This window comes from Elgaria multicarinata, chromosome 2, assembly GCF_023053635.1.
Source record: "Elgaria multicarinata webbii isolate HBS135686 ecotype San Diego chromosome 2, rElgMul1.1.pri, whole genome shotgun sequence".
Lineage (NCBI taxonomy): Eukaryota > Metazoa > Chordata > Lepidosauria > Squamata > Anguidae > Elgaria > Elgaria multicarinata.
Window position 1 is genome coordinate 163,171,988 of NC_086172.1, and position 119,326 is coordinate 163,291,313.

The window sequence follows — 119,326 nt, forward strand, 5'->3', positions numbered from 1 at the left end:
AACCGCCCAGAGAGCTTCGGCTATTGGGCGGTATAAAAATGTAATAAATAAATAAATAAATAAATGTAGCTCTGGGAACTCCAAAGGCCCTAGATAGAAATTTATGCTGTACTACTGCTAATGGTGTGATATCTGCATGGGCCCAAATGGGTGCTCCATACAGAATCTGAGGGAATAATTTGCTTTTAAATAGTTCTAATAGTGGTGCTATCCACTGACCTCCTGCGCCAGCTGCGAAGCGGAAAATAGCGTTAGCTGTTACATTGGCCGCTGAGGCTGCTGCACCCAAATGCTCAGACCAGGATCCAGAGCTTTGAAAAGTTACTCTTAAGTATTTATATTTATTCACCTGATCAAGCGCTTGTTTGGCTATCTGACTCCTTGAGCTGTTTATCGTAACTAAATTTTAATTATTTTTTTTCACAATTAACACATTTGTTCAAGCAAAAGCGCCCCGCCTGGCTTTAAAATTACATTATAAAACATCAGGTAACGGAGTCTGGAGACTTCCAGATCTTGCATTATATTATGAAGCCTTCCAGTTACGACAGCTTCATTTTATTATTATGAAGGCAAATAAAAATTGGATACACTTGGAAGAAGAAATGTTGAATAAAGCCCCCTTATGGGCAGTACCTTTTCAATCTATAAAAACAAAGGAATTAAACAATATTCAAAACCCATACACAAAGACTATTTTTACAATTTGGAAAAAGTGGCAGTCTAAGCTGTCCCCAGTGTGGTCTCCCCTTACCCCATTACAATCATATCCGGGTAAGTTAAATGCAACTATTGTTACTAAAATTTCTGAATGGGAAAAGATATTTTTGGGGCTGGACTGAATGCTGTTTAACATCTATATGAAACTGCTGGGAGAGATCACCCGGAGGCATGGGGCGGGTTGCTATCAGTATGCTGATGACACCCAAATATATTTCTCTATGCCTTCAAAAACAGCATCAGCTAAGGATAGTGTGTCTCCTCTGAATGAATGCTTAGAGACAGTAATGGGCTGGATGAGGAAAAACTAACTAAAGCTGAATCCAGACAAAACAGAGGTGCTTGCTGTCAAGGGCTCTGACCTGGGTTTGGAGGTGTGTCAACTGGTTCTGCATGGGGCTACACTCCCCTTGTAAGACTGTGTTCGCAGTTTGGGGGTGCTCCTGGATCCGTCACTCTAAATGACAGCCCAGATAAACGTGACGGCCAAGAGTGCCTACTATCAGCTTCGGCTGATACGCCAGCTGCGCCCCCCTTCTTAGAGTCAGAAGACCTAAAGACAGTTGTGCATGCGCTGGTAACCTCAAGGCTTGACTTCTGCAATGCGCTCTACATAGGGCTACCATTGTACCTAGTTGGGAAACTTCAACTTGTTCAAAATATGGCAGCCAAGTTGGTCACCGGTACATCTAGGGGTGAGCATATTACCCCAACATTAAAATCACTCCACTGGCTGCTGATTAGTTTCCGGGCAAAGTACAAAGTGTTGGTCATTACCTTTAAAGCCCTAAATGGTTTGGGTCCAGGTTACCTGCGGGATTGCCTTCTCCCATACAGTCCGCCCCGCATACTCAGGTCCTCTGGGGAGAACTTACTTCAGTCAACCAAGACTAGGCTGACATCAGTTTCCCAGAGGACCTTTTCTTCTGTCGCCCCTGGATTATGGAACAGCTTGCCGGAGGAGATTCGTAATATTAACTCCCTCTGTGATTTTAAGGCAGCTTTGAAGACTAGCCTTTTCCGGCAGGCCTACCCAGATTAATGTAAAATCAAGAATTTTAAAGATGTGTTGATTCCTGTACTAATATTGTTCCCTGCCTCGATCCAAAGGGAGAAATTATATTATTATTATTATTTGTTGGAAGTGCCAATTTGCAGCAAAGCCAGAAGTGGATAACATGGTTCCAAGCCAGACAGTTTACAGAATTCAGTCCAGCCTCTAGGGCTTGCTGCTCACAAGAAAACCTGGGGAGATCCATCACAATGACCCCACGGTCAATATTGCATTTCCTCTTTACAACTCAGCTAGTGTCGTGGTTTCAGTCTGCATACTACACCATCCAACGGCCTCAGCGTTCCCGCGTCCAAAAGTTTAAAGCTCTGCGGTGGAACCAGCTGGAATTCAAACCTCTGCAGAAATTTGGCCAGCACCAGTTTAGCCTCCATCTGATATAAAAACAAAAATGAAATGGTGATCTGGCTGTCCTTTCTTCTTCTCTACTGCATTTTTAGCCTGCTCTGCTTCCAAGGAGCTAAGCGTGGCCTACAAGATTCTCCCATCCTACGTTATCCTCACAACAACCCTGCGAGGTAGGTTAAGTTGAAAAAGAGTGACTAGCCCAAGGTTAAGGAACTTCATGGCTGAGTGGGGATGTGAACTTGGGACTCATCAGACCTAGACCAGCACTCTAACCATTACACCACAGTGTTTCGCTTGCTGCAATTTCCAAAATCTGTGCGTTTTTGCCTATATATATATATATATACATTCTCCTTAAAACTATTAGCAACGTTCAGCTAATTGCAGCCTCTACAACTGGTCATTATGAGAAACGTACAACGTTAAGAATATGAAGGACCAGTTCTTGGTTTTTCTTGTGTACCTTCCTACCACCACCACCCTTTTATTTTTAGTTTAGTATCGTGTCTTTTTAAATGTTGAGCATTCATTTCCCAACTGAACAGCAAAGGTAAAAATGCTTTCAATAAATCAGTAAAATAATCTGCTATCCTGCTTTTCTGCATATTTTATGTTGTATATTAAAATATAGTATATTTTTCTTTCATGTTTTGCTATCAGTATACAAGGGAATCCAGATCTATATGGTGTATTTTTTTTGTTCTGTCTGTATGGAACTTGAAATTTATCTTTGGTTTTGCTACAGAAAATAAATCAGCCCAAAATGGCAGAGTTATATTAGTTACTTACTACTACTACTACTAGGCTTTCCTACTGCATTCATGATTAGCATGAGCATATTATCCAAACTAACCCCCATCCCTCTTTCTATCATCATTGGCCTTGCTGTGACTGATCTGATTCTATACCTGGGGCTGGGGGGGGGGACATTTTGGGTACAGGGGCCTAATTGCCTCTCTGGACCCCTCTTTGTGTGATTTCTTTAACCACTCTTTCAGTGCATTCTCTAGACTGCTTTGTCTTTCCATCTATTTCCATGTTAGTTTCTGTTCATTTTGGGGTCATTGTTCATTCAAATTCCCTAAATTCTTCTAAGGCAGCCTTCCTCAACCTGGGGCATTCTGGCAGTTGTAGTCCAACACATCTGGAGCGCCCCAGGTTGAGGAAGGCTGTTCTAAGGAGACATACTTGATATAAAACAGCCTTCCCCATTTGGATGCTTTCTAGGTATTGTCTATACACATTGGACCCATTCAGAAGACACCTTAAACCATGGCTTTAACCATGGTCGTTAAGCCACAAAGCCAGGCTGTGTTCCGAAGAAACATTAAACCATGGCGTTAACCACAGTGAATGAGGCTTTTTGCTTTATTCACCATGGTTAAAGCTGTGGTTTAAGGTGTCTTCTGAACGGGGCCCCTATATACTCCATAGTGGCTGTGCTGTGGCGCTGCCTTGTTTATATAATGCAGCCACCAACTCGCAGCCATGTCGGGATTTTAACTTCGAACCATGCTTTTTTGTGGTGTCCTTTTATCATGACGTTTCCGTTTGCTCCCATGTCACCACACTGTTTCTCTCATCTACCAGTGGTGGCTTCTGTTTGAGGCCGTTCCTAGGGGCAAATCCCAGTACACAGTAATCTCGGGAATGCAGGGCATTGGGCAGGGGGCAGGCTTCACAAGTGGGATGACCACCGGATAAATCACGCTTCTTCCTGTTTTCTAGATTCACCATTCCCACCTCGCAGCAGTGATGTTGAGGGGTTTTGGGGAAAAGCAGCTGCAAAGTGGTGGCATATAAACACCCCCTAGATGTGCCAACTACCACTCCAATCATTCCCTGCCAGCTGTTTCCAACACATCCGGAAACGACCAGGCTGCGAAAGGCTGCTTCAAGTTGTAAAAATCCTCTTCATTTTTGTGGCTAACTAACCTTTACGCTTCCTCGTTCTCACTATTATTTTAGTACCATTTAATTTCTTGTTTCCCACAAACTTAATTAGTATGTCAATCTAAAAATTATTATTTATTTATTTATTTATTTATTTATATAGCACCATCAATGTACATGGTGCTGTACATAGGAACAGCCCGCTTGCATTGGCTGCCTATACGTTTCTGAGCCCAATTCAAGGTGTTGGTTTTAACCTACAAAGCCCTACACAACCTGGGACCATAATACCTGATGGAACGCCTCTCCCGACATGAACCTACCCATACACTGCGCTCAACGTCTAAGGTCGGAGGACGGCAACAAGGGAGACGGCCTTTTCAGCGGTGGCCCCCCAATTATGGAATGATCTCCCCGACGAGGCTCGCCCGGCACCAATACTGTTATCTTTTCAACGCCAGGTCAAGACTTTTCTCTTCTCCCAAGCATTTAACAGCATTTAAAAACGCTGTTTTTAAATGCTGTTAAATGTTAAAAACATGCTGTTAAATGTTAAAAACAGCATTTAAAAACGCTAAGTTTGTTTGTTTTTAACAGACCCCAGAACTGTTGTTTTTAAATGGATACTCTTGTTTTTATACTGTTGTTTTTATGTTTCTATGTTTTAAAATTTTGTATACTTTTTAATGTTCACTGTTTTTAACTTTTGTAAACCTCCCAGAGAGCTTCAGCTATGGGGCGGTATATAAATGTAATAAATAAATAAATAAATAAATAAAAGAATAAAACAGCAATACTCTGCCACATGGGTTTACATTCTAATAAATATCTGTCTTTCAACCCAAATAAAATGGGTTGTAATGTTTTTCAGGCATATTGAAGATATTTTAGTAATTTATATTATGTTGTACACAGTTCCCCTAAACTTCTGAAACTCTTGGCTCGATGCTTACATTGCTTAAACTGATTTCCTTGCTAGTTGCACAAGTTCAAAACCACAGTGACAGCAAAGTTCACAGAATGATTAACACACTTCCCAGACTGTGCACCCAGAATCCAGGGAGATTGGAGAGACAACTAAAATGTAAAAAGCACACACAGAGAGAACCCCCAGCTTCTTGTTAAGATTAAGCCTTGAAAATGATGAAAAGCGGTTTAAGGAAAATAAATATGGATTAGAAGATTAAGGAGGCTGTAACTCAGCGAAAGGACGAGGGATGCAAGTCAAGCAAAAGGAGATAGAAGTAACAGAGGCTATCTACCGAAGCTGAATAAAAACCTGTGGAAATATTCAAGGGGTTTAATGCAGCCTGCTTTGGCCTGTGTAACATATTGAGGGCAGTGTTATATGCCAAGGCCTTTGCAGAATGGAGCACTGTGTAATATATTGCAAGCGGCTGAATTTACCTAACTTGATGGGAATGGTGCATTTTCCAATACTGTAATTTCCCACTGAGTTCAAGCAAGAAAATACTGGAAGCCTTCAGAAAAATGCTGCTTCTCCCACTAAAAATTGGGAGAATGAGGCACTATCTGGATAGCCCGTGGCCACGTTCGGACATCATTTTAGTCAACGGTGGCTTAAGAAGCTATGCACAGCAGCTTATTTTGGAAATAGTTCGCGATGCCTTGCCACACTACCAAGCTTATAAACGACTGTGCACGGCTAATTAAGCTAATGTGCCTAAACTGACCCTGCCCCCTGACCCGCTGCAGTCCTCCTGCAATGGCATGACTTTGCCTATTTCTAACATCGTAGCAAGGGCTGCAAGGAGCAGGAAATCTCAGAGCAGCAAAAGCCCGGGTGCATCAAAAAGGGGTGGCACTAATAAACCCTTGGAGGGTGGCAGGATTGGGAGAAGCAGCCTCCCGTAGTCAAGAGGCACCTGATGACATTGCAAAACCCAGTTTCACTGCCAATTTTGCATTAAATGGGGCTATAGTGGTTTCCTCCTTTTTTTTGCACTATATCAAGGTTGTGCACAGGTGCTATGCAGCGATCCCATTATTTTGCCCATTCGCTAATGCAGTTGCACACTTTCCCAATTGGGCTATTGGCACTATACAGTATTTCTAGTCGAGGTCCTGCTGTTTTGCAGTGTGCTTTAGAGAGAATCGTGCAGCAGCGATCTGAACCGCTCTTGCAGCGTGACTCTAGGCCAGCCAACTAACCCACAGTGCCCGAAAGACAACACAATAACCCATGGTGAGTTAAATAACTGTGGGTTATCACAGTGGGTTATTTTAGGGGTTTTTAAAAAAAATCCTGCCAGAGACATGATAACCCGCAATAAGTTAAATAAACTACAACAGGTTATTTAACTCATCGTGGGTTATTGTGTCATCTGAACCAAGTCAGTGTGTATTGCATATTGCTACTCTACCAGGCCTTTAATCCAGCTTCCTCAGCTGCCTGCAGTAGTAGCAGGACTCTAGTTTTGCTAGAGGAGAGGTGAGGGAGCCGTTGAAACAAAGGGATCATTTCCGTGGCAAAGTGGGTGTTGCAAGTGGTGCACTCTTTCTCTGAGTTTTTAACAGACCAGCACCACTAGAGGAGATCTGGCAGCCTTAATGGCGACTGCCTTACTTACCTGTGCAAATACCTGCCCAATACAGGAACGAGAACCCAGGGAAAATGGGAAATATGAAAAGTAAGGCCTGAAAAGCAAGACAGACAAGAATCACTTAGATTGCACTACTGTGCTCATGCCCAGTTTGTGGGCTTCTCATAGGCTGGCCACTGTATGGACAGAACGAGGGACTACAGATGCCTTTGCTCTGATCCAGCACAATTCTTCTTATGCTTTGTACAAATGAAAAAAGTCTTTGGCTGCTTAGAAGTTTTGTTTTACAGAACACACCTTCTCTCCAACAGTGTGCCTCATTTGTACTTTCTGTACGATGGGGATAATGTTTATTTATTTATTTATTTATTATTGCATTTATATCCCGCCTTTTTCCCTCCAAGGAACCCAAGGCGACGTACATAATCCTCTTCCTCTCTATTTTATCCTCGCAACAACAACCCTGTAAGGTAGGCTGGGCTGAGAGTCTGTGACTGGCCCAAAGTCACCCAGTGTGTTTCCATGGCCGAGTGGGGACTAGAACCCAGATCTCCCGACTCCCAGTCCAACACTTTAGCCACTACACCACACTGGCTCTCCCAGTGTGTTTACTTTTCCAAGCTCCGTTGAACATGGTAGGATTGCCAACTTTTCCCATCAGCTCGTGGCTCTCTAACAGCAGCTTGATCTGCAGACATTAGGAAGTGGTGATGCTTATCTCCATGTTGCGAAACGCTCCACCTGTTAATTTCTCCAGCTCAAGCTGCTGTTAAAAAGACATGTGGCCAGGCCAGATCTGTTTTTCCTTGATCACGTCAGAAAATCTTAATAAGCCTCCTAAAACCTTCAGAATTTCTGACAATGGCTGTAATTTTGCTAAAACAGAAGAACCTTTAAACACAGAGGCTCACTTCGGTTGGTCTTTGCTGAATCGGTCCGGATTGAAAATATGTGGATCCTTGAAATACCTTTCCATGCGTCCCATGATATATGTGCTGAACTGCCAAGTGAATGAAGAGGGTTATTGACACATGTGTATGAGAAAGAAAACTGCAGAAACACTGGCTATGCACAGTAAGAGGCTGACAAAATCCTGCTCCCTTTCCCTGGTTAGTTCCTAGGGAGTAGTGCAGCAAGGGCTGGACATCGGAACATTTTTCTCCCTCTCTCAAAATACTAGAGCCCAATGAGGTCATCCAATGAAACTGATTGGTGGGAGATCCAGGACAAATAAAAGGAAGGACTTCTTCACACAGTGCATAGTTGAGTTATGAAACTCACTACCACAGGATGTGGTGATGGCCACAAATCTGGATGGCTTTTAAAGGGGCTTGGATAAGTTCCTGGAGGCAAAGGCTATCATTGGCTACTAGCCCTGATAGTTGTGTGCTATCTCCAGTATTCGAGGCAATAAGCCTGTGTGCACCAGTTGCTGGGGAACATGGGTGGGAGGGTGCTGTTGCACCATGTCCTGCTTGTTCATCTCTGGCCAACAGCTGTTTGGCCACTGTGTGAGCAGAGTGCTGGACTGGATGGACCCTTGGTCAGATCCAGCAGGGCTCTTCTTAGGTTCTTATGAACCGAAGTCCAGGGGCCCTGCAGCCCAGCCCCCCACCCAAACATGCTGTTAAAACAGCATGAACATCCAGAGAACATGGACATCCGGAGAGCAGCAGTACTGGGCTGGCATGGCCATATGTGGCATGGTGGCATAGGTGGCATGGCCACCAGCACTGATGCTGCAGCATCCTTTTTTCTTGTTTTTAAACTTTTCAGTTAGTGGACAGCCGACGGGGCACGTACATGGTCACAGATGTCCATTTGATTATTATTTATTTTACAGCTATATTGTTCTTTTCTACAACAAAAGAGGTCTTATTCCCAAGTAAGTTTATCATCAGGGGCAGAAGAAGCAAACTTCATTTTTTCCTGTTGTCATGATGGTGCTAGATTTAGGGGAGCTTAACATGCAAAGGCGAGGAGAGAAGAGAAATGTTAGCTTTGTGCTTCCCAACTGGCCTAGCAGTACAGCAATGGAACCAGTGACCTAGGGAGGTCGTGCACTCTCCCACACTAGAGGCCTTCAAGAGGCAGCTGGACAGCCATCTGTCAAGTAGGCTTTAAGGTGGATTCCTGCACTGAGCAGGGGATTGGACTTGATGGCCTTGTAGGCCCCCTCCAACTCTACTATTCTATGATTCTAATGCACATGGCCCAATAAAGGGGCACCCATAAGATTATGAAACTATCCAGGTTATAAAACTATCTAGTTGCACCATCAGTCGTACACAAACTCTTTTCATCAGTCGTACACAAACTTTCTTCAGTAGAAAGGATTGTTGTTTGCAATCCTTTCTACTGAATTTATTTCAGCATTCACTGGGTATGTTTTTACTTCACTTAATTACAAGAGATTAGAGGGCTCTTGGAAGAACTCTGTATTCCAGAGCATCATATACATTTTAATATTAAACATAAACAAATACTCTGGGCTGAATTCTGAAACTTATTATTATTATTATTATTATTATTATTTATTTATATAGCACCATCATGGTGCTGTATAAATTATAAAATTAAATAAATTTGGACCTTCTCCCATATTTTACATAATTTATGTTTTGTTAATTTGCATATTCTATTGTATGCTAGTCATGCAGAGGAGCGAATTTCCACAACTTTTCCCTTATTCATTCATGATTTAGGGCCTGTTCAGACAACACACTAAGCCATGGTTAGGCTGCTAACCTTTTTGCAGCACATGGTTAGTGCGCATGTTTAAACCGTGGTTATGTAGCCACCATGGTTTGGAATGATTCAGATGTGCTAAGTCATGGTTCACACAACACACTAAGCCATAACATTTAGCTCAAAATGCTTAACCCCCATGACTCAGTATGTCATCTGAACAGGCTCATAATGTACCATTTATACTCTAAGGTTCCCCCCACCCACCAAAATCTGAAACCTCAGGAAGTGGAATTCAGCAACTCCTATCAGATTATTTTGCTTTTCTGTGCTATTCCAGAATTGCAGCAGATACATTGGCCTAGATATAGGTTTGTTGTTGAATGCCAATATGTTTTAGATAATCTTATGTGGTAGAGTATTCATCAGACTCACAATTATGGAGGTGTTTGCTGGAATGTTGACCCCTTCAATGACCTTTTCCTTTCCTGTCCAGCGTACAGTGCCAGAAACTGGTGGATATAACCGCAGGATTTCTTTGAGAACCTAAGGCAATGAAGATGTTTTGACGTAAAGTACACTGGACAGCACACCGTTATATTCAATAGCTAGCTTGACTGGACAGATGGGAGGGAGGGATTTTCATCTGGAACACTTTCAAGGTCAACTCATTCATGAATTTATTGGGAGGCTTTCAATAACTAAGTCATCCTCATCCTTAATAACCCAGTAGTGACCTACTTCATATGGATGTAGTTAAAAAGGAACGAGAGAAGGAAGTCTACAATGCTTGTTTACTCAGAAGTCAGTTCCACTGGGCTGGTTAGCACATAATGCTAAACCATGGTTTAACGTTATCAGAGCCAGTCCTATCATTAGGCCGAGTGAGGTGGCTGCCTAAGTGAGGGAGATGCAGGGAGGCAGAGAGTGGTTGAGAGGAGGAGGTTGGGAGATTTCACTTCCTTGTTTTGATTAGCTACAGCTTGCTGTTTTTTCCAACCCTGGGGGGAAAATGTCATTCAACTTAACTATGGCTATTGGAAACAAGCTAACTTCAAACCATAGTTTATGATTAACAATGGTTTAGGGATCGTGCAACATGCAAAATCGCGATTAACCTAAAACAGAACCAGGGGCTTCTGATCTGCTCCTCCTGGCTGTGCCGGAGGAGACAGGAGGGGGAGTGCACAGGCCTAGGAGGAAGCTAGGCTAATCCTTGTAACACTAAACCGTGGTATAGCATTACTTCTTAAGGCAGCCACTGGATTCAGAGGAGTTTACTTCTAGGTAAGTGTGCACAGGCCTGCAGCCATAGTTACCCATTTAAAGCCTTAAGGACCTCCCAACTAGATAACATGAGCCTCATCTACATTTCCAGCTTTGTACGATTGTCCCACAAGACCTGATTCAACAATAAGCCACTATTTCCCCCCCATAATGGGTCAAGAAAGGATAGCAAGTTCTTTTCAAAGTAAAATAAAAGTAGAGAGGAAAGTGTCAGGATTCTGTAAGCTGGGGACGAGGCTCACCAGTAGCACCATTAGGGAGTGCCCAATAGGTGCCCATGACACCCACACAGCAAATACATCAACCATTGGCCTTCTGTTCAGAGCGAAGTCTTGCCTTTTGCCCAGGTTCAAAACATTTTTCTCCGAGCACTTGAAAAATGCAATTAACAGAAGCACAATCTGATGAGATGCATGAAACTATGCATGAGAAATGAGTAATGAAGACATTTATTGCATCACAAACCAAAGATTGAGTTGTATATGAGAAAGAAAACTGCAGAAACACTTGCTGTTTACAGTAAGAGGCTGACGAAATCCTGCTCCCTTTCCTTGGCTAGTCCCTAGAGAGTAGTGCAGCAAGGGCTGGACATCAGAACCGAAGTCCAGGGGCTCTGCAGCCCAGCCCAGCCCTAAATGGGAACTTTGTACTTGGAGTTGGGGCAAAGCCCTAAGCAGGAACTAGCTGACTAGCTCTACTGTCATAGAGGGGAGCGCGACCCAGAATGAGAGGATGTGTTGCATATCCCAACGTTTTGAATAATAAAAGGCATCACAGCATTGCGTTTATTGTGGTGGTGGCCCACACGGCTAGAAATCCTTATGACATTTTATAGGATGGGAATCCTAGAATGTCTTTCTCACGGCATTCGTATTACAGCTAAAGAGCTTAGTGACATTCTTCGGTTTAAATGATGCCAGCAATTACACGTAAAGCTTTGTTTTGGAGATGTATGTATTGATCTAACCAGCTGCGCTAAGGCGTAGCAAGGAATATTCAGAGCATCTCTGCGTTATCTGTGGCCTTGTTAGTCAAATGTACCTGTGACAGGTATTTGAGCTTCCCAAGATCTTCATAAGCAATGTCTATCTTCACGCCAATGACCTCGTCCACTTCAGCCTGAAGTCTAAGAACCAGAGGCAGGAGAAAAGTTGTTTAGTCAAATGCTAGTCAAATGTTTAGTCATTTATGCTAAATGGAAGACTTCTGTACTTGAAAAGGTCAAGATTTACCTTCCTAGGACTAAGTGGCACAATAACTCACTCACACAGGAAAAATGTTCAGTGGTTCAACTGGTCTGGGGAGGAGGAATACCCTGCGTTCACAGTCCAGCGCAAAGTTCACACACTAAGTGTGAAGAACAGATACCACAGGATCAGATTAGGACATGGGTCCAAACATACATTTTCCTCTCTCCAGAGCCGAGCTCTGCAAAAAATGTCAATAAATAATATGTGGTGCGGCACATGAAACAAACATACCATCAGTCTACCTGTGGTACAGGTAGGAGGAGGGACAAGACTGACAGTAACAGAAGAAGAGCCCTGCTGGATCAGACCAAGGGTCCATCTAGTCCAGCACTCTGTTCACACAGTGGCCAAACAGCTGTTGACCAGGGACCCACAAGCAGGACACGGTGCAACAGCACCCTCCTACCCATGTTCCCCAGCAATTGGTGTACGTAGGCATACACGCTTTGTTACTGGAAGTAGCACATAGCTAAAAACTTTTCTTTTTCCTAAAGCTTTTAAAACTTGATTTTGTTCTGACTTTATACTGTTAGTTTTACCCTACCCAGTGCCTGTTTACCCTACCCTGTGCCTGTTTGCTTTCTCTTCCCCTCCTTATTGTTTTATTATGGTTTTATTAGAATGTAAGCCTATGCGGCAGGGTCTTGCTATTTACTGTTTTACTCTGTACAGCACCATGTACATTGATGGTGCTATATAAATAAATTATTATTATTATTATTATTATTATTATTATTAATAATAATAGCAGCTATCTAGGCAAGTACCCGTCGATAGCCTTGTCCTCCAGGAATTTATCCAACCCCTTTTAAAGCCATATAAATTGGGGGCCATTACTATATCTCGTTCATGTGAATTCTGTAGTTTGACTATGTGCTGTGTGAAGAAGTACTTCCTTTTACAGCTGACTCATGGTTCAGTTTGATAGAATGTATTTGGCTTGGGACCCCAATACGTCAAGGCACCACCTCTCTCTGTATGAGCCTACCCACTCCCTGAGGCTGGGTTCAGAAGCCCTTCCTTGTGAACCTCCTTCAACAGAAGTTCAGAGGGAGCAGTTTGGAATGGGCTTTTCCTGAGATAGTCGCACATTTATGGAACATTCTCCCCTCATGGAAGCTCCCTTGGGGCTGACGAAAAACCCGTTCACAAACCACAAGTTATGTTTTTTTTTAAAAAAAACACCTTGGTTGTTGGGAACAAGTACGAGGGAGGGTGAATACTGCCCAATCTTTCTCGCTGCAAGCAGAAGCGGCTAAACAATCCAGGGACACTCCATCCCTGGGTTGTTTAGCATGGTGTCCAAACCAAGAATGCTGATTTGCCGTGTGAGCGACAGTTGGACCTACAGTGAAACATGCAAACCAGGCCACTGACATATTTTTGGTGCCAGACGTACTTGTTTTACCAGGCGTTTGGAAATTAGTTGTGACCCAGTTGTCGTGGGCTGATTTTGTGTTCGTTCCAGGCTGTAGGGGGAGAGAGTACGTACTGTGGATGAACACTTTTCATACTGTATTGTTTTTAGGTTATGTTATTATGATGCTACTTTTATTTTTATTATTGTGATGGTTATGGTTTACATGGTTTAGGTGTTTTTTGGGTTAAATTAATTGTGTGGGTGAGTAAGTCGCTTGAAGACTGCTTTTTGCGGTGGGTAGTGATGCATACATTTAAATAATAATGCAAACAGTATATCTGTCATGCAAACTGTGGAGCCTGGCTCATACCAAAAGGGAAGAATCTACACTGACTTTGATTTAAAAATTACATCATATTTCATCCTTATGCCCACTAAAATGAATGCGCTTCATTCATCATAGATGAATGTATGTACCAGTGAGCATCTCTACATTAACGGGAAATCGCTTTGCTTACCCGGGGCTTTGTGCTTCTTAGTTCTTTTGCACGATTGTTATGGGCTGCATTAAATGGGCAGATAAAGCCAACCACATGCTTTGAATTCATTTTTTTTTGAGACAGCACCATCTAGTGGCAGAAGGACCCACTTTTTCCCAGATATTTCCACATCAAAAGTGTTTCTTTTCATAGCAGGATTTCCAGGGGAGGCCGCAGGAAACATCTTTGGTCATTGATGATGTCAAGCAATGGACTCAAAAACTTCCATTAGTGGACAATCACGAGCGTGCAATAAATTGCTCATTTAGAGGAGCCCAGTATGTCAAAGGCCTTAGAGCCTTTGGAAATACACAAGCCACCCTGACTGTCTCTGGGAACTTGCTCTTCTTGCGAAACATAATGTCTAAACCAGGCAATCCCAGGCATTTAGGCCACAATCCCATATGCACTTACCTGAGAGTATGCCTCACTGAACTCAGTATGGCTGACTTCTGACATGTATAGGATTGCACTATTAGTCAATAGCAGTTCTTGTGATTGCATAGGCTTGAAAAAGTGCCATGGGGAATTGCTATAGGACCCTACCCCGTGCCTGTTGGCATTCTCTTCCCCTCCTTATTGTTTTACTATGATTTTATTAGATTGTAAGCCTATGCGGCAGGGCCTTGCTATTTACTGTTTTACTCTGTACAGCACCATGTACATTGATGGTGCTATATAAATAAATAAATAATAATAATAATAAGATAGCCAGGATCAACCAATTCTTATGTTACAATGTTTGTCCAAATGAACAAGTACTCAAAGTTGGCCAAGCTTGTGTGAAGAAAAACCTTTAAAAAGTAAAAAAAACTGCAACCAGCAAAAAAGTATAATCACAAATAAGAAAAGAATTCCTACTTTGCAACTATCTCAGGCTGCCGTGCCAGCTCCATTACAGCAAAAGATAACTGATTGGCAGTGGTTTCGTGACCTGCAAGAGAGAGGGAGAATCCAGTTAAATGAAGGTGAAAAGAATGAAACTAGAGGTCATTCAGGAAGACTTCTTTTTCATGCCGCTGATTGTCTCTGTTGCCCTCCTCTGAACCCGTTCCAGCAGTTGATTAATAACTAAGTTCTCATGGAGTACATAAATCATTTATGTGTTTAATACAGTTTAGAGCAGTGGCCTTCAGCTGGTGGGTCATGAGATCTGCCCAGATGGGTCACGGCAAAGCTGTGGCTGCCACGTTGAGCAATTGTGAAAGTGGGTCCCATGTTGCAGGTTGGGAATCCAAGGTGGGTCTCAGATCTGGACTAGCTGAAGACCACTGGTTTAGAGGAACGGGTTCTTTCTTTCTTATTGCACTCAATTCCTGTCTTTTCTCCTTTTGCAAGGAACCTAAGGTAGCTTGCATGGTCCTCCTCTCTATTTTTAACCTCATAACAAGCCTGTGAGGTAGGTTAGGCTGAGAATCAGTGACTGGCCCAAAGTCACCCAGTGAGCTTCATGGCTGAGCGAAGACTAGAACCCAGATCTCCCGCATCCCAGTCCAACACTCTAATCACTACACCACAATGGCTCTGTTTATTGTGTGAATAATAACAGAATTCGGCAGTGAAAGGCGTCCCACTGTGGTCCAATCCACACCAAACTAGGATGCACTGTTCATAAGATGTCTGTTACTGTAAAATCCTCAAAGGGTCTATAACCCAAGCCCAGATTATATATAAATATTGCATAAGTGGTTGTCTGGTTTCCCACTGTTTCCTAAACCTACTTTCCTGTCCTTTAATTTTGATTTTCCACTTACTTGCCTGCAATGTTAGATATTGGCCACAATCCAGCTGTAGCAGTAGACAGTAACTGCTTATGCTCTAGTGGCCCTGGATGAAGCTACACATGCCCAGCCATGACACAATATGGATCTAGTCAGTTCAATAATTCAATATTCCTTTCCCCCCTCCTCCTCCTCCCTCCCAATCCCCTTTCCTTTTGTGTCATGTCTTTTAGATTGTAAGCCTGTGGGCAGGGACTGTCAAGAAATACTTTTGTAAGCCGCCGTGAGAGCCTTTTTTGGCTGAATGGCGGCATAAAAATCCTTTATTTATTTATTTATTTATTTATTTATTTTATTACATTTATATACCGCCCCCCAGCCGAAGCTCTCTGGGCGGTTTACAACAATTAAAAATAGTAAACATTAAAAGTACACAAAAATTTTAAAAAACATAAAAACAGTATAAAAACAACAACAGTATCCATTTAAAACAACAATTCTGGGGTCCATTAAATACAAACTTAACGTTATTAAATGCTGCTTAAAATGCCTGGGAGAAGAGAAAGGTCTTGACCTGGCGCCGAAAAGATAACAACGTTGGCGCCAGGCGAGCCTCATCGGGGAGATCATTCCACAGTCGGGGGGCCACCACCGAGAAGGCCCTCTCCCTTGTTGCCATCCTCCGAGCTTCTCTCAGAGTAGGCACTCAGAGGAGGACCTTAGATGTTGAGCGCAGTGTACGGGTAGGTTCATGTCGAGAGAGGCGTTCCATCAGGTATTGTGGTCCCAAGCCATAAATAAATAAATAATAAATATGGACACAGATCTCAAAACAATTTGCATCCACATTGGTGGAGCATTTAGAAGCCGATTTCTGCCTGCAGATCTTCTCTGGTGGATCAGAACAATTGGGCATTAAAACAGTAACAGGTCTACAAACCTGCAAAAAAGAAGGTGACAAAATTGTCCAGCATATTTTCATCGCCACAGTCGCCTTCCTCAGCTGTTAAAGACAGGAAACAAAAAGCAAGGTTGACATACTGCTCCAAAGGGGCTTGAGAGGAAATTCTGGGACAAATACAAATACAAACAGCACTGGAAATAGGACCTCACTCGTCAAGCAAATGCCAGAGAACAAAAGGGGAAGAGAAACTTTAGAAATGCAAAAGAAACAATCCTATTTATCATTGCATTTCAACTGCAAGGTTCTTAAGCGGAAGCAACTCTCCAAATAGTTCCTACAAGGAAATGCTCCGGACCAGCTTCTTACAATAATTGCAAGTAGCTGATTTTAGGATATATCTTTTTCAGAGGAGCCCCTAAGGAAGTACTTTGCATAAATGTTTTTTCAATGCTTAATTCAGTGTTGAAGACATTGTGCAATGTGATATTGCATATTGGGACGGATCCTGAGTTAGTCATATTTAGAATAGATCCACTGAAAGCATATTAGTCATGACTAACATGTCCCATTGATTTCAATGTGTCTGCTCTAAGTAGGACTAATTCTGAATCCAACCCAAGGTCCGTAACTTGACTTGCTTCCTTGGGTGATCCTCTATACTTAAGCTGTATGTTCTTTACTCTGAATCTGTAGGTTGTGGCTTGGTTCACCTCTTGGAGCTGAGAAAACAAGGCCAGAAACTTTGACAGACCTGCGCTATATGTAGGCCTCTGTATGTAGTTTGGTTCTTGCAAGTGAACTGCATGCTGGGATTGGAATAACGTAAGTGTCTGAATGTGCTGTAATGCTAAAACTGTTATATCAGCAAGGAAATGCTGAATTAGAATTTCTGTCAAGACCTCTTGATATAGTAGAAGACAAATAAGCTAGCTTGATAAGGAGGACTGACCATCCAAGTCAATCTGACATTGTCAAAAGAGTTATGGGCCATCTGTTGAAAAGGTATAATGAAGAAGTTTCCTTTGATCGGTCTTTGTTTTGCTTTAGAATTTTGCCAACTGCTAATTGGTTAAAATGCTACTGAGTATAAATATACCTGCTTTTCACACTGCCACTTTAGAAGTTCTTTGTCTGCAGGACTTTCTCCATACAGGTGTATTACGCTCAATAAAACAGAGTTGCATTACAACCATAGTGGATTATTATCCTTAACAAAGGATCTACTTTTCATGCTTTCCTAGTTCTCTGCCATGGATTTACTAATTGTTCTTTAAACAAGAAATTATCGACTGCAGAGTTATCCATCTGTAAAGTGGGTAGATTGCTGGTTTGGTGTCAGGGCACATGGAATCAAGGAAGACTTCCTCCACATTTATTAACAACCACCCAGTGACTGGGGGTGGTGGTGCAATTTCAAGACCAAAAAAAATCATAGGAGAGCCATAGTCCTAACTCAAATCAGGGCTGTGTACATTTACACAAGAGTAAGGAAAAATATAACACACAGCTACGCCCTGCATGATTAGCAGAATGTTTAATGTGGTCCTAAGTGCTGAGATTTCACAGTGTGGCTTACAAAAATTTTCAAGTTTATCTGTACAGCCCTAAGGACTAGGAACTTGCTTTATTATTTTAAAGAGAAGCACCAAGGTTCTCAGGATGTCAATTCAGCAGGATAGAAATTACTGCAGTCTACTGATAAGAACATATCAGACTGAGGGTCCATCTAGTACAGATTATGGTCACAGATCAGGAGAGCAAATACAGTCCCTTTTATAACTCCTCCCGTCACTGGAGTAAGGAAAATAATTGAATAAAGGCATTGAGTGGATCACTAATTCTAACATGATGTCCTAAGACAAGTTATCTAAAACATCCGTGACTGATTTTTTGGTCCAGTCTTTTTATTATATACTCCCTCTACTTGCAGGAAGAATCTAGCAGAGGCTTCCACTAAAAGAAGAAGGTTTAAGGATGATTTTTTTTAAAAAAAGTCTGCATAGTGTAATACGTAGTTTGGCCATGGGACTAACTGCAAACCACTTTGTGCTGTCAAAGGTGTACATACATATGAAGTATCAGGCCTCCTTCCAGAAGAAGTCTCCTTACCTGCACCCTTCAATATCTGAGTGAGAATATCCAGTGGAACCTCTTCCTCATTCTCGATAGCCTTGCGCCTCCGCTCGATACATTCCTTTCCAGTACGACGTAGCAGCCTCACGCTTTCCTGAACCTCTTTCACTATTTTTCTATTCCCTGGCAGGTACTAAAGAGATAACAGTTGTTGTCACCAGGAGGAGGATAGTGTAAATCAAAGCATAGTAATGGAAGATCTGGCTACTGACCAGAGCCTTCCTGCTACGAAAGGGATGGAGAAAAAAGGCTCAGTTCAGACATGTTAGTCAATGCAGTGTGAAAACTCCACTCAACAGTTGAGTTTAGGGGGCACGCCCCACACAACATGTTCTAACTCCACCATTGTGTGACTGTGGGCTACCATGGAATTGAGTAAAATCCATTGCAACATTTGATTGACAGTTCCTCCACCCTCTCTCCTCTCCTGGTCCTCCCGATGGTATCCCATCAGCCATTGCTGCAAAAAAACCCACAATCCTGGAGGTTCTTCTAGAGCGACACGCCCTCCTTTCGCCCCTCCTGCTAGAAAACACTATAGCCAGTGGGAAAAGTCAACTCAACGCAATGGAAAACTCCACAGAGCCTGTCATACAACACAACGGTTGTGCAGAAACACTCCTCTGCGCAACACTGATATTCTGCGTGGAGTGTCCATTGTGTGGAGTTTTCCCACCAGACAACATATTTCTCAACACTGGTCTAAAAACTCCACCATGGAGGTCTTAAACCACTATTGAGAAACATGTCGTCTGAACTGAGCCAAAGTAGATTGTGGTGCAACTCTGGAACACTGGGCATTTTTTTCATTGGTTGCTGTTGTCCTGGTGTTTTACTATATTTTTTACTACTATTTTTTTTAATGACAGAGTTTTACTCTTTGAGCTGCATGCTACCTCCATTACCCCTGCTGAAGCAATGCCCCTGGGTCCCGCTGTTGCAGTCTGGTTTTGAGATGGCTGGCATTTGGAAGCAGTTACAGTGTGCACAAAAGAGGCCCAACTCCAACACTGCAAAACCCAGCTTAACAAGCGATAAGTGACAGCATTAGAGAGGGGGAGAATTTACACGAGAAAAACCTGCACTGACCTGGAAGAACGGACGGCGTGAGTCACGCATGGCTCTCATGACCTTGTTCACTGCATGTGGGAAAGGTGTGAGGTCATCATGAAGGGTGTTCAATTCTAAGCCAAACGCCACCTGATTTTAGTGAGAAAGAGGAGAGGGTTCGTCAAAGATTTGAGGGGCTGGGGGCGGGCTGTTCTCTTTTACAAATACATGCTGCAAAGACGTCGACGCAGTAATACAAAGTTTAAAGTCCTGCAATTTATCAGGAACAAAGGATTACACAAAGAATAAACTTACTTTATTTATTTATCTATTGCATTTTTATATCGCCCAATAGCCGAAGCTCCCTGGGTGGTTCACAAAAATTAAAACCATTCAAAGTATAAAACAAACCGTATAAAAACATGATATAAAAAACAATATAAAAGCACAACCAGGATAAAATCAGCAGCTTAAGTCCAGATTAAGTCTCTGCACAAGTTCACATCCATTTTATCTAGTTCTCTCTTTCTGATCTTACTTACTTGCTGCTGAGGCAAAAATAACCACTTGGGCTGCAAACTGGAAACAAGCTGTATTGAATTCAACGGGGATTACTTCGGAGTAGACCTACCTAGCACTGCAGTGTTTGCATGTTATATAGGAATCTGCGTCACTCTTATCTCAGCTTTGTGCAGGGCCAGCCGTACCATAAGGCAGAGTGAGGAAACTACCTCAGGCAACATATGCTGGTGGTGGGCAGCCGTGGCAGCCCCCAGTCATTTGCACTCCCTGATCTAGCTTGCTGCCTGTTACTGGTGTAGAGGTAAGATTCAAGAGCCAGTCCTGTCAGCTTCTATACGTAGAATGGAGGGGGAGGGGTCACCATGATGTCCTTTCCTCAAATTGTCTTGGGCTAGCCCTGGATTCATGTACTTGAAGCGTCTGTGCAAATACTAAGCCATGTTAAACCTCACAAACGTGAAATGCACCAGAGAAGTGAAATTCACCTCATGACAGAAGCCAGCAATCTAGAACCAGTAAGCCAAGCCACAGAGTGTTGGAGTTCTCCTTTACACACTTGAGCCAATCCTAGATTGCTGGAGGAGAGGGCATTTCTGGTGGTGATCACCATTGTGCTTGCAGAATGCAAGAAATATTTACCAGTATGAACACAAGCAAACAGCTTTTGCGTCGTCTTTTTTTGTAAAGCAACCTGCCCCAACCAAGTGACCTCCGGATGTGTAGGACTAAAAACCCATAATCCACAGTCACTATGGCTATGGATAGTGGGTGAGGCTGCTGTAGAGATTATATAAGTATAGTATGCATAAATTCTTTTCCGATCAGATGATTCTTTATGGCAGGGGTGGGAAATATTTTTCAGTCCAAGAGCCAAATTCCAATGCTAGAAAAGTCTCGAAGGATGCATTTCATTTGTGGGTGGGGCCAAAGGCAGAGTGGGTGTGGCTAAACTCTGATTGTTACCTATTTTAAACCAACTCAGAGGCAACTCGGGCCAAACCTCTGCATGCCTACACAGGAGCAAGCAGGAACAAATCACAGGACAACACCTTCAAATAGCATCCCAAATACCAACTGAATCCTGGAGACAACTGAATCTTTTGACCCAATTTACTGGCTTAGGTATATATAAAAGTATATGAAATTGCTAGGAAATTTAGAAAGGCTTTCTGAAAACTAGGTAGGCTAAAAGAAATTGTTTAAGTGGAACGAGATTAGGGGGCTTTCCTACATGAGTCATTTATTGTCCTTAGATGACATCTTGACCCTCCAGTTTCACTTCTGTGTTCAACCAGCACTTTGGGTAACTGGCATTGAATTGTGTAAGTGAAAGAAAGTGCTGTTCTCACTAGTGTATTTGCACTATTCCCCTATACCACAGTGCCACCTAGAGGTTATGTAATGGAAATGCAGGAAAGGTAACACTCCTTGTGTACTGCTCAGATCTTAATTCTGCAACAAAACCGAAACACAGCGGATTAACAGCCTTGTGCAGAAAAGTTTAGAGTCTTGTGACACTTCAACAATTAGCAAATTTAGCATGGTATAAATTTTCATGGATTAAAACCCACTTCATAAAACATTTCTTATGCTTAATCCCTGACCCAGTTGTGTCGCAAAGGGGCAAATCTGAACTCAGATTAGATCACCAGATTAACATTGAACATGACCTTTTCCCAGTCCTTTCTCTTATGTTGTGTTGCCCTTTGACTATGACCCACAGTTGGTATCTGCATTAGAGGTACTTGCTGCTCTTTAGTGGAAACAGGAAATGCATCTACTTACCTTTGCAATGATGTCCAGCGTCACCCGTCTCAGCAAGTCCATCACATCCACTTCCGTTTCCCCATCTGCTTTTTTCTCCATCTCCTTCATAAGTTCTTCCGCTTGGTCATTAAAGATTCCCATCAATCCAATCAGGTAACTGCAATCAATACAAATCAATGAAGAAAAGAGTTTTATGATTTATCAAGAAGTTGTCTTATGTGGGGTTTATAAAGGCTTAATACTATATACTTACACAATCCACAATGAACACCCACACAGTGAAGGGAATGAGGCTGAAAGAAGCCTGTCCCTTCCTCCAGATTTAGAACCCAGAGGTTAGTTTACTAAGAAGAATTGAAACGCATATAAGAAAAATAGTCTATTTCAAATATCTATTTTGGTCTCACCTTCGGGTAAATGCTGGATCCATAATTTTGCGTTGTTTGTGCCAATGGTCATACTGATGATCTGCTACCAAGCCATTTCCTATGAATCTGAAAAAAGGCGGTGGAAAAAATGTGTTCCTTTAGGGTCTACATGGCTGCATTTTTTTTAATAATTTGGTAATTCTGATGTTATGGGCCAAGGAAGTGATTGATGATTAATGCCTCTCTGCAAGAGGGAGTGGTCCCAGACCGTATGAAAGAGGCAGTAGTGAGACCACTCCTGAAGAAATCTTCCCTGGACCTGATCTCTCAGCGGCTTTTGATACCATTGACCATGGTATCCTTCTGGGACGACTGTCTGCGTTGGGAGAGTGGGGGGTACTGCATTGCAGTGATTCCACTCCTACATTGTTCAGCCCCATGGATTCTCCAGTATGGAGTTCCCCAGGGGTCAGTTTTGTCCCCCATGCTATTTAACATTTACATGAAACCATTGGGTGTTTCATCCGGAGTTTTGGAGTGCGTTCAGCTCTACTTCTATTTCTCATCTTAATCAGGTGAGGCTGTGGACATGCTGAACCAATGCCTGGCTATGACAATGGACTCGATGAGGGCTAATAAACTGAAACTCAATCCAGACAAGACTGAGATGCTGCTAGTGGGTGGTTCTTCTGACTGGATAGTGGGTGTTCAACCTGTTCTGGATAGGGTTGCACTCCCTCTGAAGGAGCAGGTTCATAGCTTGGAGGTTCTCCTACAACCATCTCTGTCCCTTGAGGCTCAGGTGGCTTCAGTACCAACTTAGGTTGGTGGCCCAGCTACGCCCCTATCTGGACAGGGATAACCTAGCTTCAGTTGTCCATGCTCTGGAGACAACCAAATTAGATTACTGCATGGCGCTCCGCATGGGGCTGCCTTTGAAGACGGTTCGGAAGCTGCAGCTTGTGCAAAATGCAGCGGCCAGTTTGCTAACTGGAACCAGAAGGTTTGAACATATAAGACCGATTCTAGCCCACTTGCATTGACTGCCTATATGTTTTCAAGACCAATTCAAAGTGCTGGTTTTAACCTATAAAGCCTTACACGTCTTGGGACCACAATACCTGACGGAACGCCTCTCCCGAGATGAACCTACCCGCTCACTGCGCTCTACATCTAAGGTCCTCCTCCGAGTGCCTACTCCTAGGGAAGCTCGGGGGATGGCAACAATGAAGACGGCCTTTTCAGTGGCGGCCCCCCAATTATGGAATGATCTCCTCAACGAGGCTTGCCTGGCGCCAACGTCGTTAACTTTTCGGCGCCAGGTCAAGACTTTTCTCTTCTCCCAGGCAGTTAACAACATATGCTGAGTTTTTAACTGACCCCAGAATAGTTGTTTTAAATTAATATTGCTGTTTTTATGCTTATAGTGGTTTTAAATTTTTGTATTTTTAAAAAAATGTTCACTGTTTTTAACCTTTATAAACCGCCTGGAGAGCTTTGGCTATGGGGCGGTATATAAATGTAATAAATAAATAAATCATAGCTCGGAGGAAAAGAGACTATAGGCTTGTGTGCTGCCCTCTTCTTCCTCCCCACTTATGTTCTAGTTTGATTGACTGATTGATTTCATTTCTATACCGCCCAATAGCCGAAGCTCTCTGGGTGGTTCACAAAAATCCTTTTCCTGATTTCCTCTAACCATAGCATTACATGTCATCCCACCTGGGTAAACAATGGTTAGCAATGACTTCCAAAGATCATAGAATCATAGAATAGCAGAGTTGGAAGGGGCCTACAAGGCCATCGAGTCCAACCCCCTGCTCAATGCAGGAATCCACCCTAAAGCATCCCTGACAGATGGTTGTCCAGCTGCCTCTTGAAGGCCTCTAGTGTGGGAGAGCCCACAACCTCCCTAGGTAACTGATTCCATTGTCGTACTGCTCTAACAGTCAGGAAGTTTTTCCTGATGTCCAGCTGGAATCTGGCTTCCTTTAACTTAAGCCCATTATTCCGTGTCCTAGCCCGTTCCTGAAGGACAGGTTCTAGCAGGTGGTGCTAAGGGACTCTGGGTGTCTATTTTATCCCCTATGTTATTCAATATCTACATGAAACCATATAGGTAGGTCATCCAGAGGGTTGGAGTCCATTGTCATCAATACACAATTGTCATCAATTCACACCTTGGTTGCCCAATATTTCTGGCACAAATGGTTTCCTTATGAGTATGAAATATAGCTGGCCAGTAGTCTTAGGAGTTACTAACTCTTTCTGAATGGATTTTTTTAAAAAAAACCAATACAGGATGAATAATTTAGCTTTGTATTAACTTACCTTACACCAAACAAATTGAAAATACGGCTGTATATATATGGGTCCTTTGGGTATTCTGGTAACATCAGGTACTCCTAAAATAAAATCCTCTGTCAGTCCATTTGAAATACTGGTAAAGTTATCACAACAAGCATCAAGCACCTAGGCTAGAATTCTGAAGTTGATATAGATTTTCAGGGGAGGGCAAAATTCAGGCTAGAATGCACCTATTTAAGTATTTGGGACAAGGTCCTTTATCTTTCTACCTTGAGCAACCTGGGCTCATAGAGATCAACATGATCTGGCTTACCAAAGAGGAGAGATCTGAAGATTTTTTTCTCCCTTAAGCTTTCAAGACCTTTGTGACACATTCTGGTGTTTGATCACAGGCTTAAGTTGTCGGGGAACCAACACCATGCTGATTCAGAAAAACTTCAGATGTATTAATCTCGGAACAAGTTTGATTCAGCAGGGAATTTGGATCTTAAGGTGCATTCCAACAAGACTTTTGTCATACATTCACATCGCCTCAATCACAGAATGTTACAGGTTCTATTATTATATTTATTTATTTATTTAGCACCATCAGTGTATATGGTGCTGTACAGAGTAAAACAATGAAATAGCAAAGAGTCTTGTAGCAACTTCATGAATTTATTCCTGCATAAAGTTTCATGGACACTGTCCATGTCATCAGATTCATGAAGTGTTAATCTCAAAATGGTAGAATGGGTTTTTTTAAGAAAATAATAATAACTGAGTTTGTAACTAAAAATTATCAGGCTAATGAGCAAAGCTACTGAATAGTTAACCTAAATGATTAAAAATGTTTTTAAAAAACAAATGGGACAAATCATCAGATTACAAAAATTCATGTAGCACACTGTTGTTGTTTTCTAAGATGGGTAGTCTGCCTAATGCATCAAAGGGAGGTACCAGACCAATGGACGAGCCAGCATTTGATTCGTTGGTATGTGTGTCTCATATTTCAGCTAGAAAACAAGGCTCGCTCAGGTATCAAGGGGCGCACTGTGAACTCACTTATTATATAGCCTCCACTGTAACCCTCAGAGGGGTAATATTTCACAACGTACCTTTACTCCTTCAGGACTTAACACCAATAGCGTAACTCTGTGAAAGGCATTAACACGCAGGATTGGGCCATACTCTTCCGCCCTATGAAGACAAAATTTTGAGTAGCAAAAAGTGACCAAAGAATTATTTTAAAAAGATTATACTCTCTCTCTCTCTCTCGGAAACAAAGAACAAGGTATAAGAAATGGTGAAGTCATGTTAAACAAAGATTAGAATCATAGAGTTGGAAGGTGCCATTTAGGCCCTTGAGTCTAACCCCTTGCTCCAGTTTATTCCAGTCTAAAGCATCACTGACAAATTGCTGTCCAGACTCTGGTTGAATACCTCCAGCGATAGGGAGCCCATCACCTCCCCAGATAGTTGATTCCATTGTCTGACCACTAGGGAGTTTTTCCTGATGTTTTTATTTTTTACTTATTTTGTTCAACTGAAATATACCATCCTGTAACTTAAATCTGTTATTTCACATCCTACAGTCTTACATGACAGAAAACAGGTTACAGCACTCGTCTGTGTGTGAACCCTTCAGGTATTTGAAAAGTGCTCTCAAGTCTTCCCTTCTCAAGGCTAAACATATCTATTTCCTTCCATTTTTCCTTGTAGGGCTCAGTTTCTAGTGTCCTGATCATCTTTGTTGCCCTTCTCTGAACTCATTCTAATTTATCTGAATCCTTCTTTAAGTGTGACATCCTCTTTTCAGGGGAGGGTATCCCCACCCACAGCATGCAGCTGACACAGTTCCCAGGCATGGGAACCATTCACCCACAGAGCCTCTATCTTGTCAGGACTCAGGTTCAGTTTACTGGCCTTCTAGCCCACCACTGCATCCAAGCACTGGCTCAAGGCTTGCACAGCTTCCCCTGACTCAGATGTTACAGAGAACTAGAGCTGATGGCACCTTGTTCCAAATTGCCTAGTGAACTCTCCCAGTGGCTTCATATAGACGTTAAATAGCTCTGGGGATAAAGTAGTGCCCTGCAGCACGCCATAGCCTAAACACCAGGGGGACAATGAGCACTCCCCAAAACTTCTCTCTGAGACTGATCCAGCAGATCAGGCCAGAACCACCAAAGAATACTGCTTCTGATACCCATCTCACAAAGTTGGTCCAGGAGAGTACCATGGTCAATGGTATCAAAAGTTCCTGAAAGTTCTAGGAAGATCACCTGGTAAAGGTTATCCATCAGGGCGACCAAGGGCGATTCAGTTCAAAAACCAGGCCTGAACCCAGACTGGAATGGGTCAGGATAATTGGTATCCGCCAAGAATGTCTGGAATTGTCCATCACGACTTTCTCAAGAACCTTTCCAAAGTTGTAGCTGCAAACATCAGGAGGGCACCAAGTTGCCTATAGCATATTTAGGGACATCCGTTGTGGGGAAATTAGCCCCACGACAGATGTTGGCTTGCTTTTGTGAGCTGAGCTGTTGGCTAGTTCCCCAAACACTAGAATGTTAGTGGGAGTTTTGGGGGGGAGGGGGGAATTGAGATTTGTGCAAAATTTAGGTCATAAATGGTCTAATTTATGCAAATTAGACCATTTACGCCCACAATTTTGTGCAAATTGTGCAATTAACAGCTGTGATTTGCACAATACCTCCCCCCTCGAAAAAGTCTGCGAGCTGGCCTGACTCGTTGTGCGCTGAGCCAGGTCAGCTTGCAGAGGAGCGCACCAAAGTCGGGGAGGGGGGGGGAAGCAAGCCAGCAAAACCCAGCTGAGCTCCACCCACCAAATGGGTTTCTCTAACATCCCTAAGCATATTACGCTAAAGAGTTAAAGATGAACCTTGTCAACTGCATTATGTGAAATAACAGGCTGTGCACTAGAGGTTGTGTTATATTGAGAAGAACTAGAGTTAGGGTCAGGGAAGGGCCATAGCTCAGTGTGATAGAGGACATGCTTTGAATGCAGAAGGTCCCAGGTTGGAGCCCTGACTTCTCCAGGTAAGGTGAGGGGGGAAATCCTGCCTGAAACCCTGGAGAGCTGCTGCCAGTCAGTGTTGACAATACTGGGCTAGATGGACCAATGGTTTGATTCAGTATAAGACAGCTTCCTATGTTCCTAAGAAGCACACACATGCTCATTAGGCCTGAGACTTGGGGAGGCTCCCTTACCCCTCAAGAATTGCAACTGCAGAGCCTGTGAATACACACATTCAACATTTGTCTTTTATAACACATCTCTAATACATCTCCAAAGGACATAGGAGAGTCAGGAATACGTATATGAAATGGGGTCTATTCATGGCATATAGGAACTGTTGCAATATATAGAAAATGTCCCAGGGAACACTATACTCACTTGTAGTTTAAATACAGTAATTTCACTGCTGGAACTTTTACCTGGACAATCCTATATCAGCTTATTCAACCGAGATACACAGCCCTTTGCCAATGCCCATAGCCCCTTTCACTGCAAGCCACAATTAAACCAGGAAGTCTCTAATTAGCCATAATTTCCTGTTTCATCTACCAGCTTCAGAACAACCTAAGATATTAAACTACAATTTTAAGGTTCAATATGCTGACATGTTTTACAAAGCTAGTAACCCTAGTTTCCTGGTGCAGACATAGTAGGAAACTATGGTTAAGAAGGGGTCTCCTAGTTTAATTGCAGCTTGTGCAAAGGGAAGAATGAAAGGGGTTCCACGCATCAAAATGCTTGTGCATATCTCACTCCATTAGATCACTTAATGAGCCAAGATATGATCTTTGGAACAGGGTGAACATGAGGTCATTGAATGTTAATCATTACTAATCTATCCATTATCTACAGTCTTTTTGAAATATATGGTAGCCAGCAGAATACACTGCTAGAGGATAATAATACTTTTTATCGAGATTTTATACCCCAATCTTTCTTTTCCAAGGAAGGTCAGGATGCTACTAAGATACATGATATATGTTGATAAGCAACACACACAAGCCTGCTAGGAATAAACAAAGAAATCATCTACATCGATTAGTCTACATAGTGATGGCCACCAATCTGGATGGCTTTAGAAGGGGGTTGGATAAATCCCTGGAGGCAATGGCTATTAGCCCTGATGGTTGTGTGCTATCTCCAGTATTCGAGGCAATAAGCCTGTGTACACCAGTTGCTGGGGAACATGGGTGGGAGGGTGCTGTTGCACCATGTCCTGCTTGTTCATCCTTGGTCACTGTGTGAACAGACTGCTGAACTAGATGAACCCTTGGTCTGCTCCAGCATGACACTTCTTATGTTCTTATGATTAGTAATTTTAACATTCTACAAACATTGAATTAGATCACATCCAAGTATCTGCTTCTTCAAAAAGGATAACAGTCGGAATTTCTTACATGCTTGTTTGATACATTCTACCAGAGAGAAGAATATTATGTTATTATCTATGAACTGCCTAAAATTAAGTGCCACACAAAATTAAAAACAGTCCCTATCTGGAGTCTTACAATCTAAGACAGTGGTTCTCAACCTTCCTAATGCCGCGACCCTTTAATACAGTTCCTCATGTTGTGGTGACCCCCAACCATAAAATTATTTTCGTTCTTCTCTACACGATCCATTGTCATGGGATGTTTGCTAATGAAAATAATACATAACAATAGCTTTAATAATACAAAAGATGATACATGACATAGTTCAGTCAATACAGTTTCCTAAGACCATCGGAAATATGTGTTTTCCGATGGTCTTAGGCGACCCCTGTGAAAAGGTCATTCGACCCCCAAAGGGGTCCCGACCCACAGGTTGAGAACCGCTGATCTAAGACAAAACACAATACAGACCACCAACATTACAATTCGTAGTCTCTCATTATAAGGCTTCATTATTATTATTATTATATTATTATTATTATTATTATTATTTTAAAATTTACCATTGCAGATAGAGATCCTGAAGAAGTTGCTTGCTTTTAAGCACTCTCCAAATGATCGGCAGATGGCCAAGGAAAAAGCTGCAAATGTTAAAAAGGCAAAACATCATAAAACATTTTCAACAGCCCTTCTACTGAGATTTTTCATTTAAGGCACTGCAGATGGAAGCTGGTTTATTTACATACAATGAACATGTTCTGTCACATGTCAACAGTGCTTCTCCAACTGCTGAGTAAACACAGAATTGCTAAATAAATACATGGAATAAAATCAGTGCCTAAAATACAACATTCGTTTCCCACCCAGCAGTAGAAACTGTGATAGACCCGGCTCTGTAGACCGTCAGTGGTGCAGGCAAATCTAATGGAGCTGGATCTGTAGACTAGGGCTGGACACGGTTCCCCCCCCCCCCCGATTCGCCTCAGAGGCCATTTTAGAGCCCCCGAAACAGCTCAGTTTCGACCTGGGATGCTTCAGGGGTTGCCCGCCTCGCCTTGGTGCCAAAGCCGAGATCCCCCCCCCCAAGAGATTCCGGGCTCCCTGGCCAGGACCTTGTCTTTACAAGGGGATTGCTCCGAGGTGGATCCAGAGTGGCAGCAGGTCATCTAAATGATGCAGCTGCCATCCTGAAGCCATCCGGGGCAAACACCTGAAACTCCGCTTAAAAAAAGTTGGGCACTTACCCCCACTTTTTTTGCTGCAGATTTGTGCCACAGCAGATGGCAACCCGATTGGTCGGGGGCAGACCTCTGCGAGGTCCGAGGCAGCAGCGCCAGGTCCTGGCGCTGCATGTCCTTCTCTTTCTCCCCTTCCAGCTGCCCCATTCCTCTTCCCCATTTTTTATTTCTTTATTTTTAATCTGTAAATGTGAAGCTTCACATTTACAGATTGAAAAAAAAATGGGGTGTGTGTGTGAAGGAGGCAGCCAGAGGTAGAAACAGGCATCTCTCTCTTCCTCCCCCTCTAGTTGCACCATTCCTCCTTCCTCCCCACTCCCCAGTGCTCTGAGTGGCAGCGGGGGCAACTCCGCACTTGCGCTCCTTCCCGTACAGACGCTGGGAAGGAGCGCAAATGCGGGAGCCTGAGGCCTTGCGCCACCGCCGTCAAGACAGGACCCTGATCTACACCAAGCAGGATAGAACACTTTGGAAATGGTTTGGAATGGCTGTATATGGAGTGTGTCATGGGCCCCAATAGTTGTCAAAACCGTTACAACCCATTTTAAAGCAGTAGTGTAGATCCTGCCCGTCTCATTCACGGAAGTGTTGGTGGATTTCAGACGATGCAGTCGTCCATTTGTAACCCTCGCATTCCCCCCCACCTATCTTCTGTATTTTTCTTAACCGAAAAAAAAAATATCTTGAGGAAAAGATAGGGTGACCATATGAAAAGGAGGACAGGGCTCCTGTATCTTTAACAGTTGCATAGAAAAGGGAATTTCAGCAGGTGTCATTTGTACATATGGAGAACCTGGTGAAATTCCCTCTTCATCACAAGAGTTAAAGCTGCAGGAGCTATACTAGAGTGGCCGGATTTAAAAGCGGGCAGGGCCCCTGCAGCTTTAACTGTTGTGATGAAAAGGAAATTTCACCAGGTTCCCCATATATACAAACGACACCTGCTGAAATTTCCTTTTTAATACAACTGTTAAAGATACAGGAGCCCTGTCCTCCTTTTCATATGGTCACCCTAGGAAAAGATAGAACAGTTGCACAACACCTTTTAATTGGTAACAACAGAAGCCTTCCATGTGGAAACACCCACAGGATTCAACTGCCAAGTTTGACTTGGAGTGCTTTCAGATCAGGCTTTTATTGTGCTTGTTCATGGAATTTAACTCGTACCTAGACATCATCTTGTACTTGTAATTCTACTGTGTTTGCCAATGGTGTTTCCCCCCCCCTGGCTTATTCCCCCCCCCCAAAGTTCCATTGCAGATGGAAAAGCTGTTAGTTATAAACACTAGGAGCCCTTTATTTGGAAGGACCCTTTGGATGCTGTATCTGGTCTGGGGGAAAAGAAGCTGGAAGTGACAGCTACTTGCAGAAAATAATGGAGGAATCCAGGATTTTAATGTAGCTGCAGCTGGCAACAGCATGTCCAGCCAGAAACAAAAGACAAGGCGGCAGCAGACAGAGGAGTTTAAGCTCTTTTTAACTCATTTTGTGTTTGAATTTTTTTAAAAAACTCTTATTTAAAAGCACATCATGTCTCCACGCAAAACAAATTAAACTTCCTGTGCATTCTATTTGGGCAGGGAGGAAATGTGAGGAGGAGGTGGAAGGCCATATAAGTAGCAGCAATCTGAGAGTTATTTTGCATATTAGCAGGAATTCCAAACCAACCTCAGCACCGCAAATAATCCTGCTATCTTGTTTAGGGTGACCATATGGAAAGGAAGACAAAGCTCCTGTTTCTTTAACAATTGCAAAGAAAGGGGGATTTCAGCAGGTGTCCTTTGTATGTATGCAGCACCTATTGAAATACCCTCTTCATCACAGTTAAAGCTGCAGGAGCCCTGCCCTCTTTTGTAGAGTGAGCAGATACAAAAGAGGGAAGGGCTCCTGCAGCTTTAACAGTTGCAATGCAGAGGGAATTTCAGGAAATACTGCATGCATACAAATGACACCTGCTGAAATTCCCTTTTCTGTGCAACTGTTAAAGGTACAGGAGCCCTGTCCTCCTTTCCATATGATCACCGTAATCCTGCTATCTTGCTGCAAACTCTCTGTGCAACACCACGCTAGAGAGATAATCGATTGTACTATGTACTATTTGTTTTATTACGTTTCTAACCCGCCTAATCACTAATATTCGTTGAGCTGATTACAACCATTGCATCAGTATAGGCCGAGCAATTTCCTAAACATTTAAACTGTTAAAAAAAAAAAAGTAAAATCGCATTGCTCGTACGAAACCAGATCTGAATTACAAGAGGCATGAACCCCTGACTCCCTTGCTGTGCCCTTTATTGCTTAGTGATCAGCGATTCCCTAACTGCAAATACACTCCTCCGCCCCCCGCAAGGCAGAGAGACCCGCCCATTCTTTCCTATGGGGGTAGTTCTCATTTCTAACCCGGAAAAGAGGGAGTAAAGTCCAAAAGAAACACGACAATCGGGGCAGCGCTCTTATGATTTCAGGAGAAGAGCTTCCAAGGCACCCCCGTTCTCTTACCTCGCCCTTGGGGCGCTGGGGATGTGATCATATCTCAAATGGACTGATTTTATGTAGCAGCAATAAAGGCCAAAAGCCAGGAGGGACACAGCGAGCAAAAGGCGAAGCAAGCCCCACAGCAGCTCCATGGCGGCCGGCAAGCCCGACGAGCACAACAGCGCCGAGGCCAACCTCTCCTGGTTTAATGAAGGTCTTCAGGCAGGGAGGAGCCGCTGGTTAAAGAGACAGCGCCGGGGATTCCTACATCAGCGGCGTCCCAGCCAAAACACTTGGAGGAGCAAATTCTTCCAATGCCCGCAGGCTCAGATCTATTAATTGCTCTCACCCCATCCCCTAAAAAACACAAGAAAACACACACACAAAAACACCCCGATCTGTACATTTTGTGGAATTCACGCTCACATGGAACTGAGACGAAATTTATATCTCATCCAACCCCATAGAAATCATGTTTGGAATTGCCCTCCAACTCATTCGGGTTTATATACCCCGGATTTTTAGGGATTACAATGCAATTACGTTTTTTTAAAAAAAATCTTAGCAGCCTTTCCTCAACCTGGGATTCTCCAGATGGGTCGGACTACAACTACCATCATCCCCAGTTGTGTGGCTGGGGGTGATGGGAGCTTTAGTCCGAGCCATCTGGAGGTCCCCGGGTTGGAGAAAGGCTGGCTTAAAGTTTAAGCGAAAGTTCCTCGCCCAGCCCAGCCTGACCACACCCAGCCTAAAAAGGGCTTTACTTGACGAAGCAGCTCTTGTTATCAACAGTTCATCACTTCTTCATCCAAGTACTTCAGAGAAGAACCAGGGCTGCTCTCTGACACCTGCCAGGAGAGCGGCTTTGTCACTGCGGTTGCTAGTAGCTGGAATTCCTAGCCCTCATGGATGTGCTCGAGGTGATCTGGGTCTTGCTACGCCTTTTGCTCGTTGCCTCCTTCGCGGCTTTCGTCTTTTTCTGCTGCTATCTCAAAAGAGTCCACATGAAATACGACCATATCCCCGGGCCTCCAAGGGCGAGGTAAGAGCCTGGCAGGGTGGAGATAGTGCAGCAGGGATGGTGCAGGACAACTTTATCAGACCACCACGCTGGAAATTGCCAGTGCTGCTGTTCTGTGACCATTTTATTTATTTATTTATTTATTTATTTATTTAATTAATTAATTAATTAATTACATTTATATACCACCCCACAGCCGAAGCTCTCTGGGCGGTTTACAACCTTATTATGGAAAGGACAGGGCTCCTGTATCTTTAACAGTTGCATAGAAAAGGGAATTTCAGTAGGTGTCCGTTGTATGCATGCAGCACCTGGTGAAATCCCCTCTGCATCACAACTGTTAAAGCTGCCCTCTTTTGTATCTGCTCACTCTACAAAAGAGGGTAGGGCTCCTGCAGCTTTAATTGTTGGGATGAAGAGGGAAAATTCACCAGGTGTTGCATGCATACAAAGAACACCTGTTGAAATTCCTTTTTCTATGCAACTGTTAAAGATACAGGAGCCCTGTCCTCATTTTCATATGGTCACTCTACGTCTGTTCCGAAATTGGCAGGGAGGATCCATAAGTGCCACTGACCAGTTGTCGTTTTCCAGGAAGTACAGGGTTGTATCTAAAGTTAGCCCTACTTAAGAGTCACTCCTTGAAATGAATGGGACTTAAGTTAGACTAACATTGGATACAAGGGCATTATGTATCTAGTTAGTGATAAGAGCACACAATACAAGTGGGACAGAGCAACAGAATATTATATTGTATTGTTTGATGATAAGAGTTCTCTTCTTGAGGGTTGCTCAGGACATTGCACTTTCCATTTTTCTTTATCAAAGGATGCTCACGTTCCTGTGAAGACGCTCAGTCCTTATTTAATACTTACACTATGGAATTCACTTCCACAAAATGTAGTGATGGCCACCAATTTGGATAGCTTTAAAAGGGAGTTGGATAAATTCCTGGAGGAGAAGGCTATCAATGGCTACTAGTGATGACTTTGTGCTGCCTCCTGTACGTATGTGCATCAGTTGCTGGGGAACATAGGCAGGAGGGTGCTGTTGCACTCAAGTTCTTCTTGAGGGTTTCCCATGGGCATCTGGCAGAATAGAATGCTGGACTAGATGGACCCTTGGTCTGATCCAGCAGGGCTCTTCTAATGTTCTTATTGAACTTGGCCTTTGTGGGCTAGGCTAGGCTTTAGGGTTGGCCTGCTTACATCTGCAAACTTTGGGTTCCCTAAGCATGCTAATACCCCCTAGTTTCTCAGAAGCCCTGTTTGGTCTCCAATTTTGTCATTGGCACTGAGAGCCTGAATTCGCTATTAGAGAGTAAATAATTAGGGTTCTGTCTGTGGCACCTTGAGTCAATGAATTAGGTTTTCGCTGTGGTGTCTTGAGTCAAAAATAGAAGGGCTAGTCAAAACTCCCCCCACCCCGAGGTGTTAGTATTATAAACAAGTGCCTGCCCAGCCCAAACATAGGAGGCAGACTGTGCCTGTCGACATGCATCCAGCAAACAATTTCTATACTACCCAATAGCAGAAGCTCTCTGGGAAGTTCACGAAACAAAACCATAAAATATAATAACACAGTAAAATATAATATAAAAACATTAAGTTTTAAACAGAATAAAACCAACCAATAGCAGTGCATAGATCTAAAAATGCTCTAAGAGTGCAATCCTATAAAATCCTATACATAAAAGTCTTAGAACTCCCAGCATTCCCCAGATAGCATAGCTGGTAGGACTTCTTTCTGTCTATACATGCATAGGATTGCACTCTTAAGATATATATATAAAACAAACAAACCTGAAGGATCAAAATTCCTGGGGGCAGGAGATGTCTTCATCTGGTGCTGAAAAGACCACAACATAGGTGCTAGGTGAACCTCTCTGTGAAACTTATTGCACAACCAGGGTGCCACCACTGAAAAGGCACTCTCCTTAGTATCCACGAAGCTTAGCTCATTCAGTAAAGGCAACCAGAGAATAGGGGTGGGAAGAAAAAGGTGCCCTTTATCTTTGCCCCACTCCTGAAATTCACCCCTCACCCATGCCTAGGATGACCGTATGAAAAAGAGGACAGCGCTCCTGTATCTTTAACAGTTGTATAAAAAAGGGAATGTCAGCAGGTGTCATTTGTATGCATGCAGCACCTGGTGAAATTCCCTCTTCATCACAATAGTTAAAGCTGCAGGAGCCCTGCCCTCTTTTTAACTGGTCACCTTACCCATGCAAGGCTTTTCTAAGCTGTGATAGTGTGAAAGGGCTGCACTATAGGGGGGAGGGAACCTTCTCCTCCCTTCCCTTCATCGGAATTTGATACTTACAGAGTATACTGTGTAATCCAAAAAGTTTCATAAAGTTGTTGTTGTTTATATTGCAGCTTTTTCCTTGGTCACTTTCCAATCATTTGGAGAATGATTAAAAATCAGGAAGTGTATCACGATCTCTTTCTGCAGTGGTAAGTTACTTTTAGTTATTCAGACATCTTGAAATGAGAGGCAGCGAACAGCAAGATTCTTTAGACCAAGAATCTTTTCTCTGGTAGGAATGAACCCACCCTCAAAGGAAATATAATCACCTTTTCTTTTGGTGATACTGAAATTTGGATGTGAGCTCTTAATCCAGTGTTTACAGAATGGGAAACAATAATCATTGATCCTTGGTATGTGAAGAGGGCACCCCTATTTTCCTCTGGGAAATGTTGGTGGGTATAATTACCCCCAGGGCTGGTGAAAGTCATTTTGGTGCCCAAGGCAGAAACCCAAATGGCACTCTTCCCCACTTCCAAGTCAATTAATGTAGTCAAAATCCGCTAGGACATTTTCCTGAGCAAGCCTCATTGCAATGAATTGGAACTGCACAAGATCACTCCCTAGTGAATCCGTCCCCGTGTTGTCTTAAGGGAAGGGCCATAGTTCAGAGGTAGGCTGCATGGTTTTATCCCTGGCAGTTCCAAGCAGGGCTTGGGAAGACTCCAATCTTGAAATCCTGGAGTGCAGACAATACTGATCTAAATGGACCAATGGTCAGAGTTTGGTAAGGCAACTTCCTTTGCTCCTTCCACTCTGCCATCATTAATGGTGCCCTAAATCTTCTGCCTAAGGCAGTGTCCTCACCTGGCCTCTATCAGAGCTACCTCTGATTGTACAACAATGTGTGTTGCCAGAAAATTGACCACTATCACACAAACTTGACCTCAAAAACAAACAAAAAATGTTCTTGTGGTAATCCTATTAATTTATTTATTTATAACATTTCAGAATGAACCCTCCATTTAATGAGTGCTTGATGTGATTTATAATAAAACCATAAACCAATTAAAATACACCATTTCTAAACAAAACTAAAAGAAAACTTGGTTTATGTGCTGCCTAACAGTATCTGAGTCTAGACACCAGTTGATGGGGAACATGGGTGTCCTCCTTGTGAGTTCCTGGTCGACAGTTGCTTGGTGTGAATAGAATGCGGTACCAGATGGACTCTTGGTCTAATCCAGAATGGCTCTTCTAATGTTCTTTTTTTTTTTTTTTTATTAAATTTTTTATTCATTTTCAACATTCTTCTAATGTTCTTAAGGTCCCTTCCATCTCCTAACATTATATGACTGCAGGATTTCTTTTACCAGAATTGTTTTTTTCCATGAAGTATTGTTTTATTTGTTATTTGGTCACTTTTTTCTTCTTCACAGGGCTGAGCAATATGGACCAATTGTGCGTTTAAATGCTTTTCACAAAGTTGGATTGTTAATAACAAGTCCTGAAGGAGTAAAGGTATATTATAAAATACTAACCCTCTGAGGCTGAAGGCAAATGTAGTATAAGCTGACAGATCATTCATAGACCCTAGCTTCACAATTGAAATGGGGGTGTCAAGAGTCCAGTGTGTGTGTGGTAAGTTAGAGCATCCAGGCCGGTCCGGCTGGATGGCGGAAGCTCCACGCAACCGCTGAGAGAAGGAGTTCTAATTCGATTGGCGTAAAGTCAAGTCAGAGTGAGCAACAAAGGGGTTGAGTCACAGAGTTAAATGTTTGTTTTGTTTTAGTCCAGGTTTGGGTACAAATGGACAAGGGACCTTGCCGGAGTTACGGCTGGGGTGGGGGTGGGGGGTAAAGTGGGGAGAGAGTGTGAATTTAATTGGCTTGAGCGTGTGAAGGTATTAGTCCCTGCTGTCCTAAGTGTGTCATTCCTTTGTCCATGTGTTTTCCCCAAAACCTCTTATGTGTTTACCTTAATGTGTAGACCCTTACGGGAGTGTGTAGTGTGAAGAATAAAAGTGTTTGGTCTCTCTCTCTGGAGTGTGGTGTTGCTTCCTTGAGAACCTAGATGCTAAAGGGTTTACAAGCGGCAGTGAAGGGGCATGTGTCTGGGCTGGCTGAGTCAGACCCCGCTTCTCCGGCCGGGGAATCGTTGAGCCAAACCAAGCGATTCCATCACACTCATCTTCCACATTTCTGTCTAGGTAATAGTGCTTGATGTAGTTTGTGATGACATTAACTGTATTTGACCATGGACTGAACAGAACATTTCATTTTAGGAGTACCTGATATCACCAGAATACTCAAAGGACCCAGTTATATATGGCAATCTTTTTAATATGTGTGGTGAAAGGTAGGTTAATATAAAACTACACATGACATATGTGATCAAACAATCAAATAATTAACCATGGCTGTCAGTTTTCAGAATGAATTTGTCAATGCTACTAGCATAATTTTAGCATGAGACATAATTTGCTTCATCCAGGCATTAAGTCAAGGTATGTTTAGGGGACATTAGGAAATTGGGAAGGGAACCAGTGTGTGAGTCTGTAGAGGACTGGTATGGACATCTGAACCAGTAATAAAATGCTAGTTTGCCCAATTGGGACATCATGTCAAACTACAGGTAGAAGAAACCATGACATTGATGCTGTTCAGATGACATGCTAAGCCATGGTGGTTAAGCATTTTGAGCTAAACATTATGGTTTAGCATGTCATGTGAACCATTCCTAACCATGGTGGCTACATAACCACAGTTTAAACATGCTCACTAACCATTTGCTGCAAAAGGGTTAGTGGCCTAACCATGGCTTAACAAACCCATTGAAAAGAAGACCAGAATAGGAGAAGAGAGAAGTAAGGAAGAAGCAGGTGGGTTATTTTGTTTTGTTTTTAGCGTGAACATGGTTTGGTGTGGGTCAGAAGAACATGGCAACTGAACTGGGCTGAAAATAACACATTTTCTCTCTCTCTGCTTTTTTCAGATTTTTAGGGAATAGTTTGACAGTTGCTCTTGACTATAACCATTGGCTCAAGCAGCGGAGAATTATAGATCCAGCTTTCAAGCGAACGTGAGGCAAAAATAGATATTTGAAATAGGCTAGCTGTTTTGATTATGATATTCTGTTGGCTTCAATTCGCTTTAAACTTGTAGCCCATTTAAATGTATTCCCCATTCAGCCCAATGTTACTTCCTTCCTTGTAATTTTGTAGTCTGGGATCCGAGCACGATTTAGGGTTGGGACCCCTCCCCGAAAATGGCAGCAAGTGGTTGCAGTTGCCCTGCCAAAGCAGGGTTGTTTGTCCGGACAACAAGCTAGAGGCAGAATTTGCAACGGATACCGCAGGAGCTGTCCTGGTTATTCACGACATCATGTAATCGGCCCATAAACTTCCCTGAGTGGTCAGTCATGAGCGTGTTATAAATTGCTCATTTAGAGAAGCCCAGAGACATCAACACTGGGAGACATGACTCCCTCACATTGTTAATGGAGAGGCATGGATATTTTCCTTTTAAGACCGTAGCAGTTTTCCAGCTGTGTTGCAAATGGTGAACAATTGACTAATGTTATTCCCTAGCAACAACGTGTTAAAAGTGTAATATAAAGAGAAAGGCTAAGAATGGTCCCCAAATGCTGGCTCATAAAGAAAATCCCAAGGTTGCCTCAAATGAGAAGTGACTTATTAAGACCTTCCCCGCCCCAAATCCTTCTCCAGCTTAGAGCAATATTATACAGGTTGGAGCATGGTTCTGGCTTCATCCCCAAAACACTCTCCTTGCATTCCCTGTGGTTAACTACAGGTGGGAATCGTGGTGGTAGAATGGGATGCATAAGTGGCCACACCACTTTCACTCCTGACCTGCTTCATATTCCTGATGCACTCCTAACATGTTTCTTCATTCCTTAGCACCTCAGATTGGCTCAGAAATTAACTAATTTATTTCCAATTGGGCAGGGGGAGAGGCAGAGGAACAAATCAGTTCTAGTCCAAGAACAGTCTGGGGATTCCACCCATTTCTAAGTGTATATGGCATTTAAATTATTCTTCCCCACTTCTATCCAAAAACAAATCCTCTACCAACACTCCCATTTAAAGTCCTCTCTTCTAAACAGGTATGAATTACATACCAATTAGCTTGGCCATGCAGGGGCCTGTCTATATAGCGGTGAGTTGTCATTGCGATGAGCTCAAACACACACACACACACGCACACGTTTTCACTGCTGCGGAGTGGCGGCTAATCCCGCAGCAGCAGCAAAAGCACGGGGTTCCAGTGCTGGTCCCGCCCCCTGTCCTCTGCCCAGGCAGACAGCGACCAATCAGGGGTCACCATCCGCCCAACCACGATTCCTCTGCCACGCCAGAGCAAGGCTGGATGGCAGATGTGCCGTACTCACCTTGCTCCGGAGAAAAAAATCAGAGTAAGTCCCCAAATTTTTTTCTCCGGAGTTTAGAGGGAAAGCCCTGTGGTGTCTGCAAATCTGTGGCTTCATCAAATAACTGACCCATTGCAGATTTGCAGCCATCACGGGGTTTGGGGTGCATATAAACAGTCCCCATATAAACTAAACCTCTTAGTTCATTCCTTGTTGTTAGTACACTGTTGGACAAGGAACAGAGGAGAAAAAATGGTGAAATGTAGGCTATGGATAAATATTAATACAATTTTGCCATCTTAATAGTAAGGCAGGCATAACTGAAAAAGGTTAGCATAACTGAAAGCTAAGGGCTGGAGCAAACTGGGACCCAGCAGAGAATGATTCAGCAAAACCGCACTGAACGCCTGCATTTCAGAGATGAAGCATTTCAGTTGATGCTGTGTCACAGAAATATGCAACAACAAAATGAGTTCATTATGATTGGCACACACAGATCTATGTAAGATCTGCCTGGTGGGGTGGGGGGTTCCCTGTAACACATTTATTCCTATTTTATATAATAAAGTAGGCTGTGTTTTTTACATCTCAGTTTGTTGTGAATGTCACCAAAATTTTATACTAACCTGTTCATTCTTCTTTCTAATAAACGCTTTGATATTTATGGATCTGCTTGCAGGCCTTCTGTCGCTGCCTAGCTGTATTTGTTGTTTTTCTAGAATGCTTGCTCCTGTTTTTATTGTTTTTATTACCGCATTGTTTTTTATTATGTGATTTTTGTTGTTGTTCTCCGCCACCTTGGGAGGGCTCCTGCCATGAAAGGTGGCCAAGAAATATTTTAAATAAATAAAAATAAAATACAGCATTCCTGACAGAGGGCCATCCAGCGTCTTTTTAAATACCTCCAGCCAAGGAGAACCCACCACTTCCTGAGGCCATCTGTACCACTGTTGAACAGGTCTCATTTTCTTCACAGTAGATGAAATTATCAATCCTCCCACATGTGATTGCATCACTCATATGCTGTGGTGGGACAAGGGAGAGGGCTTTCTCTGTTGTGGCACCCCAACTGTGGAATGCCCCTTGGAGGCCCGACTGGCGCCAACGCTGATTTTATTCCAGCGTCAAGTAAAAACATGGCTTTTAAACAAAGCCTTTAATGCTTAAATTCACCAAGCTTGCACATTGTTTTACCTGTTTTAATTGTTTTTACTGTTTTTAAATTCTATACTGGTTTTAGCTTGATTAATGGTTAAATTTGCTTTTAGCTGTGTATATTTATGTATTTATTTATTACATTTATATACCGCCCCATAGCCGAAGCTCTCTGGGCGGCTTACAAACCCTGAAGCAAACACAAAGAAACAATACAATGAAAAGTAACACAAACTTAAAACAAAATTTTGTGTGCCCCCGCTTTAGAATGCAAAACTGCAGCACTTTATTTTGGGAGACAGTTGTGTAATTGTTTCAAGTAGTCCTGTGGTAAATTCTTCCAAGCTTCTTTGCAGGATTTGCCATAACTCTTCTTTTGACGTTGGCTGCTTTTCTTTTCCCTGTTCAAGTGACCCCATAAAGCTTCAATTATGTTGCGGTTGGGGCTTTGAGGTGGCTAGTCTAATACTGGGAGTGTTCCGTCTTCAGACTTCCACTCTAAGTTGGTCCTAATCGTGTTTGGGGTTGTTATCGTGCTTGAGCGAGGTTTGGCGCCTGGGGCTTTTCTGCAGGAAGATTTCCATTGAGTTGATACTGATTTTGTAAAGCTGAATCAAATGGCTCCTTCAAAGCAGTAAGTGTATCTTCGGCTTTAGCAGGGTCATTTTCTTCTATCCCAGGCATGTCTGCATCATCTCCTGGTTTAATTTTCTCTTTGCCATCTGAGATATTGTTGATTGAAGGTGCTTCATTCTTAATTACATTCCTCTCATCCAGTTCCTGAGTTGTCCTCAATATTGTATAATTTCATCTGTATGCCGCCCTGAGTTCCTAGTGATAAAGGGCAGGATACAAATGTTTTAAATAAATAAATAAAATCATTTTTACACATAACACAGCTTCTTGTAGAAACACAACACTCCTCCTTAATGAATTGTATTAATTGTCCAGGTACCTGAAGGGCTTAATGGGAACCTTTAATGACCAAGCAGAAGCGCTTATGAAAGAATTGGAGAAAAAAGCAGATGGAAAAACTGAAGTGAATGTCATGAATTTGCTGAGACGGGTGACCCTGGACATCATTGCAAAAGTAATTCACTGGATGCATTTCCTGTTTCCATAAAGGCACGGAAAGTGCCTTTTTGGCAAATACCAACACTGGACCATAGTCAAACAGCAGCACAAAGCTTTAATAAAAGAGTAGGAGGGGAAAGGGTTGGAAAGGAGTCATGTTCACTTGCCACATTTTTGAGATTCATGCTTTCTTTGGGCTGACAGATCAGCTAAGAAGGTCTTAAACTTTGTGACTTTATTTTAAAAAGAAACACTTTTGCTGGTACCCAAGTGAGATCTGAGCAATACACAAACACTTCCATTGTTTATATGGCTCTTACAATTACAGTTAAAGCTGCAGAAGCCCTGCCCTCTTGACCAGATACAAAAGAGGGCAGGTCTCCTGCAGCTTTAACTGTTGGGATGAAGGCAGAAATGCACCAGGTGCTGCATCCCTCTTCTTCCACATCTGCATACAAAGGACACCTGCTGAAATTCCCTTTTCTATACAACTGTTAAAGATACAGGAGCCCTTTCCTCCTTTTCATATGGTCACCCTATTTTATGTAGTACAATTCTGCCATAGTTAGCATTCAAGGTGTCTTTATAGCACATAAACGCTTTTAAATTCTATATTGTTTTAACTTGGATCATGGTTTAATTTGTTTTTAACTGTGTATATTTATTGTTTTATACTGTATGTTTTTATCTGTACGCTGCTCTGAGATCTTAATAATATAGGGCGGGATATAAATGTTTTAAATAAATAAATATAATAAACACAAAGCAGCAGGTTACATCAGAAAGCATGCTGTTTGACTACAAAAGGAGTGCATAACCTTTTTCGTCCCGGGGGCCGCATCCATTGTTGGTGGGGTGCCTGGGAGCTACGCACACACATATACGCGCACATACTCACACACCATCCACAGTAGTTGCAACAAGAATTTACCCAATAAAAACCTGAGTAAACACCACATCTGCAGATGACAAAATTGGGAATCATAGAATAGTAGAGTTGGAAGGGGCCTAAAAGGCCATCGAGTCCAACCCCCTGCTCAATGCAGGAATCCACCCTACAGCATACTTGACAGATGGTTGTCCAACTGCCTCTAGGGTTATTGAATATTTTGGGAGGGGGGATTCTCCAACATCCGTAGAACTAATTGGAGGAAATGTTTAAAATTTATCAGAAAAGTAATCTGGAGAAATTTGAGGCCAGCCCTAGGAAGCCTTATTCAGTGTGGGTTGAACGCTGGCACAGAAAACTGCAGGTTCTCCTCATAACATTTGCCCATTTGACATGATAAAGAACAGCCACAACCGGCACAAGAAAGAACTAGTTGCCATAAGTATATAGCAGCCTCTCTCTGACAAATCTATTTATTTTCCTTAATATTATCAGGCAGCTTTTGGCCTGGAGCTGAAGACCCTGCATGATGACCAAGCACCGTTTCCACATGCTGTGAATATGATCACGGAAGGTCTGAACAGTACACGTGTTCCTTTATTCGAGGTCAGTGCAGGCTTTTCTCGTCCAAGGAAGTTACTGCTTGTCAAACTTATTCAGATGGCGGGCTGCAAAATCCTAGGATTTTTTAAGTGGAGCAGCTCATCATGGCAGTCCCCAAAGCCGGGGAAAGTCCAAAAGTCCCGACAACTGTGTTTTCTTCTCCACCAGGAGTAAGCCTTTTGTGAAGCTAACAGGTCCTAATTGCCCAGTCAGGACTAAGCCATCCCATAATACTTTTACATTGCTTTTGCATGTAAATGTTTTTATATTATGTTTTGTATTCTATTTTTAAGGTTTTAATCTTTTATAAACCACCCAGAGAGCTTCAGCTATTGGGCTGTATAACAACAACAACAACAACATATTGTTCCTGGCAAAATTAACCCCCCCCCCCAGCTACTGTGAAGACTGCAGCTAAGTTCAGAGGGAACAGGGAATTTTGGGAGGTGGAGGTGGGGGTGGAGGAGGATGTCAGAGTCCCTGCTAATCAAAAAATGTTGGTGCTGTATCCCTCTGAGCCCTGGCTACACTTCACCACTGTCCCAGAGTTCCTGGACTCTTGATTCAGGGACTGTAGCAGCGGGATCCTGGTGTCACTCAGCATCAACATGGCAGTTCCATAGAGAAGGAAGCTGATGGCCTCCTTCCTAGAGGAGGAACCTGATCCTCTGCTGCAGTGCCACTGCTGCAAGTGGCCAAAGGTGGTATTACAGCTACAAGTAGGAAGCAGGCGATACAGTGAGGAAAATAATCCTATAAAGCTGCATCTTCTGATCCTTGGTCTGAAAAACTCATCACTTCGGCACAATATTAGATAGTTGTGGATTCTCCATCCCCCATGGACCTACTTGCCTCTAGAATACCAATCCTGGCAGCAATGTTACCATAGACTTCTCTCCCACAATTCCTGCTAGAGCAATAGACCCGACTGCAGACATGCCCTGGATTCCTGTGCTGGTTCTTGAGCTTGCCTTGCACTAGTCAACAGGAATAAAAGGGAGAGCAGTACCAACAACCTCAGGGGCTCTTCTCCGTGAGCCCCTGCCAAAGGAAGTGAGACAGGTGGCTACCAGGAGGAGGAGGGCCTTCTCTGCTGTGGCACCCTGGCTGTGGAATGAGCTCCCTAAGGAGGTTCACCTGGCATCTACACTACATTCTTTCAGATGCCAGGTGAAGACCTTTTTATTCTCTCAGTATTTTAACAATTTATAAATTTAATTTTAACTTTGCTGTTTAAATTTGTATTTTAAAATCGTATTTCTGCACTGTTGCTGTTCCCCCCCCCCCCCCCCGGTTTTGCTTTTATATTGCATTTATATCATGCTTTTATACTGTTTGTTTTATATTTTGAATGGTTTTAATTTTTGCGAACCGCTCAGGGAGCTTCGGCTATTGGGCAGTATAAAAATGCAATCAATAAATAAATGAGAAGAGAAGCAAATCTCACAAGGTGCTGAAGAAATAGTTTGTTGTTGTTGATGATGATCAAAACACATTTGTAGTTGTTGCACTGACACATTTTGGGTTTGACAGTTCTTGTCAGAGGCAATAGTCACTTCTTTTGTCCTGAAAGAGGAGCCCCTTGGTTTTAGGGGAAGCAAGTGAATACTTAATAAAGGAGCCAAGAAAGCCCTCTTCAAGCATTCTAGATGTTATTGGACTGCAACTACCATCATCCTGACCATTGGCTGATGGGATTTGGAATTCAACAACATCTCGAGGTGCACAGGTTCCCCACTCCTGCATTATACTATTTCTTCAGCACCTTGTGAAGTTCTCCAGCTGAAAGGCACGATCACGACAACACCAGCATTGATTGTGCATTCTCCATTTCCCCACACTGACAGCCATTTTTCTTCTGCCGATGTGGGAAAATCCTGAGCTGCATGGAGGGAGATGCTGCTTATGGGAAACATGGGTAGGGGTTTCCTACAAAAGGCATTTATTGTGTGCTTGTCATTCCCTACTCACAGTTGTTTGCGAGTTCTTTAGACAATGACTTGACTTCTGTGCCTAGCCAGCACTTTCCACAACTTTTTTTTTTAGAGCAGGGAAAATGTGAAATTTAATTGTAGAAGTGAAAGGCAGGGTGATTTCCTCTTGTGTATTTGTGCTGTTTCTCTATAGCATTGTGCCACCTAGAGGGTATGTAGCAGAAAAGCAGGAAATAAACACTCCTCGTGTAGTGCTCAGATCTCAGTTCTGCAATGGAACTGACAGCCTCGGGTAGAAAAACTCTAAGACTCAGGCTGGTCAATTCCCAGAAAAACTCCCAATACAATTAAAACAGCTAATATAAATCACAGTTCAATTGCAGCAAATAGCAAATCAGTTGAAATGGTGTACCCACCCAGTTGGATACTTTTACATACTTTTTTTAAAAAGTTGCCAACATTCTAAATGAGAGAAGTGGGCAGCCTTGGCAACTAATTCTCCCTGAGAAGAAAGTTCCACAATGCAGACACCAAGACTGCCTAGATCATACTTCTTTGTGGGAAGGCTAACAGCCACGTCTGCCCAGTGCTGTGTTTAGGTTCTTTGCAGCCATCTTCCTGACAACATCTGTTATCCGTTTAGTATATGCCGTGGAACAGAAAAATTGTAAAAGAGATTCGGGAAAGTGTGAAGTTGCTGCGTCGAACTGGGAAAGAGTGTTTCGAGCGGAGGCGCAGAGCTGTCAAGAATGAAGAAGAGGTTCCATTGGATATTCTCACTCAGATCTTGAAGGGTGTAGGTAGGAGACTCCTTCTGGAAGGAAGCTTGATCGTTTGTATGTATCATTTCATGTACATCTGCGACAGAAGAAAGTAATTCACAGCTCTTGGTTAGTTCCAGTGGTGCCAACTGAAGAAGCTCGTCACAATTACCTTATGCCACATGGCCTTCTGTGAGACTTACCTCCCGGCCTTCCAGGAGGGAGGGGGAATGATCTCAGGATTTCCTGGTTCTGAGATCCTCCCCCTGGGTCCACATGCCCGTGGCACGTCCATAGATGGCGCAGGCGACATATTTTACTCTCTTTTTTTAAGGAGTGCGGCCGGTCACGCAAGAGTGAGGCCCCGCTCCATCAAAAATATAAGTACCACTCGCCAAACCCTCTCCTTGACATCCCAGAGTTGGCGAAATTGCTGCCACCCCCTCCCCTGATGGGCATGGAGCTGCACTGCACAGCTCGGTGCCCATTTCTGGTGCTGTGCTTACTTGCGACTAAGCAGGCACCAAGCGGGACGGGCGCCCACACCTCCCACAGTCTCTGGACGGTCCCAGGACCTCTGGAAGAATTGGGTTTTTCCAGGGTTAAAGAAAACCCGTCCCCGCTGCCCCTGGGAGTCCCAGTGCTTCATTTGGACACCCAGGGAACACCCAGGGACAACCCCAGGGGAAAAGGCCAGTGTAGAAACGGCCTTAGACTGCAATGCTAAAACCCTCGCTAGAGAGTAAGCCCCTTTGACTTACTTCCAAGTAAACATGCAAAGGCATGGGCTGTTATGAGAGTTGACTTTAGTAGTTGTGGTTGTAGGAACTGGCCCTTATTTATGTGCGTGCATGATGGGGGGATTTTGGGAAGCAGATGGTTGGCAGCAAAGCTTAATTTTCCCATCCTGGTACACTGTGGTCCCGATCCGAATTGGGGCCATGTGCATCTTCCCTAGAGTAAAACCAAAAGTAAGGCTCAGCTACATGCTCCATAATTAACATAACACATAGACAGGACTCCTGTGTCTTTAACAATTGTATAGAAAAGCAGGTGTCATTTGTATGCATGCAGCACCTTGTGAAATTCCCTCTTCATCACAACAGTTAAAGCTGCAGAAGCCCTGAGCTCTTGACCAGATACAAAAGAGGGAAGGGCTCCTGCAGCTTTAACTGAAATTCTGCTGAACTTCCCTTTTCTGTACAACTATTAAAGATACAGGAGCCCTGTCATCTTTTCCATATGGTGACCCTATTAAAATTAGGCAAATCGCCTCCTATATTGGTGGTGTTGTGCTATAATTCTGCCATTAGATGGAGATGTTTCATTGATTTGAATAGAAATACAAACTCAGGGCAGAGATATGAAATATTCCTTTCAAACCATGTGGCTGCCTCTGTAATGAGCTGATTGCGGGACAACCTTGGGATGAATATGGAAGCAGAAAACTAGGCATGTGCTCCGCTCCGATTAGAAGCGCAGAAGCAGGAGCGAATTGGCCTGCTCTGCCTTGCCCAGAGGCGGAGTAGAAGCGGACCGCAGACCCCTAGAAGCAAGGCGAAGAGAAGCGCCCATTTTTCGGAGCTCCTCTTTCAGGCGGACCGCTCCGATCGCCATCTTGAAACATTTCGCCCATAGGATTGCATTGCAGAAAAGAATCGGGGATAACTGGGTTGTTTTTGAAGCTATCGTTCTGAAAATTCTTGTGCTCAGAGAGTTGTGGATGGGGGTCATTTTGAGACTACTCTCACCTCTCTGCGTCGTGTGGTTCGCGTGCTATATTTTTTTAAAAATCGGGTAAACAAACATTACAAACAGGGACAGCGTGGGTCAAACGGCGGTTTTCGCCCATAGGATTGCATTGCGGAAAAGAATCAGGGATAACTGTGTTGTTTTTGAAGCTATCGTTCTGAAAATTCTTGTGCTCAGAGAGACGTGGATGGGGGTCATTTTGAGACTACTCTCACCTCTCTGCGTGGTGCGGGACACGCGCTAGAATTTTTTTAAAAATCGGCAGGAAAAATACCTTTTTCGAAGGGCTGAGGGGCAGAGTCAACTCCCGGTCATGATCACATGATCCCAAAGTTGGAGGAGGGGATAGGCAAAACGGATAACTTGGGATTCTGGGAAACTTCTCTTTCTTAATCTGAACGGACTTTTCCCAGTGTTTTTTAAAACAGTAGCCCCACCAAATGCACAAACACAACCTGAAATCATATACTAAGCCAATAATAAGAGAGCACTGCTACCCACCCTAACTTTGGGGAACAACTGAAAAGATGTGGTGCAAGGGGATGAGCTCCCCTAGGGCATCCCATTGTGGACGTGCCCCCACTCTCTCCTGTACTCGGAAGGCCATCAGAGCCTTCCAAAGAGAGTAACCCGGTGGAGCAATGCCTATCATGAGAGTGAGCGGTCTACTTCTCTTAGTGGTGGAGCAATGCCTATCATGAGTTGAAGTGAGCATTTACTCCTCAGAGCTGTTGGTGAAGCAATGGCTTTCATGAATTGAACTGGCAGCTGCTTCCCCCTCCTCTGGGCATGTCCCCCTATTGCTGGAAAAAGACAGATGTAGCCTTTTTTAAAAAAGTTCTTCTTGTTGTTTATTCAGCAACACTGCTGCTTTTAATTCCACCCCTCCTTTGTTTATTTATTTATTTATTCCATTTTATATGCATTACTGGCTTATCCTTGGCTCACTTCCTTATGCCCCCAGAAATGTCTGCTGCCTGCCTGCCTTCCCTCCCTCCTCCCCTGCCCACCTCGCAGGGATGTTGTGTGTGTCTGGCTTTGACTCAGGGGAGAAGTCCTTCCTGCGCTCACTTAGAGTTTTGGAAGTTGCAAATCCATTTTTCAAGTGTGGAAGAAGATTCATTTAGGTTGATCTCTACTCCCCAATTCATGGCATGTTGGGATTTCCTTTGAAATGGCCCCATTGAGATGTCTGCAGGTTTAAGCCCCGCCAAAAATCAGGGGATGATGGGACTGCCTTGAGTCTTGGCGTGTGTGTATCCCTGAATAAGCTTTCATGGTGGTGAGTTTGAGGTTTCTAACGTGCAAATTGATGGAGCTATGGAAAGGGGTGTGAATGGGGTGCCCGATTTTCCTAAATTCCCCAAAAATCAGGGGATGATGGGACTGTCTTGAGTCTCGGCGTGCGTATGTATCCCTGGATAAGCTTTCATGGTGGTGAGTTTGAGGTTTCTAACGTGCAAATTGACGGAGCTATGGAAAGGGGTGTGAATGGGGTGCCCGATTTTCATAAATTCTCCAACAATCAGGGGATGATGGGACTGCCTTGAGTCTCGGCGTGCGTATGTATCCCTGGATAAGCTTTCATGGTGGTGAGTTTGAGGTTTCTAACGTGCAAATTGACGGAGCTATGGAAAGGGGTGTGAATGGGGTGGCCGATTTTCATAAATTCTCCAAAAATCAGGGGATGATGGGATTGCCTTGAAACTTGGCGTGCGTGTGTATACCCCCATGAGGTGTCATGGTGCCAAACTTGAGGTTTCTAACTTTCACAGAAAAAAAGTTGTATACTTTTTTAGCTTAATGCAAGCCTATGGGGGGGGAAACGGAGCTCCGATCCGGATCCGGAGCGGACATGGGCGGAGCGGGGGCGGGGTGGAGCGGGCCGATCTGCAAATCGCGGATCTGGAAGAGAAGCGGAGCGGGGGGTCCGTGCACACCCCTACAGAAAACAGTGGATTACTTTTTTAAAAAGAAAATGTAGAGAAGCTCTAAATGTCCTGGGCCTTGACAAATGACTGTTTCTTGAGTACATCTGAGGCTTCTCCTCTCTTGAGTTCAAGTGGCATTTGCTAGACTGGTGAGGCCGCATCTGTATTTATAGTTTGTCCTCATGTGTCTTGGAAGAGGTACTGTAGGTCAAACTTGCTTTTTATTCACTTTCTTGACAGCACAAGAAGGGGACTGTGAGGAAGAAAACATGCTGGATAATTTTGTCAACTTCTTCTTTGCAGGTTTGTATATGTATACTCTTTAAACATGCACACCCACACCCCTCAATTGACCAAAGAATATCTGCAGTCAGAAACAGGCTTCCACGTGTTCAACCAACTCCGATGCAGACTGCATTGAGATCTGCATTTTTACCCAGGTTGAGGTAGTCATGGTCATTTATCACTGTTCTGTATAAATTATGTTCAAAGCAGTTCACAAAATGTTCACGTGGGCCCAGCTGAACTGGCTGGATTCATATTTTGGATTCATAATGGTGGTTGTAAAGGTCCATTAGCCTGAATGGATCCAGGTTAATGGACCTTTATAGCCACCATTTACACAACATTACTTTTATGGGAAAACCTGAGCTGTGGCTCAGCAAGGGAACAGGTACCAGAGGCAACAAATTTCAGCCACAAGACTGTAGGTATTTCAACTGGACTTCTTTCTTTTACAAAGTGGCAAGTTGCGATTTTACTTTGATTCCTATTCCCCTGCCTCACCCAATTCCAAATCACGTGAGGTACTGGTTCCTCTCTATTCGGCCCTGGTTAGGCCTCATTTAGACTATTGTGTCCAGTTCTGGGCTCCACAATTCAAGAAGGATGCAGACAAGCTGGAGCGTGTTCAGAGGAGGGCAACCAGGATGATCAGGGGTCTAGAAACAAAGCCCTATGAAGAGAGACTGAAAGAACTGGGCATGTTTAGCCTGGAGAAGAGAAGATGGAGGGGAGACAGGATAGCACTCTTCAAATACTTAAAAGGTTGTCACACAGAGGAGGGCCAGGATCTCTTCTCGATCCTCCCAGAGTGCAGGACACGGAACAACGGGCTCAAGTTAAAGGAAGCCAGATTCCGGCTGGACATCAGGAAAAACTTCCTGACTGTTAGAGCAGTGCGACGGTGGAATCAGTTACCTAGGGAAGTCGTGGGCTCTCCCACACTAGAGGCATTCAAGAGGCAGCTGGACAACCATCTGTCAGGGATGCTTTAGGGTGGATTCCTGCATTGAGCAGGGGGTTGGACTAGATGGCCTTGTAGGCCCCTTCCAACTCTGCTATTCTATGATTCTTTGAATTTGTTTCTCTATCCTGCAGGTCATGAAACCTGTGCTAATCAGTTATCTTTCACCATAATGGAGCTGGAACGGCACCCTGAGATAGTTGCCAAGTAGGTAAACTGTTGGCTTGCTGGCTTTTACATTATTTTCGTAACTTGTGATCATAGTTTCTGCAAGTTGCAATTTTCACATTGGCATTTTAAGGTTTGTGACTTGAGGGGACATTTCTTTTTTGTACACAGAAGCAATTTTGGGATTCTTGTCCATACAAATATAGTTATCTATAATTACTGTTATCGCAGCATCACTTTTCCCCATCTGCACAGTCATAAGAATGGTTATTGACTGTGTATCTAGGATTGTCTGATTTCGTAATGTAACGTTTATCCGTATGAGAGATAAGTAGCCATAGACAGTGAGGACTACTTGTGTATACAAAACAGAATTGTGTGTACTGGATCTCAGGCCTTAATTGCTCAAAAAGAAGCAGTTAGAACTTGCCCAACTGATTCATGTGAATATTGTATGAATATCCAGATTGCTACTTTTCTTATAACAAAGGAACAGCTGCTAATGAAATCAATTGAAAGAAAAGTTTAGTAGTTTCTAACAATTAAAAGACCACCAATATTATGCAGCAATCCAGTTCATTTTTAGCCTTCATTAGGGGGCTTACAGAATCAAAGTGATTTTCCAAATCAGTGAATTTACATTTCAGGAGAAGACATGAGCTCATTCCTGGCTTCATAAACTATGGAGAAGAAATACCAGGACAGGGGGCAGAAAGGGCAAAAGGAAGTTCAGGGTTGAGGGGGGGCGGGAAGGTACATGAAAAGTGACTTCATCTCAAGAAACCAGAATAGTCCAGCACTGATAGAGCAGGATGTTTATTCCTCCACCCCTTCCCCGCTGCACCTCCTATGAAACAAACCAAAGTAAAGCATGTTCCCTCAAGAAGTTTAAAAACCACTGTCCCAGTTATTGATAACTCAAGGCCTACAATTCAGTTTCCTTAATACTGCCTACTATCAAGTGCAGTGTTAAGCAGATGAAGACAATTAATTATGGCTGAAGACAGATGTAATATTTAAAGAGTGGTCAGAGTGGATTCTTCGCCTCCAGTATGAGCATGGTTTCTTCTGTCTTCATAATTTACATGATAAATACAGTATATATTTTATCAAGTTGAATGCTGGGTAAGCCATTAGTGTTGTCTCTTCCTGCCTCCTCCATGCGGTAGTAGGTAGCCTATGATGGTGGTGGTAGTGATTGGATTGTAGGTACTGAATACAGGGAGGTGGGTATGCAATCGTTCATCCTTCCTGGATCTCAGTCCATTCACAGTAGAACCACAGGGCATTTTGCCTGGGTAAAAGTTATGGAGCAGAAAGTCAATCTTGATCTTCTCAAATTCAGACATTTAGCATAAATAATGAGTAGCTAGTTGATTAAACAAAGTTTCTCCTGCCTGCTTCTTAGACTTCAGGCTGAAGTGGATGACATCATTGGCATGAAGAAAGACATTGCCTATGAAGATCTTGGGAAGCTCAAATACCTGTCACAGGTAGATTTGAATAAAAGGCCATAGATAACACAGAGATGCTCTGAATATTCCTTGCTATGCTTTAGTGCAGCTGATAAGACAAATACATTGGTTTTCATGTGAAATGTGAAGCATGATGCTGGCATCATATGAATATCTCAAACAACATGAGAAAGACGCCTCATGCTGAAACCTTGTAAGAACGTGTAATTGTTGAGCAAAATTATAGCAGCTGTATATGTGATATCTTTTATTGATCAAAATTCTGGACATGGCAAAGTTTTGGAGTTCCACACTCCTCTAATTTTGTTTGTTCTGTTCCTGTGACAGAAGGGCAGCTCAGTAGGCCAGCCAATCATTGATAGATGTTTCACCACAATAATGAAATCCCTTAGTGTGTGTACATATGGCACAGTAAATGTGACATGGTTACTCATTTGTTGTGCACAATCAATACTTCTTCTCTTGGGGAGGGGGTTTACTCTTATGTTGTTGTTGTTGTTATTATTATTATTATTATTATTATTATTATTTACATTTATATACCTCCCCATAGCTGAAGCTCTCTGGGCGGTTTACAAAAGTTAAAAACAGTGAACATTAAAAACAAATATACAAAAATTAAAACCATAAAAGCACAAAATACAAACAAAAACAGACAACATCTGTTTAAAACAACTATTCTGGGGTCAGTTAAAAAACTCAGCATATGCTGTTAAATGCCTGGGAGAAGAGAAAAGTCTTGACTTGGCGCCGAAAAGATAACAATGTTGGCGCCAGGTGAGCCTCGTCGGGAAGATCATTCCATAATTGAGGGGCCACCATTGAAAAGGCCCTCTCCCTTGTTGCCATCCTCCGAGCAGCCCCCAATTAGCACCACCACACATGGGTAGAGGTGTTTTAAATCTTCCCCGCATTCCCTACACAAGGATTAGAAAAAGAAAACAAAATGGTGTGCAAGAGGGGAGATTTAGTGGGGCCATGACTGAGTGAGAAGGTTTAAACCTCCCCTGTGTGTGGTGCTCCCAATCCAATTTGGAGGTACAGATACCTTTCACTGAGGTAAAACATTTTGTTTGGAGGTCCAGATACTTACACTGAGGTAAAAAAAAAAACTAGTTTGGAGGTTCAGATAGTTACACCGAGGTAAAAAGAAATCTAGTTTGGAGGTCCAGATACTTATACAGAAGTTAAAAAAAACCCAACTAACCAGGATCAGCTGCACACTATGTATTTAACATGACATGTAGTTTAATCCTGAATTTATTTATTTATTGTATTTATTGCATTTATATACTGCCCCATAGCCAAAGCTCTCTGGGCAGTTTACAAAAGTTAAAAACAGTGAGCATTAAAAAGTATACAAAATTTAAAATTTATACCAAACTAAATCCTCCTCCCTCTCACACAGTTTTGTGAACTTCCATTTTGCTATTAAAAAGGGAGTGTGGTGTAGTGGATAGAGTGTTGTACTGGGATTTGGGAGATCCAGATTTTAGCCCCACTCTGCTATGAAGCCCACTAGACGATTTTGGACCAGTCACTGATTTTCATTCTAACCCATCTCACAGCGTCCTCTCACAGGAGAGGATGAAGACCAGGTAAACCGCCTTGGGTTCCTTGCAACCGAAAAATGGCAAGATATAAATGCAATCATCATCGTCATCAACAACAACACCTGTCAAACTTGCTATCCCTTTCACTCACTGTTAAGTGTTGTGGGGATGTCAGGCTATTGTTGCTGAGTCAGGCCTATGAGACCATATGAGGAAGATCACTCTTGGTGAACTAAAGCTGAGGGTGAGTTATTTGCTGAAAGTTTTCCAATAAAATCATGACTGAGCTGGAGTTTAAACCATGGGGCTCCAAATACAAGGATGCTTCCAGATGTGGCTTTTAAGGTGCCATCTCCTTGCCTCATTCGTAGAAGTCCAGATGAAGTCATCTTCTACTTGTGACCTTCCTGTGTTTTCTCTTTACTTCTTCAATTGTTTTCTTTAACACAGAAAATCCATTAAGGAGAAAAAGATGGAACAGCTGAACAATGCATTTGAATTTCTAGCGATAGGAGCCCTGATCTGGAAGCACCCCAAGTCTGTCTGTCTACCAAATCGTGCTAGTTCAGAAAGAAATGGCTCTGTTGCCTACATTGTGTTAAATCCATTTCCATTGTTTCAGGTTCTCAAAGAAGTCCTGCGGCTGTACCCACCAGCTGCAGCCACTCTACGTCAGACAAGAAAGGAAGATGTAATTGAAGGGACCAAAATTCCAGAAAACACCACCCTGATTGTAAGTCTTTTAATTGGACTATTATGAACAGTTATCTCAAAGATACTAGCATTCAACACAAAACCTTCAGACATATAACTAGTATCTAACCAGTATTAAAAGAACTATTAATACACTGGTTAGCAATTCATTTCAGGGCAAATTCTAAACACTGTTTTTAACCTTTAAAACCCTACGTGGCTTGGAAATGAGGCATCTAAAGGATTGCCTCCTTCTACTCCCATCTTGTGAGATGAGGCAGGTGGGAGTTCTTCTTCTTCTGAACAAGCTCCCCAAATTGCTCTGCAAAGCACCTTCGTTATGATCTTCAAGTGAGAGGTTATATGTTTTCTGTTCAGCAAAGCCTTTAATATTAAAAATAAACATGTGGGTTTATGATTTTAGGTTCTTAGGTTTTAATGCTAATGATTTTGCTGCTTTTGTTTTATTTATTATTATTTATTAATAATATTTATATACTGCCTTTCTGTAAATGTCACCAAGGCAGTTTACAACAATTCAAATCAAAGCAGTACGATATAAAAACATAAAAGCCTATTAAAACATTGAAACAACATTAAAAGCACTATTCACAATTTAAAAGGTGGAATTAAATTGTCTTCTTTCTAAAATTCTGAGGGAGTGAGGAAAGAATCTTAGCTCTGAAGTGAGAGTATTCCACCCCTTGGGAACCCTGGGCAATATTGGGTCTGTGCAAGCAGTGGTGTCCTCTCTTCTAGACCTTAAGAACTGGACAGGTTCATAACATGTAAGGCAGTCCCTCAGACAGCCAGGCCCTACGGCTTGAATTGTGCCCAGAAACACTGGCAACCAGTGCAGATATTTCAATACAGGAGAGATATGATCACGATACCTACATCGGTTAATAGCCTAGTTGCCACATTTTGCACCAATTGAAGGTTATGGATGTTTTTCAAGGATAGCCCTCCATACAGTGTGTCAGTATAGTTTAACCATGATATAACCAAGGCATGAAAAACCGTTGCCAGATCAGATTGGTCCAGGAATTGCTGCACTGGTGCAGTAAATGTAATTGTGCAGATGCACTCTTTGCCACTGCCTCCACCTAAACATCCAGCGACAGAGCAAGATCAAGGAGCTCTCCCAAGCTAGATATCTTTCAAAACAGGTTAAATCTCAATCCCTAAGCTAGGCTTTCTACTGATCAACAGCATCTCCATCTTGTCTGGATTTAATCTCACCTTGTTTATCCTTATCTATTTCATTATAGAACCCAGGCAATGTTGAAGGGTGTTGACCCCTTCCTTGAAGTTAGGTGACAAAGAGCAGTAGAGCAGAGTGTGAACTCATTCCAAAGCTCAGGACGACCTCTTCCATCATTTTCAATATATATTAAATAACTCAGGAGATAAGATAGAACCCTGTGCAACACAGGCCAATGTCTGTGGTGCCAGACAGGGGTCTCCGAACACCACCTCTGTCTGGAGACAACCTGGTGCAATTCCACCAGGCAGTGAAGAAGGCTATTGTGGTCGATGCAAAAGCCACCAAGGGATCCAAAAGAACCGATGGGGCTACACATCCCCCAACCAGTTCCCCGGGGTATTCACCAAGGTGACCGAAGCAGCCTCAGTCCCATACCTGAGCCAAAAGCCTGGGTCAAAATAATCAGTATTCATCATTCAGATGTGTTTGGGTTGCAACACTACCATCTTCTCGATTACTTTGATTCAGAATGGTACATTTGAGATTGGCCTATAACTTCCCTTTCGGGATTACTATCAGCTTCTTACCACGTGGTTCTTTCTTTTTCCTTTGTCGGAAAGGTTTATGTTTCATTGTAAAGCCACTAGATGGTGCTATATCATTATCTGCTAAAGCCTGCCATATTGTCAGCACACCTCCCATTCATATCGGGAAGAGGAAAAATGGCAGACTTTCGTTGTCATGAAAAACAATGTAATAAAGGTTGTAAAAAGCGGAAGGTGCTTTGAAGGGTGACGATGTCATGTACTTCTGTAAGTGGCCAATTATGAGCTCATGATAAATGCCTTGTGTAGAAATGGCCTTTGTCTCCCTTCATTGTCACGATGTAGATCTCCTATTGGGCTCCAGTCTGTGTTTGATCTGATTCATGCTGGGTTTTCTTTCACTGGTGCTCTTGCTGTGATACCTCCTGTTTATTGCTGTCAGCTCCCTCTTAAATCAGGGAATTGACCTGGCTCTACCAGGTGGCAGGGGGCACTTAGGAGTGATAGGGTCAACTTCTGGGTCATTTCCATGTTCCATGCATCAGCTAGGGCTTCAACAGCACTGCTGACAGAGAAGGCAGGAAACATCCTAAGCACACTGAGGAAACCATTCAGATTCATCAAGAACTTGGGGTGAACCATTTTAACTTGTCTGTCACCCCTGAGCAGGCTGTCAAAAGCAGCCAGTCCAGCATTTTAGGGTTTTGTAGTACCCTATTTCTTCGATTCTAAGATGCACCTTTTTTCCCATATAAACATCTCTAAAAATGGGGTGTGTCTTAGAATCGTAGGTGTGTTGTAGGGTTTTTTTTCTGTTGGTGGTACTGAAATTAGTGTGCGTCTTACAATTGATGGCGTCTTACAATCGAAGAAATACGGTATTGTAGGTTTTTAGTTACTGTTTCATTTTAAGTATGTCACTATAAATACTTCAGCTGAAAGGCATCTAATGGATTGATAGATGCTAATGGTAAAGGGAGTTTTAAATTTATTTGGGATTAATTCAAGTTCCATATGCAAAATAGAGTTCTAGCCTTTCTGCATCTGAGTTAGCTCTTTTGGGAATTTGGCTGATGTACAAAGAAGTCTGTAACAAGGGGCCTGTCTTCACGGCGCCACTTCACTGTTCCTTCCTGGGATGGGGGCAGGAAATATCCACCCCAAGCCTGCCCTTTTCCGGGCTTCTGGTGACCAATCACCAGTTGCCATCTGCCCAGGAATGCCCCCATAACGACCCTGGAGCGAGGTCACATGGCTGAAGGGCTGTGGTGACCTTGCTCCTTCTGGGAAAGTCGGGTAAGTCCTCAACTTTTCCAATGCGCAGCTTCAGAGAAAAGCCCCACGGTGACTGCAAATTGGCAGCTGTGTTGTATAACCGATGCAGCACTGATTTGCAACCACCATGGGGCTTAGAAGACCTACAGACAGCCAATACAGACTGTCTTCCAAGGGCAGGATTATACCTTGAATTCAATGAAGTAAAACATATCCACATTTATTTATTTTTTTAAAAAAATGGTGCAAAGGATCCAAATAGCAAGAGTTTGTGTAAGAATGCCTGGAGAAAGATATCAGGATTTGCAGTCTATTGCAAATGATCAAACTTTTTGCAGCTTACTCTTTATATAGAAACGTAAAAGGCTAATCTTCTCTTGGCAGTTCAGCACATACGTAATGGGACGCATGGAAAGGTTTTTCAAGGACCCGCTTGTCTTCGATCCGGATCGATTTAGGAAAGGCCAGCCAAGGTGATAAAATTGTGTTAAACATTCATTTGTTTTAACAACATGAATATTTTGCAGCATATATCAAAACATTCACCATTTTGCTATTTACTACAGAGCGTCTGGAGATGGGCCTCTTGAGAAGGCTTGTTTAGATGTTCTGTACTTGGAAGTGATGGAAATACAGAGGATATTTGGATATTGACTGAAAGTTGCCTTTAAGATTTACTGTTAAATGTCTGACTTTCCTGACATGTCATCCTTGGCTCTCATGTTTCTTAAGAATTACCAGTAAACATTCACCAAAATCTGACTTAATAGGTTTTTTAAGTGACCATGAAAAATATGTTCTAGCTTTCTTGTCTGTCTTCAACATCTTGATCTAGAGCTCTTTCAGACAGGGGGAAACCTGCCCAGAGAGCTTTGACTATGGGGCGGTATATAAATGCAATAAATAAATAAATAAAATAAAATAAAATAAAATCACATTCCCGTACCGTCACTCTGCTTCCAGGTTCACTTCTGCATTTAAAAACAAGCTGAATTACGCAGGAAAGAAAGCAGTGACCACTTGGCCTGCAATGTAAAATCTCTCAGCCCATATAGTTTAATTAATGGGACAGCACCCTCTAGTGGGTATTTATAGCACAACTTTGACTGCACACAGCAGAAAATCCTGAGAAATACCAACATATTTCAGAAGAATCGGGATTTCTGAGGTTTATTTTTTTATGGAAAAAATGGGGGGAAAGAGCAGGAGATACACAGGAGGCTCACTGTGTCATCAAACTGACTCGCAAACATCTGTGAGTGGCCAGTCATGAGTGTTCTATATATCACCCATTTAAAGAAGCCCCTAGAGAAATCAGCATGTGGAGCTCTTAAAGGTATAGAAATAAGCATTGTCACCTGTTGCTCTGTGCAGATCAAGCTGTTCTTAAAGACACAGGAACACATATTAGTGGTAATTGTTGGCAATCTTAATATCTATGCATGACATAGATGAAACTCGGTTTTAAGTATAAATGTTTCTCATTTTGACAATACCATCTCAGTAAATGTCTTGTGTTTGGGTTTTCTTAGGCCCTACTTTTCATATTTCCCATTTTCCCTGGGACCTCGTTCCTGTATTGGGCAGAAATTTGCACAGGTAAGCAAGGCAGAAATGTGCGTAGACAAGCCAGGCAGGTTTTCCCTGCTGGTTGTGCATATCTCTTTAAAAGCTTGAGCTACAGCTGGATTAGACGCAGCTGAGCCATTGCATGGCCATTGGGCTGCTTCACTGGTTCTTTTGCTGGAACTGTCTTCTGCCTATTATTATGGTGCAAAATTAAACTCCTGTTTGCTGCAACAGACAGAGGAAGGTGGCAAAGTAACTGGTGGCTCAGCAAAGTGGGAGGAGCTGCTGCTACACAAATGGTCCCTCAGTGTTTAGTGGGAAATGCACCCTCTTCTAATGGCTTCCAATGTTGTCTTACAAAAAATCAATGACACAATATTGGGAAATAAATAAACATGTAACTTGCCCAAGAACATGAAAACAAGACATGTTTTCATGTCACACCAAGCAGGTCATAGCACTATGAAAGTGGTATACTGTATGTGTCAGTGGTCCCTAACAGTTGTCAGTGCACTTCAATACCGCTATAAAGCAGCAGTGTGGCTCCTGCCTTTTATATACCGCTTTCATAGTGCAATATCCTGCTTGGTGTAGATTAGGCCTATGTCTTCTTTGTCAAAATGGCTAGAGCCAGCTCACCATTTTATTTTTACTTTTATAACAGATGGAGGCTAAACTGATAATGGCCAAATTTCTGCAGTGGTTTGAATTCAAGCTGGTTCCACCACAGAGCTTTAAAATTTTGGATATGGGAACGCTGAGGCCATTGGATGGCGTAGTATGCAGACTGAAACCACGACACCAGTTTGGTTATGAAGATTAAATTAAATAATAACTGTGGTGGGGGTATTGTCAAATGTATTTTGGAATTCCTACCAGAATGTGTTTAAAATGCATTTCTTATTCTCAGTGTAAATAAATGTCAACACACACACACACACTGCAATAATAAAAACACACACATTTGAAATCTACAGAAGTCATAGATGATAAAGTAATGAAAACATCTCTAACACTGAGTTTAAATATTTACAGGCCCAAGTTATGCATGTTTGCTCAGAAGTAAATGCTGCTCAGTTTACTGGGATTTCATTTATAGATCGGTGTTAACAGGATTTCATTTATAGATCGGTGTTAACAGGATTTCAGTCTTAATCTTGGGCAAACAATTCAGTCAGAAATCTAAGAAGAACTGAAGACACAAGACTCAACCAAGCAAAACTAACATGAGTTAATTGATGCTGAGTTCCCTATGTGTATATAAAAAAAAACTTGGGCCTGTGCAAAAAGGATCTTTGTCTTCTGATTTAATTTCACTAAAAACAACCATTCCCAAACTATTTCTATCCATTCCTGCTTCAGAAGAATTGTATTATTTTCCAGGGTCTAGCATGACCTAAACTAGCAGCAACCAGTACAATTTAGTAGATACCACATATTAAGTTCAGAAAACAGCTGGTCTAGTACAGCCTTTCCCAAATTGGGTGTAGTTTTAGACTACAACTTCCAGAATTCCTGACCATTGGTCATGCTGGCTGGGGCTTATCGGAGTTGAAGTCCAAACTCCCTTGGGGAGAGGCGCCATCTTCTGAAGACTCTCAACTTGTTGAGAGTTGAGATCTGCATCAGATCCGACAGGTCCACAGTATCTGGAAAATTGGGGAAGGATGGTCTGATGGGGCAGAAATATTTAAGGCACAATCTTATGCATGTTTATTATTTATTTTATTTATTTATTACATTTTTATACCGCCCAATAGCTGAAGCTCTCTGGGCGGTTCACAAAAAGCTCTCTGGGCGGTTCACAAAAGCCATAAAAAGCCATAAAAAGTCCTACAACTCCCAGCATTCCCCAGCCAATATGGCTGGCTGGAGAATGTTGGGAGTTGTAGGTCTTTTTTCTATCTAAATTTGCATAGAATTGTGCTGTAAGTGTATCATATCTTATTTATAAATGGGTTTAAAGGAACTGCACTGGCTGCTAATATGCTTCTGGTCCATCTGCTTAAATCCTAAGGTGACTAACTGCCTGATTTTGCCCGGACATGTCTTCCTTTTCACAAGCTTGGGTGGAGGTGGGGATTTTAAAAAGATTTTAAAAGGTCCGGAAAAGGTGCGGGGGCTGCGACACAGTGCCCCATGTTCTGATTAACAAACTAGTTAAAAGTGGGCTAGTTGGAACAACTATTTGGTGGATTCACAGTTGGCTACATAAACAGACTCAAAGAGTGTTTATCAATGGTATCTTCTTAAATTGGGGGAGGGAGGTAAGGAGTAGGGTACCTCAGGGCTCAGTCCTGGGCCCAGTGCTCTTCAACATTTTTATTTGATAAATAAAAGAGAAGGAGGAGGGCCTTCTCTGCTGTGGCACCCTGGCTGTGGAATGAGCTCCCTAAGGAGGTTCGCTTGGCACCTACATTATATGCTTTTAGACGCCAGGTGAAGACCTTTTTATTCTCCCAACATTTTAACAATCTATAAATTTTAAATAGCATGGTTTTAAATTTGTAATTTTGCATTGCTGCTGTTTTTATCTGGTTGAGCTTTTATATTGTATTTTATATTATGGTTTTATACTGTTGTTTTATACTTTGAATGGTTTTAATTTTTGTGAACCGCCCAGAGAGCTCCGGCTATTGGGCGGTATAGAAATGTAATAAATAAATAAATAAATAAATAATGATTTGGATGAGGAGGTGCAGGGAATGCTTATCAGATTTGCAGACAACACAATTGGGTGGGATAGCTAATACCCTGGAAGGCAGAAACAAACTTGAAAGTGATCTTGATAGGCTGGAGTGCTGGGATAAAAACAACAGAATGAAATTTAATAGGGATAAATGCCAAGTTCTACATCTAGGAAAAAGAAACCAAATGCAGTTACAAGATGGGGGATACTTGGCTCAGCAATACTACAAGCAAGAAGGATATTGGACTTGTAGATCACAAGCTGAATATGAGCCAACAGTGTAATGTGGCTGCAAAAAAGGCAAATGCTAATGGGCTCAAGTTACAGGAAGCCAGATTCTGGCTGGACATCAGGAAAAACTTCCAGATGATTTTAAGTCTTGTGAGACTTGAGATGATTGCTCCACCCACCCACACTAATCAAGGCCTTTTAACACAGATGTTCTCCAGCCAGGCATGTGAGGAAGAGCTGGAGCTGCTGGATCTCCAAATCAGGGAGGTGGGGCCAGACAGGGAGCAGTGGGATCAGGAAAGAAAGAGGTGAGGAAACTGAAGTGAACGGGGTGCGGGTGGGCTAGGTGGGAAGAAGGCTGGGGGCAGAGCTGGCCAAATGTTTCATAAACATACATGACATAAAAGCACTGCATGAAGACATTGCATCTAAGGGAAATGAACACACAAGGAAAGAAAAAGAAAAAAGAAGGAAAAAATAAAAGACAATATAACAACAACAACAACAATAATAATAATAATAATAAGAAGAAGAAGAAAACAAAAGAAAAAGGGAAATACATAAACCAAGGTTAAGGTATGTGTGTTTGTATGTTTAGAGTGAGTGAGTGTGTGTGGTTGGTATGGGTGGATTCAATATAAATGCTTTTCAATGTATGGTGCTGCAGCTTAAGATGACACTGATGATGATGATGATAGAATACACATTGGCATTCGTTATTTGCTTGTTTGTGCCAAGTGTTCCAAGGGTTTTTTAATGTTGGGGTATATATCTGTATATCTATCATTAGATCTTAATGATATAGGGTGGGATACAAATGTTTTAAATAAATAAATATGTAGGTCTGATCAAAAGTAAGTCTTACTCAATCCAATGGGATTTACTCCCATATAAAAGATGCATGTGTGAGAGAGAAATTGGTGTTTCCCCTCCCCCTCCCCCTTGCTTTCATTGTTGAAAGTTGCTGGGTTGAACCGTTTTGTTTTGCTTTATAATGCATCTCAATCATATTTGTGAACATGTAGTGTGTGGGTTTTTTTTTTAAAAAAAAACTTTCTTTCCTTTTTTTAGTGCAAGTTAATACATATACCTTGCTAAATTCCTCCTGTTTGATGGGGGCACACATACACACACCTGTGATTATGTAACCCAAACACTTTCACTTGCATTGGCTATTCACCTGCTGCTTCAGTTTGCCTATGTGTGAAATGGATTGCTTCCTCTCTCATCTCCTTTTGCTTCCAATAAGTAATTCTTCTTCATGGTCTCTGTGCATCACACATATGGGCTCTGCGCCTGTGCAAAGCCCCGCTTCGGGAATCTTCCATAGCTAAGAGGCATTTTGGGCGGGAACCCCTCCCCCTCTACTGCGCATATGCAGAGGGGTTCCTGCCCAGATTCCCCAGTTCTTCTTCGACCGTCATCGTGACAGCCTCGTCGGGAACGTCTCTGTGTAAAAACAAAACAAAACACACAAATAGCTGAGACTTACCTCTTTTTTCTTCTCTTCTATATTTCTCCCTTCACTCGTTTCAGCCTTTTCTCCTAATATATATATATATATATATATATATATATATATATATATATATATTTCGCTCACCTCATACTTTACTCTTACTCTACTCTGGTCTGCATGGGCCCCAAGGCCCCATTTAAAAAGTGTGCCCGTTGCGGCACAAAGCTACCACCCTTGGACGGACACAATTTTTGTGTCATCTGCCTTGGGGAGGGACACAAGGTAGACGCCTGTCCCCACTGCCAGGCCTTTTCGAAACTCACAAGGCGGCATAGAGTGGACAAACTGCGGGCCGAGCTGTGGGAAAGGGCACTTGCAGCAGTAGACAAACCTGCTATGGCCTCACAAAACGAGCCTTTAGTGCCTCCAGCTCCTGTCGAGCCATCAACAAGTTGGTCTGACAGACCCCACCAGGATACCCCTGCAACGCCAGGGCGATCCCTAACTGCCTCGGGAGCGAAAAAGCTTTCTAAAAAGGCACGGACAGAGGAAGCTTGGCTTTTCAGAGGACGCCGAAGTCCTCTGAAAAGCCGAAGCACAAAAAGAAGACCAAATCGTGCAACAAACATGGCGGTCATAAAAACAAGGCATCGACGTCGACAGCATTACCAGCGTCGGATGCGGCACCATTATTGACAATACAACCGACATCGATAACAGCCGCACTGCTGGTTTCGATGATCGACCCCATAACGACTGCATCGTTATCAGAGGGTGAAATTAGAGACACCACATCCTTTTGCAGCATGGACCCAACCCACCTGCCGAGAGGATCGAACAGAAGCTCGCCCTCAAGACGCTTACCTGTTCTTGATGAACGCAGACTCGAATATCGACGACCAAGGTCCATCGAGTGAGCATCGAGTCACCACCGCTTCCCTGACTTGATCCACTCTTTTGACACTCGATATCGAGGATCTGACCCTTACTACCATCCAAGACAGCACCGCTCTAGATCTCCTGTAAGAGATTGGGGAAGAGAATCACAATGGTCCCTTCCACCAAGACCAACTTATTATTATGGAGATTGGCATGGCCTCCAGGATCGATATCAATGCCACACCTGAGCGTTATCACCTCGACGTCGACAAACTTCCGCAACGGTTTCGGCACCTCAAAGAGCTGTTGACACACAACCAGCTCAAATAGTCAGTCTACCGATGGATAATATACCTCCCTCGGCTCGATGTGATTAGACAACACTTCCTCACTCACAGCAAACTGAAGAAATTCAGACCGTCCAGATCCCTTCTTCCCCCCAATCGGTGGAGGACTACTGCTCAGACTCTGCATCTTGTACCTCAGCGGCCCCATCGATACCATCCCCTGATTCGTTAGTGGAGGCACAAGGAAATGTCTCTCCATCTGAGGGACTAGGACACTTTGCCGACCTCATCCAAAGAATGGCACAAGCATTAGGAATAGAAAGAAGACAATCTATAGAGAAGTTAGTAGACCCTGTCTTTGATGCTATATACACAGAGGCAACAACCCCTGTCGCTATTCCTTTTTTACCAACTCTAACAAGAGCAGTGAAAGACTTCAGCCATCGTCAAAACGCCTCGACAATATGTATAGTCTTGGATAAGGATGCGGAATTTCTATTCACGCACCCCCAACCAAATTAAATAATAGTAGAATCGGCGCAAGGCTGCTCACATAGAGTGCACACCGCACCAGTAGACAAAGAGGGACGACGTCTAGACCTAATGGGACGCAGATTTTATTCAACAGCATCCCTAAGCCTAAAGGTATCGAACTACCAGGCTACAATGCCTAGATACCAACTTTTCCTATGGGACAAGATGATATCACTATGTGACAACTTGGGGGACGACCAGAGTTCGTCCAGGGAACTAGCTAGAGTTTTCCACTCTGAAGCCACCAGAATGGCACGACAGCAGATTGCCACAGCAAAACACCAGGCAGATTGTGGAGCAAAAACCATGGTGGGAGCAGTGGCTCTAAGGAGACATGCTTGGCTTAGATCGGTGGGTCTCTCACAAGAAGCCAGAACCCGAATCGAAAGGCTTCTCTTCGATGGCACAGGCCTCTTTAAATCCTCAACGGACGAGGCTATGGATACTGTCCAGAAGGCTAGGGTTACAACAAGGAAAATGGGGCTAGGTGCAACCCAACAACAATTCAAGCCTAGAAGGTGGTACAGGCAACCAGGAACCAGCACCGTAAGATACCAACCTGATAGACAGCAATTCAAACAACCACTGCTACCTCAGCAGGGAAAAAGACAATTCCCATCGTCGAAACCTAGGTTTCAGCACCGTAAACCGGACTACCAGCAAAATCAACGCCTTTGACTCTCCTGCTCAAAACAACATGAGCAACCCCTTTGGCGACCGCCTCTCGATATCAAGGGAGGCGTGGAATCGAATTACCTCAGACAAGTGGGTGCTCTCCATCATCGAAAGAGGTTACAAAATAGAATTTGACTCCCTACCACCTTCCGGAGTCCTAAAAAGAACTGCAACATCCATACCACTCCAACAAGAGGTCCGCTCACTACTAAAAAAGGGAGCAATACAATCTACCAAAACAGCAACTAGTAGAGGGATTCTGTTCCCGCTACTTCACTGTCCCAAAGACCAATTGAGGCATTCGTCCCATATTAGACCTACGAGACGTAAACACCTTTATTACACCGAGAAAATTTCGAATGGTTTCCCTTCCTTCAATGCTACCACTTCTCACAAAGAAGTCATGGTTTGCCTCCATCGACCTAAAGGACGCTTATTTCCATATCGCCATTCATCACGACAGCCAACGCTACCTCCGCTTCGAGAGTACTACCCTTCGGACTCTCAACGGCTCCCAGGGTATTCACAAAGTGTATTGCGGTGGTCTACGCCCATCTGAGAAACCGTGGGATACAGATCCACCCCTACATAGACGACTGGCTCTTGGTAGCAGATGCGAAACATACCCTTCAACAACATATACACTATGTACGCGATCTCATGGTGCAACTAGGACTCCTGATAAATGCAAAGAAATCAACTCTTGATCCAACCAGAACCATAAAGTTCATAGGTGCGATCCTGGATTCACACACCACCAAAGCATTCCTCCCTGCAGACAGGGCTCTTGTCATCCAAAACCTAGCAAGACAAATGATAAAACAAAGAATAACAACAGCTTATACAATGCAAAGGTTACTAGGACTGATGGCATCGACAACCATGGTTGTCCCCTTTGCAAGGCTCAAGATGAGAAGATTGCAGCTCTGGTTCAACAAATTCTTCAACCCACTACGGAATGCCAGGCGTACCATCCTCACTCTCTCACCGAATGTCACCAAATCCCTGAGATGGTGGACAAACCATCACAATCTAATGAAGGGAATACCTTTCGCACCTTCGATGCCAACCAAGTCCATCACGACGGATGCCTCCCGCAAGGGATGGGGAGCTCATCTCGACTCCTTAAAAGTGCAGGGACTCTGGTCAACGAAAGAAAAGATGGCGCACATCAACTACCTCGAACTGCTGGCAGTCCAGAAAGCACTCAAAGCGTTTGAAACCGAAATATACAAGCTGCATATCCAAGTAACTTCGGACAACATGACAGTCATGTTCTATGTCAACAAACGGGGGAACGAAATCCCCACCTTTAACCAAACTTACCATACACATATGGGAATGGTGCATTCGACGCCGAGTATTCATCACCGCAGTTCATATAGCGAGGTTAGACAACACACTAGCGGATACTCTCAGCAGGCATGCATCCATAGTCCACGAATGGATAATCCATCCCCTGGTCATCAGGAAGGTCTTCCACCTCTGGGGGAAACCGAAAATAGATCTGTTTGCAATGGAGGACAACGCGGTGTGCAACCGATTCTGCAGCAGAGCAGGAATAGGAAGGAGATCACTAGGAGATGCGTTTCTCCACAAATGGAACTATTCCTTCCTGTACATATTCCCTCCATTTCCTCTAATAACGAGGATACTGGCCAAGATCATTCAGGACAATGCGGATTGCATAATCCTAACACCCTGGTGGCCCAGGCAGAATTGGTTCGCGACACTGCTGAACAGGTCGCGAGGTCTCTACATGAGACTACCAATGAGACAGGACCTTCTGTTCCAACACCAAGGTCGGATATGTCAAAACGACAAGAAGACAAGAACCAACTCAATAATACAGCAAATGCAAATGTCAGGATAATAACATATTTAAAGAAACACTAAAAGGTATTACAGAGCCAAGACTAAAACTGGTAATAAAACCAACAGATTAGAAATTAAATCATTTTAGAAAAGGTAAAGCATTCCATAGGCAGGGGGCCACTGCAGAGAAGACTGTTTCCCTGGAAGCCACCTGTCACACCATTGCGGGTGGCAGCACCCAGAGAAGAGCTTCCAAAGATGATCTTAACCCTCAGGCAGGAACATATGGGAGAAAGCTGGTTGTATTCTGTTCAGAGCTTTAAAGTTCAGCAGCAACACTTTGAATAATGCCTGGAAAGTGACAGGCAGCCAGTTTATGCAGCACTGGGATAATTTGTTCAAAACAGCTAAGCCAACCTTGCTGTTCTATTCTGCACTAATCGATGCTTCCAGACCACCTTCAGAAGTAGGCTAATATAGCATCACTGCAATAATTTGGGTAGGAGGGTGCCAATTCATGGATAACTGTAGCCAGGCTATCTCTGTCTAGATAGGGCCATAGCTGGTGTATCAGCCAAAGCTAATAAAAGGCAAGTGACAGAGCAGGATCTCTCTCTCTCTCTCTCTCTCTCTCTCTCTCTCTCTCTCTCTCTCTCTCTCTCTCTCTCTCTCTCTCTCTCTCTGTGTGTGTGTGTGTTTGTGTGTGTGTGTGTGTGTGTGTGTGTGTGTGGTCTGGAGGACAATATAGTCATATTTTTGAAAAATACAAAAAAATCAGGATGAAATGGAAAATCTTATTAAACTATATGCAGAAGTATCAGATTTTAAAATGGCTTGCAGAAGCTACTCAAGGCAGCTTTTAGGTAGTATACTACTTCACTTTAGCACAGGTGATCTAAGGAGCTTTAATCCTCTCCAGAGCTGCTAGTAGTGGGGTAAATAAAAAAAATTGATTGGAGCAGCTCAGGTTGACTCTAGTGCTGTGTTTGTGTGTGTGTACACACCTGTCAGAAAGGAAGTACTCTGAAAGTCCATTTATGCTTTGAGCATCCCTACACCAGTCATGGCACACTCATGACTGGTCACTCATGGAAGTTTGTGAGTCCTTTAGATAACATCAGCAACCTGCTGTATATCTCTTGCACCTTCCCTGTTATCCTGTTCATAAAAAACCCCCTGGATATCCCGATTCTTCTGAAATATCACAGGATTTCCTAACATGTGCAGATAAAGTTGCAGTACAAAGCACCCAGTACAGAGTGCTGTCCCATTTAAATATATGAGCACTGAGAGGAGGGGAAGTTTTCAATTACAGAACACGTGGTTAGAAGTTCAAAACACGTGGTTACCCCTCTCTGTCCCTGTAATGCAGCCCATTACAACCGTGCAAAAGAAATAGGGAGCACAAAGCCCTGGTAAGGCAATGCCATTTCCCCTTAACGTAGAGATGCTCTTTGTTTGTTCATGACTGCAGAGACATTTTTGAAAGTGGTGGCAAAATATTAAAGGACTAGGATCAAGCTTGAAAATTTTTGTTGCTGGTAACAAGTTCTTATTATAAATTATTATTATTTGGTTTTTAAGTGTTCTTTTGTTGTATACATATAGAAAAAAGTCTTGCCAGCAGAATATGGATTCAAATGATATAAAAGTTTTAAAATGTCTCTTGTCCATCACTTACAGATCTGTAAATCAGGATTATTTTAAAAATGAGGCAAGTAAAAGAAAATTATATACTTTTCGGCTCTCGTGACGTTTTTATAAGGGATGGTTAAATCTTATCCTGTATCTTGAATGGAATCATTACGAACGGAGACGATGATTGAGTACATTCACTTTACCTAGATCTGCTGTTTTATGTCTTCTGTCTCAAATGACTTTTTGTTTTAATAACAGATGGAGGCTAAAGTGGTGATGGCCAAATTTCTGCAGAGGTTTGAATTCAAGTTGGTTCCACCACAGAGCTTTAAGCTTTTGGACATAATGTCACTGAAGCCCATTGATGGTTTACTATGCAGAGTGAAACCACGTCACCAGCTTGGCTGCAAAGCAGATTAAACTAAAAAGTGATGGTAGGATATTGTCCATTGCAGTTTGAATTCCTACTAGAATGGGTTAAAGTGCATAAAGAGGCTGAAAAAATGGCTATTGAGCTTTCTAATAGGAGGTCTATTGGTCAGAGTTCCAGCCAGCTACTCATGTCTCCTCTGAGACAATTCGTTCAATTCACCTGCCCCAGATTTCTATTTTATTTTCCCAATTGATATTCATTATTCTGCAGCTACTGAGTATACTCAGTCCTCATTGAGTAGATTTATTGGGTTGTTGCCTCTTTAGGGTTTCTTCGTTTTTAAGATCTGTACTTTTCAAACTTTGGGATTCCCCTGAGCATGCAAGAGACCTCCCTCCTGTTTCTCAGTAGCCCAGTTTTGGCTCCATTTCTGTTGCCACTCACCACTTCACTTCATTATTAGAGGGAGTCATCATAAAATGGAAGACAATAAGGCTGTAATTCAAACTGTTCATATATGGAAGTCAACTCAACAAAATAAATAAGACTTGTTTCAGACAAAATATATTCCAGATGAGAGAATGTTAAATATACAATTATTTGTCTTTCAAAAGCCAAAAGGGGACAAATCTTCTCCCCTAAAATGCACTTTGTTCCTTCTGTGGTCTCCCTGCAATATTTTTCTCTCTCATGCCATCACTGTCTGCAAATATTAATTAAATCCTAAAATGGCATCACTTAAAAGTTTGACATAACTGGAAGGGCTCAGCAAACAGGCCCCAATGATGCATCAAAATTGGCTCTTACAAAAAAGACAATTTGTAAAGACTATGTCCCTCCTAGGGGCTCTTCACACGAGCAAAATAGGGCACTCTTGTGACTGGCCGCTCACAGAAATTTGTGGGTCCCTTTGATGATGTCGTCAACATCCTGCACATCTGCCACACCTTCCCCTGGTTATTCCATTCTTTAAAAAACCAACACCACTGGGTATCCTGATTCTTCTGAAATATCACGGGACTTCCTACCACGTGCAGCTGAAGTTGCACTACAAAGCACCCACTAGAGGACACTGTCCCATTCAAGCCTATGAGCATCAAGAAGAGGGGAAGTTTTCAATTATAGACCATCTGGTCACCCCTCTCCACCTATGTATTGCAGCCTATTACAACTGCCCAAGAGAAGCAGGAAGCAAAGCCCTGGTAAGGCAACACATTTCCCTTTCATCTGAAGAGGTCCTTAAAGGGGAAGCTCATTTATCTGTCTCAGTGGCAAGAGGTGCTCATGAGATCTTTTGACATGCACTGCATAGAACAAAACTGAAACAAAATTTCTCATTCCTCTATGAGAATGTCACTGAATAAATCCTTGTTCTTCTTTCAGGCTCTTTGTCCAGAATCTCTGCTTGTATGTCTCTGTATGTGTCTTTTTCCATGAAGCTTGAACCCTAAGAGGTTCAGATGGGGAGCTTCAAACAGTTGACATAAGATGACCATTTGTACCCTTATACGTTCTGACACAGGCAACCCATACTTCAAATCACTGATGGAAGGCTTAGAAGAACCTTAGAATCTTTTGGCTTAGAAGCTGAACTGGAAATGTGAGTCTTGTCTAGATGAGACCAAACACTAGAATAATTATTTTGTTTTCCACTTTTTGGCTTCAAATAAGAGTTGACGACATCCTCTACTAGACCACATTTTGGTAGATCCAGCATTTAAGCCTCCAGCTGCACATGCATCAGATTACTGTAAAATAATACATTATTTTACGTTGTGCTTCAGAACAGATAGTGATCTTCTGAAATCCAATCCACTTCTTTCTCTTTTCCATCCTCCTATAATCCACTACTGGGCACACGTTGCTGAGAAAAGGACAAGATGAGCAATCACTGCTGTTTTCTGCATCTTCTCAGTCCAGTGAATCTAATGTACACCAAGCAGGATACTGCACTATGAAAGTGGTATTTAAAAGGCAGGAGCCATACCAAGCAGGATATAGCACCATGGAAGCAGAATCAAAGCAGTATATGGTATGTGCCAATGGGCCCCAACAATTATCAGTGCACTTCAATACCACTGCCTTTTATATACCACTTTCATACCACTTTCATAGTGTAATATCCTGCTTGGTGTAGATTAGGCCATGGTTTGCATCTAATGGAGGAATAATCTGAACGGTGGATGCTTCTGCTGACACAAGGGGACTCCCCAGTTTATGTGGATTTCTCTGTCCCACTGCAGCCTTCCTTCCCCATACAGTGCTATCCAGGGGGTGCCCCAACCTGCAGAAACTATCTTTTGAGGAACATGGGAGGGCTGCAATGAGACGAAGGAAAAATCTCTGATCGACAAAATTCTGCTCAGTTTGTTGGATACAAGCTGTATGGCCTGCATGGCTACCCGCAAAGGTTTATGGGAGAATGGCTGCTTCTGCTTCTAAGCGAGCAAACTGTTATTTTTCTGTATTAGTCTGCAACATTCCTCTGTCCATGGGAAGGTGGGTCAAAGTATGGTTCTCATGGAGGCACCTGGTACCTTATCAGCCAAGCTCAACATAGAATCATAGAATAGAAGAGTTGGAAGGGGCCTACAAGGCCATCGAGTCCAACCCCCTGCTTGATGCAGGAATCCACCCTAAAGCATCCCTGACAGATGCTTGTCCAACTGCCTCTTGAAGGCCTCTAGTGTGGGAGAGCCCAGAACCTCCCTAGGTAACTGATTCCATTGTCGTACTGCTCTAACTGTAAGGAAGTTTTTCCTGATGTCCAGCTGGAATCTGGCTTCCTTTAACTTGAGCCCGTTATTCCGTGTCCTGGACCCATCCTCCGATTGGAGTCCACCAGGGGAAGAGCCTTTGGCATGGTAGCCTCCCTTCTATGGAATTCCCTGCCTCTGGAAGTCAGGCTGGCGCCAACTTTGTATTCCTTTTGGCGCCTCCTGAAAATGTCATTATTCTAGGAAGCCTTTCCTTAATGACCAGCCATGGTTCACTGTACATTTTGCTTCTTTTAACATCTATTTTAAAGTGTTTTGTTTTGTTTTGTTTTGTTTTATCTTGTACACTGCTCTGAAATTTTAAATGGGGAGCAGTATATAAATATTGTAAATAAAATAAATAAATGGAGACACAAAGGAGCCGACATTCCAAAGTTGCTATGTCGAGGGGCTATGCCATAACACCCCATCTATCCGGTGAGAAACTTACCGAGGCCAAGAAGATTATTTATTCATTATTTATTTAGAATATTTATATACTGCTCCCCATTGAAAAATTTCAGAGCGGTGTACAAGATAAAATGAAAATAAAAACAGAATAAAACAGTTAAAATTTAAAAGAAGCAAAAGCAGAGATTCAAGGCTGCATATTAAGGAAAGGCTTCTTGGAATAAAGATGTTTTCAGGAGGCGCCGAAACGGGTACAAGGTTGGCGCCTGCCTGACCTCCAGAGGCAGGGAATTCCACAGGAGGGGGGCCACCACGCTGAAGGCTCTTCCCCTGTTGGATTCCAATCGGAGGATGGATCTATGTGGAACCACCAGGAGCAGGCCCTCGGATGACCTCAGTGACCGGGCAAGTTAGTAAGGGAGAAGGCGCTCTCTCAGGTATCCTGGTCCCAAGTTGTTTAGGGCTTTGTACACAAGTACAAGAACCCTAAACCTGGCCCGGTAGCGAATAGGCAGCACTTATGTATGTCAAAGAGATGTCAAGAAGTGCCTTGCTCAGCGCTCATTGCCAATTAGTGCTATAGTTCTCCTATGCTGAGAAAGAAGAACTTGTTCTTAATCCTAGTAATCAATCACTTGCTTAACTTGGCTGCAGTGCCAAGCCCAGTTATGCTATAAATTGCTCTTGTGCCCAGGGGTGGGGGTCCCGACTGGTCGAACGGTTCTGTGCAGGAGCCCTCGTAGTCTGGTCCACCTTTATTGGGGTATGGCTGATGTTCTGTAAGTTATTCCAATAAAATAGTCTCCTTGTAAGCAAACCTTGAGTCTGGCTAATTGCTTCCTTGGTAACCTGAAAAAACCTTACAAGCCCACTGCCGGGGAACTACACAAGCCCGCATACAGAAGGAGACAGGCCTAAATGAGTAAAACCAGTTGCACGATGGCCCAGCAGAGTATGAGAAGCCCCGTGCTTATCACAGTGGCTTTTAGACTTTGATACCTTATTTTTTTGTTGGCCACTACATTTTCTTGACATACAACCACCATATGAAGGCTTTTGAATTAAAACTCAGTGGTTGCATTTTGTCTTCTACAGCTGTAACTGAACAAATCGTAAATGCATATATGGAAGAGTGCGTGGGTTTTACTGGAACATTCCTCTGCAGGGTTTGGTTTTATTTTTTACTGCTGAACAGGCAAGCTGCTGTTTGTTTCAATTTTAAAATGTATCCGGACAAGTAGATTGTCTCTTTGACATCTGATAGAACCTTCAAAGAAACCTTCAGTGTTTTCCCCGATGAGGAACCATCCAGTAAATCACCAGTTAACACTCAGTGATCAACAGACCACATCTTCAGAACCATTGTCTTATTCGATGGGATGCGTGAAGAATTTTGGGAATTGGCATTCCACAGCAAACTCACTGATCTGCATCTTTTGAATTAATGTGCTGATCAGAATGTGGTCTGCTTGTGCAACAGCTGCCATGCACATTGAAAATGCATCCATGATATGATATCCCTCCCAGGGGGCATTTTATGAGAAAAAAAATGTAGATCAGCTATCTTTCCTTCAGTACAATGAGCTTCTCTACATGGGCAATTTATTTCATGCTCATGACTGGCCACTCACAGAAGTTTGCGGGTCCATTACATGACAATGTCAACCTCCAGGATGCCTCTCATGCCTTCCACCTAAAATCTCACTAATCACCCCTCCAAAATAATCTGGATTGCAGGATTAATTCTGCCACTAGATGGCACTGTTTCATTTAGGTGTATAGAAGGAGATGATTTCAGTTTCTTTCATTAATGTAGAGATACTCTTAAAGCTTCATCCCATGTACCTGCTTCCCTCGGATTAGCACTAAGCTCTCGCGGTTGTTGTTGTTTTTGCTACCGGGCGACAGTGATCCTTTGCATACCAGGAAGTGAGTTTAAGGGGGAGGGGAAATGTAAAAAATCATTAAAAATCAATGGATGATCCAATTCAATTCAAATTTGGTATGCTTAAAGCTCTTCCTAATATCTATTACTGTGCCAATTTTGGTGTCTTTATCTTTAAAGCTTACGCTGATGTAAGCATTTCTTTAAAATCCTGCTCCTGTGCCCCAGCGGCAGCTCGGAATATACGCTCAAAATGTAGAGGCTAAATACAGCAAATCTTTTGGCTTTATAGCACAATTAAGGCAGGATGCATGGGAGTACTTCACAATCAAAGCAGATTATAAGGTGGAAAACTTCTGGGTCCTTTGCATGCAATTCGTAGTGATTGCACAGTATAACACTGGTGTGATAAAGCTCTTAGTCTCTAGGAGGGAGAGCACATCATCCCATAATATTGCTTCCAGGGGCAATTTTGGATGGATTCTTTGGACGCAGCACCAGCTGTGCTTTGTAGACACTCCAAGCATCTAGAATCTGTGAAAGAAAGAGTAAAGGCAACTCTTGAATGAACTTGTAAGTACATTAAAAAAAAAAAGGATTTCATGCAGATTTTAAAAAATAAATAAATTCACATATGCACGTGCAAACAAGACAGAACAGACATTCTCTCAGTCATATACAAAACCAAGATGGACCAGTCTATCCATACCTAATAGGGATCCCAGATGTACCAGGTTTATGCTTCCAACACTGGCCTCTCTGTCTTTTGCCAAAATTCAGTCCCTGTAACTCACCTAATATGTTGCCCACTGTCTGAGTTTTCTTTAAATATATAGGCTGGCCAATAGAAGAATATCGTATGCGAAATTAACTTTTCTTTTGAGAAAGAAAGGGAAATACTTAATGTGGAAGATATATGTTCCTATTCCAAGCAAACAAAAATTTAAGACCTTTTTAAATTACTTCTTCATGAGATTCTAGAGTAGATAGGAAGAGCCAAATAGTGAAGCATTATATTTATCATGGCAACCAATTATTATCTTCCACTGCCAATGACTGATCTCATTAAGATTAAGCAGCAATACTGTGGTTGTAAACTATTATAAATGGAGAGGATATGTATGGATTTTATTACCAGGGTAGTACCTTATTTGTGTGGCCCCATTAGACTCTACTGAACAACTCTTGAGCAACTTAAAACCTGAATTCATTGTGCCATAAGCTTTTGGTGACTAAAGCATACTTTTTATTGCATCTTGGCTATGCTGCTAGTATCTTACTCCAAGTAGATGAATTAATTGGCATGAGTAAAGATACTGCTTAGGGATTACGACAGTCTAACAGCTGTGGAATGACAATATGATAAATGAACAAAAGGTTTTAATAAATGTTTAAAGCTGATAGATTGTATATCATGATCCTTCTAGGAAGGAGATAATGAAAAGGGTTTAAAACAGAGTGTTGCTGTTTTATTGTTTTACTATGTACAGCATCATGTACACTGATGGTGCTGTATAAATTAACAATAATAATAACAACAACAACAAATGTATAAACAAAACAAAACCCTTGATTTTAAAGGGGCAGTTTTATATCAACACATTTTATGAGATTTAGAGAGTAATCCTATGGCCCCTAGGCAGAGTCTGGGGGGGATATAGGATATGTCAGATTCTTGAATCTGAGGTCAGAGACAGCCCTTTCACCTCGGACCCAGGAGTCTGAGCTCTCTGCCCACTCCCCGCCACCGCAGACGGAACCACGTGGCCTGCCTCTTTGAGGTTGGAAAGGCAATCTTGGAAAGGACAGAAAGGGGGTATCCTGGCACACAAGGAGGGGAAGGAAGATACAAGCCATCTCCAGCCTTCTTCCTTCCCTATTCCCGATGCCTCTGCTAAATGGGCGAAAACCTCTGTCTAGCTAAAATGCAGAGCAGGACAGGAGAATCGAGGCAAAGATTGGCTCTGTGCTCCTTCTCCTCGGCATAGGATCCCTGTCAGCCTCTGAATGCAGAGGCTCACGGGAATCCCAATAGGACTGCACCCTTATTTAGACAATACAGACATTGATTTTACATATAAACAATATATATTATTTATTTATATAGATAGATAGATATAGATAGATATATAATATTTATTTATTTATTACATTTTTATACCGCCCAATAGCCGAAGCTCTCTGGGCGGTTCACAAAAATTAAAACCATGGTAAAACAACCAACAGGTTAAAAGCACAAATACACATATAAAAAGCACATATATACTAATTATGTGAGGAATTCAACTTTCTAGTCCTCTTTGAACATTCAGCTCAATAGTTACAATTATGCAAAGGGAGCAGGGCGGTGTTTCCTGCCCTCCACTCCCCACATCATATCCCTGATGGCCTGACCTTGCCATCATCCATGTGTTGGCGCTGAAGCAGGGAACCTATTCAACATGCATAGCCCCCCCCCCGACTTAGAACACTGGTTGTGCACGACACGCACACAGCGGATTCCCCATCTCAGACATTCACTCAGACTCATAGTCAGCAGTGGAGCCAGGCCATCAGGGGTGTGATGGATTGAGGCCTACATTTACTATCCCATGCTCCTAGTCCACATCATTATAACCACAAAGACCATAATGCCTGAAGGAGGCTAATGTATGCACATTCATTTTTGTGTTGTACTATTGAAAAGATCTTGAAAACAACCATTGTAAGAGATGGAGAAGGTTTCTCTGGAGAGGCCGTTCCATAATTTAATGTTGCTTCAGGATCTTGAGTGTAGATACATTAAGGAGATGGAGCAACTTCCTATGAAGGAAGGTTACAGCAGATGGGATTGTTTAGCTTAGGGGGGAAAGTGAGTAATGGGTGACATGATAGAGGTGTTCATAATTACACATGGTGAATAGGGAGACATTTTTCTCCCTCTCATAATACTACAATGTGGGATCAACCAATGGTAAGATGATTGGCGGGAGATTCAGGACAGATGAAAGGAAGTACTTCTACACACAGTGCTTAGTCAAGCTATGGAATTCACTACCACAAGATGTAGTGATGGTCACCAATTTGGATAGCTTTAAAAGGGGGTTAGACAAATTCTTGGAGAAGGCTATCAATGACAACTAGTCCTGATGGCTATGTGGTACCTCCAGTATCAGAGACAGTAAGCCTATATACATCAGTTGCTGGGGAGCATGGGCAGGAGGGTTCTGTTGCACTCAGTTCTGCTTGGGGGTTTCCTGCCGACAGCTGGTCAACCACTATGTGAACAGAATGCTGGACTAGATGGACTCTCGGTCTGATCCAACATGGCTCTTCTTTTGTTCTAATGCCGTGCATGTGAACCCCCCCCCCCCAAACCCGCTTTTTGTTCACATAGCTTTAAAATCCAAGAACTGGAGATATATAGTGATGGAATGAAAGTCAGTCTTTCCCACCATTCTATTTTTAATTGTTGCAAACTGCTCCAATTGTTGCAAATGCATTGGAAGTGGAAGGGCGGGGAGAGGTTTCTAAACATTAAACATTAAAAATGCTTGCGCTCAAGCATGCCTGCAGGGGGCACAGGCTGTGGCTGCTTGCTGGTGCGTGACATGCACCGTGCACTTTCACTCTACCTTATTATATCTTACTTCTGTCTGCCACCTTCCTTCCAGCAACCTATAGAGGCTCAGTCCTCACAATAACTCTGCAAGGAAGACCAGGCTGAAAAATAGTGACTTTCTCAAGGGGTTGGATAAATTCCTGGACAAGAAGTCTTTCAATGGCTACTAGTCCTGATTGCTATGTGCCACCTCCAGCATCAGGGGCAGCAAGCCTATATACACTAGTTGCTGGGGAACATGGGTGCTGTTGCACCTGTGTACTGCTTGTGGGTTCCTGATCAACATCTGGTTGGCCACTGTGTGAACAGATTTGGTTTGATCCAGCAGGGCTCTTATGTTATTAACGGTTCTGCCTCTTCAACAGCAGCATGTAAGAGACAGAAGTTGGGGGGGGGGGGGGTATGAGGAGCTCCAGGAGGAACAGGCATCCTGATGTGTTGGACTACAACTCCCATCATTCCCACCTAGTATGGCTTGGAATGATGGGGCTTGCAGTGGAACACATCAGAAGGGCAACAGGTTGGAGAAGACTGTCTTAGAACCTTCCCAACCCCAAACCGGCAGCTAAACTCTGATGAAAAGCACTGTTGTGGTTGTGGTCAGAGGAAAGAAAGTCCCGTCTCCGGTCTCACTTTGCTCGGTGGCGGTACAGAAGCCACCCCCTCCGATGTCGCTGTCATCTTCAAGTGATGCAAGTGCGAGCAGGCGTGTACCGGATCCCAGTAACGGAGCCAAATGAGTTCTCATTTGGAAAGTCCTAGTGCAGCGTTGCAAGCTGCCATTGAAAAACATTTCCCGGGATGAGCTCCGAGCAAATCGTGAAACCCGGATGGGTGTGTGTGTGTGTGTGTGTGTGTGTGTGTGTGTGTGTGAGAGAGAGAGAGAGAGAGAGAGAGAGAGAGAGACAGACAGAGAGACAGACAGACAGACCTTGTATTTCATATCTCCACTCCAAACATGGCACCCACTAACTGGCGGGGAGAAAGCTGCCCCATTTTCAAGGTTTTGGTTTCCTTTCCCTCCCTCTTGGAAAGGCCAGGGACTCCTCCAGGGGACAACCTGGGAGTTGGGCGGTGACTCGCTGCGGACACGCCTCCTGGGCGGCTAGCTGATCTCCCATCCCTCGGTAGACTTCGCCGAAGAAGCGCAGGCAGGCTGGCTGGCTGGCTGGCTGGCTGCTCCTCCGCCATGCCGGGACCCGAGGCGCTCCTCGCCCTCTTGGCCGCGCCTGTCCTCCTGGCCTTGGCCCTTGTCATCTCTGGCCCGTGGAGGCTCTTGGACGCCCGAGTGCCGCTGAGCTTAATGCAGGAGCTGGAACGGCGGCAGACGGATCTGAGCCGCTTGGCCGCCGCTGCCCGGGCGCGGGACGCTCCGGCTCTCCCTCCGGGCGCCCTGGGCTGCGCAGAGCTGCACGGCGTGGCGGGCGTGAGCTTGGCCGGCTCCGGCATCACCAAGGTGGTGCTGAGGGCCGCCGTGTCGCCCGGCGGCGAGGAGATCGCCCTGAAAGCCGTGCACTGGGCCGGCAGCGACGTGAGCCGCTGCCTACAGCGCTACCGGCACCAGGAAGGTTGCTACCGGCTCGCCTCTTACAAGCTGCTCAAAGAGGCGGTTTTGCTGCAGAGCCTCGATCACCCCGGCGTCGTCAAGGCACGTAGGACCGGCCTCGGGCAAGGGGAGAGGCAGGCACCGGACCCATCCCAACGGGCAGTCCTCTCTTACTGAATATTGTGTGCGGGGAATTGGGGAGGGTTCCACTCCAGAGCGCTTTTTGCGCCCTCGAACGTGGTCGTTGAATTTGTATTTATTAGTTGCATTTTTTTACCCCGCCTTTCCACCCAGTGGTGCTCTAGGCCCTCCCAGTAATTTTAGATGTGTGGTGGTGACTTATGGCTGCTGCCCTGGAAGGGAAATGCGCTTTGCACATGCTCTGAAAATGTTCTGAGGTTGAGGCCAGCTCAAAACTAAAAGCCCAGTTCATGAACCAAACATGTAATGGCTATTTTTAGTGGAGAATCTAGCACCCTTGTTGGTGCCTTAAAAATCTGCAATAGCACAATTCTACCTCCTTTGCAGGCCCACAAACTGCAGCGCAATCCTTTGCATGTTTATTTGGAAGAAAGTTCTACTGAGTTCAATGGTTTTACTTCCAAGTAAGTGCGCCAAGGCTTGCAGCCTAAAGACACAGCTTTAGGTATATTTTGCTGAAATGGATTGCAGTATTTTGGGTTTGAAATGATTGCAACCAGAGCCTCATCGTTTTCTTTTATAAGAAAAAGTGAAGTATACGTTTTAAATATTAAATTATTAAAGGATGTCTTTAGGTCTGGTGTTTCTTTCTGTTAAGTGAGGTCTGCCACTGATGATTGCTTAATCACAACCCTCAAGTGCAGCCGGATGAGCAAGTCTTTGCATCTGCCTTCAGTAAACTAAATCTGAAGTCTCTTTCTTGGCTTTATTGTTAATGACCTGCTTGTAAGGGCATTAACAAGTAATTAAAGACGAAGAAAGCCACAGAACCAGACTGCTGTACATATTTGAAGGGGGAAATAGTCTTGGCTCATTTAATGGCAAATAAAGATCAGTGAGAATGCTCAAACACTCAACTTCAAAACATAGGCTAATTAACTTTATGGGTTGTATCCAGTATCAACATGCTTAGAACCATCAAGGTTGGAATAGCCTTACTGTAGTGGAATCCCATGGGATTAGTTGAGTGTTTTGCAAATCTTCATTTTCCCTTCCCTATCCTCATACAAACTCACACTGTGTGTTCTTGCGTTTCAGAAAACCAAATCCTGAAACTCTGTCTTTATTAATACAGCAGCCTCTGCATTTTCTTTCCACAGATGCGTGGTCAATGCTATGATAGACGCTTAGGTCTTGAAATGAACGTGGTCACCATGCTGGAGTTGGGAACACCTTTAGAGATGATTCGGCTTCTGCAGACCCCCTGGGAAGAGAGATTTAAAGTAAGAAAACAAAAACAAAGGAGAGTTTTTATCAATAGCAGTTAGACCCCAGACTGAGACCATGCAAACGACAAATGGGATCTTCTTGACAACCTTTTCTGTTTGCTTATGGAAAGTCTTTTGAAGAATCTCATTTTGATTTCTTTGAGATCACACATCCCCGGCACTGTCAGTTCCTCCTGCAAATTTCTCTGCGTTTCCTTCGGTCTCAGCTGATGAACTGTCTACAATACTGCGCTCTTCGAAGCCCTCCACTTGTTCTCGTGATCCGATTCCCTCTCGCGTCTTTATTAACCTTATCCCTGCTATCCTCCCTTCCTTGCTTCATATTATTAATTTTTCTCTGTCCTCTGGTTCATTTCCTTCTGCTTTTAAACATGCTACAGTCTCTCCTATTCTCAAGAAACCTACTCTTGATAGGCTATCTCTGTCTAACTACCGACCTGTCTGTTGCCGTTTGTTTCAAAGATCCTGGAGCGTGTGGTCTACTCTCGTCTTGATTTTCTTTCTAGTAACTCTGCTCTGGATCCTTTCCAATCTGGATTCCGTCCTTTGCATCCCACTGAAACAGCCCTTACTAAGATTACCAATGATCTTCTTACTGCCAAGTCTAAAGGCCATTATTCTGTTCTTATTCTCCTTGATCTAACTGCAGCCTTTGACACGGTTGATCATGATCTTCTTTTAGATTCCCTTCATGACCTTGGATTTTGTGGCTCTGTCTATAACTGGTTTGCCTCCTATCTAGCGGGTCGCTCTTTCAGCGTGTTGGCTAATGGCAGCTTGTCTTCTTCTTTTCCCCTTTCTGTAGGGGTTCCGCAAGGCTCGGTGCTTGGTCTGCTGTTGTTTTCTTTATACATGTTGCCCTTGGGTAATCTTATTCAATCTCATGGCCTCCAATATCATCTGTATGCCGATGATACACAATTATATTTTTCTTCTCCGGATCTTTCTCCTGATGTTCACGATCGTATCTTGGCATGTCTCTCAGATATCTCAGCTTGGTTGCTTCATCGTCGTTTGAAACTTAATATGGCAAAGACTGAATTGCTTGTTTTTCCTCCTAAACCTTCCCCTCATCTCTCATTCTCTCTTACTGTCAATGATGTTACACTTACTCCAGTCAAGGAAGCTCGTAGTCTTGGCTTTATATTTGATTCCTCGCTCTCCTTTATTCCTCATATTGAGGCAGTAGCTAAATCCTGTCGTTTTTTCCTGTATAATATTGCCAGGATTCGATCATTTTTGTCTGTCTCTTCTGCCAAGACTCTTGTTCATGCATTGGTTATTTCTCGGTTGGACTACTGCAACCTTCTTCTCACTGGCCTTCCTTCTTCTCACATCAGTCCGTTGGTTTCTGTTCACCACTCTGCTGCTAAGATCATCTTCTTGGCTCGCCGCTCTGACCATGTTACTCCACTTCTGAAATCTCTTCATTGGCTTCCAATTCACTTCAGAATCCAATATAAACTTCTTCTGTTGACCTACAAAGCTTTTCACTGTCTAGCTCCTTCCTATCTCTCCTCTCTCATCTCACACTATTGCCCCGCTCGTGCTCTTCGCTCCTCTGATGCCATGTTTCTCGCCTGCCCAAGGGTCTCTACTTCCCTTGCTCGGCTTCGTCCATTTTCTTCTGCTGCCCCTTATGCCTGGAACGCTCTTCCAGAACATTTGAGAACTACAAGTTCAACCGCAGCTTTTAAAGCTCAGCTAAAAACTTTTCTTTTTCCTAAAGCTTTTAAAACTTGATTTTGTTCTGACTTTATACTGTTAGTTTTACCCTACCCAGTGCCTGTTTACCCTACCCTGTGCCTGTTTGCATTCTCTTCCCCTCCTTATTGTTTTATTATGATCTTATTAGAATGTAAGCCTATGCGGCAGGGTCTTGCTATTTACTGTTTTACTCTGTACAGCACCATGTACATTGATGGTGCTAAATAAATAAATAAATAAATAATGATAATGGTTTTAAAAGTCAGAAAGCTTTGGGGAAAATGAGGCAGGAATTGTCTGTCTAAACTTTAAGTATAATTAAAGGAGGGGAAATTATATGCATTGGTTTTAAGTATATAATAGGTTCCCACCTCCTGCACCCAATGCAGAATAAAAACGGCCTATGAAACTTGTTTTATCCCACTGTATCCCAGGTTAGACTATTTGTCCATCCAGCCCAGTGTTAGCTATTTATTGATTTACTACATTTGTAGCCTGCCTTTTCTTCAAGGAGCCCAAGACCACATAATTCCCTTTTCTATTTTATCCTCACAACAATTCTGTAAGGTAGGTTAGGCTGAGTGTCAGTGACTGGCTCAAAGTCTCTCAGTGTCCAAGTAGGGACTAGAACCTGGTCTCCTGAATTTTAGTCCAAATTGCTAACCACTAACACTGGCTGGTTACCATGACTGATCATCGTTGTCTGGGCTCTCAGGCACCTTGGAGAGCTCCTTTAGAGTTCTGATTACTTCTGACAAACATAGAGCGGATTCCACTGACCTTGGAACCACCAGCCTCCACTGATTCCATCCCTCCTTCCCCCCCCCCCAGTTTCCATTTCTTTCTCCCCAACAGAGAATCAGTATCCTGTCCACACTGAGCATGCTCAGTCCTCACTGAGCTCTTTTAGAGTGTTCCCCCCTCCCTCGATAGGGATTCCCCCCCACAAAAAAAGATTTTTCTTTTGTCCTTGTGCAAACCTTGGATTCCCTCTTGCGTGTGGATGATGTTGTTTTAGCTACACGCGGAGAATTCATATTGGTTCATCCCTCCCCCATGTATTAAAGTATTCCCAATTATTCTGTCTTCACCTCTTCTCTTTCAGATTTGCCTGGAGTTGGTAGAACTGCTCTATTACTTGGCAAATTCGCCTCTGGGCTCCATTGCCCTTTTGGATTTCCAGCCCAGGCAATTTGTGATAGTGAACGGGCTCCTGAAAGTTACAGACTTGGATGATGTGAGCACCGAAGAATTGCCCTGCAAGGCCGATGAGGACTGCGCACTGGAATTCCCCACAAAAAGCTTCGCTTTCCAATGTGCCGCGCATGGGAAGTGTGAAGGAATAAATGAGAAAAGGAATCTCTTCAATGCATACCGGTATGTTGGATACCATTAGTAGATACGGGAAAGAGCAACATTGTAATGTAGGGAGCCCCACCTTTCTTGGACCTGAGGTCACAGCTGAGATGCGAGAACATGCTTTGGGCACCACCACAAAATGGCTCTCATGGAGGATGTGGCTATTCATATAATGGCTGCCGTGGGGGCCTAGCTAGTCAAAAGAGGTGCATGGGGGAAGATAAATAGCAAGGCTAGAGGCCAGGAGGGAAACACCAAGGGAAAGGGGTAGAAGAGAGAGAAGGAAAAGGGCTAGGGGCTGGGGAAGGGAGAGAAACAGCAAAGAAAGGAGAGAAGTAGTTAATCCTGGAAGATCACTCGCATACCGCTGAAGATTTGAAAACTAATAAAATAAAAATAATACTTTTTTTTAAGGTATTTCTTCATGTATCTCTTGCCACATACTGCCCCTTTCACTTTGCAACCCATTCTGGCAGGTATCCTGAATGCCACAGGTATGTGCCAATATGACATTTTTAAAGGCATTTATTTAAGTAAGAGCGGCTTTAAAACATCACCCACCCTGACCCACCCCTCTGTGCATGTAGGTGATTTGCGATACGGAGCAAATGAAACCCTGAGAGCTTTTCAGAAAGTTTTGCATTTGTACAAGTCTGGACTTTACCTGCAGAAAAAGCCTTCTCATTTAAAAGGTACTGATTTCAGGTGATAATTCCAAAGCCTTTACAGAACGATTTAATCTCAGTGAGAACCATCGAACTGCAGAGTATAGCAGGGCTGACCCTACCATGATTCTTGGTGAGCCACGTGGCTCGTTTGGTGGATCAGGTGCGGTGGTAGAATACGGCCACAAAGCACTGTTGCTGCTGTGCCACCACGGCGTCTGCAACTGCTGCTACTGCCACAGCCAGCCACCGCCACCACTTTTGCGAGAAAATGGCTGGCAAGGCTCCTGTGAGGCTGTCTAGGGCAAGGCACTCTGTGCAAGGTAGAACCTGGAGATCTCCTATCCCTCTGCCGCTTTGCCGTGATGATGGCAAATACTGTCTACAAAGTTTAAACCAAAGGACTTGAAACTCAGGCCTGTGGGACAAATCCAGCCCAAGTTCTAAGCCAGCTCTCTTCCCAAGCCGTTGAATGGTTCCTCTTTCTCCCCCTGCCTCTGATCTTTTGGTGGCTTCGCAGCTTTCGTGTCTCCCCCCCACCCAATTCTAAAAGTTTGAAATGCTTTTCCTAAGGCCCTTCTACAAATCTATGGTGCGACCATACTTAAGAGTACTGTGTACAGTTCCGGTCACCACACCTTAAAGAGGATATTATAGAGCTGGAAAAAATCGCAGAAAAGGGTGACTAAAATGATTAAGGGTCTGGAGCATCTCCTCTGTGAGGGAAGGTTACACCAACTGGGATTGTTTAGCTTGGAAAAAAGGAGGCTAAGGGGAGACATGATAGAGGTGGAAAAAATGATGCATGGTGTGGAGAATGTGGATAGGGAGACATTTTTCGCCCTCTCTCAAAATACTAGAACCCAATGGGGTCATCCCATGAAACTGATTGGTGGGAGATCCAGGACAAATAAAAGGAAGGACTTCTTCACAAAGCGCATAGTTAAGTTATGGAACTCAACTACCACAGGATGTGGTGATGGCCACCAATCTGGATGGCTTTAAAAGGGGGTTGGATAAGTTCCTGGAGGCAAAGGGTATCCATGGCTTCTAGCCCTGATGGTTGTGTGCTATCTCCAGTATTCGAGGCAATAAGCCTGTGTGCACCAGTTGCTGGGGAACATGGGCGGGAGGGTGCTGTTGCACCATGTCCTGCTTGTTCATCCCTGGCCGATGGCTGGTTGGCCACTGGACTAGATGGACCCTTGGTCTGATCCAGCATGACACTTATGTTCTTGTGGCAGTAGGAGAGCGAAGTTTATCTATGGTGGTATTTTAGCCCCGCCTTTTGCCTTAAGTTCTGCCCCTATGGCCCCTCCCACTGCTGGAATGCAGTCCTCAAGTGCTCATTGGAAATTGACTTTGGCACTTGGGCTTGAAAGAGATTCTGTGCCTCCGGTTTAAACCATTAAGGTGTAAACTATACACATAATAATAACAACTTTGTCTTCTCCCTTACCTCCCAAGAGTACATTGTCTTAAAGGGATTCCGTAATAAGGATACAGAGGACTACAAGTGCTGGCCATCTTATAGCCATTTGGGATGCATGATCTCTGTTCACAATGCAGAGGAAGCGGCGGACATTTGCAGTTCGCATCCACAGTGCCACCATTTTATCATCACTCCACGGAGCACGTGGACAGGTGAGAGCAAGTGACTTAATATTTCTAACAAACACCAACCAGTCCTTTTCCTCAGATATTAATTTTAAGCAGTCCTTAGTTTTTGTAGGACAGGATCTAGGTGACACTTAAAATATAGGTAAGGTACGTTATCTAGCTGGGGAATGCTGGGAGTTGTAGGACTTTTTTCTGTCTCAACATGCGTAGGATTGCACCCTTAATGACTTTTTAGCTGCCTGTTGTACGCATTCCACCCTTCTTGCTATTTCACAAATAGCAGTTGGCCTAACCTGTTGGCCTAATCTGCGTAAACTGTGACACAGATGAAGTGGTGCAATCAATCCCTGGAATATATTTTAATATTTTTTCGGTCTGTTTGGACACACATTAAAATTTGGGATAGAATACACTGAGAGATGCATTTTCAGTCAAGCAGCAATATTGGACCGTGTCTTTTCTTCTGTACCTCCAATCCAAGTTCAGATCCCTTTCCTTTGACTTTCCTAATTTTTTTCTGAGTAGATTTGCTCTGCATCATTAAATAGCTTCTGTGTCCACCAGCCCAAGACAGCTTGAACTAATCCATGTGGCATCCATAGGCCTTTGTCTCAAATACCTTGGGGTATTTGAGATGAAAAGCCTAGAATGAGAGCTGCACATAATTATGCCAACAATATTTAAGATATTCTTTTATCAACCTAAACCCCCCAAACTGACAAATTTCACAAATGCCCTATGATTAGCCCTGATGACAGCCTTTCTTTGACAGTAGACAGTGTGCAACTTTTTAAAAAGTATACCATCAGTTGTCCCATTTTAGCTGACACTTCTGCAACCATGGGAGCTATTGCTCTTAATTAAAGCTAAACAACCATAGAATCATAGAATAGCAGAGTTGGAAGGGGCCTGTAAGACCATCGAGTCCAACCCCCTGCTCAATGCAGGAATCCACCCTAAAGCATCCCTGACAGATGGTTGTCCAGCTGCCTCTTGAATGCTTCTAGTGTGGGAGAGCCCACAACCTCCCTATAAGGATGGAGTGAGAAGAGCTCCTGTTTGCATCCTTCTCTAACAATGTCTGGGACTGTGTTCCAAGTGTGTAAAAACTGCAACTAGGGGCATAGGTAGACCAGCCGATATCCCGGGGATCACCCCTCTGCATCCACATGACGCACAGGGCATCCCGGGAGCAGGGAGGGATCATCCCTCCCTTGGCCTGGGATATCGGCAGAACCTTTTTTTCCGCAGTCTCAGGATGATCCCGAGACTGTGGAACATGTAGCCGGGTGTTGCGGGTTGTCCTGGCTCCTCGTGAGTAACCGCGAGGACCCAGGCACGGGGCACAGAGCTCCTCAGCTCTGTGCTCATTGGGGGGGGGGTAAGGTTTTTTTTTAACCCTTACCTTGCATTCGAGCGCTCCTGTGCTTATTTTCCTTAAAAAAACAACAACACCCAAATTGGCGGTCGTGTTGTCGTGCACCACGCCCCTCATCAACAGAAATGTTTTTATGCCGTTTTATGCAAGTTATATTTTTGATGTGATGTTATAAGCATATTTCTAATAAGAATAAATGATGGATCATAAAGATTTTTGTGTACTAATTCTTGTTAGCACAAACCCTAGATTGTAACTCACAAAGCAATCTTAGGTGAACACTTTGTTTAGAAGTATTTAATATGTGATAGGTGATAAACAGGAAGCTAAATGCTCCCAAAGTACAGAACTGTAGGCAGATAGCCCAAATGAAGTCCCTGAACTGTAACAGGACACCAGGTTCAACAACTGAGGCCCTTCTTCAAGCGAGATTCCGGAGAATAGCAACAAGAGAGAGGCCTTACTTGGTGATAGACCCTTGACTGTAGAATTCTTTCCCCAGTGTTGCAACATTGACCCTGTTCAGATGACACGCTAACCCTGGTGGTTAAGCATTTTCAGCTAGACATTATGGCTTAGCGTGTCATGTGAACTATGACTGACCATACTGTGTGAACCATTCCTAACCATAGTGGCTACATAACCATGATTTAAACACACTCACTAACCATTCGCTATAAAAGGGCTAGCGGCCTAATCCTGGTTTAGCATGTTGTCTGAAAAGGCCCAACATTATCTTTTTGGCCTCAGGTTAAGACTTTCCTCTACTCCCAGGCATATGATGGGGCATTATGTCAGTTGTTTATCCTGGTATCTTTTAACTTTTTTTAAAGCTGTTTTGAGTTGTTTTTAAGTTTTGCATGTTAAAGATTTTATATTTCATTTTTATTACTTCATATTTATGGTTGTAATTTTTGTGAACCATTCAAAGAGTTTTGACTGTTGGGCAGTGCAGAAAAGGAATGAATAACTTGAAATGAATGAATTTAATCTCAACCGAAGTTACAAACATCTTCTTAGTTGTTCTTACTGATCTTGCTTTGTTTTCTGTTGCCCTCTATCCTCAATTATCTTCTCTTCCAGGGCGTCTGCTCACTTTGTTTCAGAGCAATTTGACTGACTTAATTCCAGGTGGCAACATGGTGGTTTATGTTAAACGGCCTACAGCCTCAAGGGGATTCCTCTGACAGCCTGGGAAAATACAGACATAGGACAAGGAAGAATGAAGGAACAGTCCCTAGGACTAATTTCACCCTCTCAAAGAGATGGCACCCTTTGTTTCTGCTGTGGTATGTTTCCCCAGGACAACTTGGTCTGAGTCAAAAGGTGCCAATTCAGTGATTAAAGCAAACCTTCCCTGGGTAAGATGCCACCCAACCCAGAATTACCTTGCCAAGTTGTTCCCAGTCTCAAAGGTTAGACATGCATGCAATCCGATTTCAGCCAGCCCTGGTGGAACTTGCAACAGATTGCTGCCTGCTGCATCACAGAACCAGCTCACCAGCCAAATAGACATTACCAGGAGGCCACCTTGGTGTGTGAGCTCTAGATGGTGGGTACAATCTGGCTGAGTGTGTACATCCATGGAACTGGGATCCCTGCATGTTATCTTTAACAGTGTGTTCATGGCTGCTTTGCTGATTAAGGTGTACTTTGCTCCCAGTAGATAATCAGCAGATAATAGATCGTTTCATCCTCAAGGACCATTCCATTCAACTCTTTGGGAGGGCACGATGAAGACAGATTTGATTTCTTTCTGCCTTCATAGGTTTGGTTTCCTTTGAAAGAGAGATAACTGGAGACATAAGGCATTTAGTAATATTTTGGTATATTTACAGATATACAGGTTGCATTGCTTAAACACTCCCAACAGCATGTTCTACACACCCACATCAAATCTTCCCAGAGACTCCAAAAGGTACTTTCCAGAGTCCCAACCCAGCTCTCTCCCAGCCTCCTCTGTATGTCCCCTTCAAATTCTTAGCTGCAATCTCTTCCCTTTGTTCCCTTTCAAAGATACACACAGATCTAGATTACATCATCCCTTGGGGGAGAGGAGGATAAAGGTATGCCTTTTGCTCAGATTGCTCTCTACCTTTTATCTCCAGCTATTTCCTAGTTATTGTGCACCATTTTCCTATACTTTTCCGAACAAAAGAAGTGCCTGGAATTTTGGAAATTTCCAGCAGCCCTCCCGACTCCATTTACCCTCTCCTGTCCAAACCCACAATATATTTGAGCCATGGTTATTCAGGAAAGGAGAAGTGACAGATATTTATTTTGGATGCAAAGTCCGTAGTGTCTGAGCTGATGCAGCTGTTTGGAAAGTTTTGTATCAACCTTGAAGGTTTTCCAGTGTTACTTTCAGTGAAAGAAATCCTGCTGAGCAAAGTGTTCAAACTATTTATGTATCAAAGCTTATTCTATAAAGTTGTGGCTCTTTCTACTCTGAAAATGGATTGTAGTATATGTTTTTCCTTTTTTAAAAATGGTTATATTGTATCATACTATAAACTGTTGACAGAAAGTTCATCCTCAGCAGTTGTTAACTGTGATGTCATGGAATGTTCTTGAACATTCTAACTGCAGAAGGAAGAAGACAAGGCTTTTACCTCTGAGTAAATGCTGCTAGGGTTACACTAAAGAAGGCAAAATGCTTGGGTGTGAATGGCATTGTAATTAGCCTGAAATAAATGTGGATACACCTCATAGGTAGCTCTTGCTGCATCTTAAAGTTGAATTTAGTGTTTTGGTGTGTGTGTTGTGTGGGTGGGTGGGTGGGTGTGTGGGTGGGTGGGTGGGCTCTTTGAAGAGCATATGCTCTCTTTCTGAAACACACATACCCTCTGATAAAAACAGCAGACATGAATATAATTAGCCCCCACAGAATGGCTCCACCTCCATTATATCAGCTTTAGAACAATATTTTTGGAGTGGTCAAAATGCTTTGCATTGATTATTTCAGTAATTCTCATAACAAGCTTCCTAAGGTTGGGCACTACTATTATTCCCCTATCAGAGACGAGGGGTTGAGGTGAGGGAGTGTCTTCTTTGAACAGCCAAAGTAGACGTTGCAGGGCAGATGCTCTATAAAGCTGCTTTCCAGGTGTGTGTGCGAGTAGAGAGAACACCAGTAAGAGAGCAAGAGTACAGATACTCCTCCCCATGGGTGGAAAAGCAAATTCGGGTGTTTGTGATTTTGATAAGAAAATTGGTCAAATAGGGGAGGGTGGTCTCCAGCTTTTTTAATAACAGCACCCCTTCCACTGCTCTTTCAGTAAAACATGCAGTGTCCCACAGCCATTTTCTCTTAAAAAGTAGGTGTCTGTGCCTGCTGTTGCAATGCCTTAGTTTGGTTCAAAGCAACTCACCCAGTGAGTTCAGGGCCAAGATGAAATTTGAAACAAGAACATCCCCATCCTAGGTCACACATCTACCATCTGTAGCAAGGGTGTTGCTAGACTTGGATCCATTTCCTAGGGCCCAAATGCATTCCCCAGAGTCCTGACTGTCCATTGGTACCAATGGAAAGATTTTTTGCTTGGCTTGATTTTTGTGAACCGCCCAGAGAGTTTCGGCTATTGTGCGGTATAAAAATGTAATAAAAAAATAACGCAGGGAATGTTTTTCAAGGGGCACTGCAGCTGGGGAGGGATGGGTTACCTCTACTCCCCACATGCTGCAATGCACACCCATCTCCCCCTACATGGCAATTAACTTAGGGGACGAACCTACTATCATGAACATAAGATCCATGCTGGATCAGACCAAGGGTCCATCTAGCCCAGTATTCTGTGGCCAACCACAAACCCCCAAGCAGGACATGAGTACAACACCATCTTCCCATCCATGTTTCCAAGCAACTGGTGTATACTGGAAACAAAGCCCTATGAGGAGAGGCCTAAAGAACTGGGCATGTTTAGCCTGGAGATGAGAAGACTGAGGGGAGACATGATAGCACTCTTCAAATACATGAAAGGTTGTCACATACAGGAGGGCCAGGATCTCTTCTCGATCATCCCAGAGTGCGGGACACAGAATAATGGGCTCAAATTGCAGGAAGCCAGATTCCATCTGGACATCAGGAAAAAAATCTTGTCTGTTAGAACAGTATGACAGTGGAACCAATGACCTAGGGAGGTGGTGGGCTCTCCCACACTAGAGGCCTTCAAGAGCAGCTGGACAGCCACCTGTCAGGGATGCTTTAAGGTGGATTCCTGCATTGAGCAGGGGGTTGGACTCCATGGTCTTACAGGCCCCTTCCAACTCTGCTATTCTATGATTCTACTGCCTGTGATACTTGAGGAAGCATAGAGCCATGAGGAAAAGTAGCCATTAATAGCTTTATCCCCCAGGAATTTGTGAAATCCCTTTAAAACCACCCAAATTGCTGGCCATCACTACATGTTGTGGAAATTAATTCCATAGTTTAACTATGTGAAGAAGTCCTTCCTTTTAACTGTCCTGATTCTCCCACCAATCAGCTTCATGAGATGATTCTTGGGCAAGTTCTACACCACTGCTTTATAAAGGTATTGAAGTATACTAACAACTGTTGGGGCCCGGGACACATTCCATGTACTATTTTCAAACCACTTTCAAAGTGTTATATCCTGCTTGGTGTAGATCTGGCCTAGGTTCGAATATTATGAGATGGAGAAAAATGCCGGTCTCCATACCATGCATAATTTTGTACACCTCTATCATGTCTCCACTTAACCGCCTCTTTTCTAATTTATTTTTTCCCCCTCATAGGGGGTTATACACAGAGAGATAAGAGAAAATCTCTTCGTTTTAATCTGGTAAGGTCTTAAAATGGCATCCTGTGGAGCCTATCTGTAGGTAGCTTTCAACAATGTCTGTTTGGACAGAGCAGCCTCTGTGCTGATGGCCAATGCAGATGAGAGTCTCTCAGCTGATAAGGCCTCATTAGCACACAGCTGTGCCCTTCTCCCCTTGCCATTGTTATGCAATTGTCCTCAGCTCAAAAGCACAGAATACCCCTCCCCCCATCAGAAGAACCCATTAATGAATATATCCTATTTAGCACAACAACAAAGCTGTCCTAATGACAAGGCATTCCCTTCTGATGGTGACCTTACACTGGGTTTTGTGATGGAAACTTTTCTTAAACTATGAGTAAAAGATTAAAAACAACAACAACAGAGTCTTGTGGCTACAGGACGAACAAATTCATTCTGGCGTAAGCTTTTGCAGACACTGCCCACTTCGTCAGAGGCATGAAGAAGCAAAAGATGACTCTTCTAATTTAAGACCCCCAATTTGGTTTCTTTTTTCTCTGCTGCAGCCTCACTGAGTAACTGCTTGAGATTAATTCGAGAATGGGGTTATCATCCATGTCGTTCAGCCTTGGGAGATAAAATAAGAACAACAAACTCAAAAGAAATGACCGCAGGAAGGGAGATCAACTCCCAGTTTCTTATCAGTCAAATTGAGGGGACGAAGTCTTAACCCTAGGTTAGGGGTTGGCAGACTTTGGCTGTCTGGTATCTTCTTTTTTTTACCAGAACCCTGGTCCACTAATCAGAGCTAGGTGCAAAATGGCGTGATTGAGCAGTAGCAATGGAGTCAAATATCTACTGCATTCCATGAGCCATTTGCTGCGTATACAAGAGCAAGCCTATACCTGAGTTACTATAGATTAAGGCAGCCTTTCCCAGCCTACTGCCCTCCAGATGTGCTAGACTACAACTCCCACAGCGGAGCTGGAGGGCTCCAGATTGGGAAAGGTTGGATGAAGGATTCTAAAACAAAGCTGTTGAAGTGGTCAGTAGGGTTGCAAAGACCTGGCCAAAGGCAACCAATTAATACTCCTAAAGTGAGGAACTCTGAGGCAAAGAAAAACAAACACATATAGCTGTGCTGGTCCATGAGGGGAAATAATCCACCGTTGGACTATCTTTCCTAGGACCTCTCAAAATTTATTTATTTATTTAAAACATTTATATCCTGCCCTATAGCAATACGATCCCAGGGCGGCGTTCAGATAAAAGCATACAGTATAAAAGTAAATATACACAGCTAAAAACAAACCATAAACCAAGTTAAAACAATATATAATTTAAAAGCAGTAAAACTATTAATTCAATGTCAAAAAAAGAGTGTGCAAGCTTTTGAGTTCTTCGGAAATCTGCATCAGACTAGGTCAGCCTTCCACAAGAGGGTGGCCTCAAATGTTAGCTTTGAAGAAATGTCTTTTTACTCAAAATACGTAGGGTCTTAATACTGGTTGTTCCTGTGCAACTTTTTTCTGTGTGCAGCTCCCCCGCCATCCCACATCCTTCTCCCTGCTAGGTGTCACAGCAGTTCTGCAAGGAACTCTGGTGTGCAGTAAATTGACTGTATTGTATCATAGGCCACTGTCCTGTAGTGGTTAGTGTTGGGCTGGGACTCAGAAGACCCAAGTTCGAGTCCCCACTTGGCAATGAAGCCTACTGGGTGACTTTAAGCCTGTCACTGACTCTCAGCCCAGCCTACCTCACAGGGTTCTTGTTGTGAGGATAAAACAGAGAGGAGGAGGAGGACAATGTAAGAGTTCCTTGAGTTCCACGCAAGAGCAAAAAATGCAGGACATAAATGTAAGAATAAATAAAATAAAACAATAAATAGGTAGCCTACAGCAGTAAGGTGAAACAATAGCTGATTTATTTCTTTATACAGTTCTCAGTTTGGCATCCATCTTGAAACCACACCCAAAAGCACAGGCTTGGAGCATGCTCAGTTCCAACTTTTCCAAAAGAAACATTTTTGCCCTTTTACCACTAGGTAGCAACAACATAAACATATATTAAAGGTAGCATTGCATCATGATGCATCTCAGATTTGTGAGAATGTGTGGAAAGGCCTCCCATAGCCTGGGACAGACTTATGTAGCAGATCACTGATTGGACATCAAACAATGTAATTCTGCCAACTGAATTTAGTGGCTTTCCTGTTTTCTTTTTTCCTTTAGTTGCGCAAGCACAGTGAGATCTAATGCACCTTGGAAACCTGCACCCTGAGAGAGGAAATCATTGGAAACATCAAGTCCCCATTCTGGTCCAGAAACAAAAATAGCAAGATGTGATCCAGATTGCAACTGAGAAGGAATTTGACTGCCTCTGTATCTGTAGTACTGCTGTGTCCATAGCTATGTGTAGCACAGTGGCTTTGGGCATGCACCAGTTAAAAGGAAGTTCTTCACACAGCTAAACTATGGAATTCACTACCACAAGATGTAGTGATGGCCCCCAATTTGGATGGCTTTAAAAGGGGGTTGGATAAATTCCTGGAGGAGAAGGCTATCAATGGCTACTAGTCCTGATGGCTAAATGCTTCCTCCAGTATCAGAGGCAGTACGCTTATGTACACCAGTTGCTGGAGAACATGGGCAGGAGTGTGCTGTTGCACTCATGTCCTGATTGTGGGTTTCCTGTAGACAGCTGGTCAACCACTATGTGAACAGAAAGCTGGACAAGATGGATCATTGGTCTTATCCAGCATGGCTCTTCTTATGTTCCCTCTGGCTGTTTCTACACCTGCCTTTTTTCCTGGGATCATCTCGGGATCATCCCTGTGCATCCAAATCACACACAGGGGATCCCAGGATCAGGCAGGGATGAACCCTCCATTTTCCTGGGATAATCCTTAGGTGTAGAAAGGGCCTCTCTATCCCCCTCCGTGAATCTTTCTTTTACAACACCAGAGAAAATGATGGTGGTGTCAGTGGTGTGTCACCCTCATTATGTCAGGGCATGTCTCCATTGTGCATCCAACCCCCCAGTGAAAGACATGTGGTGCAGAGAACATAGCTATTCTTTATATCAGAAGGAAAAAGCTAGTGGCAGTGAATTTGTCTTTCAAATAACCTTGTTTGTTGGATCCAAATTGACACGACTGCTGCAGTCTTTGTTCTATTGACTATCTCTTTTCCTCACAGCCACCTCTGGAGAGGAGTTTAAGGTGATGTTTGGAAACTACAGGTGATCAACTGCAATGGAAAACATGAGCGACCGGAGAAATGGTGTTTCTTTGCAAAGTGTTTATCACATCTTTGGAAAGATATCTTTAGTGGAAGAAAACTTTTGTGAGGGAAAACCACCCGATGGTTTTTAGATAAGAGAGGGAAAACATGTTTTTAAAATCATGGTTGTTTTAAAGAAATAATTAATTCCAGATTACAGAAACAGAGATAAACTAACACCAACAAACAAAACACAATGTGCTTCAAAACTCACATAACTCTTTTTTAAAAAAATAAAAAATAAATAAGGAACAGATGAGAACTGAGTCATAGGCTCGCGTGGGGATAAATAAAATCAAGATATTTGAGGACCGTGTACTCTGTAGTTATATCACAGTTCTAGTCAGCAACTAGTTTTACTGTAGCAGGGTCAAGTTCCCATGACCATTTCTTTGTGAGGGCTCCTGGTGGACCCCTCAGAGCCAGGCCTTTGGGCCTGGTTGTCTCTCTGCATGGACCACTTCTTACAGCCTCTGTGGCTCTTCTGAGAGTATCAGCAGCAGCAACAACAACAACGGCGGTGGCAATTGGGAGGAAGGTGGGAGACGGGAGATGTGACATGGCGTAGAGGTTGGGGGAAGGACGTGGCACGCAATGTGGGGTTTGGGGGAGAGACGGTGGGGAGGCAGAGACGAAAGTGAGGCATAGGGGTGAATGAGATTCAGCACAGGGGGGAGGTGCAGCAGAGGCCCGTGCGTGCGCTCGTGCTGGGCCTGTGTGATGGGAGCAGCAGAAGCAGCTTTCTAGCTGTTTCCTTCTGATGGAGGACACTGCTGTGTGTTCTACACAGACGAGCTGCCTCCCTGCTCTAAGCTGGCCTGCTGGTTTTAGGTGAGATGGAGGATGCAGTCCCATCACCAGAGCTGACTGCCAATCTGGTCAGCTTCTGTAAGGAGAATGAGGGGTGCAGGTGGTGCCATTTTCTCCTTTGCCTCAGGCAGCAAAATGTCTTGCGACGGCCCTGAATAAGGTCCAAGAAGTTTCGATATAACCTTGGCAGATGTACTGATGATCAAGACCCAAGGGATGGAGCTACAAGGTGGCACCTGGTAGATCAGGAGGTGGATCTGTGCTGCACCATCATGATCATTTATCCTACCCTTTCTCCAAGGAGCTCTAGGTGGTATACACATGCTCTCCCCAAACTCACCATTTTATCCACACAGCAAGGTGGGTTAGGCTAAGTGTGTATGACTGGGCTAAGGTCATCCAGTGAGCTTCATGGCTGAATATTATTTATTTATTTATTTAAAATATTTATATCCCGCCCTATATCACTAAGATCTCAGAGCGGCGTACAGATAAAAACATACAGTATAAAACAATAAATAAACACAGTTAAAAACAAATTAAACCATGATCCAAGTTAAAACAATATATAATTTAAAAGCAATAGATACAGTTAAAACAGTTAAAACAATGTGCCAGTGAGTTTAACCATCAAAGGCTTTGTTAAAAAGCCATGTTTTTACTTGGCGTCGAAATGAAATCAATGTTGGTGCCAATTGGGCTTCAAAGGGGAGGGCATTCCACAGTCGGGGTGCCACCCCAGAGAAAGCCCTCTCCTTTGTCCAATCATAAAGTATATGTTGCATTGATGGGATGCAGAGAAGCGCTCCTCCAACAGATCTAAGGTCTCAGGCAGGCATATATAAGGAGAGGCGCTCTCTCAAGTATCGAGGTCCCAAGCCGTTTAGGGCTTTAAATGTCATTACCAGCACCTTGAATTACAACCGGAATCGTATAGGCAGCCAGTGCAGTTCCTTTAAGACCAGTGTTATGTGGGCATTAAGATGTACCCGCCAGTAGTCTAGCTGCTGCATTTTGCACTAGCTGCAACTTCCGCGTTGTCTTCAAGGGCAGCCCCACGTAGAGTGCATTGCAGTAGTCTAATCGGGGAGTTACCAGTGCATGCACTACTATGGCTAGGTTGTCCCTGTCCAGGAAAGGCCATAGCTGCCGGATCAGCCGAAGCTGACCCCAAGTACTCCGTGCCACAGAGTCCACCTGGGCCTCCAGTGACAATGATGGATCTAGGAGTACTCCCAAGCTACGTACCTGCTCCTTCAGAGGGAGCGCCACCTCATCCAGAACAGGTCACTTACCCAATTTCCAGACTCGGGAACCAATCCACAGAGCTTCCATCTTATCAGGATTCAGCTTCAGTTTATTGGCTCTCATCCAGCCCATTACGGCCTCCAGGCACTGGTCCAGCACATTCACAGCCCCAGCTGACTCCACCGACAAGGAGAAGTAGAGCTTGAGTGTCATCAGCATACTGATGGCACCCAACCCCCAAACCCCTAATGACCTCACCCAACGGCTTCATATAGATGTTGAACAGCATGGGGAACAGAATAGAACCTTGTGGCACCCCACAACTTAATTGCCATGGGGTGGAACAGGAACCCCCCAATACCACTCTCTGGGATCGGTCCTGCAAGTAGAAGCGGAACCACTGTAACACAGTGCCTCCTACTCCCATCTCGCAGAGCCGACCTAGTAAGATACCATGATCAATGATATCAAAAGCCGCCGAGAGATCCAGGAAGATCAACAGGGTAGCACTCCCCCTGTCTTTCACCTGGAGTAGGTCGTCACTCAGAGCCACCAAGGCTGTTTCAGTGCCATCCCCTGGCCTGAAACCATACTGAAATGGGTCCAGATAATCCATTTCTTCCAAGAAGGTCTGAAGTTGCCCAGCCACCACACGCTCAAGCACCTTGCCCAAAAAGGGGATATTAGCGATGAGGCGGTAGTTCTCACATACCTTGGTCCAGGGAGGGCCTCTTCAGGAGAGGGCGCACTACAGCCTCTTTCAAGGCAGCAGGCACCACTCCCTGACAGAGGGAGGCATTTACCACCCCCTGGACCCACCCTGCCAATCCACCTCTGCTAGATCGAATTAGCTAGGATGGGCAAGGGTCAAGCTTACATGTGGTGGGACGGACCAATTCAAGCATCTTGTCCACATCATCAGGCTGCAACAACTGAAACTGATCCCAAAAAACATGATTAGATGGGGCACGGTACACCTCCCCAGACTCTGCGATAACTGTGGCATCAAGTTCCAAGCAACTTTCTCCTCGAAGTGCCTAGCAAATTTATCACAGCAGATTACCGAGGGTTCCAATTCTGGTTTCCCAGAGCCCGACACTCCTCCCAACAGGCTCTTCACCACCGGGAATAATTCTGCTGGGCGGCATTTTGAGGATGAAATTGTGGAGGCATAGTAAGATTTTTTTTTTGCCATCCTCTAGTCCCCATTGGGTGTCTAGAACCAAAGTGTCCCCAATTCTAGCCTGTCTACCACACTAACTCTCAAATGATATACACTCTCAGACTTTCATGTTTACAAGGCTAACTCCTTGGGCAGAAAGAGCAATATGAAAAGAAGCAAATTATGGTAGCTCAAATAGTATTTATTTATGTATTTATTTATTACATTCTATACTGCCAAAGCTCTCTGGCTGGTAGTAAATATGTCTGAAAGCTACTATTCTCTTATGTAATACTCCTTCCTCTTTAAACCATTGCCAACTCACCTTTGATGAATCTTTTGGCTCACATCTGTGGTTTCACTTGCATTGTTGATGACTGTGGTTGGTGTGGGAGCCTCTTAACTTTGTACTGGCAGCCAGTTCCCTTGTAAATTGTTTTTTTTTTAAATATTATTTAATACCCAAGCTATATTATCAAGGCAGAATTTCTACTCCACACCTGCCCCGGGTAGACTCACCAGAAACTTGGAGAAACCCCTAAATCCTCAACCTGGTGCTCTCCAAATGCGTTGGGACTTCAACTCCCATTATCCCCAGTCAGACGTCCAATATGCCTGGAAGGGAACCAGGTGGGGAAGTTAGCAGAGATTAGATAGCTGATAAAAAGCAGTTTGAGAGTCATGGAGAGATGCTTTGCCTTTGATGTGGCAGATAAAAAATTAACATAAACACATTTGAATTATTTACTCCCATGAAAGTGTGTACAGGATTCTCAAGTTTATTTATCTATTTATTCAAAATTATAAGTCAGCTTCAAGGGTGGAACCCTTAAGGGTGTCACAATTATTCTTGCTCTTCATTTTAAGGCTGTAACAAATGGCAGACTTTGAGGCTTTGCCCTACTTTTTTTTCTCCCCGTCTGCTCATTTTTCTTAATATCCAGCCTGAACAAAAGTTTTGGAGGACACAAAAGCCCAACTCACAACTCTGCTTTGTCTTAATAAAGCTATTAGACTACTATGGTTTTTGGATTTTATTTTCATCATTGAATTAAACCTTTTCCAGTTCAATCTGCATGCTATGCAATTGGTCTTGAAGAAATGACTGCTGATTTGTAAACAGCTTCTCGCTTTCAGAACAATATATAATGAAGCAGAAAGAGAACAAAGACCATGTTTATTTGCTACAGTACACTATTCTAGTAGTCTTCATCCGTTTCAGATCTCGGCCCATCTTTAAATATAACTTGCAATCTGGTACCCAATTTCATTAAATAACAACAACAACAACAACACAATACCTTGCAACCAACCAGACATAACAGTTATAGACTAAAATGAAAAACACATTGACCTCATTGACATAGCAATATCTAATGACAAAAATGTTGTAGAAAAGGAAGAGAAAAAGATAGAAAAGATAGTTAAAGAACTATGGCAACAGGAAAAGGTTACAATTATTCCATTAGTCACATCAGTCACTGGCATCTCATCAAAAAAAATTTACACAAAACCTTCAGAAACTGGTCCTACCAAAATACATTTACACCAACATCCAGAAAGCAGTCATACTTAAAATATGCTCAACAGTCAGGAAATTCTGGAATCAGTAAAAAACAGCATGACTTGGCAAAGCCTGTCATGTCCATCTAGAACACTGCCACGAGCGAGAAAAGAGAATAATAATAATAATAATAATAAGAAGAAGAAGAAGAAGAAGAAGCAGCAGCTATTTTCAATTTTACTTTAGATTCTTCTTTGAAACAACTGAACCAAACGATTACCGAAGAAACAAACAAACAAAAAAGGTGATTGTGTCACTCCTGCCTTAAGTCATCCTGATCCAACAGTTAATGACCAACATTAACCAGTTATTGCTCTGTGGCAGGACGGACCTAGCCATTTTGCATCCCTGGATGATATTAACTTTCCCTTTATTACTGTTTTCTTTGGGATGTTTTGATCTACTGCCAGATCTCTTTACAGGGCCACTATTTTATATCTCCTCTGTTATGTTTGTACACCCATAGCAGATCTTCAAAATGTTGATTTTTGGCAGTCTGTCTAGTATTGACAAACTTTGACCTTGGGTCTAACATTAGAAACTCTAGAGAGTCCCTCTCTGTCCCTTCCCAAGATAACAAAGCTGCAACTAACCAAACCAGGGAAGCAAAACTTACTCCTATTTTTCTTTGAAGATCAGAGGGTAAATTCAGCCGCAGCCAGGAGAAGATTCATGGTGTTCAAAGTACCTAGTTATTAAAATGTGATTAAAGTTTTCTATCCCTTTAAATGCATAAACATACAGATGAAGGGAGCCACGTGGTTTGGCAAGGGGCCCTCCTTGCTGTAGCCCGCCAGCCTAATTGTATGTTGCCAGAGCTGCCACTTCTATGGCGGTGAGGATGATTTAAGATCTGGGGGCAAGCAGAGAAAGTATCGTAGGGTCAATGTCTTACAAGTGCTTTCTGCTGTTTTTTATAACAGTTGTTTGCTCAGGCCAGCATAGCAGTGAATCTGCCCGTACAAGCTAGAGAGAAACGTTTTCTGGCTCATGGGGTTTCTTTTCCAGTCATAGAGCTTGTGTGCATTATGAGTTAGGTATCACTCTCTCTCCCTCTCTCTCCCGTACAAGAGGCCCTGCAGTAAGGTTTTTGCCAAGTAAAGCTAACTTTCTTCCTAGAGCAAAGTAGACTGTTGTTGAGAAGTGCAGACCTTCCAAATGTATTTAATACATACATACAGTATTCATAAAATCATAAAGTTGGAGGGCCCGTCTAGTCCCTCCAATGTCTGGGAGGATGAAGGAAATCCTGAGTCAGAGCCTCAGTATGGCTGTAAAATTATGCTTGGTGTGAAAAATAGGGTCAGAGAGAAGAGTTCCTTCCCACTCTCATAATATTAGAACCCAACGGAATCACCCAAGGAAGCTGAATGATTGGAAATTCAGGACGGACAAAAGGAAGCACTTCTTCACACAGTGCATAGTCAAACTGGTTAAAGATGCGGCAGCAGCCTCCAACACAATGGAGGGTGTGGAGGTCACTAGGGTGACCATATTTTGGAAACCAAAAAGGAGGACAACATGGTCGCCCCCAAGGGGGCATGTCCAGTACCAAGGGGGCGTGCCCACCTGAACATAGCCTTGGTCACATGTCTGATTTTACAGCACACATTTAAGACAAATCTGTTCTACATAACATCTTAATGTTAAAATCACTGAAATAAAGAACAAGTGAGAGATTCAATGTATCTGAAATTAACTTCACTCACTCCTACTTTTGTAGGTTTTGCTGTACTTTGAAGCTTTTGCTATACTCTGTGTGTTACATTCTCCCCTTCCCTCAAATATCTTTTCTGACTGTACCTTCACTCATTGCAAGCTGCTGTTGCTAACAGGTTTTGCTACTGGCCCCAGATCTGTTTCAAATTTGGTATGGCTAAAGCTCTACCTAAAAGCTATCATGGTGCCAACTTTCAACTCTTTATCTTTAAAAATGACAGTTTAAAAATAATAATTTTAAAACCTCATTTTTTAAAAAATCCTAAAAAATCAATGGATGAACAGATCTGTTTCAAATTTGGTGTGGCTAAAGCTCTACCTAAATCCTATCATGGTACAAAGTTTCATCTCTTTAACTTTAAAAATGACGATTTTAAAAATAATAATTTTAAAACCTCAATTTAAAAAAAATTCCTAAAAAATCAATGGATGAACAGATCTGTTTCAAATTTGGTATGACTAAAGCCCTTCCTAAGAGCTACCAATGTGCCAAGTTTCATGTCTTTATCTTTAAAAATAACAGAATTATAAGCATTTTTGTTAGTTTCCATTTGAGCTGCTCTTTGGAAAAAAATCCAGATTTCCCCTCCCCTCCCGGATTTGCCATCAGAAACCCGGGCAAATCCGGTCGTATGGTCACCCTACAGTTGGGCTGGCTTGGGCATGCTGGGTCCCACCAGGTCTGATGCTGCTCACCACATCGCCCTATCTTCTTACTTTAAAAACATTTTATAGTCAGGGGCAGACAGCCCAACATATACATGATTACAAATGTTCATTTTACTCTTTTTTACTTTACAATATATTGGGTTTTTTTACAACAAAATGGAGCTTTTTTCCAAGTAAATGTGTTTAACATCACATGCTGAAGCAAGCTACATCATTTTCCTTCAATTATGTTGGTGCTATGTTTTAAGTGAGCTGAAAATACAAAACTGCATATGCTCAGGGTATTCCTTCTTTGATCATAATTAGGAAATCGTTTTCTCTTTCTTTCCTGCAAGGGTGGGCAACTTGTGCCCTCAAGTTGTTTTTGCTTACAACTCCCATTGTTTGTCAACCGCCTAAAGAAACGTTGTGAACTGCCCAGAGAGCTTTGGCTATCGGGCAGTGTAAAAATGCAATCAATAAACAACACTTTAACCTCCCATTGAAACCTTAGCAAAATCAAAAAGTCTTAACTGCTTGCCAGAGAAACTTAGAAGAGAGGGAGCCAACCAAATCTCTCTGGGGAGGGAGTTCCAGAACCTAGGTGCCACAACAGAGAGGGCCCCATCTCACATCCTAACTAATCATACTTTTGAAAGTGGTAGGAGATATATCAGTAGGACGACCATATGAAAAGGAGGACAGGGCTCCTGTATCTTTAACAGTTGTATTGAAAAGGGAAATTCAGCAGGTGTCATTTGTATATATGGAGAACCTGGTGAAATTTCCGCTTCATCACAAGAGTTAAAGCTGAAGGTGCCCTGCCCTCTTTGTATCTGGTCACTCTAGTATAGCTCCTGCAGCTTTAACTGTTGTGATGAAAAGGGAATTTCACCAGGTTCTCCATATATACAAATGACACCTGCTGCAATCCCCTTTTCTATGCAAGTGTTAAAGATACAGGAGTCCTGTCCTCCTTTTCATATCGTCACCCTATATATCAGGGTCTTGGAAGTTGAAAACAGTGAAGAGGTAGGATCATGTGGGAAGAGGGAATCCCTCAAACATTGTGGTCCCAAACCGCTTAGGAAAGGGGTGTTGAGCCTCAGGCCTGAGATCGAAATCTCTCTCATTAGGGTCACCTGATGGCCACACTCCCTTCCCCCTGATTGCTGATGCCTTCCTGGATCTTGTAGTTTCCCGCCTCCCCATACTAAATGGTTGAGATGCTTCGTCTAAGGCTTAGTTCCTGGTAGTAAGCGATTTAAGCTTTAAATGCTGATATTTTTGACCCTGCCCCCTTGCCTTTGGCTCCACCCACTGTTGCCTTCGGCTCCGCCCATCCCTGGAACGTAGCACCCACCAGCACTATGAATTGTGCCTGGAATTCTGGAAAGTGTTCTAGGGTGGCCCTTAGTTTATGCAGGTGTTGGACAGGCCTATTGGGCCCACTGTCAGTCCATGTGAACTGACAGAAACCACCCTGGAGACAACACCCAACACCCTGGTGCAGATGGATATGGCAGGAGGTCACTGGTAGTAATGGGAAAGATTTCATCTATGGAAATATCTCTGCCATTACTAATCTTCAAACCCAGGAACCACTGATAGAGTTTCCAAAGAAAACTAGGGCTTCCTAGAATTCCCTTAAACAAAATGGATCTTGTGTTGGCGTGGTTAATTGTTTGAAAAACAATTCAAAAGCCATCAGAGATCCTCTAAATTGTGCATCTCAGTAGTGTCAATTTAGGGATTCTTCAGATTAAAGGGAAATTGTGTTTGCTTCCTGGCACTTTACTTCCTGCTTCTCTTCCGCAATTGCAATGAGCTGAATTACACGGGAGGAAAGGGGCGACCACATGGTTTGTAATTGAAAACTTTCCTGCTCATATACTTAAATGGAACAGCACACAGTATGAAATGTTGCAGTATTTCAGAAGAATCAGGGTATCCAAGGTGGGTTTTGGTTGTGGTTTTTTTTTAATGGAATAATTGGAGGAAGGAGTGGGAGATGACATCAGAATGACCACAAACATCCATGAGTGGCCAGTTAAAAGCATGCTATAAATCGCTCATTTAAAGAAGCCCTTAATCACGGTTCTAGTAGTAGTAAATCTGTCAGCTATTTGTCTAGATTTTGATAATACCAACAACAATAAAAGGAGAGCTGCCTTTCATACATATATGACAGGAGTTGATGATTTATGTGAACATGCTCTTCATTTGCTCTTGATATTATCACAAATGGTTTTACCCATCACTTGAATCTAAATGCATTCACTTTTCCACTTTGGCAAAAGTTATATTATTTCACGCCTATTAGTGGCAATATCAAATAGATTAAGATTTACACCTCCCTTTTAAATTATCGTTATGTGATAGATATATGGCAAGGTGTGTACGGGATCCAATGAGGCTTATCAGTACAAGGAAATGAATTAATCATCATGAACTAGACAATCTTCCTTTTAGTAAGAACTGTAAATTAGGCATTGGCTAAGTGACAGCAAGCTAGATGGATGGTCCTCCTGTTTAGCATCACTATTGACAACTGCTCTGTAGGCTGCTGTCAAATACCAACATTCATTTCCCACCACCCATTATTTATAGAGCATCCTGCATTCATAGGCAGTAGCCAATCAATGCCATTTCAATTAACATAATTGTGCATTGAGCTGTGTTAGCTTCATCTAAAGCCAAGCAATGCTGTAGGCTCAATCCTGTCATCATGGAACAGATTTCTTGACATTCCTGGAAATACAGAGTATTGTACAAGGGATCTAACTATGGATTGTAAATGGCCATTGTACTGTATTAAAAATGAAACTTTATTTGTGTGAGATGGTGTGTGTCTGAGGGTTAGGGTTAGGGCAATTCATGAATTCATGGGCGATTCGTGGCAATTCATGAAATGCCCACCGAATGGATGAAACAAAATCTGTATATCCCTAGCTGTAGCAGGCTAAAATGGCTACCACTCCGAAAATTAAACCTGGTCCCCAACTTCTTCCCCAGCCCAAGGGAGTTTCAAATCTGATTTTAACCAATCATAATCTAAGCAGCCTTGTTGAGAAAAGAAGCAATTTCCTCTACTGCCACCTGGGGCTTTGTGGAAGAATTTCCCCAGCAGAAAAGAAGCCTTAGATATATGAAGGCATAGGCCACTGCCGTCATATTAAATTAATGCGTACATAATTTTGTCCATGTTTGCTTGGGCTCCTACAGAAAATTGCATGAGGATTTGGCAAGGACTTTCGTAATCTGTTACCGTTTCATTTCCAGGTTTTCATGTGTTCCTCATCAGATAGGTACAAATGAAAACCTCACAGAAGCTGAGTCATACTATTTTAATGACCATTCAGAAGGCACGCTAAACCAGGATCATTTTTCCGGCAGAGAAACAGGACATCATCATCATCATCATCATTATTATTATTATTATTATTATTATTATTATTATTATTATATTTGTATCCCACCTTTCCTCCAATACTGAGACTCAAGGCAGCTTTACAAAATTAAAACATATACAATTAAAACAGATAAAAAGAAATATACAAACGTTTTAAAAAATAATTAAATCAGCTGTAATAATAAAACATTTAAAAAATGTAAATGACAACAAAAGGTCCAGTGCATTAACAGAGCTTCAGACTATTCCCAAAGGCCTGCAGGAACAAAAACATTTTTGCCTGTCCCTGGAAACATAGCAAGGAGTGAGACTGGGAAGGGAGTTCTAGAGCCTTGGAGCAGCCACCGAGAAGGCCCACACCTGCATTCCCACCAGGCATGCCTGTGATGGTGGCAGGACTAAGAGAAGGGCCTCCCCTGGAGAAATTACTTAAATGCATTCTCTGTTAATAGAGTGCAGCTGAATGCACCCAACTACACTCCTCTGTTAAGAGTCATTTTCTCTACCTTCCATGTTCGCAATGCCAACTATGATCTCACATATTACAAAACAATGAAAGGAATATGCATGAGTAGAAGCAGAAAAATCTTCCAATGACTTTTCCCCTCACAGTGATCAGTCAGTTCATTGCAATGTAAACATCATGGGGTGAAAAAGCCTCCATTACCACCACCACCACCCACCCACCCACCCCCGTTCTGAAGCATTCTTCTTTCTATTAATCTTTGGAACCCAGAGTTCCTTCGATTTACCCTAGATTGCAGTAGTGAAGTCAGTTGTTCTGCCTTCTCTAGGTGTGAAAGGGACCATCTTGAGCTGCATTTGCTCACAAATGAACTTGTAAGAGCATAAGAACAGAAGAGCCATGATGGATCAGACCAAAGGTCCATCTAGTCCAGCACTCTGCTCACACAGTGGCCAACCAGCTATCAACCAGGAACCCTCAAGCAAGGCAGAATACAGGTGCAACCACACTCCACCATGTTTCCCAAGCAACTGGTGCATATAGGCTTATTGCCTCTGATACTGCTGGTAGCACATAGCCATCAGAACAAGTAGCCATTGATAGCCTTTTGCTCCAGGAATTTGTCCAATCCCCTTTTTAAAGCCATCCAAATTGGTGGCCATCACTACATCTTGTAGTAGTGAATTCCATAGTTTAATTATGTGCTATGTGATGAAGTACTTCCTTTTATTTGTCCTGAATCTCCCACCAATCAGCTTCATGGAATAGTCCTGGATTCTAGTATTGTGGGAAAGGGAGAAAAATGTCTCCCTATCCACATTCTCCATACGATGCTTCATTTTGTATACATCTATAATGTTTCCCCTTACGTTCCTTATGTCTCCTTTGCTCCACATTTTTTAACATTTAGGAACCTGTCCTGAGACTTTAGGAAAAGATGGGTATCTCAAGTAAAATAAAAGGCAGGATGTATCCTTTTTGGACCATCTTGTGTTATAAAATATTAATGGTTTTGCCTCAGAATATGCAGATATTTGCCTTAAGGGAACAGCATATTCCTACCAAGGCCTAATACCACATATAATCCACTTCACTTTCCCCATAAATCTTTCTTTTCCCCAGGCTAAATTTGTTCCATAACCTTTCATAGCTTTCAAGATCTTTATTCCTGTACTTTTTGGGGGAGACTCCTGTATCCTGAAGCACGATCTTTAATTATTCACCTCATTATGCCATCCTGCAGTGTTGGAAGTGTTATGCATGAGGGAAAAAGCGTCAAGGCCTCTCTAGGAATATTCATTTCATTGTAGAACAATGTAATTATTCTTGCCATCAAAGCAGAGAGAGACTAATAAGAAGCTTGAGGGTGTTTCATCTATCCTCCATTCCATGGCTTCAAAGGCAACTTTTACAAAGCATAATTAAACAGCTTGAGTACTAAACCCGCCTTTGGTTTTTTAAAGTTAATTTCTTTCTAATAGGAAGACATAAAGTGGACAATAATCTCCCAGCAGCCAAACATATTTCCCTGTAATGAGCTAACAGAACATAGCTTCTATCTCCTCTTAAACTGCTGTCAAATTTCCCATTCACCTTATGGCAAAGCAATGATAAATTACTTTGTGGTTAATGATGTCCTCCCTTTAATTATAGCAATGGTTTAGTCAACTGCCTCACATTGGACATATAGATTATGTAGAGGCCAATGAAGAGGTTCAGCTAGGGTTTGGGCTTGAGAGGGGTAATTAAAAACTAGCAGACTGTAACGAACAATTATATGGGACCACTTGCTCCTATATGGGCCTGCTCAAGTATTACGATGAATGCCAGAGGCCTTACTCATAGTGCCATTTTGAAGCACAACCAGGATAAAATCAGCAGCAATGCAGAAATACAAATTTTAAATAGCAAAGTTAAAATTGGATTTATAGACTGTTAAAATGCTGAGAGAATAAAAAGGTCTTCACCTGGCATCTGAAAGAATATAGTGTAGGTGCCAAGCGAACCTCCTTAGGGAGCTCATTCTACAGCCAGGGTGCCACAGCAGAGAAGGCCCTCCTCCTGGTAGCCACCTGCCTCACTTCCTTTGGCAGGGGCTCACAGAGAAGGACCCCCTGAGGATGACTTTAGGGTCCAGGCAGATACATATGGGAGGAGGTGTTCCTTCAGATAGCCTGGCTCCAAACTGTTTAGGGCTACCAGCACTTTGAATCGGGCCTGGACCAGGACTGGCAGCCAGTGAAGTTGGAAAAGGACTGGCGTGATGTGGTCTCGTTGGTTAGTCTTGGCCCAGACTTGGTTAGTTGCAGAGATGGAAGTCCTCCAACACCATCAGTTCATTCTTGGGCCCTAACAGCTGTGCATTAATGAAATATATTAGGGCGACCATATGAAAAGGAGGACAGGGCTCCTGTATCTTGCATAGAAAAAGTAATTTCAGCAGGTGTCATTTGTATATATGGGGAACCTGGTGAAATTCCCTGTTCATCACAACACTTAAAGCTGCAGGAGCTATACTAGTGACCAGATTTAAAAGAGGGCAGGGCACCTGCAGGAAATTTCACCAGGTTCCTCATATATACAAATGACACCTGCTGAAATTCCTTTTTCAAGACAACTGTTAAAGATACAGGAGCCCTGTCCTCCTTTTCATATGGTCAGCCTAAAATATACACACTACCCTGCCCTACTTCTTACCAGCATCAGTCATTAGCAACACTGTTGTAATAAAAAGACTTTCCAGGTGCTGTCTCTTAGGTGAGTGTGCTAGAAAGATGGGAACTGTCAAAGGAACCCTAATCTAAAACTAAAAGCACTTATAATGGTTGATATCATTTTCTACCCACAGTAAAATGATATAATCCTCAGTCATGGGGATCTGGATTTAATGAACTCACCAATCTGTAACGTGGTGTCAGAAGTACAGAATGAGGAACCTGACAGCCCCTCTCTTTAATTTCAGGGAAACCTTTGTAATGTTTTCAGAATGGGAACAATCTTTTCTTTGATGCACTCAGGGCTTTTCCAGGGCTCCCAGCACACCAATCATTGGTCTTCTCCTGTAACGTACAAGCATTTTTCGTGGGCTACCCACAGTGTCAGGGGAAATTGCCACTACATGCTGTTACCATCTTTTCCACAGCCGTGGAAAGAGAATGACACTGACCCGGTTTGCACGATCACTGCAACCCACCATGGGTTATTCATCACAGTGGATTGTGGCACCTGTGGGTGCCGGGTTGGCGATCCAAGCCACAGTTTGTTATGTGTGAACTCAGCAAGCGTAGGTTGTTGAGGTAGTTGATGAATTAATACGTGACAACAAGCTACGGTGCATTATTGCTGATTTTTTGTGGATCATAGCCCAACAGCAAAAATAATAGTGGATTTTTCCCGTTGTAAGAAAATTTGGGAGAAACTAGATGGAAACACAGGATGACATGGAGTGACTGCAGGAGAATGATGGCATCCTGTGGGAAGCCCTACAAATCCCACAAATGAAATGTGACAATAAATGCAACTTTGCATTTATCAAGCAATGTTAAAACCACAAATAGAAACTACTGGGACAGGCAGGGAAGGGAATTTAACCATTTTCTCCTCTACTGTTGTCTTGTCAAAAATTGCTCCTCTGAAGCTGCTATTTGTATTACGAGGAAATCATCCATTAGTGATGGGAATAAGCCCCACTGAAAACATTAGTCCTTACTTATGAGTAAATATGTACTTATGAGTAAATTGACCTCTGCACCTGTGTAGAGCTCACTTCGTGAAACTTCCAAAGCCAAGAAAAACATTTTGGTGGGAACCCCTCCCTCACTGTCCACTGTGTATGTCCTTGGGTTCACGCCCTTCTCCTCAGTTCTCTGAGACCGACTTTCCGGCCCCCTAGTGAGGAGATCAACTACTCTGTATTGACAGGAAGGTGACATAGATACTGAAGCGGGGACGCTGGGAGGATTGTGTGAATGCACAGATGACCACTTAAAGAACCACAGTTACAGGTAAGCAACCTGTTCTTCTTCATCCTGGAAGGAACCTACACGTCGTACTGAAGGCGCTTGCGTGCGCCTCCAGTGCGTCCTCAAAACAAGGGTGTAGACGGAGAAAGAAGAGACGGAGGAAGAGGCGGCTGGGGAACCGTTCGCGTCCTTGCCGCCGTCGCCGCCGGCCTCCTGCTGCCGGGGTAAGAGCCACCCGGGTCAGAGAGCTCGGCTTCCACTTCCGCCGAGCTCTCCAACCTGGGTGGCTCTTACCCCGGCAGCAGGAGGCCAGCGGGGAGGCGGCGGCAGCGGCAAGGACGTGGCCGGTTCCCCAGCCGCCGGTTCCCCAGCCGCCGCCTCCACCACCTCTTCCTCCGTCTCTTCTTTCTCCGTCTACACCCTCGTTTTGGGGGCGTACTGGAGGCGCACGCAAACGCCTTCAGTACGACGTGTAGATTCCCTCCTGGCCTCTGTGCATCACACATATGGGCAATTAACCAGCTCACTTACCGGAGGTGGGTAGGTGGCAATGCTCTGTCAAATTCGAAGACAGGACCGCTCGTCCGAAACTGCAGTTAGCTCTGGCTCGAACATCCAGAAGGCAGTGCGAGATGAATGTTGAAGGCTGTGACCAGGTTGCCGTTCTGCACTGCATGTGAGTCACATTCAAATCAATACCCACCCACCCTCACACTTGTTTTTAGCCATAGGAAAACGACATCCCTAGAGCCTGCAGAAATTGAAAGAACGTTTATATGAAGAAAATCAAATGAAATGAAGTGCCAATCTGCATTTGTGGCAGATGGTTCGGGCCGTTATAAAAATTACTGCAAGGCAGTTAATTGAACGCTGTTCAGGGCCTTACTGCAGTTACATAATTCTGCATAACTTCCAGAGAAATCATTAAGGTAGTTCCTGACTACTTATGTTTATCTTAAAAGAAATCCAGTTTGTGGAAATGGAGCAGTAATGAAATGAGGTAATGCAACCAAGGACAGGGCTCTTGAACTTTCAATAGTTTTATGCAGAAAATAACCTTTTGGCAATATTTTTTTAAAAAATTGTTTTGGTCACCTGACAAAAACTAGTTCACTTTAGCTTTTAAACAATATGTCTATTTTTTGTTTCTTTATTAAAAGTGAAATGAAACTTTAAACAGTGAAGCTCCTTTTTATCAGAAAATGCAGAAACCATCTCTGTTTTTGAGTCTCGGTTCACTTTGCTGTTAGTTTTGGTGCAGAGAACTAAAATCTAATTTAATAACATTGAAAAGTTCCTGGAAGAGCATGTTTTATTTTCCGAAAATTATATATTGATGACAAGATTCAGACGTGTTTATGCAGAAATCAGGGACAGAAATCATGGAATTCTACTTTTATTCAGGACCAGCTCACCCTTCGCTTTCATCCGTCGATCTGAAAATTGTTCTAGGTAAATAATTAGGATTTCTTTGTCATGGGCATTTTAATGCCATGGAGAAGGGGAGTGCAATTAGTGGATGAGAACAGGAAAGGGAATTGATTATGGATTTTATGTGTGTTTTAAGTTGCTATCCTGAACACACCAGGCAGTAAACACCGCTGAATACAGCAAGGTTTACTTCTGATTAAACTTGTCTAGGGTTGTGTTGCTAATCCTTTGATATACAAAGTTTATTGTAAAGGTATATCCTAGAGTTTAAAAAGGATTAGGGACAGACAGGGACCAAGGTAGAGTTTGGGGAAATAATTTCATGAAAGGTTTATTAGCATGAAGTAGAAAGTACTTTTAAATTCTAACCTGCCCAGAGCCTATATAGTAGAATAGCCTTGAAATTATGGGAGTTGCAGTCCAACAGGGTACCAGCTTGGAAAAGGCTGAAATTGAAGGGAGTGAGATAAATAAATTATTGTCTGGGCTTTTTCCAGTTCTGAACTGCATCTCCTCCGGCTGCATCACAAACTGCTTTTGAATATCCCTGATGTTTTCAAATGTAGTTTGTCATGTGTTGAAGGCATGGATGAGTGGGCCTGCTATAAACAAAAAATCCACTGGGCATGTGGACGTCTTCATGCCATTCTCTGAATGTAAATGTAATAATAGAAGGGGGGGGTAAATCAAATGAGTTTATGATGAAGTACATGTCTTCTCCCCCTTACACAAGAGACTCATTATCCTGGTTATACATTTTCATTCCGCAGTGAGAAAAACTAGGGCAGCTATTTTTGTTCATGTATCTTGCCTTTGGACATAACAGACTGCTCCGGGGAACTTTTGTGAGTGTCAAAGATGCAGATTATAAATATACTTAAATAAAATAAATAAAATAATGGAAGAAGCAGAGGAATTCATCACAGCTCTGGAGGGGATGTACACTAGTATATGAAAAGTTGTTTTTACAGTCATTTAACTTTTTGTTTTTGAACGATTTAAAATATAGCAGTTTTTTAAATGTTTACTTACTTTTCTCTTTCTGTGGGAATGCATTCCTTTTGGCCACACTAAGAAAAGAAATCCATTTGTTCTATCCCCATCGGCCAATTTCCCCTCCCACTTCCTCTTCTCTCCGAGACAATCCTCCACCTACAAACAATCCAGTATGCAGCCTCCCAAAAGTGAAACTGGAAGTGTCTGCAAAAAAGAGGCTTGAAAGAAAAAATTACATAATTTTTTACATAAACATGCTCCCCAGGAAATTACATAAACATGCTGCCCAGGAATGCAATTGGCTAATTAAGAACTTCAGGAAACCCATTTAATACGATGAAATCGGCCACATCATACCAAATAAACAATTTATTTCAGAGAAGTTCAAAATAAAAACCGGAGAACAGACAACTATAAAACGTCACAAACTATATGTCATGTGGCAAAATACTACCAAACGCACACTTAAAAACGGTAAGACACGTTCTAACTTGACTAGTGTAGATCCCCTCCTGGTCTCAATCACTGCTCTTCAGCTGCGGCATTGCAAGCATGATCACCGTAATATGAATTAGATTCTTCAACTTTGGGCACTTCAGAGACAGAGAAGGCAAAACAGCAGGAGTTCAAGCAAAACTAGGATTGGGTGTGTTAGAAACACGATTTTGAAATGAAATTGCTTGGACAAAAATGGTGAAAGTTTAAACACTCTGTTTTATTGAGCAAACTTGCAAGTTTGGGTGTCTAGGCAGGTAGGCACACCCACCAGTTAGTGCATAGTCTTTTTATCCCTTAGCCCGGCCGAAGCGGTCCCTCCCCAGTCTCTCCATTGGTCAGAGACTAAAGGGGTTACAGCCTATCCCGGTACGCCTTGTAACTCCTCCCTTGTTTACTTGCTTTTTCATTTCATTTAATATTCCACCCACTATTATTTACTTATGTCCATATTTAGGTTTTATTCTTTCTGGGCACACCTTTCTTTATTCCTCTTCATCACGTCCCCCCCATAAGGTCATGAGTTCAAACAACAGATTTGTTTCTCTTCCCCTATCTTAACCTCAAAAACATAAATTCTAAGGGGCTCCAGTAAGTCTAACACACAATTCCGTTGCTCTATTATCTCTACAGAAAAAGATCCTCCATCAGTTAAGTCATGTTTTCCTGTTTTTCTGTAAGTTTTGACAGTTATATCCTTTGCTCTATTATCTCTACAGAAAAAGATCTTCTATCAGTTAAGTCATGTTTTCCTTTTTTTTATATATAACATCCCATTTAGCTGACCCCTTTCAGAAATCTTTATAAAATTATTTTGATTATACATTTGCCATTATATTTCCCTTATAACATCTATATAATCCATTGGTTATATCTCTTTACTATATCCTTATAACATTGAAAAACTAACATATTTTCTATTTCTAACAGGTGTCTTTGAGAGGGAGAAGAAAACCCTGGCAGTATAAAGAAAAGAGACAGTGGGCCTGTTCTGACTAGGGCTGTGACCCACCCCCGAACCAGTTCGGGGCCCGATCCAGAACTTTCGGATCAGGCCCAAACTGGTTTGGGTCGATCCAACCCTCCCCCGATCCACTCAGGAACTGGATCTGAAGTGAGATCTGAATAGGTCCCCGTTCTGAACCGCTCCGTGCCGATCCGCACCTCCCCCGACCCGCTTCAGGGGTGCGGATTGGACCGCTCTGCTTCGGGTTCGGGGATCCGAAACGGAGCGGAGCATAGCCCTAGTTCTGACAATATGCTGAACCACGGTTAAGCCCCTAACCCTTTTGCAGCACATAGTGAGCATGTTTAGACTGTGGTTATGTAGCTAAGTCATGGTTCACAAGACATGCTAAGCCATAATGTTTAGTTCAAAATGCTTAACCACCATGGCTTATTGTGTCGTCTGAACAGAGTCAGTTTGTTGTTATTTTCCCAGGGCAACTAGTTAATCAGCAGACATCATTGCTATTCCAAGTCTCAAAATACAGTTCATCTCATAAAGGTTAGATGAATCCTCTGCTGCCATTTAGTAAAATACTCAGGAGAGACAAATCATAAAACTTACGCTGTGGTCCAAAATCCAAAAGGGTGGGTGTGAATGTAATTCTTTTCCTTTTTTCTGAAAGGGAAATGCTATGCATATGTATGGGGACCCAGCATTGTATACACAGAACATCCCTTGGAACAGGGAAAATCCCTCATTATGCAAAATTCATAGAATCATAGAATAGTAGAGTTGGAAGGGGCCTATAAGGCCATCGAGTCCAACCCCCTGCTCAATGCAGGAATCCACCCTAAAGCATCCCTGACAGGTGGTTGTCCAGCTGCCTCTTGAAGGCCTCTAGTGTGGGAGAGCCCACAACCTCCCTAGGTAACTGGTTCCATTGTCGTACTGCTCTAACAGTAAGGACGTTTTCCCTGATGTCCAGCTGGAATCTGACTTCATAGAATCGTAGAATAGCAGAGTTGGAAAGGGCCTACAAGGCCATCGAGTCCAACCCCCTGCTCAATGCAGGAATCCACCCTAAAGCATCCCTGACAGATTGAGCCCGTTATTCCGTGTCCTGCACTCTGGGATAATCGAGAAGAGATCCTGGCTCTCCTCTGTGTGACAACCTTTTAAGTATTTGAAGAGTGCTATCATGTCTCCCCTCAGTCTTTGCTTTTCCAGGCTAAACATGCCTAGTTGTTTCAGTCTCTCTTCATAGGGCTTTGTTTCTAGATCATGCCCTCCTCTGAACATGCTCCAACTTGTCTGTGTCCTTCTTGACTGGGGAGCCCAGAACTGGACACAATACTCTAGATGAGGCCTAACCAGGGCCGAATAGAAAGGAACCAGTACCTCACATGATTTGGAAGCTATACTTCTATTAATGCAGCCCCAAAGAGCATTGGCCTTTCTTGCAGCCATATCGCATTGTTGGCTCATATTCAGCTTGTTATCTACAACAACTCCAAGATCCTTCTCATTTGTAGTATATGCACCACACCTTTTTGAGCTACCTCTCTTCCCCCTTGAACTGGAAAGGTTTGCGCCTTCTTCAAATGTTTGCTCTTCAACTATTTGGTAATATAGATCATTCTGTCCCAATGATAGTAGTTTTATCTAACAAAGACGCATTATTCAAAGGCCTGATCTCCTGTTCCCGGAAAATGTACTGGTGTAGCTGAGCAATCACAGCGGTATAAGCCTAAGTAATGAAAGCAGAAAATCTGTTTTTCCGGAATGCCAACTGAGAAACTAATGGGGAACCCCTCAATGTTCCTTCACCCCAAGAACAATAGACTGGAATCGTTAACACTCTAGCATTCCTGTAAGCCCAGAACTGGAGAGCTGATTAGGACAGGATGGCTACCAAGAAAGAAGAAACGCATCACATCCACCCTCAAAAAGAGAACACTTATTTGCATAAAAAATTCAGATGCTAATTGATTTGTATAGATGCAAATGCAGTCCATCTCACCATAGTATGAAAGATTGTGACCAGCTAACCTCTAGCTTGCCTGTTCAGTCTGCTGTCCAGATAAAACAGGGAGCAATTCTTATTAGGGTTCTTTCTCTTTAAACTGGATTTGGACTGGACAGCCAGGGCCGTTGCTACCATAGAGGCCACTCAGGCGGCCGCCTAGAGCACCAAGCTAAGAGGGGTGCTGGGCACAGCGCATGCGCATTGGCTGTGAGCCGGCCCGGCCCGAGGATTCAGCTGGGCCTAGGTGGGCGAGATGGCGCCCTGCCCCCGCCCAGCTGAAGCAAAGCCAGGGATGCTTGGGTGGGGCGGCTCCACGTTTGGACTTCCGGAATGCGCCCGGAAGAGAGAGAGAGAGAGAGAGAATGTATGGGTGAATGGGGTGCATGGGGTCTTTGAGTGAATGCATGTGTTCATGTGTGTGTTTGTTTAGAGTGAGTGATGCTGAATGTGTGTGTGTGTGTGTTGGGGGGATGATTTGGAGGTGATATTCCTATTAAATAATGCATTTTAGACCCATAGACGTTCTTTTCCAATTTGTTTGCTATAATTGGCATGACGTATTTCTTGCACTTTAAAATAAATTTAGCAGTTTCAAGTTTTGTGCTTCTTATTTTTTCCAGGAAACATATGGTCTTAAAAATCAAAGTTGGCATTTTTGGGGGCGGGGTGGGTGGGGTGAAAGTAGCTCACCTTGCCTAGGGTGCAAAATAGTCTGGCACCATCCCTGTGGACAGCCCTTCAAATAGAGGACTGTCCTCTGTAAAAAGAGGACACATAGCAATCCTATGCAGTCACCGGTTATACAGTGCCATTAAGCTAAGCTCTTTCATTAGGTCCTATGGGGAAACTTAGCTACTACTTTTTGGTCAGTAAAGTTTAATTTTTAAGAAATGTGCTCAGTTCTTATGACTTTGAAAAGAGAGTACTAAATAGGGCAACGTTGGCATAAGGCAGGCTAATGCCTTCTAATTTAAACCCAATGCTATAAATATTGTGTTTGCTGCACAGGTGGGAAAAAAAGATGGGTGTTAGCAGTGGATGTAATGCACATAAATCTGTTAAGCTGATAAACTGGTAGCTTATGAAAAGCAATCTCATGTGTAAAGCGTATAGCCCTCGGTGCTATATGTAGAAAGGCAGGCTAGAAATGGAGATAAATAAAATAAAGCAGCAAAGCAGAAGAAAAATAGAAATAAGGCTGTACTTTAGGAAATAATAATAATAATAATAATGTATTATATTACAGCTGTCATTCAAACTTTTAATTGATTAGTCATTCATTATTATATAAACATTGTTTTTAGGCCTGGTTTATACTGCAGTGTTCGGTGTCTATAGAAGTTGTTACTCTTTCTAAACCCTTTTGGATATGAAAGATTAAAATATATG

At 43.1% G+C, this 119,326-nt stretch overlaps 3 protein-coding genes across 5 annotated transcripts; 2 read left to right on the plus strand and 1 right to left on the minus strand.

Moving 5' to 3' along the window:
• Nucleotides 1–542: 542 nt before the first annotated feature.
• LOC134393119 (cholesterol 24-hydroxylase-like) lies at nt 543–32,811 on the minus strand. The gene is made up of 15 exons (XM_063118046.1): nt 32,626–32,811; nt 29,452–29,529; nt 25,591–25,672; nt 24,518–24,591; nt 22,226–22,312; nt 21,837–21,975; nt 19,569–19,679; nt 18,456–18,612; nt 16,383–16,445; nt 14,583–14,655; nt 11,614–11,698; nt 9,721–9,831; nt 7,509–7,597; nt 6,625–6,691; nt 543–2,166 (listed from the first exon to the last, which is right to left on the minus strand). Exons 1-15 carry the CDS (start codon nt 32,751–32,753, stop codon nt 2,026–2,028), a joined length of 1,485 nt encoding a protein of 494 aa, XP_062974116.1. The 5' UTR covers nt 32,754–32,811; the 3' UTR covers nt 543–2,025.
• Nucleotides 32,812–33,363: 552 nt separating this feature from the next.
• LOC134393118 (cholesterol 24-hydroxylase-like) lies at nt 33,364–62,781 on the plus strand. 3 transcript variants are annotated; one of them, XM_063118043.1, is made up of 15 exons: nt 33,368–33,643; nt 36,001–36,078; nt 37,309–37,390; nt 38,154–38,227; nt 38,864–38,950; nt 42,365–42,503; nt 43,872–43,982; nt 46,557–46,713; nt 50,598–50,660; nt 51,738–51,810; nt 53,180–53,264; nt 55,422–55,532; nt 58,904–58,992; nt 60,052–60,118; nt 60,753–62,781. In XM_063118043.1, the coding sequence occupies exons 1-15, from the start codon at nt 33,507–33,509 to the stop codon at nt 60,909–60,911; spliced, it is 1,512 nt and encodes a 503-aa protein (XP_062974113.1). In that variant the 5' UTR covers nt 33,368–33,506; the 3' UTR covers nt 60,912–62,781. The 3 variants fall into 3 exon arrangements, with proteins under 3 accessions (XP_062974115.1, XP_062974113.1, XP_062974114.1); XM_063118044.1 differs by having other exon boundaries at nt 33,368–33,521; XM_063118045.1 differs by lacking the exon at nt 60,052–60,118 and having other exon boundaries at nt 33,364–33,643; nt 60,753–60,854.
• A 17,729-nt stretch (nt 62,782–80,510) lies between these two features.
• LOC134413596 (extracellular tyrosine-protein kinase PKDCC-like) lies at nt 80,511–90,422 on the plus strand. The gene is made up of 7 exons (XM_063147649.1): nt 80,511–80,969; nt 82,169–82,291; nt 85,110–85,381; nt 85,778–85,857; nt 85,951–86,055; nt 87,496–87,672; nt 90,110–90,422. The coding sequence occupies exons 1-7, from the start codon at nt 80,511–80,513 to the stop codon at nt 90,211–90,213; spliced, it is 1,320 nt and encodes a 439-aa protein (XP_063003719.1). The 3' UTR covers nt 90,214–90,422.
• The last annotated feature ends 28,904 nt before the right edge of the window (nt 90,423–119,326 follow it).

Bases quoted from the DNA above. Each gene is read 5' to 3' on its own strand.
- LOC134393119 (XM_063118046.1), bottom strand. From the start codon at position 32,753: ATGGAGCTGCTGTGGGGCTTGCTTCGCCTTTTGCTCGCTGTGTCCCTC. The intron at 16,446-18,455 runs GTAAGGAGACTT...TGTCTTTAACAG, and splicing joins TCAGATATTGAAGGGTGCAG to CTGAGGAAGGCGACTGTGGC. The intron at 7,598-9,720 runs GTGAGTCTGATG...TTCACTTGGCAG, and splicing joins CAGCAAACACCTCCATAATT to TTCAGCACATATATCATGGG.
- LOC134393118 (XM_063118043.1), top strand. From the start codon at position 33,507: ATGGATGTGCTCGAGGTGATCTGGGTCTTGCTACGCCTTTTGCTCGTT. The intron at 51,811-53,179 runs GTAGGTAAACTG...CCTGCTTCTTAG, and splicing joins CACCCTGAGATAGTTGCCAA to ACTTCAGGCTGAAGTGGATG. The intron at 53,265-55,421 runs GTAGATTTGAAT...CCATTGTTTCAG, and splicing joins AGCTCAAATACCTGTCACAG to GTTCTCAAAGAAGTCCTGCG.
- LOC134413596 (XM_063147649.1), top strand. From the start codon at position 80,511: ATGCCGGGACCCGAGGCGCTCCTCGCCCTCTTGGCCGCGCCTGTCCTC. The intron at 80,970-82,168 runs GCACGTAGGACC...TTCTTTCCACAG, and splicing joins ATCACCCCGGCGTCGTCAAG to ATGCGTGGTCAATGCTATGA. The intron at 85,382-85,777 runs GTATGTTGGATA...CTTTTTTTTAAG, and splicing joins AATCTCTTCAATGCATACCG to GTATTTCTTCATGTATCTCT.